We start from the raw sequence: 132952 nt of genomic DNA, 5'->3' as shown, positions 1-132952 counted from the left end.
GGGGAAATGACATAGTAAAATTCACTTAGGGATTTTGGTAAGGATAAATTTCCCGTAACAAAACGACGACGTTCACATGAAAATTTGTGGCGTTTTAAGGATAAACGCCAGTATTGTTAAGCTTTAGTGGCGTTTTATCTAAAGCGCCGCTAATGGGATGACAATTTAAATAGAAAACGACGCTGTTTTACATTACTAACACTTTTGTGGCGTTTTTTATATAAACGCCGCTAATACTTTACATTTTACATTTTTTAAAATTTTAATATATAAAAAGTTTATCTACTATCTATTAAATAACTTAAACTATAATGATATTTTTAATATATTAAATTTAAAATTATCTCTTTTACAATTATATAGTAAATTATTTATTATATAAATTAAAAACAATCAGTCATATATATACCCAAAAAATTTAATTTAAAAGTATTTTAAATAATAGTATTTTATTTTATTTTTTCATTTTTAACATATATTTTTCAATGTTATTAGTTCCAAACTCTTTCAACGTGTGATTAATCATTTTGAATATTTTAATTATTAAATTACAAATAAATTGTATTTTAATTAATATAAAAAACTAGTCAAAAAATAGTTCGAAAATGATGAAAGAGTGCATGAGTTTTTGAAAATAATTCATGATAGCACTTCGATGATGGATCAGAATACAATGAGCAAAACGGCACCGTTCTCCACAAAATCAGACCCTAAACCCTAAATCTTAAACCTTAAACTCTAAACCATAAACCCCTAACCTTATAAACTTTAAACCCTAAATTCTAGATACTAAATCCTTAAATCCCTAAACCACAAACACTTAACCTTAAACCCTATACTCTAAACCTGCCTAAACCCACACTAAACCACAAAATCGTAAACACTACACCCTAAACCAGACAAGATAATTTTTAATTTTGAAACACTTGAAAAGCAGACAAGATAATTTTGAAGAATTATATAATTTTTAATTTAACATATAAAAAAATAGTATCATGTTATGTGGATTACCTTGTAGGTTTTCATGTCAGTATTATTAAAAAATTAATTTTGCAATTACATTCCTATTAAAAACCCTAGCCTAAACCCCTAAACATAAACCATAAACCACAAACCATGCATAACCCTTAACTTATCCCCTATCCCTTAAACCCTAACCCCTAACCACTAACCCTTAAACCTTAATACCGCTAAACACTAAGATCTTAAACCTTAAACACTAAACCCTAATTAAATAACAAAATTTAAAATAGTAGTAAACCTTAAAAACCAAAGATAACAAACCCTAAACCATAACATTAACATACTAAACCCTAAACCTTTAATCATAAAACCCCTAAACCATAGACCTTAAACCTTAAATATTAAACCCTAAACCCAAAAATAAATTTAATCAATATTAAGTAATGCTTCCACACAAATTATAATTTAAAAATATAATTAGTCCGAAAAACATGAAATTCGACATCAAATGATCCTTAAACTCTAATAGTGCAGAAACACACCCTAACTAGAGCCACATTACGATTACGATTACACAATCATCGGAACACACGAAATTACTGAATTTCACAAAATTAATTCAATAATTCAAGAATAAAATTAAAGAGCTACAAAACTCATACCTGAATTCACGATTTAAACACCCAAAAATGATCGACGCCTCAAATCCACCAATTCCGAAAACTCCTGTCGACGAAATTGTAAAACGCAACAAAAGAAATGGAGTAGAAGCAAAAGAGTAGAACTCCAATTGAGACGAAAACAACCCATTGAAATGAAGCAGCAGAAGAAAATCAAAGATTAAAAGAAAAGGAAGAAAACGTGAAAAAAGAATAGAAGAACGTGTGAGAGGGATAAGAGATCGCAAAAAAACATAAACCCATGAACCTCTAATACCGCTAAACATTAAGATCATAAACACTAAACACTAAACACTAAACCTCAAACCCAAAATAACAAAACCCTAAACCATAAAATTAACATTTTAAATCTTAAACCCTAAATCATAGACCTTAAACCTTAAATATTAAACCGTAAACCCCAAAAATAAGAACTAAACATTAAAACTTAACTAAGAAAATATAATTCAAAAAAGACGTTTAGCGGCGTTTCTCCAAAAACGCCGCTAATGCTCAGACTTTTTGCGACGTTTTTCCAAAAACGCCGCTAATACTCAGACTTTTTGCGGCCGCTAATACTCAGACTTTTTGCGGCCGCTAATACTCAGACTTTTGGCGGCGTTTTCCCAAAAACGCCGCTAATACTCAGACTTTTGGCGGCGTTTTTATAAATGGCGGCGTTTTTATAAAAACGCCGCTAATGCTCAGACCTTTGGCGGCGTTTTTCTAAAAATGCCGCTAATGCTCAGACTTTTGGCGGCGTTTTTGGAAAAATGCCGCGAATTCTTAGACTTTTTGCGGCGTTTCTTGAAAAACGCCGCTAATTCTCGGACTTTTGGCGGCGTTTTTCCGAAAATGCCGCTATTTCTCAACTTATAGTGGCGTTTTGGTTCAAACGCCGCAATGTATAATATTTGCGTCGTTTTTGCCAAAAACGCCGTTAAAACCCTGTTTTGCTGTAGTGATTCGCCTATTTCAACTTAAATTCTTGAGATTTTCCATATACACCCAAGAGTAAAAATGTAGAGATTTTAAAAAGCACATTCAACAATTTAGAAGTAAGAAATAAGTGAGAGAAACTAAAGAAAAGTGGAGGAAAAGATTGACTTGTAGCTGACATTTGGAGAAGAAAGGTAAGAGCTTAGAAAATTTAGTGATTTTCTCATACCTCATGTTTTATATTCATGTTTTATATGAGAAAGAAGATATGATATATGAATATAATCTATTATTGATTAAAGTTTTAAATATATATGTTGAGCTTGAAACTAGAGATTTGTCCATATCAATATTGGATGTGAAATGGAGAGGAAAAGGAGGAAAAAATATAAAGAATATTAAATTAAGTTTCATGGATAAATCATGAAATAAATACGAAAGTGAGAATCTAAATATGGTGTGTGAGTTACAAAAGTGTAATTGAATTTTGGTAATTTAAGCAACTTATAATATTTAAGTGTGTAAATGGTAGCAATGTTATGATGCGTGTTTATATCAAATGGGAATTGTTTGTGTATTAATGGGAAAATTGTTAGTTAATGAAATTGTGATGTTTAGATTGATATATACTTTGGTGTATTTTAAGGTTGGAAAATGTTTATGAATGAATGGAAATGAAATAAGAATGTTTATGCATGTTCTAGATGTGTTTTAGGCTTGTTACGGGCTCCCCTGCACCTAGGTATCGCACCCTAGCTTGTAGGTCAGTAACCAAAAATACACCTTAGAACACAGAGGTACCACACCCCCTATCCCAAATTTCCTGTTTGGGTTGTTTTGATCTAAAAAAGTCCTGAACGAACCCCGATTCCAACTGAACTTAGAGTAAGGTTAGAAAAGGTTCATTGTGCCTTAAAATGAATTAATAAAGACCTAAAAGATTATTAGAACTAGTTTGAGTAATATAGAACAAAAGTGAATTGATCACCTTGAAAATGTAGTATTCTTTTCTCGAGTTTAAGTGTGAACTCAAATAAGGGGTGTTACAAATTCAATTAAGTGTAGTTCGAGAATAGTTGCCTCATTCCATCCTCTTTCTATATGTTCAACAATTAAGACCAACAACAATGAACGTTTATTAAGAATAAAAATTAGATAATAAATTAGAACTGTCTCACCCAACTTCCGAAGTTGCTCCATTGATTTCTAGTTGAAACTTTTCCTTTCTTGCACTTGATTTCAAAGAAAATAATAGAAATACGACTATAGAAAATAAAACAGCTTTTATTAGAAGTAAAAGGTCAAATTTAGGGTTACAAAATTCATATATAAATTTGAACAGGAAGTGTCAGGAGTGTCGCGGCATGCAAGCATGGCATTACGGTGCGTAAAAAACCAAGAGCAGGGTGCTAAGGACGTGCCGGCAGAAGCACGCTAAGGAGAAGCTGCAGCGTGCGAGCTGCTTAGCATGCTTGACGGAGGCTGCAGCAGTCGGATGGGGAGTTGTGGCATGCATTATGCAGAGGGAAGGACTAATGCGCTCTCACCTGTTAAGTGTGTAGATTATTTTTTTAACTATAAATTCTTTTCTTCAACTCCAGTTTTCTCCTTTTTTTAAAAAAAAAGAAAAGAAAAAAAGAAATGAATAAAATCATATTATAGAATCTACTTTTAACCCAGTTCAACCTCAATACTTTGTTTAATGATCGTTTTGCTCCACTTGCTTGGTTTTACACAAACAAAACACACAAAGTTGCCTCTCTGTAAGTGTCATTATTTAACGTCTTTGGCTAGACATTGCTCTTCAAACTTTTTTGAGTAATTGTATCGAGTGGAAGAATGCCTCTATCTCTCAAAATATTTTTGTTTCGGCTTATTAAGTGATTTCAATCTCTTTTGTAGTGCCGAAAATTTCTTTGATCTTTCAAGAATGAGATTAATTTCTACAAGGTAGCTCTTTTGAACCAACTTCATTACTAGAATCAAATGGGTTAAAAACATCTACAATAAAAACACAAGATATAAAACTTGAATTTTTAACGGTATCATAGATATTAAGTTTGGTTAAATGACCATCAAACTCCATAGTCATTGTGCCATCGTACATATTGATTTTATTTCTAAATGTTCACAGAAAAGGTCTTCCTAACAAAACTTGTGCCGAATTAAGAGAAAATAAATAAATTTTCATATCATGCACATTAAAATTGGAAGGAAAGCCCAACTCATTAACTTGCACCAAAACATTCTCTAGGACTCTGGAATTTTTAATTTTAACTTTACATATCATGCAAGGGATAGAGAACATACCTAGGTCTTCACACTTAAGAGGTAATTTCTTTTGGAGAACAGCAAAAAATTCTCTCCCACACTTATTTTCTCATTACCTCCAAGCTTTTTCTTATTCTTATTGTGCAAAAATCTTTAATAAATTTAGTATATCGAAGTATTTGTTTAATTGCATCAAGTAAAGGAATATGTCACATCCTGAAAATCTATTTAGAAGAAATTGGATTAGTCGACCAAGAGTTGTCACGCTATGACTTTTAGTTAAAAGTTTGTAAAATTATGACAATGATGAGTATTGGATTGATGGTTAAGAGAAAATAAGAAGGGTCTAATTGATTTAGAGACCCAGGTTCAAATCCCTTATTTTGTAAATTGGTGAAGTAGTATTTTTTGATAACACTTATCAGTAAGCATGATTAATAACACATAATTATTCATAGCACCGTGTGGAGGGTTCTAGGTCATGTGAGAATCAAATATCCTAGTGTTTCAAGCAAACATGGTCGTGTGAAGGGCCGTGTGGTCCACATGCCCGTGTGCCCCTATTTTGAGACACAGTTTGTTCCGATTCACTTGTAAAAGAACACACACCTTTTACCAGAAGTCCAAACAAGGGTCTTCACGTTCCAATATGATCCGATGTACCTAAAACGGGTCCTTCAAATGAAAATTTCATACGGTTTAACATTTATTTTCCATGATTTATCAAGATTTAACAATATTAACAAAAGATTCGTTAAGAACTGTGAAATATTGACTAATTGATTTGAAAGGTTAATATCGGATATAAATTTTATGAAATTTGAGGTCTAAACTTTAGAATGAGATGTACTTACCGAACTTGATGGAATTACGGAGGCTATCAACGATGAATTCAACAATTGGTAGAGAATCAATTTATCGAGGATTGATTTGATATTAAAAGCAAAAATAATTTTAACAGGGGAGAGAAAAATTGATGCAAAGAAGAGGATGAAAAAAAAATATAAGAAGAAATAAGGAGAGAGAAGAGAAATTCTAATTGGGATGGAAAAAGAAACATAATTCTAGTGTAATTATGGAAAAAGAGACTAAATAGTTAAGGTTTTCAAACTTTGAGGGGTTGCATGGTAATTTCACTTATTCTATTAAAATAAAGTTGAAAAAGCCTTTGAAATGGGGTGGCTTGAACATGGTATGCAAGGGGGAAAAACAAGCTTAACCACTAGGATTCTACCCATACATGTTAAGTTTTCACCCCTAATAATATACATTCTAATGTGAGTTTTATCCTAGGTTGCTTTAAATGAAAAGAAAAGAAATGGGAGAGGAGTGTTTTGAACTTAAGACCTCAAGAGAGTGCATTATCTACTTAATTATCAAGCCTAATTTATTACTTGGTTAATTATTTCAATTAACCCACTATATTTTAAGGCGTGATAGAGATTAACAAGTGGATGTGGGAGTAGTTAACGGAGGAATGCGAGTTTCCCATAGAAATTAGCTAGTTTTAAATTATGTGTGCTTAAACTCTAGGAGTGACGACCCTAGGAAGTAATCTAGGTTAAACAAGGTCGGGAGATAAGTTTGCCAAGAAAATCATAGTTTATCTTGGTGGGGAAAGTGAGGTCGAGAGGTAAGCAAGTACTCGTCGATTAGTTAATTAGTAGAGGCTGAGAGGTAATACTAGTTAATTAATAGTTAATTCTATTTAAACTTAAATTTTGAAGTTAATTAGAACCATTGAAACAAGTTAATCTTCTGCCTGTTATTTAGATTTAGTTGTTTGTTTATCTTCTGTTTATTTAATTCAGTTAATTTGGTTTATTTTTGTTACCTATTTCATTGTTCGTCGTAATATAATTTTTAATTATTACTATTAAGACTTGTTATTGTAGAAATAGATTTCTGAGTTAATTTGTCCTCCTTTGGGTACGATCCTCGAAATACTTTCCTGTATTCCGTTGTACACATTTATATTACAATTTGACTCGTATACTTACAGACACCGCTGATTTAATTTAATATATTTTTGGTGTGGTATTTTCTAGTCAAACGTCCACACGTTTGTCGGCGATCACTAACTCTCTCATAGTTGGTTCTAGGCGGGCCATTGGTTCTTCTCCTTCTAATTTGCTAAATGAAGCAAATGAATTGTTTTCTATATCTAACTCAATAGATGATGATGGCTAGTTGGTTCTAGATTCAACCTTTTTCCATAGTCTTCGAGTAGTTTTGTCCATCTCAAGATCGTACTAGAGTTCATCTACACAAGAAGATTGAGGTATAAAAAGAAAAAAAATTATTGATACTAGTCCCCGACAATGGTGCTAAATTTTGATCAATGTCGAAACCAACAAACAAATTTCCTACTCAAATAATATATATTTTTAGATAATAGTAAGGTTAAATCCATAGAGACCGGTGGTAATCTTATTTCTTTAATAAAAACAAGTAAAATAAAGGTTTGGAATTGAAACAAAAATCGTGTAAAAAAAGATTGCAATTAAACTTTAAGAAAAGCTAATATGATGAAAATATAATCAAATGCAAAATCTTAGTTTTGATTAATGGGTTTAATCACTGAAGCAAAGATAATTTTCAATTTTCTATGATAAATTGGTTATAGTTACCGAAGAACGCCTAACAATCAATCTCTTCTTACATTCTCGATAACTAAGGCAAACACCATTAATTATTTTTCTTTATAGATAAACTATAATCCTATAACAAATGCTTGTCAATTTACCAATAGCATTAAGAATGAAAGAGGCTCAATTCTATCTAACAAACACACAACCAAGATTTATTTAAACTAGATCGCATTTCTACATAACATAAATTGTATTAGCTTATACTCAATCATGCTAAGTATTAGAACCAATTAAACAATTAAATTCTAATTGACAAGACAAATATTCTATGTTCTAAAATATGACCCTATATTTAACAAACTTGAATATTTATAATTAAAATAGAAGATATATGAATACAAAAGAATAAAGAAAATATTAAAAATAAATTAGATCTCACAAACTTGAAGTATCAAAGTTGAAATTCCCTTCACTAGAAAAGAAAAGTTTGGCAACTCGTGGAAAAAATAAAATGCAAAAATTGAATAAAATTGAATGAGGTTATGTGTGGCTCTAAACCTAAAACTGTGTATTTATAGGGTAAAATTCGCATAAAAGAGAAAAGACAAAAAGTGTCTTCAATAAATTAATGGACTTTTTCTAAGTTTTTTTGGCAAATTTTTGGGTTTCTTCTTGATAGTTTTTAGGTCTAATTCATGGTTAAGTTGGGTTACATCTTTCGATTCCCTTTTAAACGAAACATTAAAGCAGTGTAAGTTGAAAGTCCAATCCGAAAAAAATTGCCAAACTCAATCTTTAAATCCACTTTTCTTTAATCTTTTTACCTAATACATAAAAAATAGAACATGAGACAAAATGAAATAATTAAGAACTTAAATAACATAATTTGAATCCGTATAGGACTATGCAATTCTTAACTTTCCATTGGACCTTGCTGCACAAGTTGAATCCGTATAGGACTATACTTTTTCTATTAGACGGGTTATTTAACGCTTAAAAATTGTATATAGTCAAAAACCTCTTGTATCATTATTTTTTCAACATTAGTGAATTTTTCTTCTTTTACCTGTAATTTTTTTCGATAAGGATTTTCCATGTAAAATATGTGTATTCTTATTTTTTTTTCTTATTACTTTACGATCATTTCTACTATCATTAACATATATTATAACATATTTATTTGTTAGAAAGTTTGGAAAAGGAAATCTAAATCCAACAATTTTCCAATATCATCAATTTTTTTCTTCCATGTAGGTGTAATTAATTATCAAGATAATAAATCAATAAATATAAGAGAAAAAAAGCTCCCTAACTACACCCAAATTCCATCCCAACAAAAATTCAACATCTGAAAAGGATTGTGTCAATTCTATGAAATTCTTTAATTTTATCTTTTATTTCATGTTGACAGTCAAAAGGAACAATCTTATTCTGTAAGCATCATAATAAGCATTAATTAAAGAAAGAAAAAGAATGATGAAAAGAAAAGCTCCAAAGGAAACAGCAGACAGAAAAGAAAAGCCATTTGCCCATCAATGTTTATTATAATAATGATTTTCTTAAAGTTCACCTAACAATTTCAAAACTTTATGTCATTTGAGTTTTGAAATAATTTACTTTAACTTAAAACAACTTCGATTGAAATATTTTATCAAAATATAACATTTGACTATTCAACACTCACAAACCTTCTTTTTTTTATCAGAAGTCATTTAGGTGGTCAGTAACTTGATTATTCTCTTTAGGAATATGTTTTAGAAATAACAATCCTTCATGCAACAAAATTGTTGGATCCGCCTTAGCAAAACAGACCTTAAATCCACCGATGTACTATCTTGGATAGCTATAGCCACTTGTAAGCTGTTAAATTGAATCATCACCTTATTGTACCCTTATCTTTGTAGAAGAATTAGTCCATCCAAAATAACCCATAATTCAGTATAAAACCCTGAATACTTACCCAAATAATTGTTATACCCAAGAATCCAATTCCCATTCCCTTCCCAATTCAATTACATTTTTGAAACTTCTAAATTATTTTAATAATTAATAACAAATCCTTCATGCAACAAAAATTGTTGGATCCGCCTAAGCAAAACAGATCTCAGATCCACCAATGTACCATCTTGGATAGCTATGGCCACTTGTAAGTTGTTAGATTGTATCACCACCCTATCGAACCCTTATCTTTGTAGCAGAATTAGTCCATCCAAAATAACCCATAATTCAACATAAAACCCTAAATATTTCCCCAAGTAACCGTTATACCCAAGAATCCAATTCCCATTCCCTTCCCAATTCAATTACATTTTTAAAACTTCTAAATTATTTTAATAATTAATAACAAAGTAGCATGTGCTGAAGAAAGGGTTGGTTCAATAGGTTATACCCTTAGCTTATACCTATACCAAGATGTCTTGGGTTTGAGTATAGGTAGTCCTTTGTTGGTGCTATAATAGATTGTAGGTGCCAAACAAAGAGGAAAATACACATTGCATTATCTAAATACGTGTTCAATAATATTAAAATATAAATTCATTATTACTTTATCTATATCAATTATTAAAAATAAATTTTTACCGAGTACGATAAAATTTAGTATAAAAAATTCCACCGTAAAATTAAACTAATTTCATATATATATATTTCATAAAATCTTATACAAAGTATATTGGACATAGATAGATAATATATGGAATAAAACAAAATTTACAACTATTTGTTTGATTGATGCAAAAGATTTTTAATCAATATTGTTTTTGTTAATACGATAAAAATAGTAAATCAATTTGAAACTTTACTTGGAGTACACTTCCAAAAATAGATTTTTTTTGAAGCAATAACAATATAAAAAGGAGTGTATATATCTAAAAAAAATACTATTGGTGGCCTTATTATGACAGCAAAGATTCTCACGAAGAAATTGACTATTCGTAGAAGGATCACATAAGGTTAGAAATATTATTGGAAAACTTTGGCGAGTCGGTCATACACAAATGTGGATATTCACAATGTTGGGTAAATAAGTTAAACCTTGAAAAGTTACTTTCATAATCGTATCGGTATTGTTGTTAATGTAAGAGGACGTGAGTTTCGGTATACTGGAGTGCATTATCGTCTTATTTAAGGGTTTTAGAGGGACTATGGGTGATTCTAGGCGTTGTATCAAAAAACAAAGACTAAAAATCATGATGCTACGCTCATATGAAATGAATTATACTATTTTTTTGTTTTAGTCATTGATGATGTGTCGCATTGTAATCTATTTAATAGTGTAACTCATACATTGATAATGCATCAAATATTATCTATAATATATATAAAAGCACGGGTTTGGAAAAGCTTTTGAACTAATGAGAATACCCTTTATTTTCTATCATATTACTAAATTAAATTTAAAAATAATTATTAATTTAGAATTATTAGTTAAAAAATTGTGTTAGTTTAAAAAATAAAGTTATTATTTGAATAGAACTCTACGCATAATATATAAGGAAAATTGTGATAATTGTAATTTATTAACAAATTTGAAGTAAAAAAAGTTACGTTAATTTTATAGATGTAAAATAAAGTTATTATTTAATAGAACTCTAAGCATCTTAATTATCACATAATTAATTTTAGACTTATAAAGTTATTACTTGAATAAAATTCTAAGTATAAAATATAAAAAAAATGTCGATTGAGTCTTAACTCGATTGACATGGGTATTATTGCTAGTGCGTAAGGACATGAGTTTGAGTGCATTGAAGTACATTATTATCTTATTTATGGGTTGAGGAGAGGCTATGGGTAGTTCTAGACATTGTGTCTAAAAGAGCATATATAATCAGAACTTACAATGAGATTATTCAAAAAATATAAAAAAAATTGTAATAATTATAATTACTAGTTAAAAAATTGGCTTAAATTTTTTTTAAATTGCGCAAATTTTATTGATATAAAATAGAATTATTATTTGAATAGAATTATAAGTATCTTAATTATCACTTAATTAATATTAGAGTTATATACCAATTAAAAAATTAAGTTTAGCTTTATAAATAGCATTCCTTAGTTAGACATATTCAACTAAATATCATCTAAGAAAAATTACCGATAAAAAATGGAGATTGTTAGCATTAATAAGATAGAACTATATAAAAAAGAATGAAGCATTAAAGCAACGATTTTTCGAAGAACGAAACACTCTTAAAACTGTTTTTTTTTACTTTACTATTTATTCGATGCAAGTGAAAGCTATTTTGTGGGTTTGTTTTAAAATGAAAGTCAAATTTCAACCGTTATTTTTTTAATCACCATTATCAAATGTGTTTATTATTTTAGTATAAATATATTTACTATTTATCATGAACTACTATAATTAACGCATGCTGTTTTACTTAATTTTTTATTTTGTATATTATTCAAAAATTAAGAGAAATTATCGTTTTCAGTGATAAACATGCAATGCATGTGACATCAAAAAAAAATGAGTATAGCACCACAATTCTTAATCTTTGTTTTTTGATACAATGACTAAAATTACTCAAAACTCTTCCCAAATAATACACTTCAACGACGCGAACCCACGTCCTCCTATACTAACAACCATACATCTCATTTTTCTTTGATAAGTAATTATAATTTCTTTTGATCTAAATTATTAAGGTTATATAAGTGTGAGAACATAAATCTCCAATATGAATTACTTGACTTAAACATTAAACTCATGAAAGTTTCTACTTTTTAGAAAAAAAGAAAAGAAAAAAACAGGGTGTAACAATGCAATAATTAGATTCCAAACTTAGATATATGCTACCATTTTTTAAATATGATTGCATAAAATCAAATGGGTTGAACCTTTGGTTTTATCAAAATTTCTACTCAAGGTTTATAAAGCTAGGTTAGTGACATATGTAATGATAGGGATATCCATGTAAAGCAAATGGGGAATAGTTGGGGAATAGACCTAAAAGAGTTGGAGAATTAGGTAGCAAAGTAACATGGATTGTTCCACAAATCCAAATGGAAATTAAAATTGGTCAAGTGAGAATCTGAGTCAATTACTAATATAAAAGAAAATTACGGTATGCATTAAAAGCAAAAGTTAATTTTTTAAAAAAATAAAGGAAAAAAATGATAAATTATGAAGAAAAAGAGAGAGAGAGAGAGGAATCCAAGTATTTCCAAGCACTCCCAGACAAAATGAGGTTCAGAATAGAAAAGCAACCTTTGCTTTAAGACCCAGAAAAGGAGATTTCAAACACCATAAAGGTTAGCTTAGGAAATTGCGTGGTTAGTAACCCAACCCACCATCCTTTTCTCTCCTGTATAACACGACACGATTATATGAACACGAACACGAACACGAACATAAATACAATAAAATAATAAATATATATATATAAATAAAACACTTAAAATATCATTATGGTTTAATAAAACATATGAAAAGAATTTATGGGTAAGTTTTTATTTATAAAAAATATATTTAAGAATATGGAAAATCTTTTACCATTACACCACCGACTTAATTCACAATCCATCGATAAGTTTTTATCTTTCTTTTTTTTTTCTTTTTTTTTTCTTTTGTCTATATTTAGTGCGCAAATTTGGGGAGGGGGCGGCCTCAACCTTGAATCCCCCCACAGGTTCTTGCTTTCCCTTTCCCAACAGGGTTTACTTTGAGCTCAAACCCTATAGTTCTTTGCTTGTTTTATGGCAATGGAAGAGGGTTTTGTTTGAGCTAAACATCCTCTCATCTTTGCCCAAACTTTCTTCTTTGCTTGTTTTGTGCCAAATCAAAGGAACCCAGCTTTTTCTTTTGCCACTCAGATCTTCACAAGTATACGCGCTTTGCCTGTGCCTGTAAATATGAGCTTGGCCTGTGCAAAGGGATTGAAGAAGATGATGAGATGATGATCATCGTCTAAAAGCATTGCACTTCCCATGCATTTCCTCATTCGCGGCATGATACCATAACAATATGCGCACGCACACATCATCATCATGGCACACATATATGTATATGCCTGGCTCCCTGTATGCCATTTGCAGAACCCATCGAACATCGATGGCCTCCGTGGATGGCGTATGAGGAGCCAAGCATATATTCCATGTATGTATATACTATATATTCTCCATCAATATTCTTCCTTTGCAGGATTTTTCTTTCTTTTCCCGGCTCAACACCACCTATTTAATTTTCCAGGTTTTTTTTACCTCTACCATATAGGAGAATCTCAAGGTACTTCATCTTCTTATTTAATCTTAATATCTCTTTCTATGTCCCCCCCCCCCAACCCACCCCAGCTCCCTTTGATTTGATGCTTATTCAGTCTATTGCCTTCCTACCAGAAATTTTTCAAAGAATTTGCCCTATCCATGTTGTAAATGGAAGTAAGAAATGAGATTTATAGCCACTTGATCAAACTATATCTTTTGATGATTTAGGGTTTTACATTCTTTAATATTATTATAGTATATATAACATATATATATGTATGTATGTTAAACCTAATCCATGGGGTTAGTTCAAACCTTTTTACAACTGTTGAAGTCATACATGTTTCAAACAAATAAAAGCAAAGCTTCTCTTTGGTATTTGCCCCCAAATACCTACTTACTCCCTATTGTTTCATGAAGTTTATTTATTAATTGAGTTTTAAATTAAATAATAACTTTACCCTTAATTAATTAATTAATTAATTATTATTCTGTTTATGTCTATTATGTTCGATCTTTATATTTAATCTTTTTAATTAAAAATAGGGTAAATTATACAAATGATTACTCAACTTTAAAATTTTTCAATTTAGTCACTAACGTTTGAATTCGTTCATATTTTGGTCACTCGCTGCCTTTTTCTAACAGGTATAATAACACATTTAGTCCTCAATACTTGCTTATTCTATCAATTTGATCTTCAAACTTCCTAACCAAAATTTTCAGCTTTTAAAACAAGGGCATTCCACATCTATTAATTGTTTTATTTATAGTTGAAATTATCTAATTCAGTAGATAACCCTTTTTATTTATATTTTTAAGAATTTGTGTTAGAAATTAACTAAACACCATTAAAAATAATAGAAAATACAAACTTTAAATATATAATATATAATAAAATTTAACAAAAGAAAATTCGATTAAGTCTTTCACATTTTCCTTATGAAAAATTAAATGTTCACAACTTTTTCTTATATAATTATTGGTTGAACAATTGGATTTTTAAACGCCATAGTTTTTAGCTCTAGATTTAATTTCCAATTTTAAGGACCAACTTCGAGGACTATTTCTATGTACTTTGAAAGAAATATTATATTATTAACAATAAGAGAAAATCTAAAGTTTTCTTTAAAGGTTTTTCCATTTTCTTTAGTAAAAATTTTATCAATCAAAGGGTTATAAATTATTATATTTAGAAGAAAATTAATGAAAAAAAAAAGGAAACAAAGTTTCAAGATAACCATTATATTATTATTATTTTTATCTTTTACTTTTTTTTTCTTTTTTAATGGTATTCTATGTAAATATATGTTGAATATTTAAATTTTATTTTTAACTATATATATTAAATTTGAAATAAATTTATTTTTGTTTTTTTTACCTTTTACCTTTTAATTTTATATTCATCAATTTATTTTCCATTAAAAATTTTTAAATTTAAGTTTAGATAAAAATAATTTAGTGAATACATCTCCAATTAGCATATAACCTAATTGAATATAAATATAAAATACTTAATTTTAATTGAAGTGAAATATAATTTTTCTTATAAAAAAGTCAAATATGCTTAATTTTTTAGCACTTAAATAAGTAATTAAATTTGCATTTTTTTTGTAATTAAAATTAGAGAAATGAATGAAGGAAATAAAAAATACTTAAATAAATAATAAATAAAGTATAATGGTCATTTTATTTAAAATTTGTTTAGTAAAAATGTAATCTCTCCAACCCAACTTAGACGTTAGACCCGAATTCGGAAGATTACATTAGCCACCGAAGTGACCCAGTAAGCTATCAGAAAAAAAACATTCATTTTAAAACATTTGTTTAATTTAGTAGAAAACTTAGTTAATTGTCGATTAATTATTCCTCAACATTTTTAGTTATAATTTAGTAATGGGAAAAGTGATATTTACTTGTGTTTTTAATAAAAATTGGGGCTCATGCGCAATTAATTAATATTCATATTTCGATAACTTAAAATCAAATCAAATGTCATGTAAGCTGTAAATTAAAATCCAAATCCTAAGTCTCATGCCATAGTATGAAACAAAATAATACGGTCTTGAATAATAATAATCAAATAATAAGCTTAAAATAATTTGATAAAGTAAAAATTGAGTCGAGACCCTCTGGATGCAGTGTCTGCATCCTAACCTGGTAGGTTATTTGTAAGGATGAAAATTAAAGAGGGAGTGCGTTATGATGCTCAATGTGAGTTCCATCACAAGAAAATCAGTGCCAAACAGTAAACCAAGCATATGTAATAACAATTTACAATACATAACAGTCATATATCATAGTAGAAATTGACTGTTCATTCGAGCATGCTTATACGTGATGAAGCAATGCATATCAATTTTAGTTTAATAGTAAAGATAGGTCCTACCCCACCGCTATACTCCATAGTAAGAGTTCCCTAGAACTCTTATATCCCGGACACTCTAGTTTGTGGATGAACCACCAATGTTGTAGGTTAATACGTATACGCTGTCAGTAGTTTTGAATACACAACGGTTTCGCAGATGAAAGCTGCCAGTAATTTGTGGATAAGCCACCAGTATTTGTAGTTAAAACTGTTAGTACGTCCTTCTTTCAAAGCATTCAGCCCCATGCAATGCAGTATGTCATGCAAGTATCAATACAATACAGAAACAGTAAACATGTTTAACAAGCATTTATATCAATAGTAGCAGTAGACAAGTTTGGCATGTATTCGATTTATCAATACAATAAGCATGCGGTTCATGCAAACGATAATTCAGTTACACTAGTAACAATAACAATTTATTGGTAATTCAGATGTATTAGTCACAAAGCATGCATATATAGTAATAACCTAATCAATTAAATCATAGATTCCAAATTATTCATAAATAGTTAATTGAACGAGATAATATATTAAAAACAATTCGGGAATTAATCAAGGACTAAATTGAACAAAACATAAAATTCTAGGTAAAATTGTAAATTCTGATATACAGGGGACACACAACTGTGTGATCAGACTGTGTGGAAAGCCTTGGACCGTGTGGAGGGGGTACACAGTTATGTAGTTAGGCCGTGTAACAAACTATGGCTGTGTGGCACTCGTAAAATCAACCTACAAGGGAGACACAGACGTGTAGTAGGTCGGGTCGAGGGTCCTAGGCCATGTGAGAATCGAATTTCCTAGGGTTTCAAGGGGAATATGGTCATACGATGGGGCCGTGTGGTCCACACGGGTAGCCTACACATCTATGTTGCTGGCCATGTGACTGTGTCCCTAGGCACAGTTTGCCTCGATTCGCGTGTAAAGAAACACACACATATTTTCAGGATCTCGAACATCGTTCCTTACGCTTAGATTTGATCCAAGGTACCTAGAATGAGTCCTTCAAATGAGATTTACACATGAATCAATAACATATTTCAAGATTAACCAAGATTATCAAAATTTTCGGCAAAATTCGTAGAAGATTCGTAATCAAATTGGAAGATTAACGAGAAACTATGTTGTTTCAGATTTTATGGGTTCTACTATTTGAAACTAGAGTACTTACTGAAATTTTGATGAGAATTCGTATATTATCAACTATATATTCAACAACCAGTGAAAAACGATTTGCGCTGGGGATTGATTTTGATTCGGGTAACGAAAATAATTTCAGCAATTAAAGAGAAAAAAATATTTGCAAAGAAAAGATGGAAAGGAAAAGGAGAAAGAAATAGGGAAAAAGAAAGCAAAATTTTTTTTTAATTGAAAAAGAAAAGAATAGTTCTATTGTGATTAAGAAATGATATTAAATATCTAGGATTTTCAGACTTTAGGGATTGTTTGAGTAATTAACCAATTTTGTCAAAAATAAAAAGAGAAAGGTGGTGAGAGAGGCTCAAACTTGGGTGCAAAAGAGGAGAGTCCTTAACCATTGGTTATTACCCATACTTTATAATCTTTTACTCCATTTAATATATATTTTAGGGTGACTTCCATTTTAGTTTGCTTGAAAAATTAAAAGAAAAGAAATGAAGAGAAGAGGATAGGACCTAGGGGGAGTGTGTTAATTACTTAACCACTAGACCAAGGTCGTTTCTTGGTTATTTATTTCCTCTAACCTTATATATTTTGGGGTATGACAAAAAACGAGTGAGTTTATAAGATTTTTTTCAAACTTGAAAAGAATATTGGGTACACTGGCAATACATTTTTTTAACTCCACAATATATATTTGCCACATACGCCATTTATTTTATATATTTCTTTTTTTACTATACCCTATATATATTTGTCATCAACCCAATCATGCTTATGCGATTTTTAAATTTCACTCGTAATGTATCAAATATTTTTTCATATAATATATATATGGGTTAATATTCTGTCCACTGCCTTTGGAGGTTTTCAACTCCACAAACAAATTTTAATACATGACACGTGCCTAATTTAATTTTTTTTAAATTTTTTTAATTATTCCTTTAGGAGACATGACAACATCTCATACATCTTTTGAAGTACTTTTTTTTAACTTTACTAACAATCTTTCTCTATATATTTGATAGTAAAATCAATGTTATTTTCTAAGTACAGTTAAAATATTATGAAGAATAGAGAGTTTATCAGTAAGGATTAAAGTGATTCATTTAATAGAGCTTGAAAAGTGATTTTTTATTATAAGGTTTTATCATATCTATTTTTTAAACAATGTTTAAAATTTATAGTCTCTCTCCAACTCATAAATAAAAGGATAATGTGTTTTAACACACTCGAAAACACGTTCTCATGCATTGGTAATAATATTTATACCAGTCGAGTCAAGACTCAATTAACATGTAATTATGATTTTTTTTAATAAAATAACTAAAGCTAATCAGGTATAAAAATGAACAGTGAATAGCAAGCCTTGCATTTTGTATGCAAAAGCTGAGGTTTTAGGGATAGGATTCTCAGCTTTATATATACATATTATTCCCTTTCTTTATCAGTCATGGAAGAAAAAAAAAACCCTTGATGTCTGGCCAGGGATTGAGAAAAAGAAGTGGAAAAAGATAAAAAGAGAGCAGATTCCGGGGCTGCCATTGGCCAAAGTTAAAAGCTTGGGAAAAGCAGACGAATAATTTGGGTACATACAGTCTATACTTTCTATTATTTAAATGCATGTTTAGATGAATTAGTGATGGAATTGACATTACAAGTCAAATTGATGCTAATTTAATCCATCAAAGTACTAAAAATAGTCCATTTTTATATAATTAATAAATATTATTATAGGATGGTTTTGTATTTTTATAATTTTGCATAAGATTTATAAAAAAAAACCCAATTTCAACCAAGTTAAATATATATATATATAAATAAAGATTTAGCGTATGCCATCAAGCATGTCGCAGATCAAGAAATACGACTTAACGGTAAACTTATATTAACATTGTTGACTACATATATTTTTACTATTTATTTTTATGTATAATATCCAATAATTAAATTATACATATTTTTAAGGGTTTGGGGTAGAATTTAAATTTTTAAAGGTTTAATGTAATAAAATTTATTTTAAAGGGATACTATGTAAGTTTCTAAAAAACTAAGGGCCAACGGCCTCCACTTGTCCCATTGTATCCGCCAATGATCAAGCATGTTTAAGTCTTTAAGATTAAATCTTTAACTTCATACGAATTCCTTTTTACAGAAAATTTATCTTTCACCCACATCGTGTTTTTATATTTGTTCAAGATCAACTCAATTAAATATTATTATAGGGTTAAAAAACATATAAATGTTGAGATTTGAACTTAAGCCATCAAACATTTTAAATATTTAACTTTTATCATTTCAATCAAAACCTTGATAATATCTTTTATGAATTTCTTGATACAACATTTGTTTTTCACCCATATGATAACATTCTGATAACATGTTAAATAAAGCTTTCTAATATAAAAGCGTTTCAACGTGCGACAGTAGAGTACATTTAATGTTCTCATATCCATATTATTATCAGTAGTTTTGAATAATCTGTTTCATTATTTATTGGAGGTTGTTTTTAGACGCATATCTATATAATATTTCACCATTTCGTATCTCTTATATTTGTAAATTTTATTTTGTTAATTATAATTATATTTAAAATTCTTTTAATTTTTTTAATATTTAATATGTATAAATCATATTATATTTTTTTATTGCAACATATTTTATATTATATTTTTGCATTATACTTAAAAGGAAAATTTGGACCGTCCTCCTTATTTCCCTTTATTTATTTCTGATATCTTAAGCCTTTGATTTCTGCGATGGGAATAATCGCATACCGTCAAAGCAGGTTAAAAAGAGAAAGAAGACAATTTGGACTACATTTCATTCTTTACTTTTATTTTCTAAGTATTTAATTTTTTATTTTTAAATTTCTAAGTATTTTTTAATTTCTTGAAACAGTGGCGAATCTAAAGGAGGGCTGGCATGGCCCAGCACCCTAAAATATAAAATTACTATTTAAGTCTTTAATTTTTTTAAAATTTTAAATTAGTAAAAATAAATTTATATTTTACCCCCTAAAATTATAAAATTTAATTCTTTAAAAATTATAAAAATATATACTATAAAAAATTAAAATTTCATTGGATCCCCTAAAAAATTATTATTGCTTCGCCTCTGTCTTGAAATACAAAAAAAAATTACTTGATATTCATATAAAAAATACGTAAGGAAGGTAAATTTAATAGAAAAAATTAGGTTTGATGTAATCTTTAAATCATTAAATGCATCATATAAAAATAAAATTATTTAAAAAAAAAGGTTGGATCATAATCTTAAACTGTTGGCTAAAGATAATGTGGACCAACCCCTTTTTGTTACATCATTTAAATTTAAACTAAAATAATTAATAAATTTATTTCCTTTAAATTAAAAAAAGTATGATAGGTTAGATATTGGATTAGTATTTGATATACTAGTAGTGTATTTTTTTTTATTACACAAACAATCTTTGAAAATTAGCATGTGTCTTTTTTTAATATTTTACGATATCTTTATAGAATACTTATTAATCATTAACCCTACTTATGGAGTTTAAAAACTTCACTGACAGTATACCAAATAATTTCTCTTTTATATTTATTAAATGATATTTTTGATGCATTTGAAACTCCACTGGCAATGAGTAACCTCTCCAGCTCGGCCTAGATGTTAGACTCAAATTCGAGAGATTAAATCGGCCACCGAGATGGCCTAGTAGCGATCGAGGTTTACAGTACAGTCAATTTTAAAACATTGGTTTATTTTAGAAGAAAGCTTAGATTATTTTTAAAAAAAACATATGGATTAACAAAATCCGATTTAATTTAACTTTCCTACTATATGGCGACTACTTTTAAGAAAACTTAATTAATTTTCTATTTATTTATTACTTAAAATTTATCTACAATCTAGCAAAGGAAAAATGATACTTACTTAGTCTTAATAAAATCTATGTTTCATGCATAATTAATTAAGTTCCGTATTTCAACATTTTAAAGTCAAATTTAAAATAAGCAACCTAAATGTTATGCATGCTAATTAAAACCAACCTAAAGTCTCATATCTAAGCTCAAATTAAAATAATACAATCTCTAGATAATAAACTATCAAATAATAAATAATCTACAATATTTTTATAAAATTAGATCGGAGCCAAGCCCCTCCGAATGCTGTGTTCATGTCCTAACCTAGTAGGTTATTTGAAAATATGAAAATTTAAAAAGGGAATGAGCTATGAAGCTTAGTTTAAGTTCCATCACAAGAAAAAAATGGGATCAAAACAACAAACAAATAAAGCACATGGATTAGCAATTCTGAGATTAAACACAATCATCAAGCACCTTAAATTAACAATTTTTCATATAAAACACTTCACTTCACTATTTCAGTATTCATTGTTTTATATGCATGTGCTTATGAATACAGTGCAATTTCAAGTTAACATAAAAGTCCTACCCAATTCTAGAGGTGAGTATTCAATCGAGTCGAGTCGAGTCGAATTGAGTAAAAAAATTTTAAGTTAGTCAAGTTGACGAATCTTATTTTAGCAACCGAACTCAATTTGATTTTTTTTTTTCAAATCGAATCGAATCGAGTCAAAAAATTTCGAGTCAAGTTAACAAATCCTATTATTTATACTCAATGTTGTGTTTACATGAACCGATTATTTAACTACATGAACAATATAATAATTTTTCCTTTTAACTTAATTGGTAAACATTTATCAAAACAACGTAGCTTTGCTTTTTAACTTAATGTTTTTGACTTTTAACTTTAAAAATATAAACATTTATCAAAACGACGTAGTTTTACCTTTTCTTATTCGTATTTTTGGATAACTCGAATTTTGTAATTTATATTTGAGTTAAACCAAAAAACTTAATTTTTTATTCGAGTTTATCCGAATAACTTGATTAATTCAAATAGCTCGAACTATTTAATTCAAAATTTAAAATTTTTATCGAATTTTTTAAATTGAATTGGATTTTGCTCACTTGTAATAGCCCGATTTTTCACCCTAGTCGGAACGGTAGTTTCGGGACCACGAATCCGAGTCAGAAAAATGTTTAAAAATTATTTTCTGTGTTTGCTATGTGTGAAATTATGAGTGTTAAATTTTCATAATTTAATTGTTTGGTTTGAATGCTTGATTATTAAAAAGGGGTCAAATTGCATCAAGTGATTATAAGTATGCTATTTAATTAAGTATTAAAATTAGCATGTCTTCTAAAGAAAGGGGTTTAAAATGAAATTATGCCATGAATAAGTTTAGTGGACGGTGATGGATCATTTTATATGATATTTTATATATTATAAAGTATATTAGTTAATTATAATATGAATTAATTTATAATAGAAAAACAAAAGAAAGAAACATTCCTTTTGCATGTTCTTCCATATTGCCGAAATTAAAGAATAAGAAAAAGAGAAAAGCTTTTTCACTTTCGGTCAAGGAAAGCCAAAATCTAAGATCAAGAACAAAAAGGACCGGGATCGGATCGGGGAAAAACGAAATTAATTGAATAGTCGTGAAACGTAGTTCGCCGATATACGAGGTAAGTTTTAAGCAATTAAGTCGAATTGAATTTATTTATAAATGATATACATGAATTTAATGGAAGTATATATATTATTGATAGAACCGAGTGTGACAGTGATTAATGAGATGAATAGGTTGATATGTATTTAGGTGGTTGATGTTTAATCTTTGTATGTATATATATAAATAAGTAGCAAGTTTGAGAGATGCACTAAACGCGCAAATTTGATACCGAGCACTAAGTGTGCGAAATCGGTCATTGAGCACTAAGTGTGCAAGTTGGTTTTAAACATTAAGTGTGCAAATTGGATTTTCGAGCACTAAGTGTGCGAAATCGGTTATTGAGCACTAAGTATGCGAGAAAATTTTTAAGCTCAAAAGATTGATTTCGATAAGTCTCGAAACTATGAGGTATTTATATTTGAAAGTAAATATATGTGTTTAATTGTGGATTATATGAAATACTAAATGTAAATCATCTATTTGGAATTTTGTATAAGATGTATAATTTGAATAGCTTTTTGTTTGAAATTGTGGATATCACATGAGAATGGAATTTCATATTAGATTCGGCCGGGAGTTTGGGAACAAGAAATGCTTTGTGGTTGTAAGTGGGTATTGATGAATCCTTGTCTATAATATTTGAAATTATTATTAAGAGTTTGATCTATAGACTTATTAAAATTGCTTATAACTTACTAAGCTGTTAAAGCTTACATGGTGTGTTTTTGTTTGCTCTTTGTGTTTTAGATTCTTGGTGATCGTTATGTACTCGGGGATCTTCAGTGTTTATCGTCACACTATCATTAATCTTTTGGTACTTTTGAAAACCAAACTTAAAGTTTATGGCATGTATAAGCTAAGATACCTTTTGAATCCATTATGGTTGAGATGTATATAAATGCCATGCGAAAATGGCTAACTTGATACATAAGTCTATATTATCTTGATTGTGTTTTTGTGCTTGTAATGTTTGAACATGAAAAAGGTGAATTTGATTGTGGTTTGAACGTTTGGTTGATATTTTGGTGTATAGTAGATGATTGGTTTAAAGATCTAGCTTTGTGAGAAATATTATGTATGCCTTTTCAATGTTTTAAGTTATATATATTTTAATAGTGGTGTATTCGACTAGGTTGCTTAGTTAATTAGATTTAGTTAAATGGTCGAATATATGTATATCTAGTTATATGTTAAACAAGTTAACTAAGTTGTAATTGTGAAAGTAGATTAGATGTATTCGGCTCTTGGGTAATGAAATTTAGAAATGTTTTGTCGTTTGGAGGTGGTATATAGTTTGCCATGCATATATGATATTTGCAGTGAGTGTATTGTATGATATGTCTTGATTTTAAATAATTACCATTTGAATATTATTATGCTGTTAAAACAAGGATGATATATGTGTTATTAGTAAATCGATTTTAATACTCATGTCACAGTTGAGTGGTTAAAAAGACTCATTATTATGCATGTGAATTGTTCAAAAATTACGATTCGGTCTCGTAATGCTTCGTAACCCACTCCGGCGACGGATACGGGTTAGGGGTGTTACATTTGATTGGTATCAGAGCTACGATTTAGTCGATTCTCGGACTAAGGTAGCGCGTGTGAGTCTAGCTATACATGCCATAATTTTTATTATGATAGTGTGATGACTTTTGATGTTTAAGAATGTGCTTTTCATATAGTAAATGGATCCTGATCCCAATCGAGCCGTAGAGGATGATGTTGAGAGTGTAGCGCCTGTTTCTGCACGAGGGACAGCGCTGATCGATTCTCGGCTAAATGCGAGTAATCCTGTTGATGGGGTTAAACAAGCCTTTTATAGTATGATGAACGAATGGTTTACTCAATATATTCGAACAAATCCAGCTGTTCAACAACCCTCGAACCAGAATAACCCACCTCCGGTGTTTGTGGTACCACCGACTGCTGATCCTGTGAGATTAAGTAGGCCCCTAGTAGATAAAATAAGAAAACAAGGGGCCCAAGAATTTCGGGCCATAGATGATGACGATGCTGAAAAAGCTAAAATTTGGCTCGATAATACTATTCGAGTATTTGAAGAACTATCATGTACTCCCGATGAATGTTTGAAATGTGCTATGTCCTTGCTACGTGACTCTGCTTACTATTGATGGAACACTCTGGTTTCAGTTGTGCCGAAAGAACAGGTCACCTAGGATTTCTTTCAAACTGAGTTTCACAAGAAATATATCAGTTAGAGATTTATTGACCAGAAACGTAAAGAGTTTCTCGAGCTTAAACAGGGTCGTATGACTGTTACTGAGCACGAGCGAAAATTTGTGAGACTCAGTCGTTATGCTCGGGAGTGTGTTTCAACCGAAGCGGTTATGTGTAAAAGGTTCGAAGAAGGATTGAAGGAAGACATAAAATTGCTCGTAGGTATTCTTGAAATAAAAGAATTCGTGGTACTTGTTGAGCGAGCCTGCAAAGCCGAAAAACTTGGAAAGGAAAAAAGAAAAGCGGAGTTCGAAGCTAGAGATTTTCGTAAAAGATCAGCGGGTAAAACTTCTCTTTTGACCTCAAAGAAGTTCAGAGATGATAGTAGTCGATCAAAGACAATGACTGGTTTACTATTTAAAAGCGACCACCGGTGGGTTCACGAGCCACCTCGATGGCTAGTGTTAGCAATACTCGACCAAATAAACCTGAGTTTCAATAGTGTGGTAGACGACATATTGGTGAATGTTGGGGTAAATTCAACAACTGAGTTTGCTACAAGTGTGGGTCGCAGAATCATATTATTCGAGACTGCCCAGAGTTAGCTGAGAAAGAGAGTGCTCAGAGTGTGAGATCGAGTGGAGCTGCAGCTAGAGGCAGACCACCCCGAAATGCGGGAGGCAGAAGTAGTTTTTGGATCGGTTTGTGGTTGTTTTTATAGATGATATCTTGATTTACTCTCGTGATGAATCTGAGTATGCTGAGCACTTGAAATTGGTATTACAGACCTTACGAGATAATCATCTCTATGCAAAGTTTAGCAAATGTGAGTTCTGGTTGAGGGAGGTTAGTTTCTTAGGACACGTAGTTTCAGCGTCAGGTATTCAGGTTGATCCGAGTAAGATTTCAGCTATACTCGATTGGAAACCTCTGCGGAACGTTACTAAAATTCGAAGTTTTCTGGGACTTACCGGATACTATAGGCGATTTGTGAAAGGTTTTTCGACAATTGCTACTCCGTTGACAAAGTTACTTCAGAAGGATGTTAGATTTGAGTGGACAGAAAGATGTCAGAGAAGTTTCGATCAGTTGAAAACTTTTTTGACTGATGCTCCAGTGCTTATTCAACCAGAGTCGAGTAAAGAGTTCGTTATTTTTAGTGATGCCTCTTTAAATGGGTTGGGCTGTGTTCTAATGCAGGAAGGCAAAGTTGTAGCTTATGCCTCGAGACAGTTAAAGCCGCATGAGAAGAATTATCCGACTTATGATCTTGAATTGGCCACTATTGTGTTCGCTTTGAAGATTTGGCGCCACTATTTGTTCGGGGAGAAATGTCGTATCTACTCTGATCACAAAAGTCTCAAATATTTGATGACTTAAAAAGATTTGAACTTAAGGCAACGATGATGGTTAGAACTACTAAAAGACTATGAACTCGTGATTGATTATCATCCGAGAAAGGCTAATGTAGTTGCTAATGCTTTGAGCCGAAAAGCATTCTTTGCGTTGCATGCTATGAATGCACATATGTCTATGGCTAATGATGGTGCGATAGTAACTGAGTTAAGAGCAAGACCGTCATTTATTCAGCAGATTTGTGAAGCCCAAAGTCCAGATAAGGATTTGAAAGTAAAGCGGATTCAATGTGATTCGAAGAATAATTCAGAATTTCAAATTGATGCTGATGGGTGTTTACGGTTCAGAAATCGAATTTGTGTACTGAAGAATTTTGAGTTAATTCAAATGATTTGTAATGAAGCATATGATAGTAGATTGTCTATTCACCCAGGTAGCACGAAGATGTTTAATGATTTGAAACAGTACTACTGGTGGCGTGGTATGAAGAGAGACATCTCAAACTTTGTGTCGAAATGCTTAATATGTCAGCAAGTAAAAGCTGAGCATCGGTACCATCGGGATTGCTTCAGCCGATTTTGATACCCGAGTGGAAATGGGATCGAGTCACAATGGATTTTGTATCTGGATTACCGTTAACAACAAGCAAGAAAGATGCAATTTGGGTAATTGTTGATAGATTAACGAAATCGGCCCACTTCATTCCTGTCCGTTCAGATTACTTACTAGATAAGCTAGTCGAATTGTACATATCACAAATTGTGCGATTACACGGAGTACCTATTTCTATAGTCTCAGATAGAGATCCGAGGTGTACATCACGGTTTTGGAAGAAACTACAAGATGCTTTAGGTACTAAACTGCATTTTAGTACTGCTTTTCACCCCCAAACGGATGGCAAGTCCGAGCGAATCATCCAAATACTTGAGGATATGTTGAGATGTTGTGTTCTCGAGTTTGAGGGTACGTGGGAAAGATACTTGTCCTTGATTGAATTTGCATACAACAATAGTTTTCAGTCAAGCATCAAAATGGCACCTTACGAAGCTTTGTACAGTCGTAAATACCCTACACCTTTGTATTGGACTGAGCTAAGTGAAAGCAAGATACATGGGGTTGATTTAATCAAAGAGACTGAGCAGAAAGTAAAGGTGAATCGAGAAAGTTTGAAAGCAGCGTCTGACCGTCAGAAATCATATGCGGACTTGAAACGTAAACATATAGAATATCAGATTGGTGACCGCGTGTTTTTGAAAGTTTCACCGTGGAAGAAAATACTCAGATTTGGTCGCAAAGGCAAGTTGAGTCCGAGATTTATTGGGCCGTTTGAGATTACTGAGCGTATCAGACCAGTTGCTTATCGATTAATGTTACCATCTGAGTTGGAAAAGATTCACAATGTTTTCCATGTTTCGATGCTTCGACGGTATAGATCCGATCCTTCACATGTGATTTGCCCTTCTGAGATTGAAATTCAACCCGATTTAACTTATGAAGAAGAACCAATTCGTATTCTGGCCCGTGAAGTAAAAGAGTTGAGAAATAAGAAAATTTCATTGATAAAAGTGCTTTGGCATAAGCACGGAGTCGGGGAAGCAACTTGGGAGCTTGAAAATTTGATGAAAGAACGTTACCCAAACCTTTTTTTATCGGTAAGATTTTCGAGGACGAAAATCCATCAGGGGGGAGAGTTGTAACAGCCCGATTTTTCACCTTAGTCGGAACGGTGGTTTCGGAACCACGAATCTGAGTCACAAAAATGTTTAAAAATTATTTTCTGTGTTTGCTATGTGTGAAATTATGAGTGTTAAATTTTCATAATTTAATTGTTTGGTTTGAATGCTTGATTATTAAAAAAGGGTCAAATTGCATCAAGTGATTATAAGTATGCTATTTAATTAAGTGTTAAAATTAGCATGTCTTTTAAAGAAAGGGGTTTAAAATGAAATTATGCCATGAACAAGTTTAGTGGACGATGATGGATCATTTTATATGATATTTTATATATTATAAAGTATATTAGTTAATTATAATATGAATTAATTTATAATAAAAAACAAAAGAAAGAAACATTCCTTTTGCATGTTCTTCCATATTGCCGAAATTAAAGAATAAGAAAAAGAGAAAAGCTTTCTCACTTTCGGTCAAGGAAAGCCAAAATCCAAGATCAAGAACAAAAAGGATCGGGATCGAATCGGGGAAAACTGAAATTAATTGAATAGTCGTGAAACGTAGTTCGCCGATATACGAGGTAAGTTTTAAGCAATTAAGTCGAATTGAATTTATTTATAAATGATATACATGAATTTAATGGAATTATATATATTATTGATAGAACCGAGTGTGACAGTGATTAATGAGATGAATAGGTTAATATGTATTTAAGTGGTTGATGTTTAAGCTTTGTATGTATATATATAAATGAGTAGCAAGTTTGAGAGATGCACTAAACGTGCAAATTTGATACAGAGCACTAAGTGTGCGAAATCGGTCATTGAGCACTAATGTGCGAAATCGGTCATTGAGCATTAAGTGTGCAAGTTGGTTTTAAGCATTAAGTGTGCAAATTGGATTTTCGAGCACTAAGTGTGCGAAATCGGTTCTTGAGCACTAAGTGTGCGAGAAAATTTTTAAGCTCAAAAGATTGATTTCGGTAAGTCTCGAAACTATAAGGTATTTATATTTGAAAGTAAATATATGTGTTTAATTGTGGATTATATGAAATACTAAATGTAAATCATCTATTTGGAATTTTGTATAAGATGTATAATTTGAATAACTTTGTGTTTGAAATTGTGGATATCACATGAGAATGGAATTTCATATTAGATTCGGCTGGGAGTTTGGGAACAAGAAATGCTTTGTGGTTGTAAGTGGGTATTAATGAATCCTTGTCTATAATATTTGAAATTATTATTAAGAGTTTGATCTATAGACTTATTAAAATTGCTTATAACTTACTAAGCTGTTAAAGCTTACATGGTGTGTTTTTGTTTGCTCTTTGTGTTTTAGATTCTTGGTGATCGTTACGTACTCGGGGATCGTCAGTGTTTATCATCACACTATCATTAATCTTTTGGTACTTTTGAAAACCGAACTTAAAGTTTATGGCATGTATAAGCTAAGATACCTTTTGAATTCATTATGGTTGAGATGTATATAAATGCCATGCGAAAATGGCTAACTTGATACATAAGTCTTTATTATCTTGATTGTGTTTTTGTGCTTGTAATGTTTGAACATGAAAAAGGTGAATTTGATTGTGGTTTGAACGTTTGGTTGATATTTTGGTATATAGTAGATGATTGGTTTAAAGATCTAGCTTTATGAGAAATATTATGTATGCCTTTTTAATGTTTTAAGTTATATATATTTTAATAGTGGTGTATTCGACTAGGTTCCTTAGTTAATTAGATTTGGTTAAATGGCCGAATATATGTATATCTAGTTATATATTAAACAAGTTAACTAAGTTGTAATTGTGAAAGTAGATTGGATGTATTCGGCTCTTGGGTAATGAAATTTAGAAATGTTTTGTCGTTTGGAGGTGGTATATAGTTTGCCATGCATATATGATATTTGCAGTGAGTGTATTGTATGATATGTCTTGATTTTAAATAATTACCATTTGAATATTATTATGCTGCTAAAACAAGGATGATATATGTGTTATTAGTAAATCGATTTTAATACTCATGTCACAGTTGAGTGGTTAAAAAGACTCATTATTATACATGTGAATTGTTCAAAAATTACGATTAGGTCTCGTAATGCTTCGTAACCCACTCCAGCGACGGATACGGGTTAGGGGAACTCCGCTACACACCTCACCTATGAGTCCCCAGAACTCATCTATTATATCACTTCGTATTGTGGATGAGCCACCACTGGTTTGCAATTAAACTGCCACTTTGTAAGGAAAAATGTGGGTAAACCACTAGTATTTTAGATAAAATCATTTTCAGTTACTGCCACTTGTTGTGAGTGCACAACATGGTTGCAAATTAAACAAACTACCACTGAGTTTTATGGATGAGCCATGTATTTGTAATTACTGTCACTTGTTGTGAGTTCACAACATATTTGAAGATTGAACAAATTTCGACTGGGTTTTGTGGACAAGCCACGTATTTATAGTTACTACCACTTGTGGTGAGTGCACAACATATTTGCAGATTAAACAATCTGCTACTGGATTTTGTGGACAAGCCACCACTTGTTTGTAGATTTAATAAACTCCCACTCTTCCAGTAGAATGTCTTACCCCATGCAATGCACTATGTCATGCTTTGTATTACAACCAATCAACACTAGTAGTAGACAGGTATCATGTATTCAATTTATCATTAACACTTAACATGCTTATCATTTTCTTCACAGGGCGGTAACAGTATTATCACTTTCAATTTAACAGTTTCTCTTAAACTTATAACTCGTATCATGCGATGTAATAAGAGCACTTAAGGTATTAAACACAATTTTCAGAATTCAGACAATATCTGGGACCTAATTGAGCGAGGAAAAGCTCTAAAAACAATTCAGAGAATGTACAAGGATTAAATTGAACATATCATACTTTTACATAACATTAATAATTTAAATAAATCAATCATGGTTTCTACCTTAAATCATTCTATTAGGGACATATTTGAACAAAATTAAACATTAAAAATAGTTTGGGAATTAATCAGGGGATAAACTAAACAAGATATAAAATTTTGGGTCAAAACTATAATTTTTTAATTGTAGGGGACAGATGGTCGTGTGACCGGACCGTGTGAGAAGCCCTGGATCGTGTGGAGGGGGTTACACAGTCGTGTGATGTACAAAAAATCAACTTACAGAGGAGACACGGCCGTGTGCCAGGCCATGTGAAAAGCGAAAACCTAGGGTTTCAGGGGAACATGGCCGTGTGAGGGGGCCATATGGTCCACACGGGCAACCCACACGCCTATGCGGCCCTATTCTGGTCTCAGTTTTGCCTAATTTTCTAGCAAAAGAACACACACCTGTCTCTGGGAACTCGAACGTTGTTCCTTGTGCCTAGATCTAATCTGGGGTGCCTAGAATGGGTCATTCAAACGTGATTTACACAAGAATCAATAATAGCTTCCAAGATTTATCAAAATAATCAAGATTTTCAAGAAAAATCTTAAAAGATTCGTATTCGAGTTGAAAGATTAACAAGAACGATATTATTCCAGAATTTATGGGTTCTATTAATTGGAAACGAGAATATCTACCGATATTTGATGAGATTTTGAAGGTTATCGATGATAAATTCAACAATCGATAGCAAAACGTTTTAGTGGAGATTGATTCTGATTTGGGGAGAGCAAAGAAATAACTTTCAACAACAAAATAATGTGAAAAAAAAGGGGGGAGAAAAGAAAAGATGAAGATATATAGAGAATAGAGGGAGAAATTCTAATTAGAATGAAAGAAGTAAATCAAAATCCTAAAGTAATTAGGAAAGATATTAAATAGCTAGATTTCCAAATTTTTAAGGGGTTGTAGAGTAATTTACCCTTGCTGTTGAAACTAAAAGGAAAAATAGAAAGTTTGGCATGACTTGAACCTAAGATAAAGGAAGAGTAACTTCTTAACCATTTGAGCTTATGTCCATTTTTATTATGCTTTTACCCCATTTAATATTTATTTTAGGAGTGTTTACAACCTAGTTTGCTAAAATGTAAAAGAAAGGAAATGAGAGTGGAATGAATAGAACCTAAAATCTCTAAAGAGTACACTAACTACACATCCATCAAGACTAAGTCACTTCTTGGTTATTCTTTACAATTAACCCCTATATTTTGGGGTGTTACACAATGTACCAAATAATTATATTAAAGGGAAATTATTTGGTAACTACCAATGGAGTTTTTAGACTTCAAAAGTGGGTCAGAGAGTTGACAAGTGACCAACAAGGTATAGTAAAATATTTAAAAAGAGACATGTGTCAAATTTTCAATGCTGCTTATGGAGTAAAAAAATACACCACCAATATACCAAACTCTAACCCTCTTTTAAATATGAGATGAATTGATAGGAATACGACACAAAATGAAAACTTATTAAGATCTATATAGACTTATAATAGTTTAGATAAATAAAAAGAAACAACATAAACATTTAAATTGAATCATAATGATAAAGTATAAAAAAATAAGATAATTATTTGGTACATTGACAATGGAAAGTTTTAATTTCACTAGCGGGTTTGAGATTTTGTCATATGTATTCAAATTATATTTTTTTTAAAATTTAAAAAAAAAGACGTGCCAAAATCTCAACCCTACTTGTTAAATAAATACTTTCTACCACGTGTGTACCAAATAATTACTAAAAAAGTATGAATGAAGTAACACATAACACAAATTTAATATGTAAAATAATTAAATATAAAATTATAAACTTGATAAAAAATGCATATTTAAAATGAGTCTAAAACAAGTAATTTCAAGGCTATTAACACATTAGATAGAAAAATGACTAGGCAATAGTAAAATATAAAATGTAACAACATGCATATACTATGAGAAATCACATTAAAAATCCAATATAAAGATGGTCGAAAGTCCCAAAACATTATTGAAACATAGCAAATGTACCAACCATCTCAAAACAACATAGACATAAAAAATTCACCTAGTGACGTAGGTACATGCCACAATCTAAAAGTTTGAAAAGGAAATTTACAGGACTCAAGGGATAAACTGAGACTTATTCCTTGGATACCAGTTAACCTCCAAATCAATTATGATATACCGACTACTTGCACATGGGACAAACATTTGCACGCTAAGAATAAGCTCTTAGCTTGATGCAAAAGCCAGACATCATTGAAACTGATAAGGTCTATGAGCCAATGTTACCTAAGTGAAAAATTCCTCGAAATGGAAGAAGAAGAAGCATGTTGTAGCTTATACTGAAGTGAATCCTCCTACTAATGATATTGAAGATGATAAGGATGAGCCAACACCAACCACAACCCCAATTGTAATTGGCTCGACATTTACTAGAGTTTTGAGCGTTGCATAGGCTAGAATGATAGAATATTTGGATGAAAAATAGCATGCCTTGATAAGAATATTCAATATCATGAGCTCAATTGAAACCTCACCAATGATGGACTTGTGCTCTATGTTACAAGGTGGAGCTACTTGCTCAAGGACTTTGAGCCCTTTGTATTTTTTGAGCACAAAAAAAAAAGTGAAAGTGTGCTCAAGAGGAGATGAGGGGATTATTATTGTTCTACTTCTAATGGTTGAAGTTGTTTTTGAAGTATTTTATAATACTTTAGTGATATTTGAGAATGTTACCATTTGGGGGCATGTAATTGTTGATATGTGAGAGAGATAACACTTTATTTATTCATTGAGAAGTTGTTCTTTGAGTGCAATTTTGTAAGCAAACTGAATTGTTCATTGGTTTCTACCTAAGTTTTCAGAGAGAAAGATTTAGTGGGAGAATGATCTAGACTGAAGTATAGGAGAGAGGTTGCAACTTGATGAGTGAGTTGAACTTAGAGCACAATTTGTACTTATTGGTTTTATAGTGGATTACTCTCTAGATAACGCCTCGTAGATGTTGGAAGTTTACGAATTGCTTAAAAAATTTGTGTTGCTCGTGTCTATTTCATAACTAGCAGTAACTTTATCTAGTTGGAACTGAACAAATATCTGATAGACAAAATCAACGAGTTTTTCACATGCCACTAAAAGCAGTGACAAAGATAGAAGTGCTTCTAGAGGATCAAGATCAAGTTACATATTTTTATAAGAGCTAAAATGTAATTTTATCATTGTATTAGCTTATATTTTATAATTTTTTGGACTAAATAAAAAAAATTACCATTTAGGGGCCAAAATATAATTTTATCATATATTAACTTATAAATTTATAGATTTTAGAGATGTATAGCATAATTTTCTCATTTTAGACTTCTTCCTTGATTAATCGAGCCAAGTGACAGTGCTGATACTGTTGAAATTCTCAATTCTAAACGAGTTCAACAGGATATCTAACCGAAGAGACGAGAACGGAGAGGTCACTGCAGCAGCTGCACTAGCTGGCAGGCTCACTGGAATTTGCTTCGGAACTGGACTTATCATTTCAGAACTCCAGAATGTGGAGCCTCACATCTCTCCGATAGGCCATACAATGAAAACTTGTCGAATTATTGCTCTGTAATGCATATGAGTAGGGAAGGAAATACTGTAGCTGACAGTTTGGCTATATTGGAGTATTGAGGGGGAAGGGGACAATATATGGGTCGCCAATTATCCTTCTTGTATAAACCAGATTGTTGCCTACCAAAAAAAGTTTAACATTAATAAAGTTATTTAAATTTTTTTTTTTCAAATAATTTTATAAATATGTTCTTCTAATTTTGGTGCATTCAAAATTCTACTCTACAAATTTTTCTCACGAAGTTTAAATTTAGGATTTAGGGTTCTTTTAAAAAATTGAATAGCTTTTGTGAGTAATTTTGTTCAAAACTAGTATAGCTCTTTACCACACTTTGCCTTGGGTTAAGTGTTTCTCGATCAAATTATAGAATAAAATTTAGAAGTTAAAATATATTTTCTGTACTCTTCGAGCATTTAGAATTTAATACTTTTACTTTTATGAATTAGTCCTTTTACTTTTGGAATTTAAAAATTTAACTCTAATTATTAACACTGTAGCGACGTAAAAATTTTTGCTTTTCGGTCGCTAATGGAGGTGACTTATTGGAAATTTGAAAATTTATTAAAAAGGGGGAGTCGCCACCGATCTTTTTCTAGGTGTGATCGGACACCTAATAAATCATCTTTTTTGAAAAGAAAATTTATTCTTGAACAAAATGAAGGCCAAATTTGGGTCTACGTGGAAAACAGAGTATAGTAAGGTTCGGGAGTCGGTTACGCGCGAGGAAGGTATTAGCACCCTCGCGACGTCCAAAATTTTTTTAATTTTCAAAAATACGAGTTCAATTTAAATTTTAATCGTGATCTGACCAAAACACGAGAAATTTTTTTATAATTTCGATCTCTTTTGAGAAGGACGTTCCTTTTTTACACGAGCCGATGATATTCACCCAACATAACAATGAAATCAACGACTTAATGTTAAATCGGCACATTGCCTTATTTATTGAAATTAATTTAAAGACATGAATGAAAATATTTCTAGATAAAACAAATAAAAGTAAAAGAAAACTAAAATTGATGTTACACTATGGCATGAACTACTAATTCTAAACTCAGAACAGACAAATATTAATAAAAAGTTAAGAATATACGAAATACATAATATATAGAACATTAACAATATACATGCAATAGTAATAGTATAAAACAATAATAACGCATATGGTATTAAACATGATAGTAATAGCATTAAACACGAAATAAAATCATGAATATATATAAACATATAATAATAAATAAAGTGACGTAAACATAATATTAAAAATACTAATATATATATATTAAAGTATGTGTAATGATAAGAGTGAAAAGTGTATACATAGTAATACTAAAATACATACGTAATATATACCTACATAATATATAAAATGAGCATATGCAAGATACATTATAAATACTAATAACATAAAAATTATATACATTAACAATACTACACAAATATATACATATATTTTAAAATAAATACATAATAATATTAGAATAAAATAATAAGTATAATAATAAATATAAGGATATATGAAAATAATACTATTTATAAAAATATATATATACGTATAATAAAATACATATACTAATATTAATAATAAATATACTAGGAATAAAAATAAATAAAATAATAGTATATATAATATGTGGTATTAAAAACATATATATATATATATGTAATAGTATTCAAGAAGATATAAAAAATAAAAATATACAAATAATATGGTATTAGAGGTATATACATAACATATATAAAAATGCAATATTTAAATATACATACACACAATATATATAAAAATGTTAAAATATTTACATAGTATATACATATTAAAAATAATGCTAAAAGACAACTCTTAATATTACTACATAACTACATACATATATATTAAAGATATATACACAAAATAGAACACATACTAACATTGATAAGAACATATACAAGAAATAGTATAAAATGTATAACTAATAATACTAAAGATATATACATATAACAAAGTATTCACTATATTAACAATGATAATAATAATAATAATAATGGTAATAATATTAAAATACAAAAAAATAATAATAAAATATAATAAAAATAATAAAGTAATTAAAAATCATACTATATATACATAATAAAGATATTAAAATAAAGTAATAAAAATAATACTATATATATACATGTACGTATATAATAAATATACTCTAACATATAATAATAATAACAATACGTTTTATAATAATAGAGTAGAATAATGATAATGATACATATTAGGTAATAACAGTGGAATAATATAATAACACTAAACCAATTAATTCAATTACAATATTGAATATAATAAACGGGACTGAAACGAACAAAAAATAAAAGTTCAGGGCCAATTTGAAAAATAATAAAGGACCAAATGTAAACACGCAGGAGAGGGTAGGGATCAATAGGAAAAATATTCCCATTTCCGAAATGATGCAGTTCACATGGGGATTAAAATGAAACATAAATTAAATTCTGGGGAAAAATCAAAAAAAGGAAAAAAACATAATGGGACCACATTGAGACATCCTCAAAAGTGGAAGGACCAAGGGTACAAATAGACCATTGGTCCAAAAACACGCGGATCTTGGACTTCCTTGGGTCGCGTTTCGGGTCAGAGGCTAAAACGATGTCGTTTTGGCCTCTGAAACCCATCCTCAAAACGGTGTCGTATGGGGCCATTATATAAGTCAAAATTTTGGCAAAAATTCTCATTTTCTCCTCTTCACTAAAAAAAACTAATTCTTCCCCCTTTTTCTCTCTGCCATTCAGAAATCCGGTGAAGAACTGGTCGGTCGCCTAGTTTTTATGCTTTTTTATATATTTTTTTATATATGTATGTGTGGGAAAATAAACAAAACAAAAATAAATTTAAAATCACCTTCTATTTCCGATTGTGATTTTGGTATTTTTTGATTGCCTGATTTGGTGTTATTCCTTGTTTTTTTTATTTCCCTCGGATCACTGCTCGTGTTTGTATTTAAATCACTTTTGTATTGATGCCAAGATAGCAAAAAAAGATCCCTTTTTACAATAGTTTCCATTCAGCTTTATAGCCGATTTTGCTACACTGTTTATACATTATTTATTTCTTATTTTTGCTCTGCTGTTGCGTGTCATTTGGTTTTACAGGTGGAGCAGGTGGTGGATGTGGCAGATGGCATGGGGCATTGCGGCGCTAAGGTGACCTTGGCGGTGGGGTAGGTAGCTAGGGTTTCAGCCCTAGTTTGACTTAATGGGCAAATGGGTTTCTGTTGGGTTTATTGTTTTTTTTTTCTGATTTGGGCTTAGGGTTTTAATGGGTATTGGGTTGTATTTGGGTTTTAGGGGGTTTGGGTAATTGGGTTGTATTTGGGTTTTAGGGGGTTTGGATAATTGGGGTTGTATTTGGGTGTTAGGGGGTTAGTGGGTTGTTGGGTGGGTTTAGTTGGGTTTTGATGTAATTAAGGTTTGGGTAAGGGTTGGCTGATGGGTTGTTTAAGGGCTCGGGCAATTTGGGCTTCTACAAACACCGTTAAAATTTTTTATTAAATTTGTTGGTGTGACATTTTATTTTATTTTAAAAAAAATATTCACATGATAACCAAGTAATAAAAAAAATTTAATGGCCGTGAATTTAATAAATAATTTTAGTTGTGTTAACTACTCTTAAAAATTACAACTATTTTAATCAAAATAAAGCATTTGGGCTAATCAATGACATTGTAAAAGTTGAGGTACCAAAGTATGTTAAGAAGTTGAAGTATAAAGATTAAATCTTAAATTTGAGCGTAGTATAGGGACCAAAATTGAAACTTGACCATTTTTATATATGTTATTTTTTATAAAAGAGAAAATAATACTTTTTTGACTTTTTTGTCGCATGTCAATTTTTAATTGGTTATCTTTTTTTTTATACCTAGTATTAGTAAAGGGAGAACAAAAAAGAGATGGCAGTGGTGACAAGGAGGCTAGTTCACTTGAGATAGGTGAAGAGCTGGAATACGTAAGGAAGAGGAGCAAGGAGGGCAAAGATAGGGGAGGAGAAGATTGATGGCTTAGTACGTTGCTAGGGATGCTAGAAAGGAAGAATGAGCCCCCTTTCTCATTATGCCTTCGGGTATTTATAAAGGAAGGGTACCCTTTATCCAATAGGGTCTTGTTGCCGACAAACTTCGAGTATGATAAACATTTGGTTGGCCAGGTGGCAAGGTTGTCATGTACGACTCCAATAAACATGTGGTCGGCAAGGTTGTCGTGTACGGCTCTAACATACCTTTGCTGAGGTAGTATGAGGTAGTAGACCTCAAAAGTCCCTATGTAGTCCCTTCTTGGAGATAAGGGTGTTCTCACTAAAAGTGGGTGACTTAATAGCAGGCGGTTCAGTGGAAGATGGGGTGTCTGGGTGGCTGGTCACTCGATGACCAGTTGAACGATGCGAGTAGGGGGGTCATGCGCAGGTGCTTCTCAGGTAGCTTCTCATGGTTCCAATGTGTAAACATCGGAGGACTAAATTTGTTATTATACAAATAAAAAAAGCACAAATTAGCTTTAAGTGACCAATGTATTTGATTTCAAAAATTTTAATGACCAAAATAGAACGAAAGCAATAGTTTAATGACTATTTTTATAGTTTACCTTTTTTAATAAGACTTGTTATAGAAAAAATTATAAATAAAAATTGACTTTTTATGATTAAATAAATAAAAATTGCTAATAGATATAACTAGTGGCATGAATAATAATTTTATCTGTCAGCCAAATAAAAAATATGGTTTCTTTAATAAAAAAAAAGTAAGGGTAAACTATTCGCACATTCTCTTTTAAGTCATTAAGTTGTTAAGCATTGTTTTTTAAAAAAAGTTTGGACTACGAGCTCTAAGTGATGGTTCGATGAATGGTACGATGGCACAACACTCACCAATGACTAGAAGAACATATCTCATATCCAAGTCACTTTGACAATCAATATCAGAAATCAAATAAGAAAGAAACCATTCGAATTTTGGTTTGTAAATTTGTGACATTTAAAATCGTTTCATGAAAAAAATTAAATCATAGAAGAGAAAAGGGGAAGTAGAATTTTGGATTGGTGCCAACCATGCGAATGTAGAAGGCTATACGACGATGATTAGCTATGATAAGGAGAGGCTATAGTTAAAACAAAGTGGTTGCCACTACTTAGGCCTAGAACTCCAAAAAAACCTAAAACAAAGTAATTTAGGTTAAGTTAATTTTTTTCATGACTTACACTTTTAAATAATTTAGTGTCTATTTTGTAAATTTTTTAAAGTTGAATGACTAAAATGTAATAGTTCAATGAAAATTTACCAAAAGTAATCAAAGGAATATTTTTGATGAATTAATTTTTTTTTTGAGTTTTGATATATACATAAATATATGGAATTTCCTTTTCAATTAACAAAGGTTTTTTTTTCTTTGAAAGGGTAAATATCAGGATTGGCTGGCTATTAATTAAATTAAAACTATTAGGCTTATATGTCAAAAAAATAATAATAATTTTTTTGTATTAAACTCACACCTAAATAAGTCCATGCTATTAATAAAAAATTAATTAAGCCCCTTCGTTAATAGTTTTCGTCAATGACTTACAATCAGATTGTGACACATGGAAGCTTCTAGTTTAATCTAATATTTTCCCATATAAATCATAAAAAATATTTAAAATATTATAATTTATAAATTTATTAAAAATTAAAATATTAAAATTGATATAAACTTATAAAAATTATATAAAAAACTTATAAAATATTATAAAAAAATTAAAAATCTAAAAATCCATAAAACTATAAAACTATAAAAAAATTATAAAATTAATTAAATATATGTAAAATATTTAAAATTTTATAAAAGCGTATAAAAATTCTTAAAAACTTATAAAAATTAGTTAAAAATATAAAAACATTTTATTAAAAATCATAAGAATAATTAAATATTTAAAAATGATATAAACTTATAAAAATGTGGATAATTATACTCTTTAATTTTTTTTATGCTTGCTTGCATTCACTACGGGGAATGCAATAGATCTAGAAGGACATATTTCTAAATGTTCTAATAGATTCTCTATTTAAAAAGAATCAATATCACAAGAATTCATGTTTGAGTCAACAATCAATATATATTATACGTATATATAATATTTAAACAAAGAACATTTGATAAGAAAACAATATGTACTCTGTAACACCCCTCGCTCGACCCAATCACTAGGTTAAAGCTAGAGGATGTTATATTCGTTATCTAGAAACTACAGTCAAATTATAGTAAAATATTCATGTGTACATGTAATTCAATTTCAAAGACATTTATTTGTTGATAAACAATCAAAATCGAGTCTTAATTGAGCTTACAAAAGCTCTTTTGTCAACCTGAGAACGAAATAGGACCAAATTGCAAAATTTCAAAATATCATCTTGACATCACGACGTGATGGGGTTCCTCGTCACGACGTAACATACGGAGTAGGCTTCATCACAGCAATTGGGTTCATCATCGCACCGTGACCTAAAGTTCAAAGCTTGTCACAATTACCATCGCTTGACGTCGCAACGTGACATACTATTTCTGCAATGTCCTACAAATTTTCCAAATGAAGCACTTATTCACAATTTCAAGTTAACTTATATATACAAGTACACATCTATGGCTTACAAGCATTTGTAATCCACCAACTATAAGAATTAAACCACATTTTACAACATGCTACAAGTTATAAATGTTCAATTACATCTCCATCTCACTTACCTATTAAACATGCTTTCACTTCTACCTCAATCAATGCCATTCCAATACCCAACCATATAGTTATACATTATTACATATTTTAGCATAAAAGCTTTTATATGCTCAAACAACATGTATGATTCAAAACATCAAATTAACCATTCACTAATGCATGTCTAAAGCATGACAATTAAATATACAAAGTTAATAGGTTCATGCTACAACTTTCCAAAAGCAACTAACATCAACGAGTTAAGAATTAACCAAGATATCAATTCAATTTTTCTACCTCAATTATGCCATTTCAATACCATACATATCTCAAACATGTCAATCAAAATATACCATCACCACTAGGCATTAACCATTGCAAATCATACATTTCAAACCATATATCAAAACAACATTCAAACTAATCATAAGTTCCCAAATAAACAAGACTTTATATATTAAAGTATATACAAAAACACTTATATACATGCCACAATTTCTTGACTCAAAATGATAAAAAAAAACTACAAATTTGGTAATTCGGTAGTGTGAGCTTCAAGTTGATCCGACTTGACGAGTTCTACAAATTACGATCTACAAGGGAAAGGAGAAACAAACGAGATAAGCATATAGAATGCTTAGTAAGTTCATAGGCATTAAACAAAAGCTGACCTTAGTTTTCAATTAAGCACAATAAGCTATTAGCTTAACATAGATTATCTAGACATGGAAAATCACAATAACAAGGTGAGCTTTAACATATAATCAAACCATATAACACATCAATTAATTATCATACCAATTCGTGTCATTTTGTACAATAATTTTTCAATCTCATTCAATCAAGAGATAATACAATCATATATGTTTTCATGACATTAATCCAACACAATATTCAAGTTCAATTCAACATTTTTATATATGAACATCAAGATCATTATATCTCATTTTCAATTTCTCATTTCGTAGGAATTGCATCGCCTGATGAACTCTAGTAAACGGACTCAGATACACAGGTATCTTCGATACACCAGTTGCTCATTCGAGCTAAATATACAATCGTGTCAAGTTACTAATCCATGCTAAAACTTTGCAACAACACATCCGATTGTTTTTCCTAGCTGAAAATATACATGTTAGGTTATCTGTCCGAGCTAAACTTTTAAAAGGACATCAAGTTACTGGTCCGGGCTAAACCTGTGTCACATGTATCTTCGAGTCTACAACAAATGTTGGATCTCAGTAACATCTATAACTAATATCGTATAAACGCGCACAAAACCCTATTTCCATGCCAATCGTATCCTAACATTTACTAAGTTCACACGGGCCATCATTTTACAGTTTAGTCTAATTCTCACCCTTCATACCAAATTACCACAAATTAACGCACAATCTAACATAAATACACAAATAAATTGCATAACACCTTAAATGCATTTATACCATATGAACTTACTTACTCAAAAAACCAATCAAATTGAATCTTCAAGGACTATTCGACAATTTTGGAATTTTCCAAATTATCTCTGATTTGATTCAATTCTTGATCTAAATATTTATTTTAGACAATTCATTAATACCAAATATGTTTATATCATTCCATGATATGCATGAACCTATTCAATTTAGTGATGTACAGTGAATCCCGCCAGTAGATCCATGGATAAGAGTCAATTTTGATAAAAATTTTGATAAATATTTATAAATATTTTAAATTTTTGAAAATTATTTTGAATTTTTTTGTAATTGTTGTTGAAGAGAGACCAATTTGCTCATTTTCAAAATTGACTGGGGCCAAAAGAGTATTTACACCAATCTATTATTCGAGTTATTCGAATTGTAAAATTTAACTCGACTCGAACTCGAAACTCGAATTACTTATTCGAGTTGACTCGAATAACTCGATTCGATTAACTCAAACTGCGAATTTTTTTTATTTTTTCAAATCAAATTGAGACTTTCTCACCCTTAAGTTGACCCACCAAACTAAAATACGGTCAACGTTTCATTGTGGCTATTAGGTTTGCACTGATACTTGACAAATCTTCCTAGCTTCACCCTTGAAGCTTGATGTGAGCAAAGAAAGCTTGAATGGTGGCTATGTCGATTTCATTTTCTTCTCAAGAGGAAGGGATTTTTTTTAGCTTAGATCATTGCTTTTTCTTTTTTTACCTGATTCAACTAAACTTGAAAAAACTTAAATCCAAAAAGATTTTAACTCAGAAAATGCTTAACCTCAAAAATTTGAGCTAAAAAAACTCGAATTCAGAAAATTTTAGCTAAAAACTCCAAACCAAAAGTGACTGTTAACAATCCTGAATTTAATACTAAAAAAGTAATAAAATTTTAATTTGTTTACCAGATTATAAAAATAATGACACGTGTGAACATAGAGGGAACAGGGGACCGAGATTTGGGGCAAGGAATTCTTTTCCAATTGATGTGCTTTCAAGCCATGCACCTTCTCAAACAACTTGTTTCTCTAAGGGCTTAGCCTTTTTCAAGTTATGTAATTCCCTAAATATCTCGTCACACTAAGGTTTAGGGTTTAGTACAAAGTATCCCTAAGGTTCCATATTAGTTACATTATCATTGGAAGTGATATTCTCGCCAATATTAGGGTCAAGGACATCAACAAGGGGCAACAACTTCTTGATCTGCTTCACTCCCAGTCACAAGGATGGCAAGAGGCACGAAAACTTTGCTTCCCCACTCTTCTTTGAAAGACTCCCAACCCTCGTACGAGGGGTTCTAGATGTTAAAGTCTTCAACACAACATCCCATATCTACTTCAACCAGATTCAAAGGCCTACAAGGATAAAGTCCATTGTATTATGCACACCAACATGGGCATCAACAATAGTTTTCTTAATTCTTCTCCTCGCATTCATTGCGAGCAGATGCCAGTGGCACTCTTTCTCGATAGCATCATTCTCCAAGCGACTATTCTCCTTTCCCAACTCGGACAACTTCATCTCCTCCTTTGTCTTCATATCCTCAAAGTTACATTTAGCAATCTTATCCATAATCTCAAAATTCACCCACAAACCTCACTCATACGACTATTATAATGACATGTGTCCATCACAATAAATTCAAGACTATCGTTAAAGCAGAAAAACAACATTCCTCACTCATACAACTTTTCAAAAAAATCCAAGACTCCTCAGCCATTCATGCACCAAAACCCCATCACTAGTCACACGCGTGCTTGAACAAACCCTTCATATTCCACAAAAAGAAAATCCCACCAAAAAAACAATTGCCACATGTCTCGTGAAAGTCCTCATTATAACAAAGCAACACCAAGTGTATACCCTGTCAAGGGTCAAGGCTCATCACCTTGCCAACAACTAGAACCCAGCAAGACCACTTGGCACCCGTAAAAGCACACAGATCGGAAGTCTCATGGAGCAACACGCAGCTTAGGAATTGAACCCTTACACACCTACAAGTAGACCCACATGATTCATATCTCAAGTGTAGGTAGAAGAACACCTAGATAGGAAACGTGTATGTATATACACATACTCCCATTTATTAGGGAGAGGGCAAAATCCACTTTCACGACTGCCAGTATAACATACTTGTGTGAACCATCAACATCTTTAACCCTTACTCCTTTGTCATTTTCACCTTCTTCTTTTTTCCTCCTTGTATGGACGGTTAACAATCATCGCTCTATTCTGAACCACTGAATTAGGCATAAGCTCTAGCTTCTCAAACTGATGTTTTCTCCTTATGCTACATTCAAAGAACCATCTAATTTTTTTAAACGTCTTTAAAAAACACCCATCACACTTGAATAACAATGATTAGAATGAGTATACTAAATAATGAAACTAAGGTCTCTTACTGTGAATTTACCCAATAAATTAGAAAAATGGAAAAAGAAAAGATAACACCTTTAACACAAAGTTTGCTTGATGTCCTCTAGGCTTTTCTTTTTACTAACACTATATGGAGTGCAAAATTAGAAATTCTATGACGGAGGTGTTGAAATAAAACAATTAAACTATAAACATTTTCTTTGCTATTAAACCTCATCATGGCCAAGTCGGATTGGATTAGATTGGATTGATGTAAAATTTTAAGCTCATTTTCTAAGTTTAAGTTCGACCTAAAAAATAGAACAAATTTAAAAATTATAATACGTTAAATACATTGAAAACATGAAAATAAACATTTCCCAACAAATTAAAAATATATTTAAAAATATTTATACTAAAATAACACTAAAATAGTTGTAACTAAGCAAGCAAGTGTCTCTAAAATTATAGAAAAATAAACAATAAAATAAGAGTTATACAATACCCTAATAATAACAACAAAATAGTAGTAATATAATAGTAAAATAATAGCAAAACAATAGTGAGACGTCAACAAAACAGTTGATTCAAGTCGAGTTAGGCAAAAAGAATTTCTACTCAAGACCCGACCATTTAAAAACGAACATTATTTTTTGTTCAAGTCTATTTTTTGACCCTATATTTTATTCAAATTCTTTCACTTTTTAGACTTTTTAAACAGACATGGACCGATGACTCGACTTATGATAGTGGTATTTGGTATAGGCAACAATTAAATATATTCATTTTTCTTGGGGATTAAATATTTTTTAAACCTTTCATAAAGGCTGTTTTTAAAGTGAATTTTAAAGCTTATGCACCGTACCCCTTCGTTTGCATGCCTTCTCTTTCCTTTATTTTCTTTTTGAATATTCTATATTTAACTTTTGAAATTTTCAAAATTTACACTGTCTTTTTCCTTTTCCTTTTCCCTTTCTCTTTCTCTTTCTTTTTCATATTTATTTTAAAAAATTAATTATTTAAGAGGGTTTTGAGTTTTGTTGTTTGAATCAGATTAGACCGAAAATTTACTAAAATATTGGTTTCGAGAAAGACATTAAGTGGATTGACCTGAAAATTGTTACGGACTAGATGATTGGCTGGTCAAATCAATTTTTTTTAATTTTTATAATTTATTCAATAGATTCCAATGAACCCGTCAAAACGATCGTACCAATCAAATCGATAGACTAGTTATGAAAATTGTAAATTAAAATTGTGAAAATTATGGTATAAATGAAATTTGTGAATATTTATATTGTTTATCAAACCAAACCAACTAATCAGGCTAATTGGATCGATAATCGATCGGAGTATTCGTCCGAAATAAGAGGTAAAATTAGTTGACTAGTAAACCAACCAAACCAACGATCAAGCCAATTAAACTGATTTTATCTATTTTTAAATATTTATTTATTTTTAATAATTTGTAGAACAGAGTAGGAATAGATATAAGAAATACCATATGTAGTAAATACATAGATTGCCATGTCTAGTAAAGAACTTTGGCTTATATTCATGGCTTTTGATTACAAGACAAGATAATCGACCTTCATATTTTTGCCCCTTGAGAATATACATAAAGGAAAGAAAAAGAAAAAGAAAAGTAGGTAATATATAATTTTTTGCAATTTAGTTTCACACCATTGCTGCTAGTTTTAACAACTGTTGAAGGGTTTTGATTGGGAGAAAAAATAGGATGGGAGTGGACAACATCATCCAAACTATCTTCGAAACCCTTTTTAATGTGTTTTTTCTTCTTTAATTCAATTCCATGGTTTCATTAAAAGGTGCTATCTTTCTTCTTCTTCTTCTTCCTGCATTTCAAAAACAAAATATGAATGTCAGTAGACAGATAACATTACCCATTAGTACGAATGTCGGTAGACAGATAACATTAAGAGCTGTCTTCCCTTATATTAATATATATATATACAAAGGTATATTCAGAAATAAAGATGGTATTTTTGAGTGACATAAAGAAAATGACAATACAAGGCTACAAGCACAAGAATTTTGACGATTTCTTGGGGTTAGTTGGAAAAAGTAAGGTAGAAACAGCTATTTCTCAACAAAATAGTTGGAAAATTAATTAAGAATGATTTTGTTTGTTTGGTGTGAAATTAGGGTTTTCAATATCAATTGAAAAGGACATTCCATGGAGTTGAAAAAGGTAAGTTTGGATTTGGAAGAGTGGGTCAAAATGGATGACATTTGTAAAAGGAACCAAAAAGAAAAAGCTTTATAACATTAAAAATATTACTAGTGTGGAAGAAAAAGACATACCTTTGTGAGTTGTTTTTGGGTTTCAAGAAATGGCACAAACTGTGTTGGTTGAGAGAGAAACCTAGTTGATCTTAGGGCTGGGTTGCTTGAAAGCAACAGTGGGAGCAATTCTGCAACTCCTCCTCTGATGTTCCAAAACAAGTTCACCGGCAAACCAATCTAATTTCTCCATATTGCTTTCTTCACTAATCCTTTTACCTCCAAACAGAATTGATTCAACGTTTTTTTGCTTCAGCATTTCCTCACCTATCTCCATCAGCAATTTAACATTGCTGGGGCTAGGGTCTGTATCTACATTTGGACCACACCTTCCTAAACTGGACCCATTTGCCTGTCACCCAAAAATTGAAATAAATGATCCTATGCTCAAATTACAGTGAAAAACCTGAATATTATAACAAAAGCATGTTTCCAGTCATTGTGTCCACCATTTAAACACTTTCAGTGTACTATCATATAAAGCAACGTGCAAAGAGATGACCTCTAAGTACTCCTGCACACCAATATTTGGTTTAATGAGTAGCTGCATGTATTCTACCCTAAAAGACCGGCACCATACTCGGATTGAGTATCAGATACAGCATCCTATCTCGGTAAATTTATTGGACAGAGTCGATGAAAATGAGGACCGTCATGAGACAAATTGTGATTCATAACTACTAAACAGGAGAGAGAAAGCATTACTATAATAAGCCTAATAAAAAAAGCTAAGCTAATTATAAAAGGAATCCTCTTTGACACCCTTTGCCTAATATATGGACATGGATATCGAATTGCTTAATGATGTCCCACACTCTTTACCAAGGCAACATATCCCCCACAGCATCAACTGAAAGTTGTTTTTAAGACCACCTAAAAACATTCCCATGGTATTCAAGAACTTGGAGACCATTGAATTACGTAAGGAATCCTCTTTGACCAAAAGAACCAGAGGAAAACTGACAATTTTGACCAAAAGAAATAAAGTTGAAGCAAACACCATGAATTGGTCTTGCTTCTAGGAGTTGCAAAAGTCATCATGTGCCACCCACATCCACCGTGCTAGTGAAACCAAGCGGCACCTATCAAAGGCTGAGGCATCATATCATATTTTACCCATAGGCCAAAATTAGGCATAGATTTCAATGCCCTCAACCATACACTACTAAAACAGCAATAAAAAAGAATATTTGGGAAAACCCCAAAGCATCAATGACCCCATTGTCCCTTATTCTAGAATGCCACTCTGCAAAAGACAAGACCCTTAACTCCTACCAGCCTGTCTTTCATTGTCCCTTTTGCATTGCCAATGACAAATAACACAACTTGTTAAAGACAGTCAGTCACAAATATTTCAATTGTCTGCATTCTATCATCAAAATCGTATACCTGAATCTCATAACACAAACAAAAGATCCAACATGTTTAGTGTCCATGAAATATGTTACCTGAATTCTTACGTAATTACTGCTTCTGCATTGTTGAAAGGCCATGGCGACGGTTTGATCCACCGAGTCGGCTGAACCGTCGCCGGATATACGAGTCATCGGTTTAGCCCAATCCTTGAGCCTCCAATTCCTGACTTGCTCATATTCATAGCTAACCTCAAGGAGCTGACCCGTCCCCAATGACAGCACCAACAAATCCTCAACCCCTCTAACGAAAGGAAACTCCTGTTTATTATGTAACACATGCGTAATGGCTGCAACGGTCGGGTTGCTCATTGCCAACCCACCATCGACCGCCACACACTTGGTTTGACCGTCAACGGATTGCATCAATACCGGTCCGGATAAGCCCGGTTCAGCCGAGGTTGCCCGACAAACCTCCCATAATGGGAAGTCGAAACTATCCGTCTCCAAAGCATCGGCCCTCGAAAACAAAAAAGGCGCCGTACTGGAAAGATCATAACACGGAATCAAAACCGGCTTTAGTGTATCTTTCAACGTCAAACTCCTTCTACCCGCCGTGAACGCCTCCTTCATGACCTTCTCCATACCGTTCGAACTTGACCCGGTCGAACCGTTTTTCAAAATCTTCTTTAGAATACCGCCGTTTTTACCCGCACCGGACCGGTAGATCCTCTTCCCATTATCAGCAAGGAACCGCCACGTCTCCTCGGCGGTGAAAATCGGTTGGTTGTTATCTCTGGTGGCAAAAAGCATGGCGGTGAAGATACCACCGACACTTGAACCCGCGGCGACGTCGAAATAATCGGCGATTCGAGCGTTTGGATTACCCGACTTGGATTTCAAGGCTTTTTCAAGATAAGCCAACGCTTTCCCGCAAAGAATTCCTTTCATGCCACCGCTATCAATACTCAAAATACAGATTTTACCCCTCTGGTTCTTTATAGCTGGCAAGGAATTCTCGTCACCCGGTTGAACCATCGGTTCCGAAGCCGGGGGAGAGATCGGTTTGGGAATCCATAGCTTCTGATTGTCATCGTACCCAAACAAAAATTTGCTTTCCAGTATAGAAAAGATTTCATAACTCAACTTATCCGTATCGATGCTCGGTTCTTGCATCTCTGATGGAGTATTAGACGACATTATCAAACACTAACACCCAAAATCAAAAACCAAAGAAAAACAAACAAAAAACTTTCTTTTTATCAAATGAATGTTCTCTGCATACTCTCAAATGGGGTTTTCCCCCTTTCTACGAAACAGGGTTTTTTCATACATTCCACCACATGGAAATTTCTCTGCAAAATGGAAAATTTTCAGTTTAGCTTCAAAACAACAACAACAACAAAAAACAACATAAATGAAGAGTTTCCCAAGGTATCACCTTATTTGAGAAGAATGTTCAACCAACATTTATCAGATTCTAAAATGAAAAATCACTCTTCATTTCTCAATCATTATCATAATTAAAAAAAAATCAAATTCTTCTTCAGGTTCACGCCGTTCGCCCACCCTATCTATCTTTCAATTAGTCTTCTGGTTTCTGGTTAATTAACCATCAAAAAGCAACAATACCCCGGGAGAAAGACAAAGAAAAGAAGCCAGAATGAGAAGGAAAGAACAACAACAAGAAACAGCAGTCTTAATTTAGTTTTGAAATAAAACCCATAAAGGAAAATCCATATTTACCGTTTTAAATTCGCCTTTGAAAACGAACGGTTACGATTGTTTGTTAGTTTTCTATCGGACAGTCAATATTATTTCGTTACTATTGGTCCGTGATCAACGTTCAAAATAAGTAAAAAGAAAAACTTTTATTATTAATCTCCCGCGCTTGTCGTTCACCGCGTGGGGCCAAGACGCCACCGCCCTCGGCAAAAGAGTGGAGGAGCACCACTAATTATGGCCGAAATATATATATTTGTGGACAAATTTGCCCTTTGGGATAAACAAGTACGAAAAAAAATGTGGGGTCATTTCTTGAAGACTGTGAAAGTTTTTTTTTTGGGAGTGTTAGTGAAAATTCATATACATATTGGTCAAAAATATTGACCAATGTTGTAGTAAATTTAGTACTTGTCACCTCCTTCTTCTATAAGTATTTATTTTTAGTACGGTGTGTTTAGTTTTTTTTATACATCATAGTATTATTATAATATTTAATCTCATCGTCACTATTATTTTACACTAACCGTACGTAAATGCATCATCCATGCGAAAGGGCTTTTAGTAAATATCTTTTTTGGTCACCTGATTATTAGTGAAAAAAATTTTGGTCAATCAAATATTTAATATGGTCTTTTTTATCATTAGCTGGCTAATGATAATAACTTTTAAAGCTAGTATACTAACGACTTTAACTCTCAATATTTATATATTACATCAATTTAGACTTGATTCTAATAAATCTAACCTTCAACATTTATATGTTGTATAATTTGGTTTTTTTTGTAGTTTTTTATTTTTATTTTTACCATTTCACCTAAAAAGCTAAAAAAACTTATCAACTAAATTTGATTGAAAATATATAAAAAGGAAAAGACACAAAAATTCAAGATAATAATTTTCATCTTTTCTCACTTTTAAAACTAACTCTTAATGTAAAAAAATAATAATAAATTACATAATGTGTAAATGTTGAGGGTTAATTTTTTTTATAATCAAGACTGAATTAACATAATTTATAAATGTTGAGGGTTAAAGTTACTATTATGTCAATTTTAAAAGTTACCGTGATGATAAAAAGACAAAATTTAATAGTAAGATTATATTTCGTAATTCTTTATATTTAAATAATAAAAAAATTTATTAATAATTGAGTGAATATTAATATAATTTTTTTAAAAGATATTTTATCGAGTTCAACGCTTTATTGTTGTGGTAATTATATTGGTACCTTACAACTTAGAAGGGAAAAAATAAAAGCACTTAAACCTAGAAATGAAAAAGTAAAATAGCTAATAATAACTTAAATATCTTGCTTTAATTAATTAAATTGAAGTGACAAATATTTAATCACATTTTAGATGTCCGTTTCATTACTAATATACGAGGACGTGAGTTCAAGTGCGTTAAAGTATATTATCTTTCTATTTATGGGATAAGGAGGAATTATAAGTAATTTTAAACATTATATTATAAAAAATAAATATGATCAGAACTTATAATGAAACTATTTAAAATATATATAATGTAGCATAGGGAGCATTTGGTTCCATAGAAACGCTGGATTATGGAAGCAGCAAGTTTCGGCTAGAGAACAGATTGTACAGCTTGGGGATATTTGTTACATGGCTGGTTGGCTGCTCGAGCGGTTCATGAGACTCAGTTTGTTGTGCAGCAGCCAGACGTGGGTGGCGGTGATCAATGGTGTAGGCCTTTGATGGGCAAGTTTAAATGTAATATTGACGAGGTTGTGTTTGCCGAGAGTGGGGTTATAGGCTGGGCTGCACTTGTGAGGGACGATTTGGGTGAATTTGTTCGGGGCATCTCTGGCTTTAAGTCTAGCAATTTCGATCCTTACATGACTGAAATTATTGCTGCTCGGGAGGCTCTCTTATGGCTCTCTAAATTTGTTAGTTGTCTTTCTATTTTTTGAATCTCCTATTTTGAGTGAGAACGAGAGAAACTAGATTTGGATCAACAATGTATTAAGCAAGTCTGTCGGTTTAATTTTCTCCTGTTTTGAATAATGTATATTTTTTTTGAATAATTTTATGATAGGTTCTGATCATATCTATTCTTTTTGACACAATGACTACAACTACCCATAGCCCCTTTCCAACCTATGAATAGGAGGATAATACACTTCAGCGCACTCGAACCTACATTCTCTTATATTGGCAACAATACTCATATCAATCGAGATAAGCCTCAATCGGCTTGAATAATATATATTTTAATAAATAGTATGAAAATATTAGAATTTTATTTTTGAATGAGTTGTTTATGAAACATTTAAAATTAAAAGATATAGTGTAATACAAATTATATAAAAATGGAATATATGGAAAGATTGGTAATAAAAATATGTAAATTCTATGGAAACATTTTTAAAAAGGAAACATAATTTTGTGGGAAGACATTCAAATATGTTTGATGGAAACAAATATAAAATTATAATATATAGATCATTTAAATATATAATCAATTTTATGTAAATACATTGAAAAGTATGTTTTATTTGTTAAAAAAGTTCATAATTGATTGTAATGAAAAATCAATAGATAATTTGTTGATTAATTCTTAGTTTAATTGATATAAATATTATTGTCAATGCAGGAGGACGTGAGTTCGAGTGCGCTGAAACGCATTATCCTTCTATTTATGAGTTAAAAAGAGATTATGGATAGTTCTAAGCATTGTGTCATAAAGAGCAGATATGATTAGAACCTATAATAAGATTATTCAAATAAAGTACCATTTATGTGTTGATTGATTTGGATTCAACAATTGAATCAAAAATTGATATATACTATTAGGTTCATATCAAATGTTAGATAAAATTCAATCATTTTCATATACTTTCAACGTTAGCAAGCAAGGGTATGCATATAAATCTCCTTTTTACAATTTATTACATAACATTTCTAAGTCCTAGACTCGTTAATCCACAATTAGCCTCTAAAGCTTGTTTTCAATTCCTTTAATATAACATTTCAAACATATCGATATCAAAACATTCTATTATCAATCATATTTCCGAGTTACCATTTATAATGTCAATTAATTCATTCATTCTAGGGGCCCTCGACTTGTTTGAATCCACTCTGGCCCCTAAGGCTCGGTTTCATTTAATTTACATACTTTGTCGTATGATTACAATATTTAGTTTACATTTAATCACCAAACACATTAATAAAATCCTAATAACCTGATTTGGATTTTAAAGACAAATACTCAGATTAGTCAATTTGCATCTCAAACTGACACTATAATGTATCATCGGCTAAATCAAAGTATAGAACTTTACATTTAATGGAGCAACTGATTTGCAATATAATCACGTAGTTCATTTCACGTCTCGTCATTCTCAATTCATTCTAGAAAAGCAAAAAGTGAAAACCAATACTTTTTTTATTTTTTATTTTACTAGTCATATATTTCACCATTCATAGACCAATCATGACAGCAGCAGCTTTATTTATTTACATTGTTTCCGCAAAGCTTCAAATTGGTCAGGTGATCAAATTTATTTTTTTAAATGCCACCTAATCCGATTTAACAGATGTTCTCCAATGGTGTTATTAATTGAATGTTAATTTTAAATAAAAAAGAAGGGATCAAATTTAAAATAAACAAAGAATAAAGCGACTAAAAGCATAATTAGACCTCATAAAACCAGACATCAAAAGAAGCAAGTGTTCCTTCCCGTCACTTGCTTTACCCCCATTTCTACTCTGAGAATATCTTAATAGTTTTGGTTCTCATTTATGTCAAACATCTCAATGAAAAATAGTTAGATAGTTATAAACCAACAAATGATAGCATATGAAAAACCCAGACGTACCAGTATGAAGATAAATCTCTCGATTCATCTACTTCATGCTTTCAACAGCCAGACATGAAAGTGAACAATTGACCGCTTTCAACACGCAAGCGCCATTAACAGAAATAGAAATTAACAAAGTTAAACTACAAAATAAATTGTATAGCCATTGCAACCTTGCTAGCTTTGAACGAACTAATTCAGTGGTATACGCACCTTTGAAAAGAATTGGAAACTTCAATTTAACTGGAATATATAAATATTTACCCCAGAAAAGAGGATAAGAAACTTTAATGGAGTTTGCAAAACACCACCCAATACACATCCCACTTTGTCTAAACCAATAGCTCTACCATGCTTTTATGGGTAGTGAGACTTGTGACAACACTTGTGACAACACTTGGCACTCACAATTCATAGGTCTTTCTTTCATGCCCTTTATACGGAAATAGTGCAAGAGGAACAAGTTTAATATCATTATAAGTCTTATCACCCAAATCTCAAAAGAAGAATTCAATCAAATCTGATGGCAGCAACAACCTTAATGTGGTATACAACGGGACTTATCTCAGTGAGTAGATCAATCATTGTGGTATTTGTCTTCAACTAGACCAAAAGAAGCTGTAGAATAGGTCAAGGCAGTAAAGTGTGAAGCATATTATACTTGGGAAGACTCAATTATGGACTACCACAAATGATGAATGCTAAGTAGAGAACAACCAAATCAAAAAACAAGGCAATTAAAAAATGTAGTAGTTAAACTCAAGTATGTTATTCAAGTAATAACAGAAGATTCAGGTTTAATTATGAGCCCGGGGAAGGAGGTGGGGGTGGAACTTACAGAATCAATCCTAGAAAGTAATCAGCAGCTAGGAGATTTATGGAACCAAGTGAGCTGAAGTACTTTTCCACTACAATCAATGAAATCTCTTCAGCCTGGTGTGAACTCAGTAAGCCTACAGTAGCAACAAAAAGGTACCTACTTCTATGGTCCTAAAGTTAAAGAAAAAACAGAAACCAATTCCATAATTTCATTCTATTGCATGAAAATAATCAGAAGCAAGTTCAATTTTACATCAGGCATCCTTGGTCTGCCTAACAATATAGTCAGATTCACATCTAGATTATTAAATGATTATTCAGTTTCATACCAAGAAATTTAAAGAGTTTGAAAGTAAATCTAAGTTTAATGGTGTAAAAAACTTAGTATATCACAGTTAGCAATCAAAAGAAAACCAACAACATTCTACAACCTGTAAGTGAAAGGTGCGGTAGTGAATTCTTAAATGAAAAATTGGCAGGAGTAAGCATAATTCATCTTATTTGCTGTCATTTAGAACTACAACAACATCAACTCCTCATCAAGAATAGACTAGATTTCTAGCCAGTTTGAAACCACAAGTTGGTGCCTTGGTGGTGATTGTAGTACCTGTAAATTACCAAAATAATTTCTTGCCTGCAAGAACACCTATTATCACACCAAGTAAAGCTGACAAGGCTCCATCCCTTGAAAGCCAGAATTCAGTCCATGTCAAAGGCCTTTTGACCTGCGACAGTACCTCACTGAACCTTTCCTGCAAGTCCTGACGTGATCCAGTGTTATCTATCACAATATCTGCTTGGCTCTTCTTCAATTCTAGAGACATTTGAGCATTGATCCTGTTTCTGGCATCCTCCTCTGTCGAATTATCTCTTTCCATAAGTCGTCGAAGTTGTGTTTCAGGATCAACCCGTACAACAACAATTGGTTTTGTCCACTTATCCATCTTGGCTTCAAACAACAACGGAATGTCTAGAACGATCACCTTATGACCTTTTATCCAAAGCTTGAAAATTTCTAAAAATATGCCAGAAGATATATAGGGAGCCAATAACCTACGAGAAGAAAATTAACCAAATTAAGGAATCAATACAATCCACAGTTTCAAGGCAAGGTAAATGACAGATGATCCATAATCAAGCCTCCCTAGATTATACTCCAGGGATAAAAGGACACTTACATTTTCCGCCATTTAGCCTAGGCGAAAATTAAACATCAAAGTACTAGAATTTGACCTCCATGATTTGAGAACCACAAGGTGACATACATTACTTCCAATAGCCTTTAAATCGTTAAAAAGCAACCTCCTAGGAGATCATGATATCAATTTGCTACAACATTGACAAAATCATGCATACAAAACAAACTAAAGAAAGACCAAATTTTACACTAAAAATGCTAATAAAACTTGCAATTTGGAGATAAAATTCTGACCTCCAGGACTAGTATAGACTACCGGATAAGTATAATAGTAGAGAAACAAAGCTTTTAAGCTATTCCAAACATGAAGCTGAGTTTAAATTATTTAAAAAGGAAGAGGATGAAATTAATGAAAAATCAACCGATTAAGGAGTTGACGTTTGGAGGCATCAGAGAAGACAATTCGTCCCAATTTCAAACGATCAACTTGGCCGTCATCTTGTAGAATGTCCGGTCCGAACGCCGCCACCACTTTTTTGTACCCGCCGGAGTTCTTCTTCAAGGCATCCTGCAAAAAGAGTACCAGTTCGTAATTTCAATCAAACAGGTGATATGCCCCAAAAAAATTGAAGAAAAAAAAAGGGGAGTGTACCCGAGCGATGATGTCAGCATCGACGACGGAAATATGGTTTATGCTTGAACATGGAAGAGACAGTACTCTTCCCTGAAGCAATCCCGCCGGTCAGTCCTACTAACCTCATTTTTGCTCCCTGTTTCAGATCTTTCCCTTTGACCAATCCCCTGTTTCGTTCGCCGCTTACCTTACTACCTACTTCATTAAAAAAAAAATTAACAATCTCCAGATGCGCAATTTTGTATATAATTACTGTTAATTAAACTTAATTAACAATTTAAAAAAAAGGTAATTTCATATTTGAAATGATTTAATTCCAATTACAAATTAAATTAGATTTCCGATTCAAAAATAGACGTGTAACATATGAAATATAGATTATAGAAATACCGAAGATAGAGAAACAAAACTCGTGTCACCAACACCCTTTGAATCCCAAAAGAACCCAGCAGCATTCGACTTTCTTTATTTCTGCCCAAAATGGCTCAACTTACCACCTCATTTACACAGACCTGAAACTGGAGCACACCATGCACAGTAGTATAATGTCGTAAATTTGGGGTAAATTAGAAAAAAAAAATTAAAGAAATAAGCTGATTTCTGTGATATTTATCGAAAAATGTAAAAAAGCGTAGCTAAATGTGTCTAGCAAGGCATGCTTTCTTACAGAGTCAATCAAAAGCATTCTTTTAGATGCATTTTCACTCTGATTAAGCCAAAAAGCATGCCTCGTTGGACTGCATTTTTCCTCCATCATCGAATTTCCCAATGATAATAAAAATGACAAGTTTTATTTTTATATAAACCCAAGCATTTTCCTCATTTTTTTCATTTAAATCCATTTCTTTCCGTCCCTCAATTGTCTCAACTTTTTAATTCTAAAGTTTCAATTAAAACTCTCTCAAATTCATCTTGATTTAATTCTTTATTTCGATTTTTAGTTGTTTTAATTGAATTTTGTAATGACAAATACTTTTATTCGTTTAGATGACAATAATATTCTCACGGTCTAATTGTAAATAGTAAGAAAATATTTCTAATTTTTTTTAAATTTTATTTAAGTTCATTATTAAATTATTAAAAATATTAAATTTTTAAAAAAATTATTTTTTTTTATAATCAGACGGAATATTGAATTTTGGAGACATAACAATCAATCTTCAAATGCATCGCCTATAATTCAGCGCTACTTGGAAGATGCAAGATTCTTGCGCGTGTCCCATATGCTAGGGGTGTTAAATGGACCCCGCACTTATCAATGTAGTGGTGGAAAGATGGAGACCTAAAACATATTCCATCTTACATGCGGTGAGTGTACAATCACACTCGAGGATGTTCAATTACATCTCGGTTTACTGATGGATAGGCCACTCGTTATGTGATCAGTGGTCGTTGCTAGTTGGAGCGCAATTTGCAAGCAATTGATAGGCAAGGTGCCGAACTAGTTTTACGGTAGCCAGATAGAGTTGAAATGGTTGCAAGATAGTTTCAAATATATGTACGATAGTTCGAGTGCCTTTCAAAGAAAACAACATGCCTGAGCATACACTCTGAGGTTAATTGAAGGTGTTCTAATGCCCCGATAAATCTCGAACTCTTGTACATTTAAGGTGGCTGCGACAACTCGTCGACTTAAAATAAGCGAGCCGACTCAATTGAAGATCAACCGTGCTGGCGACGTACCAAGAGATATGTCAGGCTACACAACCAAAAAAAATTAAAATCGGTAACAAGGTAAATTTTATTCACTCGTAACAAGGTAAAATCCATTTGATAATATAGTCACCATAATAATTTTTTTTTTGCATTTTTATATTTTTAAATTGACATATTATTTCAATAGGTGGAACTATAGCTCGAGTTATATGGAACTACCAAAGGAGCTCATAGATATCAGACTATTGTTGGATCAACGATCAAAATTCGAGGTTAGCTTTTTAAAAATTTCAATCATATAATATTGATATAAGGATTTCAAATTAATACTAAGTAGATAATGAACTTTATTATTTCGTATTATAGTTTGAATGGACGTCATACTCTGATCCGAGAATTCAACAATGCATTCTGTCCAAAATGTTAGTCAATCCCAATATCTGGCATATTCACGTGCCATTGATTGTATACGCCACGGTGGAGATGTACATTAACGTGCATGTAGCAAGAATGGATGAGGAGAATGTCATGAGCCACAGATCAAAGCCCGTCACTAATGCACGCAGAACGTCCCATGGAGGTTAACAGATAATGGAGCACATTCAACCCATTTGAACTGACCCGATTCGTAGAATATAATAGCAAAAGCCCATCTACTTGAAGTTTTGGTGGCCCAATGAAGCACTCCAATAAAACTAGAGTTACCAAGGTAAACAATTTTATCCCTTTAACAATGTAAATCCTAAAGGGATAAAATTGTATAGAGTTTAAATCCCTTAAGGACTCTTATCTTGTAGATAAAGACGAATTTTAGTTGTTGATGTAAATCGATTTGTACCATTGGATTTGGTTGAGCTCAACTATAAATAGAGACCTCCCCCTTCATTTGCTATTACATCATTCACTTCATTTTTTTCGAGTTAACATATTTAGAGCTTTTACTGAAAAATTTTATATGCATTCTTTCTTTGTGGCTTTTTTGTTCATTCATAACTTTTTCTATTTCACAGTTGCGCTCGTTTTGCTTCGGTTCCTTAGAGAATTTCTACAAGAATTCTTAATTTTCGAGAGTTAAGCTAACTTAAGTGCATTTGAAACGAAGGAATTGCCTAAGGCCACAATAGGGTGTAAGGTGTAAGGTTTAAGGTAGCAATGGGAGAATTTAGTAGGGAGTGTATATATATATATATGTTTGTGTTGTCATTATGAGTTAATATAATAAGTAGTATAGGGTTTAATTGAGGCGTGAAACTATGTTGTGTGAAGGAGCTACACCTTACAATGAAGATGTGGCTTCTTGTATAATATGTTTTTATACTTACAACTATGAATTATACAAGACCACCAAATTTTCAATTCGAATTATGAAGAATCGATTCTAATTTCTATCAATAACCAAAGAGGTTAAGAGGTAGTCAACACAAAACTCATATAAGAGAAGTTAAACATCAATAACTATTACAAAATAGTTAAAAACTCATAAACACTATAGAATCAAAAGAAAATTAAAAAGAAATACCTAGGATTGGAAAAGCTAGTACAAAATTCTTCTCATTTTTACACACCAAAATTCATCATTCTATTACCATCAATAATCACGAACCATTAATCATCATTCAAGACCACTTTTTTATTTTGTTTACTAACAAATTCCCATCAGCGCTAGTTCAATTTGTTCCACCAAGTCAACCAAAATACCATGATAACTTAGGTAACCTAACCCCCAAAATAAAATCCACAAACTACACTAAAATTGAACACACAATCTTAACCTTTTCTCCATATGATTTTGCAAGGAAAAAAAAAACACAAGCCAAATAACAAAATTATCGAATTTTGAAAAGTAAAAAAGAATTAAGTTGGCCTTGCCTTGGCTCTAAGCTGAAATTCAAAGCACCAAGGATTATATACAAATAGAAATGCCAAGTAACCAGTTCAACTTAAGGGGAACTTCTTAAAAAAAAATAGTATCTTTTGAGGAATTAAACAAAGAAAAGGAAAGGGCAAATAGTAAAATAAAAAGAAGAGAGACAAAATAAAGAAAAAATGGAATAATAAAAAACGGGGCCGCAGCCTAAAAGAGTGGAGGAACAAAATGAGTTAGGGTTTTTAAGACATGGAATGTGTAGTAATAGGTTCTTAAACGACGTCGTGTGCGCAAAGAATAAAGGTGACCGAATAAACAAAACTTGAAAATCCTTTCATGCAAATTTATATGGAAATATATCAAAAGAATATATACACACATTTCACTTATAGATGCATGCAGCAAAATTTATATGGAATGTGCCAAATAAACATTAACAGACATGCAAACAAGGAACAATAATCAAATAAAACAACACATATCAATGTTATTCCAAACAAAATCATGAGATTGTAAAGAGATACCTTAGGTGGATATGAATGGCCAAGTCAATCGAAGGATCAATTAAAGCTCCCCTTAAAACACTGTCGACGTCCTCAAAAGAGAAACCTTCTTTTGGTACATAATGAACAATACAAAAGCAAAAGATAAGTACATTAGTCAAGTTTTAATTGGATTTTAAAATAAAATAAACCAATAATATGATTCAAATACGAAACTTTGAAAGCAAACTCTCACAGTAAGATCACAAAGGCAAATATATTGCATTCTTTATAAGGAAGAAAACAACAACACATAGTTAACATCTTCTAATGCAACACAATAACAATCCGTAACTACTTTGCAGTATAAAACAACCTCTTTAGTTCAATTACATCCCTAATTCCAACCATGCCATGCATTTAGATATTACTTGAATAGTTCAATGAAAATCCATTTCCAAATCATATACACACTAGCACACAAACAATCCCAACTAAGTTTATCGATGAGCTCCACCCAACCGTTTTAAAGAAAATCCACCCCAATCCTTACTGATAATTGCAAGCACCTAGCAGTATGAAAAGAAACCTGAATATGCATTGATCCATGAACTGACTAATATGCACCACCTTAGTAACAGATAAAATGAGAGATTGACTAAAAATTTCACAAATCTTCCGCTCCAAATATGACCAAGTTCTTGTAGTTAAAATTGAGGTTGATTGATAATAAAAAAATATATTGCTTTCAATTCTATTAGAAAACACATAACAATGCCATACAAACTGCATTTTTCCTTGAAAAATGAAAATAAAATGGCACTCTTGTAAGGTAATAATTATCAAACCATTGGTCAAACAAAAAATTTAAATTCTCTTTTAAGCTAACCCAGAACAAACAGTCAAAAGAAAAAAAATATTCAAAACCAGAATGCATTGAAAACTCAAGTACAAGAACAAATGAAGAAGAAACTATTGATGTAATTGTTAGATAATATATCAAACACATCATTTTTTTCAATCTCATATAAGAACCAACAACCAATAACCAAATCAAAATTATGTTAATCTAAGGGTTGCGACTAGAACTTATTCACTTAAAAGATTACAACTCAATTTCCCTTCATGTAAACATGCTATAAGCCTAGGTAATACAGATGAATATCATTCTAAGATCCAAGTATTTTCACCACATGTATATATCAGTAATCACACAAAACTTCACATTCAACTGATATAGAGAGATACCTAGGGTCTACTGGTATGCGCCTTGGCGTAGGATCTAGTCACAGGTCTAAGACGAGAAAAAATTCTTGCTTCGACCTATGGTCACTCAAAGAGGTAGATTCGTGATTGACTAAACTTCCTCTGAAAATAACCTTTCTTTTTTATAGAATAATTGGTTACCTCTTCATTTTATATTGGCAGACAGTTAATAACAAATGAAAGAGTCCAAATTGACATAAAATGGAATTGACTTAAAGTTTATGAAGGAAATAAAAACCTAATATAATAGAGAAAATAAGTAAAGCTCAAACTCTTATTGCATAAAAAGCGTCCACATCATCTACGTGAAACTTTCAATCAAAATCTATTTGCAAATCATATCCAGCAGCACACAAACAATCCCAATTAAGTTTATCTATGAGATTCATTCAAAACTATTTTAAAGAAAATCTACCCAATCTTTACTGATGAATGCAAGCACATGGCAGTATGAAAAAGAACACGTTTATGCATACACGAATCATGACAATCTCCACCTTATGATCATGAAACCCAAAACAGCACAATGCAAAATGCAAAAAGTTAGATGAAAGAACAACTAAACCCTAATACTACATAACAACTTAGAACATCAAATTTTGATACATAGTGACAATAGATGCTACCCCTTCTTAGACAATCTTAGTTTAAAATTGTCAAAAGAGAAACACGAATATTATCGGCTTCATAATTGAAGAAATCAAAGAGATGAAATCTAGAAAATGAGAAGAAAAAAAAGGGATAAATAAGTAAATCATTCCAAGAAAATGTGGTTATCAGTAAATACACCCAATTTAAATTCAAGCCACAATCTAAATATAAATAAAAGTGAAAATTTAACGGATTAAAATTTGTATCATAAAATACATGATAAATTAACTACCCAACTATCCACTAGTACTGCCAACAGCGGCGCTTAGACCACTGGCACCCTTTGCCTTTGTGGCGCGTGAACCTCTACTTTTAAGCCAATCAATCATTTCCCCAAAAACTAACTCGACGCTTTCCTCCGGTTCACCAACCAATTGGTGCCACATCCCTGGATGGATCCTCAATGTCTTGTCGGTGCTGGCGGCGCGTTTATAAAGCTCCTCCACGCAAGCCGGATCACACACCACGTCATCACCACCGTGCACAATTAGCAATGGAACATCCACTTCCTCAAACCGCCCTTGCAAATCGTTGCATACTCGGATGAGCTCGTATGCCGTGGCGGCGCGTGGCCTTGCTACTGTTCTCCTAGGACTGGCTATCGCCAACTTCCTCTTCCAGGGTTCTTTAAACGAAACATCCGGTATAGACCCGCGCGTCGGAACCACTCGCCAGGTGGGGATAAGTTTGGCGACTATGAACAGAAAATGTTCCAACGGCCATGGTGGCTTGAATTTAGCGCTTATCCCGCACATTGCTCCATTGAGAATCAAGCCATCCCACACGCCTTTTTGACGGAGAGAGATATAAAGGGCAATAGCTCCGCCAAGCGATTCCGAGTACAAAAAGGCAGGCAAATCCGGCGCGTGACGAGCACGGAAAGAGTCAAAGCACTGAATGCAATCGTCGACAACGCCTTCGATGTTCGGAATATGAGTATCGAGTCCGTCAAGGCCTTCGGAGAATCCGTGGCCCTGGTGATCGATCGCACACGTGGCGAATCCCGATTTGGCAAAAAGAACAGAGGTAAGTTGGAGGAACCAGCTCGACTCGCCGGTGAACCCGTGGACAACGGCGACGATTCCAGTGATCGGAGTATCGAGTGGGGTCCAAGACTGGGTGAAGAGTTTGAGACCGCGAGCGTTAGTGATGAACTCGGATGAGTGACTCACTGAGTGGCGGGCATAGAATTCGTCCGGAGTTAAGGTGCCGAAGGGGCTCTCCTCGTTGGCTTCGGCTATCGGATGCCGGGCCATTTTTGCTAAAATGCGCGGTAGGTGTAGGAAAATTCGAGGAGGTTTTTTCCTAGAACTTCCCTTGGGACAAACTTTCGGTTGAGCGTTGGAGGATATTTATCGTGAAAGGGGTAGTGTAATCTGGCGCTTTATGTACTATTCTCTTATCGTGAAACCAATAAACGTGAGCATGACACGTAAGTAAATGAACTGTGATTCTGGATTATTTTGAAATACAAATTTAATTCAGTTAAAAGGGTTAATCCCACCTGATGTATGAATGAAGTCTTTTTTTTACTAACCTATAATTTGGTTTACTTGGTTGATTTTAGAGTGGTCAAAGTGTAATTTTATTATTATATTAATTTATAATTTTATAAATTTCTAAGGGCCTGCACCCCTTTATCAACCCTTGTATGTGCTTCAAATATGTTTTGCTTCGTATTCAAGCTAATATTTAATGCTTAAGCTGATGGCTAGGTTGATGAAATGACCTAAATGATACAATATTAATACTTTGAGGATTCAATTAGAATATTTTAAAGTTTTTAAGACTAATTTGGATTTTAGACCATAATTTGGGGTGTATGTGTGATTAACCCTTATAATTTAATTCTAAAAAAGGTAATATCAAAACTATACGTGAAATTTGGTCTAATATATTATGTCATACATGAATTTTGATTGCATGCGATTTTATATATGAAATTTTAATTTACTTCAGTTTTCATATATCACTAATAATATTACCGAATTAGCACCATTTTGCTTTGACATATTGCATACACAAACAATTATATTAATTCTATATGAAAATAATTGTATACATTCATTTCTTTATAATTTTTACGATAGTAAAAATATAATTTCACCATTTTAATAACTTATATACTATAATTTTTAAAAGATTAAATCAATGTTTTATATTTTTAAGGGGGTAAAGTGCAATTTTACCTTTACTAATTTAAATTTAAAAAAATTTAAAGGGCCTAAATGAGAAAAATTCCTTTTTAAGGGGGCGGGGCCCTGCCACTATCTAGTTTCGCCTCTAAATCTCATTATAAATTTTTATCATATATCTGTTTCTTTTATACTATTCCTAAAATTATCTATAACTTTTATCAACCCTTAAATACGAGAATAATACGTTTTTAAAAATGAGATTTAATATTTTTAAATATATTTTTTTTTCTAAAACAATAATTTTTCAAATTATTTTACGTGTGTTTCAGTGACTTTGTTGGCTATGATGATGTGTAAAAAAGGACGGTGTTGGATAGATACATCAATGTGGAGTTTTAAAAGCCTATGAATGGCAATGAATTTTATTGGTGAGCAAAGGGTATGAATTAAAAGAGGGAGGGAGTGATTGTGTGCATTTAAGTTTTGAAAAGAGAAGTAGTTTGAAGTTAGGCCAAATTCTAACTCGTGACTTACTAAGTTCAATATTTGAATTAATGTAAAAAAATGGTAAACTATCAAATTAGTCATTTTTGTTTGTTTCGGGTTATATTTTGGTCACTTATATTTGAAATGTTACGTTTTAGTCACTTACGTTAACGTGTTGTAACATTTTAGTTATTGAGCCATTAATTATCGTTAACAGTGTAAAGGTAAGCTGACGTGGCACGTTAAATTATCATTTCAGAAAAAAATTTTAGGTTAAATTATACAATTGGTCCCCATATTTTTTCGTTTTGAGCAATTTAAAAATTTTTATGTTCTTTTAACTTTCCTTTTTTTTCATTTTCTTCTACTTCTCCCTCTACTTTTCTCCTTTCCCCGTCTCTTTTAACGTGGTTTTTTCTATATTTTTTATTTGTTAAAACTTGTGATAGCCCTAATGTGACCCTAGTCGGAAAGTGGTTTCGGGACCACAAAATCGAGTCATAAAAATAATTAACTGTTATTTTCTATGTTTATTGTGCATGAACATACATATGTGAAAATTTCATACTTTAATTTTGTCAATTGTATATGAAATTATTAAATAGGACTTATGTGAGAAAAATGAAAAGTGATAGGCAAATTTTTAAGATGGTATATAATGAAGGTATTAAAAGGAAGGGTTTTGCATGTCAAATTAACCATTTTGTTGTTAGTGGCCGGCCATGTTGTAAGTTAGTATAAAATATATGAATTTTATTTTAGCATTCTCCATTATTAAATGGCTTTAAAATATAGAATAATAATAGTTAAAGTAAGGAAATGGGTGAAAGAAACAAGTCTTTATTCTTGTTTCTTCTTGGCCGATTCTAAGAGGGAAAAAGGGAGCAACCATTCGGTGATTCTAAGCCATAAATAAGGTGAGAAATTCATGTTAGCTTATGGATTTTTAGCATATTTTAAGTTAGATATTAAGTTCATTACATAGCCCATGACAAAATTTTTAGTTTTATGGTGTCTTGAGCATTCGGCCATGGGGGAAAATGATAGGGGATAGATTGATGTTTTAAGGTTTAATAGAGTTTAAGCTAGTAAATACTTAATTTTTGGTATTTATATGTGAAAGAGATGAACTTGAAATTTTTGAATTTACATGAATAAATCTTTTGGTTTGTCTTAGTGTTAAATTGAAGGGAATGCCGTGGGTGCTTGAATGTACTAACTAGATATTGTTTTATATACATCTCTCAATAGGTTCGGCTTTGTGAATGACTTTAGGGGATTAAACCTTGAATGATGTTATGTATAGGTTTCGGCTATGAATCTTTGTGTTTAATTTCTTTATATGTTGATTGTTCAAATTGAAAAAGGGATGTTAGTTATGTTATAACATTTGCTTAATAATGAAAGGACATGAGCTTAAAGCTTGAGTAGCATTCGGTATTAGAGTAAGTTAAAATTTGTTAGAAAATAACTCCCAAGTTAGTGAATTTTAAGAAAGGGATTTAGGTTGTATATATATATATGTATGCGTGTTTATATTGAATTAAGAGGTTGTGTTAGCCAATTGAGGGTTTCAGCTATAATGTTAAAATAAACTAGTGTGAATATTTGAGTGTGATATACAAAATTTAGTTGAGTTGAGAAACGATTTCTCGAATGTCTAAAATAATATTCAGCTTAGGCTTGTAAACATGTCTAGTCGGTGTTAAATGTTTTAATTAGGAAAGGTTATAAATTGAGTTTAGTGTTCAAGGAATATTTGGTTGGACACCTAGTGCCGAATGTGTTCAAACGCAACTTACCAAGTACATAAATATGATAATGCTATAATGGTAGACTTAATTGGATTTCGGCATTTTGAGTGATGCATTTGACTCTTGTGTCGATTTGGGACAATATGTGTATTATGTGAAACTAAATGATGTCTATGAAATTCGAATATGCAAGGTATTAAGCTAGTATTATGTTCGATAGTGCATGAGTAGAGCATATGTATAATGCTTGAATAACTAGTTAATAAAATCATTCGCACTTAATTGTATAATATACATGTATTTAATCGAATAGCTAATTTGATAAGTTATTAAATAAGATCTATTTGTTTGAATCAAGCTCAAGAGCTAAGAGGGTCAAAATCAGATAAAGGGAAAGAAAAAGCAATCGAGTAGTCTATCCGCAACTATTCAAAATATCCGAGGTAAGTTTTAAGTATCTTCCTTTAGTATATAATTAATGACGCCATTATAAGAGTATATTATATAAATTCAATCTTTGACTTATACTTGAACTAAAATGTATAATGGATAATGCATGTATATGTCTTTTAGACTGATGGTCACTTTGAATTTAAGATTTAATGAAAAATAGAGTGAGTAATATAAGAAGATAACCATTGAGTTGAAATGTGATTGATGAAGTGCAATTTGAATTGGTATTCGAATGTAATACGATGGCTAAGATGTGTCAAAGTATGATCATAATTAAATGTGCTAGAATTATATCCGGACTTCAGGTCCACAGGCAATGTGCTGGAATTATATCCGGACTTCAGGTCCGCAGGCAATGTGCTGGAATTATATCTGGACTTCAGGTCCGCAGGCAATGTGCTGGAATTATATCCGGACTTCAGGTCCGCAGGAAATGTGCTAGAATTATATCTGGACTTCAGGTCCGCAGGCAATGTGCTGGAATTATATCCGGACTTCAGGTCCGCAGGCTATGTGCTGGAATTATATCCGGGCCTAAAGTCCCGAAGACTTTGTGCTAGTGACTGGACTTGAGTTTTAGCCTAGCAGGCTTAACTTGATAATTCGAGTAAGGTTATGAATTAAATGGACGGGATGACTGCTATTAATTATGTACTATACAGTATGAAAATCAGGTACGTAATTCGTACACATAAGTGAAACCACCTTTAGATTGAAGTATCTTTAACAAGGAATGGAATATACATATGTGTGTATAGATATATGTATGGATGAATACCGAATCTATGAATATGAGAATAACCATTTCGGATGATGTCTTTATTTATATGAAAGTATACGATTATATTAATTATATAATCCATGTTGATGATCGAGGTTTAGGTCGTAAATTTCTTTGTGTTGGCATATATATAAATATGTGTTTTCGGGCAAGGGGTATAAACTTGATTTCGAGTTTATTATTTCGTAATGTTGATTTACATGTTAAGTTTTTATCTGTTCGAATTACTTAAGACTTACTAAGCTTCATTATGCTCACTTTGTTGCCTTGATTCCTTGTTTTATAGATCTTATTCGTTAGCTATCGTTCTCGGGAGTTTCAAAGTCGAAGTCATCCGCATTATCTAAGCTCATTCGGTACTTTTGTAGCTGAACTTTGTTAATGGCATGTATAGGACTGACTTTTGTTGTTAATTAAGTATCTTTTTGGTATTGTATATTCGTATAGCCATGCGAAAATGGCTTGTTAAGTTATTGTACATATTTCATATAGTTAATGTGTATGTGTCGTTGATATTCAATTAATGTTTTAAATGTTTTTGATATGAGTTGAACTTAGAAATTATTCTATAGTGTTAAATGAGATTTCGTGCTTATTTTTTAATACTTCTTAATCCCTCCGGCAACGGGTATGGGTTAGGGGTGTTACAAAACTAGTCCCTATACTTTTATTTTTTTTGAACAATTTAATTTTTGTTCCTTTTTTTTTTCATTTTCTTCTTCCTTTTTATTTTTCTCTCTTCTCAAATTCTTCACTACAAAAACATCATCTTTGTCCACTAAATAAACCAAGTCCTTGTTTCTTTCACATGATTCCTAAATTGAATTTCACTGAAAACTGAATATTAATAATTCATAATCAAATCTCGATTTGAATATAACCTAATTTTGAAACTAAAATAGTATCTAACTAATCAATATAAAAACCATATCATTAATCAAATCTAAACATAAATTGAATTCTTTATATTTAAAACAATTTTTTTCGTTTCCAAACTTTTACAGAATCGTGTAGATTATTTATTTTCTTTTATTTTATTTTCTATCGAATAAAATTAAGCAAACGATAAAATTGATCTAAACCTTCTTGGATATATATCCATAAAAGTCATTCTTCATAATACATTTTTTAAGGGTACCTCAATACTCAAGGGTGCAAAGTTTAGTGCATGATCAAATCACCACAAAATTTATGTGTTGTTTGTCAGGAGAAAAGTAATGTAAAGTATAGTGCATAGACCTTAACACCCATAGGCGTCAAGTTCAAGCTAGTCAACTTTGACTAGGGTATTTATTTGTCTGTTGGCCCAATCAAATCATTCAACATAAGGAGCTTGAGACTTATAGGTAATGGCTGATCAGAACAAGGCTTTTCTTTTCAAGGTCAGCTTTGGTCTAATATTGAATTCGAAGGCATACTAGTTGCGAGTGCTACGGGGCAAGTACAAGTTGCCTGATCTTATGTTGATACTCCTTCCCAAAATGGTGTAGCTAAAAGAAAAAAAAATACACCTTTTTGAAGTAGCTAGAAATCTTCTTTTCAAATGAGTGTTCCTAAATGTTTCTGGGATGATATCATTTCAATAGCCTTTTTTCTTAATAAGCGTATGGTGACATTCCTTACCATATCCTCTTTCCTTCAAAACATTTGTTTCCTATTGAGCCCAAGATATTTTGTAACATTTATTGTGTTCGTGATGTTCTTCCAGAAGTCATAAAATTGGACCCAAAGTCTCTTAAAGGTGTGTTTCTTGGTTATTATCAACTTAAAAGGGGTTATAAATGTTCTCCTAATTTTAAGAGGGATCTTGTAGCTATTGATGTCACCTTTATTGAAAACACACATTTTTTCCCTGTGTCGTCTATTTATAATACTTCCCCAGAAGATGATGTTATGTTATTTGATACTGTAAATTATCCTGCCAATTCCTTTGAAATAGGTATACTAGAAGATGCAACAACTCAACCACCAATCATTCATGTTTGTTCAAGACAAAAAGATCCTCTAGACACATGTCCGACACCAGTCTCCTTGTCAAAAAAAATTATTCCTAGTCAAGCCGATCCTAGTATCAACATTCCCATTGCCCTTTGAAAAGGTAAACGACAATGTACTTATCTTATATCTTCTTTTTTATATTATGATCATTTATCTCATGTGATTAAATCTTTCATTGCTTTATTGGACTCTATTTAATTCCTTAAAACTTTAGGGAGGCTTTATCTCATCCTAGCTAGTGAGATGCAATGATAGAGGAGATTACTGCTATAGAATGTAATGGAACTTAGGAACTAGTTAGTTTTCCTATGGGAAAAATGGCTATTGAATCTAAATGGGTGTTGACAGTCAAACTTAATCTTGATGGATTAGCTACCCAACTAAAAAGCCCGACTTGTTGGTAAAGGATATGCTCAGACCTATGGGGTTGATTACTTGGATACTCTCTACAATGGATAAGATGGCTTCTGCCTATTTGTTCATTTCTATGGCGGCTACATATGGGTGGCCTTTGGACCAACTTGATATAAAAAATGTCTTTTTGCATAGTGGTCTACAGACTTGATCATGGGTCAAGCCGAATCAATGCCAAAATTTTGGTCCGTTTTCTAGGCTCGAGCCCGACTGGCCCGAAAAATGAGCCTAAATTTTTTTCAAGCCCAACCCAGATAAAAATGCTAAACTCGAGCACTACACGACTCACCCATATTAAAAAATTTTATATTATTTTTATATAAAAATAAATTTAAAAAATATAATACATTAAATACACTAAAATCATTAAAATAATTATTTCCCAACAAATTGAAAATATATTAAAAAAAGTATTTATACGTAATAACACTATTATAATTGTAACTTAGCAAACAAATACATCTAAAATAATAGCAAAATTAATAATAATAATAAAATAGTTATATAATATTTAAACAATAACAACAAAATAGTAGCAATATAATAGCAAAACAATAGCAAAAAAAATTTTAAGCAATTTGGGCCGAGCTTGGGCCAAAATATTCTTACTCGAGGTCCGACCCATTCAGAAAACGGACCTTATTTTTTCTCCAAGCATATATTTTTGCCCAAACCCTCCCACTTTTCGGGCCAACCTTCGAGCCTAGGAAGTGGCCCAACCCATAATCAAATCTAGGTCTACAACAAGAAGTTTATATAGAGCAACCACCTAGTTTTGTTGCTTAATGAGAGAGAGCGGAGGTGTTTCATCTTCAATAATCTTTGTATGTCTTGAAATCGAGCCTATGAGCATGGTTTGGATGTTTTAGTGAGGTGATTCAAGATTTTGGTTTATAGAAGAGTAGTTGAGATAACTCGTTTTCTACAAACACTTGGAGGCAAGCATGATTCTTCTAATAGTTTATGTTGATGATATTTTTATTATTGGGAGTGATGATGCAGGCATTCTTTCTGCGAAATCGTTCCTTCATACTTGATTTCAAACGAAAGTTTTAGGCAGTTCGAATATTTCCTTAGAGCTAAAGTTACTAGGAGTAAAAAAGGTATTTTCTTGTCTCATAGGAAACATACACTTGACTTACTTGAAGAAATTGGAAAGTTGAAATATAAATCATGTAACACGCTGATGGATTCTGATTTGCAACTTATGAAGGGAGATAGTGATCCCTTTGAAGATCTTGAGAGGTATAGGGGACTAGTTGGGAAACTAAATTAATTATCTTAGAGTTACACATCCTGATATTGCATATTCTGTAAGTGTTGTGAGTCAATTCACGTCTTTACCAATGGTTAAACATTGGGAAAGGTTAGAACAAGTCTTATGTTACCTAAAGGGGGCTCCAGGTCGTGGTCTTTTATATTAGAATTATGGGCACACATAAATCGAATGCTTTACAAATGCAGATTGGGCTGGACCAAAGATGGATATGAGGTCAACTATAGGTTATTGTGTATTTTTAGGAAGGAATTTAATTTCTTGGAAAAGCAAGAAGCAAAGTGTAGTTTCACGATCTAGTGGAGAATCTAAATACAAAGCTATAACACAATTTGTGTGAGATTATATGGTTACAGCAATTATTGAATGAATTGCATTTCAAAATGTTGTTACCCACAAAATTATGCTGTGACAATTAAGTTGCTCATCATATATCTTCTAACCTAGTACTTCATGAGCAAACCAAGCATATTGAAGTCGATTGCCATTTCATTTGTGAAAAGATTCGACGAAAATTTATATCAATTGGCTACGTCAAAACGAGAGATCAATTAGGATATATCTTTACGAAATCTCTTACTGGACTTCAAATTGATTATATTTGTAACAACCTGGGTGTGATTAATATCTATACTCCAGCTTGAGGAGTGTTAAGGAATATGTAGATATGTAATTAGTTGATTACTAGGAATTTAATTTTATTCTCTTTTATTTACTTTCCTTATAGAGTAGTTCTATCATGTATATATGTATTGTTCGATGGTGTATAATACATAAAATTTTATTCTCTCTTCCTCGCGTTCTGCCATTTCTCTTCTAATATTTCGTACAAATCGTAATTTTTATTATATTAAAATAGAAATAAAAAATTGTTTTATCCATCTTAATATTTTAACCTAAATAATTAAATCACATTAACTATTTAGACAAACTATCAACATTATAGAGAGATAAATTATCCAAATTAAGATAAATAATTAAAATTTAAATTTAAATATAAGTAGGTACTTATGCTCTGCTTCGCCTAGGATTTAACAATAAATTATAAATAAATTTAATTTATAACTATACCAAATTATTATTTTTTATATTTTATGTTAATAAGTTTATAGTTATTTGACCAATTATGGTAAATTATGTAAAATAAGAATTATATTAAAATACAATAAAATGAGGATTTTCTTTTATACAATTCCTACTACTATTATGTAATATATTCATTTAAAAATAAAGTAAAAATAATTATGTAATAGAATATTTTCCTTTAGATTGAGTTATTATGAAAAAAGTGTTTAAATATATTAAAAATAAATAATTATGAATCATGAAAAAAATCATTTTTTTATAAATTAAATTAGAAGAGTATATAATAAAAAAATAGATGTATATATTGTTATTTAAAAATAATTCATAAAAGATTCATTTGCTCAAGTTAGGCTTGTTCATGGACTGAGCTACTCGCTTAGGCTCGAAGGTCCATGCGAAATTTAGAAGGGTTTGGGCAAAAATATTAAGCCCAAAAAATGGGTTTGAGTAAAATATTAGGCTTGTTTAAAATATGGGCAGGGCTCAGGCTTGAATATTCAATACCCAAGCCCAGTCCGGCCCAATCCGTTTTTAAGTTTATAATATTTTATATTATGTAATTTATAACATATTAAAAAAAACATATACTAAATACATAATACTATTGTAATTTAAACATTAAAATAATGTTAAGATGACTATATAAAAATTTTCAATAAATAAAATTATTAATATTAAAATAACATAAAATAAATAGTTTTAAAAATTATTTAAAATATAATATAAGCGAGCTTTAAATGAACTTGAGTTAGTGTTTTACAAATATGAGTAGGTTTGGATAAAATTTTAGGCTTATATTTTAGGTCGGGCCAGGCTTGAGCAAGCATAAAGTATGTTAATATCATGCTTAGGCCCGGCTCGGCTTGATCCAACCAATGAGCACCTCTAGCTTAAACCCGTTAAAATAGGTCATTAAATTTGCAACTAATGAGTATGATAATTGATGTGGACACTCTTTTCATGTAGTAGTTATAGATTTAAGAGGTCTTTGTTTTTCAAAAATAACTCGAATAAATTAATTATTTACGAAAATAACCTATTTGTATAACCATATATGAAAATGATCCGTTTTGAACAGTGAATTTCAATGCCGTCGTTGCTATTAGTGACACCACCCTTAATAATGGGCCAATCATTGGCTGGATTTTAAAAAAGAAAAATAATTCTATTGGGTGTCTCCGTTGTCATTGGCGGCACCGGACTAAAGTGTGATTATATAAAACGTTTAGGGACCTAACGAAGCAATTACCCTTTTTTAGATTAGATAAAAAATTCTGCCAACGTTACTACTAACCCCACCAATTAAATGCTTTTAAACCTTTTGTCTATTTACATGTTAAGTTTATCCTCTTTTAAAATTAAATTTAAATATCCCCTAAAAATATAAGAATAACAAAAATAAATCATTTTCATTTTTTTTTATTTTTTAAAAATAATATTACTTGAGGGATATATTTGGATAATTTAAATAAGAATTTTGTATAATTTTTTATGTTTATTGTTTTTAAAAAAGTTTTGAAAAGTGTTTTTTTTATTCTTATATTTTTAAAGAGCTATTTAAATTTAATTTCAAAAGGGAATAGAACCTAACATGCAAATAAACCAAAAAATTAAAAGCATTTAATTGGGTGCAGCCACACCACCTTTTTTAATCCAAATCTAAAAAGAGTAACTGCTTCATCAGGTCTTTGAACATTTTATATAATCACACTTCAGTCTGGTGCCGTTAATGGCAACGACAACACCCAAACAATTATTATTTTTTAAACCAGCAAATGATTAGCCCATTATGAAGGGTGGTGCTACCAATAACACCGGTGACACCAAAATTCACTATTCAAAACGAGTTATTTTCGTATATAATTTTGTAAGTAGATTATTTTTATAAATAATTATTTCATTTCAATTATTTCTGAAAGAAAGAAAAAAACCATTTAAGAGGGGTAGCTGGTGAGTGCCAACTAACACTTGTTTCTATTATTTTTATTTTCCATCACTGAAAGGTCCCAATGACAATAGGGCACTATACCGTAACAATAAGTGTTGACAGGGGAAAACAAAATTTGAGAAAATCAAAAATTCATTCCATTAATTTTTTTATTAGGTTTGTTTCATAAGTTAATGAACATTAATTTAATTAAAAATTAAAAATTTTATTATAAAAATATTTACATCTTTCAATAATTTTATAACTTTTTAAGAATTAAATAATTTAATTTACAAAATTTTAAAAAATATAAAAAAATAGATAAGTGATAAATTTGGGAGTTTTAAAATTCTTAGTCATGGGTTTGATTTTTTATGTTGATTTGATATTATATGAATCCGTGTAGAAGCTACGAGTTTAGAACATAAATATGTGTTTAAAATAACATATAATAAATAATGAAGAATATGATTTTGAACTAATTAATAATAACAAATGAAATATGAACGATATTAAAATGAAAAAATAGATTAAATTGTGTATAAAACAAAATTTAAACAAAAAATACATCAGATTAAAAATAGTAAATACATGCAATCGTTTATCATGGTATTGTCATCAATCCTGTGTTGGTGTTAACTTAATTTGTTACTCCAACTCAATCAACAACATTATTAATATATATATATATATATATATATAACAATTTTATATAACAAATATACTTATTAAAATTTCATATAAAAACTAAAAATTGGTTTTGTTCAAATGGTAAAGGAAAATTGTTTACGTGTATAGTGTTATTGGTTCAAATTTCATTGTGAACAAAATAAAACATTAGCTGAGTGGTAAATTAAAGATTTTACCAATGCAACTGGCATGATTTCAAATCCCACCATATGCATATTTTTATTTTTTTAATAAAAAGATTAAAATACCCTCTAATAATATAACTTTTTTAATTGAGAAAAGTTATTTTCGTAATTTTTCTAATCGATTTGGTATCTAGTTAACTTTGTTACAAAGTTGTTAGTGAAATTAACAGTAATGTAAATATAAAATCTGAAAAACAAAAATTGGAAATAAATCGAAGACATTTTGCGTCACCCAATCATGCAGGTGCAACCCCTACCCAAGAGGGAGAACATTAGCTTTGTCATTCAATAACCATTAAGTTGGTTCATACATATAAACATATTCCACATTTGATATTTAATCAATGTAGGACTAAGCTTTCCATTTTCCTTAACATAATTCACAAGTGGCTTACTTTGAGCATTAATTTCTCATTCATCACTCAACCATTTTGAGCATATAATATACCGATTGTAAATGTATCATGGGGTAAAATATAAAACTATTATTTTATTATTCAAACCTCCACCTTTACTAATCAAGAATATGCCTCAAAGCTTCCAAAAATCTATTTTTTCCGACAAACTTGTGACACTAACTCAATCAGGAACTTAAATAATAGTATACATTTATAAATATATATATAACAATTTTATATAACAAATATACTCGTTAAAATTTCATATAAAAATAAAAAATTGCTTTAGTTCAAGTGGTAAAAGAAAAAAAAATTATATGATGAGTAATGTCATTTATGAATTTCAAAAGGTTAAATCTTTCAAACAATTTTATAAACTTATTACATCAAGTTTGGAGGCTTTGACACATTTCTAAAATCATTTTAGATCATTTTGAAGGGGTTTAGACATGCTTAAAACATAAATCAAACTTTGAGATACTTGCATAGCTTTTTAAAGTGAACTTGAATGAGAAAAATGTTAAATCCAAAGTAAAAATTCAACCATCCATTTTCAAACATTTTCCTAACATTTTTGAGCCCTTAAAAGTTATTTTAGACCTTCCCCCAAAGCCTTATTACTAAATGAGTATGTTTGAGCATCATTCACAACCATTTCGGGGCCTAAAAACACATGTTTAGAAGTGCGGGTAGGAATGTCTTAAGACATAATATCCCTAAACTATTTTTTTGACAAATTTAATGGTTGTGCCTCGAGACACTGGGCTCTATATCTTGAAACATTGGACCACTAAAGCAAAATTTGAGTATTTTGACCAATGTATCTCTAGACATCAGTACCATGTCTCGATACCCAAAGGCAGAGAATAAAAAATACAAGTTGAAAACACATAAAAACCATCCAAAAACATCAACTTATGATATCAATAGTGCTCGTTTAAGCATACAATATTTAAATGTGTTAAAATCAATTTATAAATCAAGGCTAACTCAAGCATTCAAATGGTTTCAATTGATATTTGATCCCATACAAATCCAAACAATTACAAAATCTTATAATAGCCTAGGTTTATACATACATGCTAAAATAGAAGCAACAATTATAACCAACATAGATACATTACAACCTCAAAATCTAATATGGTAATGCGATACTCCCGAGCCAAAATCACAAGCTTCTTGACAAGTCCATAACCTACGCATTTAAGCAGCTAACGCATGAGCTTGATGAGCTCAATAAGTACATAAGGATAATTGTATCAATCCTATCCTGTTATTAGTGTTGATCCCTTACGAATATTGTTCCAGAGTTTACTCATTTTACATTTTAGTATTACTAATGTATTCATTTATTATTATTGAGGGCTCAAATTATGTGGCGCCCCAAACCCGGCCGGGATAGTTCGATTCGAATTTCGAATGTCACGTTAACCACCGAAGTGACTCTCCGTACCGGTCAACCAACACACCAATCTAAAAAATGCTTAAATAAGTAAATCCAACAATCCTAAAACCTGCTTCGGTCATCATAATACAACGAAAAGTACCAGGGGTAAAATTGTCATTTTTAAAAAATGTAAAATTGAAATACGTAAACCATAAATTTGGACCAACCAATGTCCTGAGCATTTTATTTTAAAGCATTTGTAATAATCATTTCATACATATAAGGATCATATTCTAATTCATTTTATACAATTTATAATAAATTTTCAAAGTTGAAACATGAGAAACTACTAACACTTTGACCCTAACACGCTAAAATAAATTTGTCTCGTTTTAAAAAATTCCGACACAAATTTCATTTGTTCTAATAAAAATTAGAATTATCAAGATTTTCGGCATATATGGCTCAACTTTTAATTAAATTTCTAAATTTTTTAGTAAATTTTCAAAGTTACATGTGACATCGTACAACCAACTTGATTGTCAAATCCGAATGTGTGACATCACATTACGTTACTAAAGCAACTCATATCAAACACACACAACATTCCATATAATTAAATCTCATAAATACGCTTCAAACATAATCTAATTGAGTTGTTATGACTATAGAAGAATCGATACACATAAAAAAAAAATAAACATCAATGGCTAGAGGTTAAATTTCCATTCATCTTTTAGTTAATTTTTAATGTTTTAATATTTATGAGCATGTTTATATTTTGCATAAATTATTTAGAGATATCTAATATCATTTATAGATTTTCTAACAATTGATACTACAGACATTAATTTGTAATACATTTTAAATCATTAAATTTAACCTCAACTTTCAAATTTATCATAAACTTTCAATTTAATCAAATTACATAATTACGTAATTTTTTCAAAATTTGGCCTGTTTATATAATTTTTTTAAAAAAATCAACATTTATGAGTATTTAAATTTCTTTTGTGTTTGTTAATAAATTAGGCTTATGTATAAATTATTTAAATTAGGATTTTTTTTCAAAGTTTATTATTAAAAAAACATTTAAAATTTGCAATTGCGTGCGAATCAACCCATAATTAATTAAATAATGATTTCTAATTTAGTGGTGATTAACATTAAGTTTCTTAACAATTAAAACAAAAATAAGAAGGGTAAGGATCAAACTGAAAAAAAGTTGTAAAGCTTAAGGGGTTAAATTTGAAATTGTACCTAATATTTTAACATAGTTAACCGTAAAAGTTAATGGAGGGACTGGAAATGAGCAAATCAAAAAGTAAAGGAACCAATCTTAAGCAAATAAAAGTAGAGTGACTAAAACTACACAAATCAATAAGTGCAGGGACTATCCTCGAAGTTTAACCTCATATTAATTAGTGGGGCAAGTGGCGATGGTTAATGGTTTCATTTTCAAGCTTTGTAGAACTCCAATAAGAGCTTGGGCTTGTGGATGATTGATGAGAAATGTATTTGGGTCATTTAGGATGTATTCCTTACTTCGAATCCAATTAGGGCCTACATTAGTAAATTTTATTTTATAGATCATTCTCACCATATTATTTATAGTTATTTTTTAATTATTTTATGGCATTTCAATAAATTTTTTTATATTATTGACACATAATTTTGATATTTTTTTATCTTAAACCCAAACTTAGAATCTCGAACCCTAAACATCAAGCCTTGAACCTTAAACAAATTTAAGTTCGGGCTTGGGGTTTGGGTTTGGAGTTCAAGTTTAGGGTTCAGAATTTAATATTCAAGTAAAAAACTTATCAATATTATGTATCAATGACACAGAAAAAATTACTGAAATGTCATTAAATAATTAGAAGTGGACTATAGATGATGTGGTGGGAATTATCCATAAAATAATTTCTCCTACATTAGTATTTGAATTTGGTAACTTTTTTCAATTTTGGTTCATATAATGACGTAACACTAGAGATTGTCACACCATCACCTAAATTTTTTTATAAAAAAATAGTCATTTATAGGTGATTATATGACATAATATTAAAATATCACGTCATCACTTAAATTAAAATTAATTATTCAAATTTATCATACTAAAGTGTCTTTTTCTTTCTTTCTTATTTTGTTTTGAATTTTTTTCAAATATATATATATGGTGTAACAAGATTTTAATTAATTTTTTAATTTAACTCATACAATTTCACTCAATTCGATTTGAATTTCATTTAAGTTGATTCAATTAAAAAAAATCCAAATCGAGTTAAAATAATAAAATAAGACTCAACAACTCGATTAACTTAAAATTTTTCATTCGATTCGACTTGATTCAATCCAACCCTAAACCCAACCACAACTTCTAAAACCTAAATCTATTAAAGAAATTTAATTGGTTCAAATCTTGATGGTCTAATTGTGTTTTCCAATACCATCTTTGGTTATTTAAGTGCATAGGAAACAAGTTGTACATTTTTGTATTCCCATGTCTCAATTAGTATACTATAATTTTCTTGGGATTTGACCATTACACTATAATATATAATATATAATTTAAATATTTTTTATGTAATATTTTCACTTAATATATTAATATATTAAAATTTAAAAATATATAAATTATTATATTAAAATATTTATTAAATAAAACTTTTGAAGACAAAATAATAATAATAATAATAAGAGCTTAAACACTAGTTAATAAAAATTCTAAAACTATTCCTTGGATCAATGTCACATTCAATACTCTGTCCACCTAATAAAAAACTGTTGACATATTATTTTCTGAAAAAAAATAAAAATTAAAAAATTATTTATCGATGTTATCCTCAATCGTGAGTTAGTGTCGAGTTAACTTGTGACATCGACTTAATTAACAATACTATTAATACTAGCAATAGATGAAGATAATAAAATACATTTAAATGAAGCTTTGGTTGTGTTGTAAATTTAAGTTTTTATCAGTTTAATTAGTATATTTTATTTTTATTGATTTTTTGTTAAGATGAAAAGACTAAAATACCCTCAAATAATATTAATTTATTTTAATTACTGAATCATATTTTTGTAATTTTCCTAATCGAGTTGATTTTCGCTTAGCTAATAACACGAACTCAAGTAAGAGCTTATAATAATAGTATTTTTGACACAATATTTAGAATTACTTATAGTTTCTCTCAACCTATAAATAGAAGGATAATGCGTTTCAACACACTCAAATTCCCCGTCTTCCCAATCGAACTAATACCTAATCGACTCCAATTTAATACGTTGAATTGGGTTAAATTTTAAAATATCTTATACGTGAGAAAAAGAAGAGAAGATGAAAGAGAAAAAGAGAAATTGGAGATAATAAAAGAGGTGGGGCCAGCATTCCTTGACTCACGAATCTTTGTCTGCCTTGTGCACTGGAAAACGCCTGTTACTATTTCAATGTCTGAATCAAACCTTAGCTGGTTTAACCAATTTGTTTTTATTATATCAATTTTTTTTTTCAGATAAAATATTTCATTTATAATAAATTATAAAAATATAATTTATAATAAATTATTTTTTAAATAGATTTCGATAATATCTATTCTTTTTATAAGAATATGTTTAAAATTATTTATAGTTTTCTTATATTAATAATAATGTACATAGACTTAATCTATTTTTTAAATAATTAATCTTATTTAATTTTTTTGAATGAAAAATATAAAATGGTGGATGTTGACTTTGGTTAAAAAAGGATATTTATTGAAGATCCCAAGGAGATTAAAGGTGACATCCAATCCCAATGCCTAGAGACCCGGCAAAGGCAAAGGCAAAGGCAAAGGCAACACACACCTTCTTCATCTCTGTCTGTGTCATCATCTCAACAGAAATTCCGCAGAATCTTGATGCATGCTTGCTTTTGTTTCACTATCAATTTCAAGCCCACTACTGCCTCCCTTCTTCGGTCAAACTTCAGATCCAACTTTTACTCCCATCATTGTTGTGATGTATGATTGTGTGAGTAAAATTTAATTCGATTTAAAAAAATTTAAAAAATAAATTTAATTTTTAAGTTAATTAAATCGAATTATTCGAGTTGATTTAAATTAAAATTTACAATTTGAATATCAAATTAATATAAATACTATTTTGGTCTCTGTTAATTTTAAAAATGAGCAAATTGATCTCTCTCAATAAAAATTAAAAAAAAATTAAAATAAATTTTAAAATTCAAAATATTTATAAAAATTCCAAAATTTATTTTTTAAAAAAAATTATAAAAAATTTTAAAAAAAATTCAAAGAATATATAAAGAAAGTTAAAATTTTCTCAAATAATATTTTTGAGGCATAAATAAGTTAATTAACGATTCAAGTTTATCATACTAAGTATCTTTATTATTATATGTTTTCAAATTTATATGCTCCAACATGAAATTAATTATATTCTAACAAGATTTTTAATTTGACATGTTTAATTTTTTTAAATTTAACTCGAACAGTTTCACTCGATTCGACTTGACTAAAATTTCGTTTCACTCGACTCAATTCGAAAAATTCAAATTAAGTTAAGATGATAAAATATGACTTATGAACTTGATTAACTAAAAAAAATTCACTCGATTCAGTCGAACACTCATATTTATATTTAGGTGTAAAAATCGCCACTTACAAATATACCTCAATTAAATTTTATTAAGCTTGAAATAACTGAGTCATATGAGTTCAAATTATAAAAATTTTGATATATTCGAGATATATATTTAGCCATTTGAGTTTGTTCAATTAGGTTTAGTTAAGCTTATTTATTTAGTAAAGAAATTTAGTCCTTCCATTATTTATGCTTTACCTTAGTTCAAATTCAAATTTGAGATTTTCAATATTATTTATAAATAAAAAAATTTGACTAGCCACAAATATTTAAATTCAATTCTGCCAAATTTGACTCGATAATAATCTAACTAAATATGAGTTTTTGTCTTCAAGTCAAACTCAAATAGTTCAAAAGTCTCATTTACACCTCGAATTTTGACACAACAAAATATAATCTCAACTAATACAACATTTATTCATGCAAAAATTTTCCAAATTAGTTCTTATATATATATATATATATTATAGATTAAGATTTTAATAATTTATTTTATATTTAATTTACCTGGCTGAAAAAAATGGACCCAACTTGAACGTAAGCAGTGGCAAAATTAGGGGCTAGCAGAGTCTTAACCTTGGTTCTTAAAATAGAAAATTTTTACTTATGTTTTTTTTATAATTTATAAAATTTTAAATTAATAATGATAAAATTATACTTTTACCATTTAAAAAAAATAAAATAAAAATTAATTTAATTCTTTAAAATTTATAAAAATATAGAATATTAAAATAATAAAATTATATTTTTTATTATCAAAAAAATATAAAATTTAATTTTTACCCAAAATTTTTTTCTAACTTCGTACGTGAACGCAAGAAAACCCACCTACTCCTATATTCTCCACCATAAACATAAAACATTTCAGGATTCAATTTTGGTTGACTCTAAACACATTTTCCTTTGTTGGTATAAAAACACTTTAGGATAATGATATGACAAAAAGACGAATTTAATGAAATGGATTTCAAGTCTGATAATGAATAAAGATTTGACCTTTTTTTTGCGGTGGTTGGAAAGTTATTTCAAAATGTAAGACCACCCTGATTTTAAGGATGCTTTTGTCTGATTCTACCACCACCATGCCTACCTCATCATCTTTCAATTTTTTTTCCATGAAACGAGCAACATGCATTTATTCCGATTCACCATGTCTTCTTAGAAGTTCGAACTTAAATTTCCTCAATCAATGTTAAAGAAAAGTTCTCTTCATTTCTTAGTCTGATACAAAGGCATAACTAGGAAACAATTATTGAGCAAGTTGTAGGCCTAAACTCCGTAAGGAGTAAAATGGCCGCCATTTCAGTCATAAGCTTACAGTTAGGATAAAAAGAAATGTGGTTTACAAGTAACCCAAAAATGGGTGAGAAGTGAAACCTTCCCACAACTACCCAAAAAGAAATGAAATGAAAATCAAAACCAAGGGTTTGAAACTGTACAATTAGCGAAAATATGCAATCTCTATCTTCCCATGTTGTCACTGCCTGAATCTGTAAGAACGGTCAGCCTCCTTGCTGTCTTCAAAAACTCACTGCAACATTGAAAGCATTAAGTAAACAAAATGATTGACCTTTGAAAAATTAAAAAGCAAACGATCCCAAGGAACCATTGGTACCTGAAGGGCTCATCTCCCGTGTGCTTAACAGAAGCAGCAGCATCTCGGTAGAACATGTTTCTCAGCATATCTGAACTTTCTACGCGAAACATGTTGGCTAGCTTGCCGTGCAGCTCTTCATATGATCTGAGAGCTGAAAGATCTAGGGTTCTTCCCACATTCTCTGATTCCGTGAAGACTTGGCTATGACCAGTCTCCAACCCCATGTTGGTTTTTGGGAGCTCTTTGTACCAAGGAGACCCTTCATCTGAAGAATTTTCACGAGCATTTTGATGTAATGCAGATCCAGAGGCATCGGAAGAAATCACAGTCTTCTCTGTATTCCCGTTGGATGAACTGTTTCCAATTGTATCTGAGCAGCTCTGAGAAACCTGCTGCTCACAGAAAATGAGTTGACCAAACAATAAGATATGGGGTGTCTTTATTTCATTGCTTTCTTTTAAACTTTGGGTAAGATTTCCCATTGTATGCGAGGAAGAAATATTCCTATTGTTTCCATAGTCACTGGAGTGTCCCATAGGAGGGATAGTATGACCAAGCTGATTAAAACCATGTGGAAAGAGGCCCGACTGCAGCTTGCTGGAACGGACATCTGATGAAGATAATCCAAACGGTGCATGCCTGGCTCCCTGTATGCCTCCAGGAATGTTGTTTGTAATGCAACATGCGGGGCTGCTGGACCTGAAAGTGCTGTCAGAAAAAGATGGCACTGGAATTTGGCCAAGTAAAGACAAATCAGGGTGTTGCGTAAGCCGCATCCTTTTCCTTGGGGGCGAGAAAGGATTAAGATGGATGGCTGGTATGTTTGTCACCAATTCAACCAACCATGGGCTAACACACTTCACATCGTGTAGTAAATCTGGCTCATCCCATGCCACCTGAAAAAATATGTTAATTCGAGAAAAAATTATTAGAAGCAAATCTAAGAGCAGAATATAAGGTAAATTGCAAATCAATGACAATATAAAGTTATGAGAAATACTGGATATACCTGAAGAAGGCGCCATGGAGAATTAGGCCAACGGATGGGATCAACGACCTGAGCGGTAGATATTGTTCCCATAAACCAGCTAATCCGTGAGGAGTCCTCGGTTTCAAAAGCCATTTTGAACCTCATCCCAGGATACCAGTGGGTTTGCATTGCAGCTCTAACTGATGAGGCCTTCACACAGAACTCAGGAGTGCTTGCTCGTGGATAGTAAACAACCTCAAAGGGTTGCCCATTGGCGGCACGACTCACAGCTTCAATCACATTCTCGGGCCTTATTCTTCCCCTCAGATCCCCATTCGAATCATTCTTCATCGATTTACTCTCCCCCTCCCTCAAGAGTGGAGAATAACCAGAGCTTCCATCCGCCAAATTCCAACTAGAAGGATAATCATGTCCACTTCCAATACCTCTCTTCACCCTACGGATTCCCACACAGATATCTCCATTCTCTGCTCGAAGAAAGACAATCGAATCACCAGCCACAAGCTTCTTATGATTCACAAAATTACTCCACCCCGTCGTCAAAAGATGCCGGCGAGGTGTTCCCCTATATATATGCCTAAATTTCCAAATATTACCATGTACATCCTTTGCATGAATGGTCTGAACAGGGGGTTCAGCACTATAATCCAACCTAGGAAATATAGTCTCTGCACAATACCGGGGAACTGAGAAACCCCCACCATTATTAGCATCGGATTGAGTCAATGTCTTAGCAAAAGAAGGTGGTTTTTCAAGATTCTCCATCCCGATATTTCCATCAAAACCATCTTCATACCCAAAATCATTCTCTCTCAAAGGAACCAGCATAATTTTAGCATAAACCTCATCAGTTTCAGGATCTGCCATAAACTTAATGGCCGAAATTCTACATAGGATGAGTGAAGGAATTAAAAGACTCCCAAAATCTACATTCCTATTGGCATGTTCAGTATGACCTTGAGGGAAATAGAACACCTTGGAGTTCACCGCTGGCATTTGCACCATATTACCAGCACAAGCATGCCATAGTTGAGGATCTAAGCATTTTTCTGATGTCTTAACCACTTCTTTCCTACAATCCATTACTGTTATCATTGTTTTCCCAATTCTTGAGGTCTAAACCATACAGATAACTACCCTTCCTCTTTTTCCTCACTTGATTATTCTGCTAACACATGAAATTGGAAATATATCTTAAGCACACAATCAATTAGACAGATAAATTAGAAGATAGAACAAAATCCGCTCCCCCCCCCCTCCCCCAAAACAAAAAAGAAAACACCATAGCTATATACAATCATATTTTCCACACACACCCCAAAAAAAAAATCAAAGAATTCACTTAAAAGGGAGAAGGAAAGAGTAAAAGACCTTACCTTTAAATAAAAGGAGATAATTTTTCCACCAAAAGGAAGAAACCCAGATTACAATGAACAAAAAGAAGCAGAAACAATGCAAGAATCTCAACCCTTTTAAGGCCAAAACAAGAAAGGAAAATGAAAGATATAAAAATTCAAAGACTTCGAGAATGAAGAGAAACAAAGTTTGAGAAAGGAAAGGAAAGGAAAATGAAAAACCAGGTCGTTATGGGAAATTGAATAGAAAATGAAAGTTTTAAAGAGGAAAGAAAATGATGGAGAAAGAGATTTTAACTGGAAAGATTTTGTGTTGTTTGCCGACCAGAGGACTGTGCAGTGACAATATATACAATATTTACACGCATATATTGTTTCTTTTTCCTTTAAAAAATAAAAGAAATTATTGGGATGAGAATGGAGGACAAAAATGGTTTTTTCAACACTATTTATTAATGGACCGGATTACTCGTCCAGATTCAAATGTCTGTTCGAAATTTAGGGGAGATTGAATAAAACTATTATACTTGAAAAATGAGTCTTAGTAAAAGAGTTAGGCTCGTTTAAAATATTAATTAAGCTTGAGTTTGAATATTTAAGGTCTGAATTTGACTGCTCATTATTAAATTTATAATATTATATTATATTATGTTATTTATATCTTATTAAAAAATAAACATATACTAAATATATAATATTACTTTAATGTAAACATTAAAAATAATGTTAAAAGTTATATAAAATTAAAATAAAATAATATAAAAGTAAAAATAAAATGAGATTGGATTAAACCTTTACAAATATGAATAGATTTAAACAAAATTTTAGACTATTATTTTGAGTCGAGTCGAGCTTGACAAACATGAAATATATAAATATTTTCTATGTCCGGTCCGAACTCAACTTAACCCAGAGGCAACTTAATTCATGAGTAAAAAGGGAAACATATATCCTTAATAAATAAATGGGACTATAATAGTCATTTTGTTAGATTTGTGAGTATAAAAATATTATAAATTTATAAAAAAAATATATAAAATAAAATATAATTTATTTTTGGTTAAAATTGTAAAACTGACATTATAAAAACTATGATAATTTTATATGAATTTTTTTGTTATTTTATAATTAAGTTAAAATCTGGTTGATGGGTGATACTGATTTAATCAAATACTCAATATATAGTATAAATAAAATTATAAAAAATAATATAAAAATAAAATGTGACTTTCTTTAAAATGGTAAAATTAAGATCGTAACACAATATGATGTTTGGGTTCAAATCTCATAATTTCCATTTTATATGGGTTTTTAGTTATTTTAAAGCTAAGTTAAAATTCGATTGATGACGATATTGATCTAATCAAATGATTCTCATTTTGTATGAGTTTTGTATGAATAATACACTTTTAACGCACTCGAATCTATGTCTTGTACTGATAATAATATCGATACTAATCTAATTAATACTCAATCAGAAATAAATAAATAAAAAACATTTTAGAAGGGTTATAAAACATAAAATATAAGTCAACTAAGAGGCAAAATCAGAAAATAAAATCATATCCAAATAAAAAATCATCAGAGAATTTATTTTCCTAATTAATTATCAGAATAATCCCCAGAAAATATTATTATTTTTAATCTTAAAATATCACGATATTTTGGTGGAAGATATCACGAGTTTTAAAACTTTTCATTTTGTCAGAACCGAGGCCCTAACTCTTCGGGACCAACCATGGTTAATTAAATTTTAATTAAACTAAATAATTATCCATCGGTTTTGGTTTATTTTATTATTTTCATCCTTAATTTGTAAAATTTTCGATTTAGTTATTAATGTTTTTCAAATTTTAATTTTTGATTAATCAGTCGTTAAATAATTAACGAAAAATTAAAATAAATTATTTTATTGATATAATAATAAGTTTAACATTAATATTTATATATTTTATTAATTTAGTCGTGCAATCTTTTACTAACGTTGTCTATCATTACAATATTTGAACAAGCTTAGCAATCCTAACTCGTCCTTTTTGTATTCCTCTAGCGGCCATAGATGAAACTATAAAGATATCATGTCCAAAAAGTGAAAGTATTATCTCATAGCATTCTCTTATAAAGAGCATTGTTAGGAAAAGTCTTAGAAGTGTAATCTACTAGGTAGCTGATTTGGTTCCATAGCAACCGAAAATCTATTTTCAAGTTAAGAATTTCTTGAATAAATAAAAATGTATTTGTCCTATTAGTATTTCGATAGCAACTTCCATTTGTACTGTACATCGGACGGGTAAGGAGTGTTAATACGTTCATGCTTAATAGAATTTTTTCCATATACGTTGTCATGAATACATTTTGTATTTAGAGTAGGTTTGGATGGGCAATTTGGTGTAGTGTAGTGCATTTAGCTTACTTTTTGTCTCACACTACAATATCTAATCTCACCGCCACTGCTGTTTTTATACTAACTGCAGGTAAATGCCGCCCATCCAAACTTGCCCAATTCCATAAAAATATGTGTTGATGTTAAAATGCGGTGAAATTCTACTTATTTGATACTCCAATCTACTTTAGCTTATAAGAATGCATCCCATCGTTGTGTACAATTACATCATGATCTTTTGTACAAACACTTGCCAACTGAAAATGATAGGTGCGCTTGCAGAAGAGATTTGTGAAAAGTTGGAATCTAGTGTAGCTACAATGTACTGACTTCTTACTACAATTCATAGTATCATGATCCAACACTGGTAAAATCGACATGGGAGGCTTGATATGAACATGCAGACCAACAGCAAGAGAAACCGCCATTTTCGCCATGAAGTCAGCTGCAAAATTAGATTCACTGAATATATGTTTGAGCTCAATTTGCTAATCTTGGTCCAACAAATCTCTAATCTCTTTGACAATACTCGAGGCTCCCTCAACAGTTCGATCTAAAGCCATCTACATTGCAACTTTACTGTCGCTCTCAACTTGCAACCTTTTTGCTCCCAAGTTCCATGCTAGTTTTAGCCCATCCAATAATGCCCAAAGCTCCGATTCGAGTTCAGAGCAAGCCCTAATATTCCTGCAAAAACCCAGCTGCCAAGCCCCATACTCATCCCAAACTAAACCCCCTGTAAAGGCCTAACTAGTAATTTGTTGAACAGACCCGTCCACATTCACTTTAAACCAACCTGTGTTTGGTGCTTGCCACCCGTCTACAGTGAGGCTAGAAGAAAATGGAGAAAATGAAGTTGATGACAATGGCGGATTCCTATTGGTTCGGTTGTTTAGTGTGGCGAGAATTGTTTTTGATTAGCTTGTGTTTTGAACTTATGTTATGGCTTATGTTTGAACTTATTTTATGTGGAACTTTGTATTATGTTATGAATGATTCAGTAGAATTATAACCACTTTAGTTGTTATATATATATATATATATATATATATTAAGTCAATTGACTCTTAGCTCGATTGATATGAGCATTATTGTCAATAGAAGAGGACATAGGTTTACGTGTATTGAAGCGCATCATCATTCTGTTTATGGGTTGAGGAGGGATTATGTTTAGGTTTAAGTATTGTGTCAAACAAAAAGAGAGTAAGTAAATCAATATTTTTGAACAATTCATCACTTTTTATAGTTAAATAATTTATTTGAAGCAATAAAATAACATAAATTCACAACAGGTTGGAACTTTTTTATAAAATTTGGAGGTCATGTTCAAGGTGGGCATCTTAAAAAAATTGTCGAGGTTAGGGCACAAGTCTAAAATTTTAGGTTGGGATCGAGACAAGCAGAAATTTGACTCACCCCACTTCACCCCATTACCATCACTAAATACCACTAAATGTAACATCCCTTAACTTAAACTGGTGATAACCCAATCAGACGGTATCACATTTGATGCCTGGGGCATCTCCAATGATACAGTATATGGTCAATGTCTATATAGAGATTATTTGATTCTACTACCTTTATACAATGAACCTATGTTGTTAAGCGGTAACTCTAGGCCATATAACATGTTTACCTCGTACGTTTATCTAAGCTTTAGAGCAAAACATTATCGAGAGATGTATGGCTATGGGTATCAACGCCAACCCTTTTGGTATCTATACTTGGATCCTCTATTTTTCTATTTTTGGCTACTAACTTTGAGGGTCTCAATGCCATCACCCTAGGTATCGAGACTTCTGTGCTAAATTGCACGATTTAGGCTAATTTATGGTTTCTTTGCTAGTAGGAAAGCCATACTCTTGCTTGAATAACATTTTAGCTAGTTGACCAATAGTTTCAAGGCCTAAATGGCTATCTAAAGCTTTGCCAAGTCATTTTCTAACCTCCAACCAAGCTACCTATCATCCTACAACCCATACACAAGCTTAATGCATACTTAAACTATCACTCTTTAAGCATAAGGATCTACTTATCAAAATCAACCATACCTCACATGCATTTAGCCAACAACCCCTACTTATGGTAAAACATAAGACATATCGCATATATATGATTACATAAGATAATAGTCAAGACCACCTATGTACATGCCACCAATGGATAAGTAAAAGTCAACAACAACAAAAATATTACATAAGATAGTTGTGACTTGTAGGAGATGATGCAACTCTTCAAGCTTCACGTTCGAACTTGTGCACAAGAGACAACAACTATGCGAGGAGTACTCGATATGTTGCCATACATCCCAATGAAATGTAAAACAACATAAAATTTATTCAAAACGAACTATAAAACAAGAGTCATTATCATTCTTTATTAACCAGCTTTGAATTTAAAAAAAAAAGAGAACTAATTTCCAGTATACACAATGTGCAATTTAGTAGCATAATCTTATTATCTAATCAATTTGGTGGCATCTTAAAAAAACATGTTGCATTGGGATCCCAATTATTTCAAAATCCTACAAAATTTCTTACCCTGTATCAGATGCAAGCAATTTAGAAAACTTGGTCCAAAACATCCAATGACATAACAAATTTAAGCAGAAATCAGAAAGTAAAAACCTATAGCAATGGTCTAAATGAAGTTCAAGTTAAAATAATCAGCACTGTTTCACCAAACACGGGTCATCTCAAAAGCCACCACCGACTGATCCATTGAACCTCTCAACTCGCCTCTCCTCTTTAATTTTTTCAACAATTTTCAATATCTCTGGACTGGAGAAACGTTCTCGGACAAACTTTCTCTCCAGCTCTTGTCTCTCCTTGATTGCACTAGGGTATGGGTTTGGTGGAGGTTTCTTTCCTTGAAGACGGGCGATTTGTTTTAAACGAGCATATGCTTTCTTCTTCTCCTTTTTCTCCTTCCGATATTCCATCTAAAACGGGATGCCAAGAGTTAACAAAATGTTCATAAGACTTAAGCAACTTTTATCACTATCTATGTTCATAGAACCCACCATAAATTACAAGTTCATGGCCTATGAATACTGATGATGAACTCATGAACACAACAGGCAAAAAGTAACAAGGACAGTTCCATTCAACAATCATCAAAGCATGCACTGGCAATTTATAGAAGCAAAAACCAAAAACAAGAACAACAGGTAGTCTCAGAACACAAGAAACATACATCAGCTACGGCCATTGCTTCCTCCTCAGTGACTCCCTGCTCTTTCAATTCAAGTACTCGCAAACCAAATAGACGTGCCGGTGGAGGGTCATAAGCAGATATTCTGCATGGAAGCAAGGCATAAACTTAATCAACTCATCCACCATGTCTAATATGAAACCAGAGTAAGAAATCATTCAATCAAAGATTAAAAGAAAAAACAAAGTAACAAACTATTAAAAGAAGCAAAACATAGAGATCTCTTATTTCGGAACTGCATGAAGGATAAATTCATGTCGATCAATCATCCATAAGTTAATATCAGATGCATATAAAAGTTGCAGTGAGTTATCAACCAAACTTCCATTGTGCAGAATAATTCCTCAGTAAATCCATATTATGACTCACAGGAGTTTCTCCAGAAAGAATTCTTTTTACTCTATGTTACTTGAGACTCCATGAGAGAGTAGATTATTTGAAAGGTCCTTAGAAGGTCATATCCCTAACTCAAATGTGTTGGACACAAGTGCTTTGAGAAAAATGAAGAGTTAGAGCAACATACCATACCTTTTACAATCGTTTTCAAAATTCAACAACCAAACAAATAGATATATCCATACACATGTATAAACAAGAAACCGTTAAAATAAAAATGCAAAAAATCAGAAAAAAAGCACATGAGCATCTCACTCAACTATAAGCAAAAGATCATATTTGCACCATTTGATATCTGCATCGTATCCAGTTAGCATCGAGAACACCAAACTCATAAGACTTGATTTGTTTTCTTCAGACAAAAGATTAAGAAAACGAAATACCCATTTTCATTATTAACACAGTGATAATTCAAGCCAAATTGGCTCTAAGAGGGCATGTCTAAATCTATTGTTCTTAATACCATGTTACACACGAAACTGAATAACAAAAACATAGTAAAGGAAGGAATATTATACTTGATGGCATCATGACCTTTCGCAACCGGATATTTCTGGAAGAACTTTTTAATGTAAACATCCTCTGGGAGGCTGATTGCCTTAAGTTTTCCATCGGGACGAGGAAAGGTTGCCGGCGGAGCCCTGTAAAACACGAAACCACGTATCATTCATAGATTAAATCAGCTAAAATTCTGTAGAGACAAAGTTTAAACCCTAAACTAAGGACATGAATGCCATAATTAATTACTTATGGACCTTCAACAATACAAGGGATAACAAACAAGTTCATAAACAACATTCAGTCTCTTAATCATATTTCACACATAGCAAAGTTGCAAATCAGAGCTTCATAACAATACTTCAGCTTCAAATAAATAAAAACAAGCCTTATATTTTCTTTTCCATATTGCAGCAAAGCAAGTGGCACATCATCTAAGAAAAATAAAACCTAGAAAGTGAAGTGGAGTCGCCATTCTGAAGCTAAGCCAAGAGACTAAAAGTTATTTGTGTTCGTTTTCGAGTAAAAGACGAGAGAAATCAAGCAATTAGGGTCATCAAAATAATCCGATTTTCATTACCTACACTAAAAATTAACTCATTGGAACAATTTGAAGAAAACCCAGATTTTCAAATCCTAAAACAAAGCAACTTTAACATCCATTTCGATTTTAATTGTAAAAAGTTAACAAAACAAAAGAAAAATAAGCTTAAACCGAATTTAAAACATAAAAAAGGGGGGAAATAACGGGGAGAGAAAGAGACAAACTGTTCCATGGCTTTAAGCCAAACAGGCTGAGGTTTGGCTAAACCATTGACGAGTTTCCTTGTTTTCGTTAACAAATCTCCTTTCATGAACGACATGTCTGCGCTTTTTTAGTTTGCTGCCTGCTTTTCCCTTTTCTTCTAGCGGTAGATTTCTCCTCAATTCAGGAAAAAGAAAAAGAAAAAGAAATCGAAAATTTGCTCGGCTAAGTGGCTGGATGAATTAGGTAATGGCTATTGGCTATTGGGCTTTTTTTCATTTGAACTTGCTGATGGAAGACCTTCTTTCTTTCTTTTTTTGTTCTTTCTATTCAAATGAATCTTTTTGGATTTTTTTTCATTACAACAATGCTTTTTTTGTAATAAAATTGATTAAGTTCCTTAGGAGATGACGGTATGTTTATCGGCAATTAGTGTAAAAATAGCGGTGATAGTGAGATTAAATACTGTAACAAAATTGTAGCGTGAGACAAAAAGAAAACTAAACGCACTATACTGGAAGTAACACTCATCTAAAAAGACTCTAAATCAATAGTCAAAGCTTAATAGCGAGGATATTGTGTTTCAAGCTATCAGAATTTGTGTTAAGTTTGAAGCAATTCCATTCTTTTACCTTTAATTATTAAAAATCTATCTAATTTCATTAATATTTTTCAATGAGAATTCACACCTAGTTTATGTAGGGAAAAATTCAAATTTGAAATTATAAAATACTCGTATCTCAATCTTACCATTAAGAAAATACATCATTAACAAAAAATTAATAATTTATTTTTGATAAGGGTTGAGATAAGAGCCCAATTGAAGTGTAGCAACCTTTAATCACCATTATGAATTTTTAATCCCCAAGGGGGAGAACTTGTGTTGAGTTCAGTGGTTATGAAGGGCAACGATAAGGGCCTAGTGTTCTTTATGCCTCTATATGTTTTTTAAGTCAAATTTCATCTTTCACTACAACTATTTTTCATTAAATTGTTGAATGCTTATGGAGAAGTTGGAAATATGGTTAGGCAGTTATTAAGTTTATTTAGTTTATTTAGTAAGCGGTTAATAGAATGATATTTATGAGTCAACTATTGTAAGTTTATTGGATAATGGGATGGAGTAAGAAATTCTTTTACCCTTGGTTAATCGATTGTTTTCTTATTTGAACCGATTATTTCTTATTTTAATCGATTGTTTCATTATCCACTGATATCTTAACATGGTATTAGAGCTTCCGTTCACTGTGGTTATAGTAGTGGAGGCTGCTAATTAATCAACTTTCTTGCTTCGTGGTCTTTCTTTGCTTTAGTTCGTGGTTTTTTTTTTTTTTTGTTTTAGTTTGCTTCTACTTTCTTACTTTCTGCTTTGTTGTGCATTTCTTCGATTTCTCCATTACAATGACCATTTCAGATTGCAATGGCAGAGGTGGAGAGTCAGTCACCATGGACTTCAATAATTTAATGTATTTGCAGCCTTCAACCACATCAGGCACTCAATTGGTTTCGCATAAGTTAATGGGTCATGAAAATTATGCTATTTGGAGCTGATCCATGTGAATTGCTTTCCTGGCCAAAATAAGGTTGGTTTTGTTGATGGATCTTGGTCAAGAGAGTCAGTGCAATCAATCTTTAAGTCACAATGGGATCATTGTAATGCGATTGTTGTTTCATGAATTTTGAACATTGTTAATACCGATCTGTCCGCTGAAATCGTGATTGCAACAAATGCTACCAAATAGTATGGAAAGACCTTAAGGAACATTACGATAAGGTCGATGGGTTACTTATCTTCTTTCTTCAGCGGGAGATTGCTTTGCATACTCAAGGTACTTTTTAGGGTTTTCAATCAGATGATTGGGTGTTCAATCAGAGGTGGTTTCAAGAGGTTTTTTGGTGCGTTTTAGGGTTTTAGCTACTGTTTGGTACTACTCCGAATTGTTTGTATTAAGTTTTTGGTAGTGAAAGCAAGGGTTGGGATCTCTGTTGGACTATTATATTTTGGTAAGTTATTCTGAGGTTGTAACAATAATTGTACCGAGACTGCCAATGTTGTCGCAACACTCAAATCATCTTTTAGAATAATATGTATAGGTGAGTTTACTACATACCATGAATTATCCACTCCTATCTCTACCAATGCCGAGTCAGGTGAAACCACTGCATGTATGATAATTTCATCGTCTAAATGGGTTATTGACTCAGGTGCCATAAATCATATAACTGGTAATCATGAGTCCTATTTTTCTTCTTCTCCAGTGATTCGTCACGTTCTTCTGCTGCTTTTCTTTTCTGGCTTGACTGACTCTCAACATCAAAGTTCAGTGTCAGGTTACCTTGGTTCCCTAACACTTGTTGTTGGTTGCCATCATTTAGTGACTGGATTACATTTATGCCCTCTTCTTTAGCATTCTCTTATTGGTCCGATGAAGGATCCTCCATACTCTTTAACCAAGTTTCAAATATAACTTCATTCTCGAGCTCTGAAATATCAATATCAAACGTGACACACTCCTCGTTGGTTGGGTGGTATAAGAGGGTTCCATTCCAAAACTCGAGGATTTCTTACTACATTCCCCAACTTCGAAGTTGCCCGATGTAAAATAACTGCTCGTCGTAAGCCCTGCCACATCCAGTGCCACCTTCTCCATTTTTAGCTTTCCATGTTCATTTTTTTTGCATGGCTCTGCATGGATGTTTATGTGCTCCGACCGTTTCAAACTGTTGAAGCCTTCCCTATCATTAAGTGGTCCCCCTACTATGTTAGGGATTACCATACTGAGAGGTGAACCCTCACCAGTATTGAAGTTCCTCATGGGGATTGTATCTATTTCGGCCAGATTCAGTGGCCCCTTTTTTGTCAACCTGATTCCTCCATGTCCTGCAAATCGATTATGGTCGAACTCGAAACGTCAGAGGGATCAAAATCAGGATCACCAAACATCACCTGGATTGGTTCCTCCAAGACTGGAAAAAATGCTTGATCCCAATCATCTTCCTGGTTAAATAACTGAACAACTGTATTTCTTTTCTCTGGTCTTCTCTCATAGGCATGTATCTTGTTAATGAAGTTGATCCCATTCCTATGCCAACGTTGTACTTTTTACCGACCCTATCCATCTGTTCGTTCAAGCTTCGTATTATCCATTGTGCAGTTTGGGAACGTGTGCCCTATTCAATCACAATTCCTGCAAAACTTATAAAGTACGTTTCATATCTAAACTCAACCCAGATTCGGCGTTTATTGTTCACTCTAACGAAGTATCCCTCCATTAAATGACTTTATGGGTCGAACGCCACCTTCACTCTTAAATACCGGATATTCAAGGGCACTATCCCATTCCAATCAACTTGCAGAATATTACCAACCAAAACTCCTATATTCAATGCAATATATGGGGTTATGTACTTATGTATTCTAAGGATAAACCCCATTTTTTCACCCAAATGGGAGCACTAAGAAACTGGAGATTTCTCAGTACCATACCAGGCCTCCATTGGTCGAAAACAAAAAAAGCTCCTTCAAAGGTCCATGGGTTTTCAGCAAATAAATAATCTCTGTTCATTGGATCATCAAAGTGCACTACAAACAGTTCTCCAACCTTTCCCATGACTGTGATCCTGTTTCTCAGTCTCCAACTCGTATTGATTTTTTCTTGGAGTCTATGGATGGAGAACCATCGATTATCTAGCATGAACCCCACCAGACAGTGTTCCCAGAACTCCACTTGAGCTGCAATATCATAGTCAACCAGATCTAAGATCGGTCCTCTTCTTGTCTGATTCCTAAGGAGATGCCAAGGCAAAGGTCATTTCAAATAGGAAATGACATCAAAGTCGTGTTAAGCATTGGCCTGCAATGCAACATCTAACCAGTGACAAAAAAATTTCAGCAGCTCACCATGCAGATATGCTATGGAGCAGAACCGAATGCAGCAACTGGTTTTGTTTCATTTTGATCATTTTGTTCCTATGTAACTTTGTATAGTTATCTTGTAATCTTGTTCAAAAGTTAGTAGGATTAGAACTTGATTTGAAATTGATGTAATAGCTGATATGTCAGCTAGCTTTTTTATGTAATTCAATCTTGTATTAGTTGAGTATAAGTGGGAGCAGTTACATAATTAGGTAACTGAACATTTGCTATGTAACTTACATATAATTTCAAATTTGTTGAATGAATGAGTAGTTATCCGGTTACAATATTGTTCAAACTCTTTTCTTTTCAATTTTTACTTTGGTTTCTTCTTGGCTTTTGTTTCGTTTTGATTTTGCTTAAGTTGCTGCCATTGTTCCAACAAATGGTAATCAAAGCCTAAGTCTTCGAGGGCCTCTGTTGTTGGTCGTTTTTATTTTAAGAAAATTAAAGCACGAGAAGCAAGAGTTTGAAGTTGTTGAAGTTGTTTCAGCAAGATGAGTTTCACTCCACCTCCACCTCCAGTGTTTGCTGGTGAGAACTACCACATTTGGGTAGTCAAGATGATAACATACCTTCAAGCACAAGACTTGTGGAGTGTAGTTGAAAATGATTTCGAGCCACCTCCATTGAGGGCTAATCCAATAATTGCTCAATTGAGGCAACATGCTGAGGAAAGCACAAAGAAGCATAAAGCCTTGGCTTGTTTGCAAAATGGGGTGTCAAATGTGATTTTGACCAGGATAATGGCCTACAATTCACCCAAAAAAGCATGGGAAAAGCTAAATGAGGAGTTCACGGGTTCAAATAAAACAAGGCAGCAATAGTTGGTTAATCTCAGAAGAGATTTTGAAAACTTGAAGATGAAGGAGTCTGAGACTATGAAGCAATACTCAGACAGAATTATGGCCACTGTCAACAGCATAAGACTCCTTGGAGAAGACTTCAGTGAGAGCAAAGTTGTGGAAAAGGTCATCACCACCCTTCTAGAGAGATTTGTGTCCAAAATCTCATCACTCGAGGACTCAAGGGAATTGACAACCATTTCTTTGTCTGAATTGGTGAACTCCCTTTATGCATTGAAGTAGAGAAAGGCAAGAAAAACATCTTGAAGGAGCCTTCCAAGCAAGGGCCAAAGAGAGCTCCAGTTCAAGCTAGAAAGGAAAGAAGCCTTAGCTTGATAAGAGGGATAAATCAAGGAGAGATTCAGGAAAGAGGAAGTTTCCACCATGTGTCCACTGCAAGAAGACCACACACTTGGAGAAATATTGCTGGTATAGGCTAGACATCCAATGCAGGAGCTGCAAACAGCTTGGCCAGGTTGAGAAGGTGTGCAAGAACAAAGGCAAGGCACTAGCTCAGCAGCAAATGCAAGCTCAGGCTGCTGAGGACCTTCAAGCTCAAGAGGAGCATGTCTTCACAGCCTCCTATTTTGTATCTTCAAGCAAAGTTAAATCCAACTGGCTAGTGGATAGTGGATGTACACATCATATGGCTGCTGATGAAGGTCTATTCAGAGATCTAGACAGAAGCTATGCTTCAAAAATCAGAATTGGCAATGGAGATTTAATTGAAGCCAAAGGAATGGGCAATGTGGTGATCAATACTAGTTCAAGTAACAAGGTTATTTCAGATGTGCTTTTTGTACCTGACATTGATCAAAATCTGCTTAATGTTGGACAATTGGTTGAAAAAGGGTACTCATTAATTTTTGAGAATGGTACTTGCATTGTCAGAGACACATGTAGCCAAAAGTTGGTCTTAGTAGCTACGGCTGATAAGTGTTTCATGCTTAACATGAATCAGCTTGAAAAGAAGGCTACGGCTGATAAGTGTTTCATGCTTAACATGAATCAGCTTGAAAAGAAGGCTTACACTAGCCTTGTTGATAGTACTGGACTTTGGCATAAGAGACTAGGCCATGTCAACTACAGATCACTTGATCTACTATATAAAATGAATATGGTGGATGATATGTCAAAAGTTGAAGTAAAAGACACAGTGTGTGAAATTGTCAACTTGGCAAGCAGGCTAGATTGCCTTTTCCAGCTAAAATGGCATGGAGAGCTCGAGACAAGCTTGAGCTAGTCCATTCTGATGTCTGTGGACCAATGAAGAATTCTTCTCTGAATAACAGTAGGTATTTTGTGCTATTTATAGATAACTTGACCAGATTTTGCTGGGTCTACTTCTTGAAGCAAAAGTCTGAAGTGTTTGAGGCCTTCAGCAAATTTAAGGCACTAGTAGAAAACCGATCGGGTTGCAAAATCAAAGCCTTGAGAACTGATAATGGCAGTGAGCATTTGTCTGAAAGATTTCAGAAACTGTGTGAGGAATCTGGTATTCACCATTAGTTCACAAATGTTTATACTCCTCAACAAAACAGAGTATGTGAAAGGAAGAATAGAACAGTGCTGAACATGGCCAGATGTTTGCTGTTTCAGAGCAAGCTACCAAGTAATTTTTGGGCTGAAGCAGTCAATACTTCAGTATATCTCCTCAACAAGCTACCAACTCATGTTGTTAAGGATAAGACCCCCTTTGAAGCCTGGCATGGACTCAAGCCAACAGTTTCTCACCTCAAGGTGTTAGGATGTGTCTGTTATGCACACATTCCTGTTGAAAAGAAAAGCAAACTTGAAGAAAGGGCTGTCCCTGGAATATTTGTTGGCTATAGTAGTACAAAAAAAGGGGTACATTGTGTATGATCCTTCAACAAAAAGAATTCTGGTAAGTAGAGATGTAAAGTTTGATGAAGATAAAATTTGGAGCTAGAATGGTGCTGAAGCTAAGCTAATTAAGGAAAATCAGTCCAACAACAACTTAGAACTAGCTGAAAACGAGCTAAGCAATGAAGACTTTGATGATACTCCTGTGAGAGGCACCAGGACCATTGCAGATATTTACCACAGATGCAATACTGCATTAGTTGAACCATCAGACTATGAAGAAGCTGCCAAGGACAAACATTGGAAGAAGGCCATGGAAGCTGAGTTAGAGATGATTCATAAGAATGAGACTTGGGAACTAATGAACAGATCAGATCACCAGAAGGTAATTGGTGTCAAATGGGTTTTTAGAACCAAATATAATGCTAATGGCTTTCTGAACAAACACAAAACAAGGCTCGTGGTGAAGGGCTACAATCAGCAATATGGTATCAATTTTATGGAAACTTTTGCACCAATAGCAAGACTTGATACAATCAAGCTGCTGTTTGCTTCAACTGCACAGAAACGTTGGAACGTTCACTAGTTGGCTGTTAAGTCAACATTTCTTAATGGCTTTCTGGGGAGGAGATTTTCATTGAGCAACCAGAAGGCTTTAAAGTCCAAGAATAAGAGGACAAGGTTTTTAGGCTGAAGAAGGCCTTATATAGCCTGAAGCAGGCGCCAAGAGCCTGGTATGACAGAATAGACACTTATCTGTCTAAGCTCGAATTTTGAAAAGAGTGTTAGTGAAGCTACACTCTATGTAAAGAGATCAGAAGGTGAAACTTTATTGATTGTGTTACTCTATGTAGATGATCTACTTGTGACTGGAAGTAAAGAAGAACTGATCAGTGAATTCAAAGAGCAAATGCTAGAATATGACAGATTTAGGAGTCATGACATACTTCCTTAGCATGGAAGTAAACCAATCTTATCAAGGCATTTTTATCAGCCAACATGCCTTTGCATTGAAGATTCTCAATAGATTCTGCATGGCTAATTGTAAATCAGTTAGTACACTAGTAGCACAAGGAGAGAAACTAACTAATAGTGGGAATCAAGACAAGGTCGATGAGAAGGAATATCGAAGCTTAGTAGGCTGCCTGCTTTACTTAACTGCAACTAGGCCGATATCATGTTTGGTGTTAGTCTCTTGTCAAGGTTTATGCACTGCTGTAATGTGACTCACTTTAAAGCAGCTAAAAGAATCCTCAGATATGTCAAAGGAACATTGAACCATGGAGTTATGTTTAAGGAAGAGAATGAGCTTAAACTAATTGGATACTCAAATAGTGACTGAGCTGGCTCTGTTGATGACATGAAGAGTACCTTTGGTTACTTCTTCACACTTGGCTCAAGGGTATTTTGCTGGAGTTCAAAGAAGCAACAAACTGTTGCTCAATCCACAGCTGAAGCAGAATACATTGTAGCTGCTACAACAGTGAATCAAGCTATTTGGCTTAGGAAGTTGTTATTTGATTTGAATGAAGAGTAGATGGAAGCAATTGAAATCAAAGTTGATAACCAATCAATAGTTGCCATAGCTAAAAATCTAGTATTTCATGGTAAAACCAAACATTTTAAATCTAGTATTTCATGGTAAAACTAAACATTTTAAGATCAAGTTTCATTTTGTTCGAGAGGCTGAGCAATCAGGAGAAATCAGCCTTGTTCATTGCAGCTCACAAGACCAATTGGCTGACATTTTGACTAAGCCACTTGGTGCAACAAGATTCGAGGTTTTAAGAAGCAAGATTAGTGTATGTTGCATACAGTCCAAGGATGAGTGTTAAGCATTGGCCTGCAATGCAACATCTAACCAGTGACAAAAAAATTTCAGCAGCTCACCATGCAGACATGCTATGGAGTAGAACCGGATGCAGCAACTGGTTTAGTTTCATTTTGATCATTTTGTTTCTATGTAACTTTGTCTAGTTATCTTGTAATCTTGTTCAAAAGTTAGTAGGATTAGAACTTGATTTGAAATTGATGTAATAGTTGATATGTCAGCTAGATTTTTTATGTAATTCAATCTTGTATTAGTTGAGTATAAGTGGGAGCAGTTACATAATTAGGTAACTGACCATTTGCTATGTAACTTACATATAATTTCAAATTTGTTGAATGAATGAGTAGTTATCTGGTTACAATATTGTTCAAACTCTTTTCTTTTCAATTTTTGCTTTGGTTTCTTCTTGGCTTTTGTTTTGTTTTGATTTTGCTTAAGTTGCTGCCATTGTTCCAACAAGTCGTCAAACGAATTCTGCTAACCGAATTGATACCCAATTGACTCGTGACACCAAATAAAAAGTTTAAATAATAGTATAAATAGTCTAGCATCATCTGAATCAAAATTGAATGCTTAATTATTCATAGATGAGTCCTTTTATGTATAAAAAATTCAATATTGGAATCCTAATAAAATAAATGGATTAATATTTAACATCAGATTTTTACCTACTATTCTCATCCCTAACAAAATTTAATTTGATATTGGTGTTCACTAAAGTAATATATTGTCTTGTGTATAATTTTGAGTTGGTGTTTTGTGTCCATTGAGTCTATACCCTGTGTTTTGAGACATGGTAGCAATGTTTGCATGTTGATGCAAGAAAGTGGAGTGTAGGTTAAAAGACAATCCGACAGATCCCAAATGCTTAAACGGTCGTCCATTTGATGTCAACATGTATCTTCCCGTTCTTGGAATTCATGAGATGGTATTTGGTGTTGATTCGGCCGTTATGGACCACGTCTGTAAGATTGATATCCAGTTTCCCCAGGCATTCCTACAAACACAAACATGCAAATAGATTATTATATATGTCTGCAAAATGGATGGAGAATGAAGTATACCTTGGAATGGAAACCAATGCCTTTTCGTCTGCTCATAACTTGGATACGAATGGTGTCATTTAAAGGAGGCTCCTCCAGCATAAATTGGAACTCTTCATTCCACAGCGGATGTCGTGTTTTCTTTATTTTCTGAAATTACCATTCATTCACCACCTCAGAAATGATTGGATTATACATAACTCTGTGTGTGTGTGTGTGTGTGTGTGTGTTTGTGTTCACTAAACAAAAAGAATATATATCCACCATGCCAAACCTACTTACCCATATACAAACATAAGTAAATAAAGAAGAAATAAATGCACCTTAGTCTTCTTTTTGTCGCCTCGGAATCGGATGACAGCATAGGGATTATTGTGGCGTAGACCTTCAACATCCTCGGCTCCTTGAACCGTAACCGAAAGCAAACCTGCTCCACTTAACACCTCACTACTATTCTCAGAGGGTCTGTCTTGACTGCTTTCCTTTCTGGAAAGTATATCACCTATACCATCTACTTTAATGCTTTCCTCTCGGAACGGCGCATACGTCAACTCGATCACGATATTCCCTCGTGGCTTCTTATCATAAGGATCTGCAATGAATGTGTGCTTCAGCAAATCCAGCTTAAATTCCTTGGTCTCATTGGCTGTAAGTAGTTTCAATGGCACGAACTGCATTCCCAGCCGATCATGAGTACCCACCTGCACTCACAAACATCTCATTTCTATTCTGTCATCAACTAATTAAAAACTCCATCCAATTCCAAGAAGGATAAAGAAACCTTGTCCCAGTCGAAGACTTCCAATTGAAGAACTTGAGACTTGGGGTCCTTTACCACCAGCTTGAACTTCTCATTCCATACGGGATTCAAATTCCTCTTCTTGATGGATGTTTTCTTGGCTGGCAAACTCTCTCCAGTTAGATTTAATTTCACATAAGGATCCGATGTTCCCAGGAAGTCCATCTTTAAGAGCTTATGTGCTCGTACTACCTTCACGTGTAGTATTCCCACTGGCTTATTTATAGCCACTCTAGGAAACATCAAAATATACTACTGTTAAGCACTTCCATTTTCTTTTTATCTATAATACTGGGAAAATATACTTACGTTGAAGGATCAAGGATAGGTATCTCTAACGATTGTGGCCAAAGATAAAGGCTTGCGATTTGCATTTTAATTGTTCTCTGCAAGCAATTAAAACAATTAGTTCACATCTCCTTGGACAAAAACATCAGCTCCATAATAAACCTCAAACATTGTCAAATCTACTTGTATATCGAAATTACCGGTACAGCACCTGGATAATATGATAAACTCCGGGTATAGACATAAGATCCCCTCCAAGAACATTCAATCCGAAGTCGATCTCGGGCTGCAAGAAACACCATCAACACAACACGGTATTTCAATTTAACGTTCAGGGTTTAGGGTTTAAAACCTATGAATGTTTGGAAATACTAACTCTTTTCAGCAGAGAGACTGAAGCATTTGCAAAACATGGTATGGTTGGAACAAGAGGTTTCAAAGTTACCCTTGGGGCCACAAGTATTTGCATATCTACAACCTGTGAAAAATAAATAAATAATCAAAACTTTCAATGATAAATGATATTGATGTCATAGATGGGTTCGACTTGCCTGAATTGTGATTCGGAAAGTCAACAGTTTGACTACCAAAACTATATTTGGATTGCCAGCCCATCTAACTGCTGGTTCAAGAACTAGTTCGTTCTCATTAGTTTCACAGATTTTAGAACCTGCAAATAGTGAAATACAGATTTCAATTTTCATGTGTATATTCCAACATAAATGTAAGAGTATTGATTGTTTGAAATCTATAGGAGCATACCATAAATATGAGGAGGAATTGTTCCGAGGCTTAAATTTTCGAAGGCAATGGTTTTAATCTGAAACATCCCAACATACTCTGCAAACATGGGTTCTGTCATGCTTCTTATTGAAGCACAAATTGCCTGTAGATTAAAATTAAACTCCACCTTGATAACCTAAAAAATCGAAAATTGAATAATCTCAAACTGTTTAAACTCATCAAACAACCTTATTAAGGTATGGCCACATGTCAGCAATGATCTTGTTCAGCCAATCTACCTGCATCAACCCAAAAATAATCATAATCCTGTATTATGTTAGGATTGACGGTTATACAAATTGAATGACTTACTCTCTCATAATCAGGGCATTTTACCCATAATGGAATATCATGAAGAAGATTAAGCAAAGCTGTGTTATCTAGCTGATTCACCCGCCTTGTGATGGGTTCCTGTAACTAAGCATGCTTTAGCTGCATGATAACATCAAATCTCAAGCTTTTCTATCCCAAAAAGATTCTCTAAGTTGAAATTACAGTAAAAAAAAATCCATAATGGAAAAGTAATTATAATTTGGCAGTTATTAAACAGAACCCCCCGCCCCGTCCCCCACCTTTGTTAAGGCTTTGAAGAAATCAATAAAATACAACCAAGCTTTGATTCATTCTTATCTCTAAACCAGTAATAGCAAAAGCATTATAGAACAAAATGAAGGAAAGAAACAAATACCCCGATGAAATCCAAACAGGAAAATAAATGGAAAAGGGTTGAACTTTGACATGACAGACAAACTGAAAATAATTAGAGCAACAAAAATCCAGATTCAAATCTAAATAAAAAATTGAAGGTGAGGGTAAATTCTGTGTTTACCTGAACAATTTTGGGTTTAGAGTAAATGAAGAAATAGAATCCAAGCAAAAGTCCAAATGGAACTCCCATTCCAAAACCAATAATTCCCGTCAAAGTACTCAACAATGCCATTTTCCCCTTTATTTATTTTCTGTTTTTTTTTAATAATCAAAAAAACAGAATTAGGGTTGATTTTAGGGACAGAAGGAACCAAAATAATTGATTTAGAATGTGGGAATTTTGTTTGAAATTCAGTTATATTCTGTTAAAAGGCGCTGTTGGGTATGGGGATTTGTGTTGGGCCATCTTCAAAAAGTAGCGCATCACTGATTCTTATGGTAACTATTTCTTCCATGACAAGGTAACTCTTTTTTAGCTAATTTATTCTTATAATATATCTCACAAAAACTCGATTGGATTAAAAATAATTAAAAATTTTTAAATTTTAAATTATTCGATTTTTTGAGATAATTTGAATAAGTAATTTAAGTTTTTAGTTCGAGTCGAGTTTGTCGTAACCATTTTTTTGGAAAACGGGTATCAACTTGGAGAAAAACGAAAACGGGAGTCGCCACCAATCTTTTTAGGTGTGATTGGATCACCTTGTAAAAGTGGTTATTTTTAATAAATGGTTTAATTTATTTAAACAACGATTTTGGTCCACGTAAATTAAGAAAACAATGTAAAAGTGGTTATTTTTAATAAATGGTTTAATTTATTTAAACAACGATTTTGGTCCACGTAAATCAAGAAAACAAGTTCGGGAGTCGGTTACGCACGAGGAAGGATTAGCACCCTCGCAATGCCAAAAAATTGGTACCTAGTTGATTAATTAGTGTCTTAGTGTCGAAAAAAATGAAAGCTTGAAAGACATTGGAATACGATCCCTCTTCGTAAAAATGTTAATTTGAAAATGACCGAATAAATTAAAAAATGTTAAAGACTCCATAATAATAGTAGTAATTATAATGAAAGTAAAAATAATACTAGATATAACAATAGTAATATTAGTAATAAAAATAATAGCTATAAAAATATTAACCATGACAATAAAGAATAATAGTAATAATAATAATATAGATAATAATATATATAAAATAATAATAATAGTTAGAGATAAAAGATAATGGAAGTAGTAATAATAATGGTATTAAAACAAAATACATATAGATACAAGTATAATAACAATAATGGTAATAATAAAAAATAGTAATAATATTTAAAATATATGTATATAAAAACAGTAGTAAAAGGATATGTATATATATAATAATAATAAATGACATTAGGATAAAATAAATATAAGTAAAAATATGATAATAATAATAATAATATAGTAGTAATAATAAAAGTAAAATTAATAGTAAATTGATAATAATAATGTACGTTAATAACAATAATAATATATAAAGGATAGGAAATAATGAATGATAAAAAAATGACAATAATATAATAATAAAAATAATGGTGATGGTAATAATGATTATAGTAAGAATATACAATACATAGTATTAGAAGTAAATACATAACACATACATATTGGAAATAAACATAATAGAAAAACACTATTAATAACTATATAAATATATATACATGATATAGTTTGAAAAACATAAACATAAGATGATATGAAAAATAAAAATAAAAATGATATAGTATTAAAGTATATGCATAACAATAAAAATACAAAATTAAAATATATATACGAGTAATAAAAAATGTATCCGTATTAAAAATATATACATAATAAAAATACAATATTTAAAATATTTACACAGTATATGCATAATAATATTAAAAAATAATTATTAATGATATTACATAGATATATACATATGTAAAAAATAAATACATGATAATATTAAAAGTATGTACATAACATAAATATCATACATATAATATCTAAATATACATACATATATATATAGTATTTAAAAAAGAAATATACATAATATAATATTGATATATAAATATGTGTGATATGGAACATAATACATATATATTTATAGAGTACATAGGTGTCATAAAAAAAATAAAAACAATAATAGTAAAACTATTAATAATACTATTTAATATATATAATATACATATATATATAAGTATGACAAAAATATAACAGTAATTAAAATATAATAGCATGAATAAAATTAAAATTAAAGTAAAATAATGAGAAAGAGTAGAAAAGGGACGAAAATCGAAGCAAAAACGAATTTTGGGGTGAATTTCAAAGAAAAACAACCAAATTGCTGCATGCGCATATCCTAGAAGTACTGAAAACGCAATATTCCCTATCCTAAAAAGCAGCGCGTGGTCGAGGACCAAATTGAAAAACGGGACATATTCTAGGGCCAAATTTAAAGTAGCAATAACTTGATTATAGAGACATGAAAAAGCGGAAGGGCTAAATGTGCAAATAGCCCTTCCGCTAAAAAATGCGCGGATCCTCTTTCTAGGCGGGTCGGGTCGCGAGTTTACTCTCTCTCACCCCCTAGCCAGAGTTAAAGTCCGGTGAACAAGCCGCCATATGCCCCGCCGGTCGCCGTCGCCGGCCACAGCGTGCGGTGGCCGGATTCCCGAAGGTACGTTTTTTGCTTTTTTATTTTTTTTTATGTCCTTATGATATATTGTATGTAGAGGTAAGCAAATTCGAAAATAAAATAAAAAGGAAAAAATAATAAATAGAAAGAAAATAATAATAATGTAATATCACCTTTTGTTTTAGATTTTGATTCTTGATATTTCAACTTTTATTTTCCTGTTTCTTTGGTGTTGCTTGGATCTCTGCTTTCTTTTGTGCTTAGATCTAAAAATTGTCAAATGTTTTTGTTTTTATATTTGCTCTAAAAAAAAAATTCTTCTCCCTTTACAATGGTTTTAGTATGGCCTTTTTATAGCCATTTACAAACTTTATTATATATATATACTTAATGTCTTTTCTTCTTTTTGTATGGCAGGCAAACGGTGGTGGAGATAAGTGCTATTTGCACTATCAATGCAACTAAGGCAGTGGTATTAGGTGATTTAGGGTTTCTTTTTCTTTTCTTTTTTTTTGTTTTGGGCATTGGGCTAATTGGGCTAGGGTTAAGTATTAGGTTTGGGTTTAGTGGGTCATTTGGTTTAATCTGGGCCTGCAAATTGGGCTTGTATAGAGTTGATTTATGTAAATACCTTTTGGTTCTTATCAATTTTAAAAATTAACAAACCAATTTCTCTCAACAAAAATTATAAAAAAAATTCAAATTAAAATAAAAAAAGACCCTAAATCTCACAATAGTAGGTAAACTTGGAAGTAGAAATCAACATAACTTTGGGCTTTATTAATTTACTACGTGATGATTTTATTGAAAAATATCGAAGTCTGGTGTTCTATCTGTAACTTCGAGGGGTATTCATGTTTGGCATATGCCTACTTTGACTGAGATCTTTGGAGATAATTCGGTACTACAATTCGGTGGAAGAACTTTAGGACACCCTTGGAGAAATGTACTGGGTGTCGTAGCTAATCGAATAGTTTTAGAAACATGTATATAAGCTCATGATGAGAGACATGACTTGCCCACGAGGGTAATTATATTATCCGCGAGGCTAGCAAGTGGAGTTCTAAACTAGCTGCTGCTTGTGAAGTATGAAAGGCATGCTTAGTTTTGTTGATTTTTGTTAAAATAAAAAGTATAAAATACCCTAATTAACTGTATATTCAGCAGATTAATTTATATCTGTACAAGACATCAGAAACTTTAACTTTGAAAACAAATCCATACCAAAATCTGTGCCAGAAAGAGTGTTTGTGTGTGTATATATATATCTCCATACATTTACCTAACTCTGTATTATACACAACATGTACAAATATCTACACTTACCTCTACTTGTTTAAAAGAATCATGAATTGTTAGTATAAGAAAGCAAATAATAAAAAAAATACAAGCTCTCAAAAATTGTGTTGTTCATACAAATAACCAAAACCTGCAACCAAATTATGTATGGTTTTTACCTTGGAGCCATTGAGACCGAGATATCAGTAGGCAAACCAATGTTGTCAGCCCAATTCTTTGACTCCAAATACAACTTTGATACCTTCCCTACAACTTTCTTCATTTCAGGCCTTCTTTCTGGATCTTCCTCCAAGCATTCCAATGCCACCAACACCATCTTCTCCGCCACTTCCACCGGAAATGAGTCTTTCAACCTCCTATCCACCCACCTCCTCACCCCTCCACTGCCTCCCGCCGCTGCCTCCCTTGCTGTATCTATCACACTCACTCTCTTGTACCCTCCGTCCACTTCATCAAACGTAAACTTCAAGGCTTCCTCTCCACTCAACAGCTCCAAAACCACTACCCCAAATGCATAAACATCACATTTTTGTGTCACCAAACCATTGAATTGGAGTTCAGGTGCCATATACCCTCTTGTTCCTTCAATTTTCATAACTTTACTGTCTGTTCTCCCAAGGCTTCTTGACCCTTCTTCTTTGCTCACTTCCCCACATATCTCAGCAGTGCCAAAATGACAAATTTTGGCTGTTAAAGAATCTTCAGCGACTAAAATACTTGTGACCTTTATATGGTTATGGGTGAAGCTAGTTTCCAGACCTGAACAATGGTGAATGTAATCCAATCCATGAGCAATATCAATAGCAATTTGCATACGGGAAATCCAAGAAGAAAGTAGTGTGAAACTTGGGTTCTTGGGGTTCCTCAAACAATCGCCTAGGTTAGCCCCTTTAACATATTCATACACGAGATAAACAAAATTCCCAGACAGGGAAGCACCCAAAAGCTTGATCAAACTACTATGGTGACTCCTACAAATGACCGACAACTTGTGAACCAAGTCATCTAACTCAATGGAACGCCTCAGTTTTCTTCGAAAAACGACAACTTGTTTACCATGAAGGTGACAAAGCCATGAAGATGACGAGGAAGAAGAAGAGAAGCGCTTGGAGAGGAAGTTGGTGGTGGCTGAAGAGATGAGGGAGAAGTCGTAGATATGGGGGTTTTCAGGGAGAGAAGCTCTTAAAGATGACAGGGTGTTGGAGGTTTGGGTTGAAAGGGAGTAGCTTGAAGAGTTGAAGTAAAAATTGCTGGAGGAGGAAGCTAAGTCGTTGGTTGTGGAAATGGTGGAAGGTGATGGATCAGAAAAAGAGGACGAGGGTTTCAAGGATTTGGGTGTTTGAAAAGATGATGAAAAAGATCGTCTTTTTGAATTTGAAGATGTTGGTTGGATTGCATCTGTGCTTTTTCTTGATCTACACATTAGGAAGATGGAAAACGAAATGACAATTTTTTCCTTGGGGGAAATTTTAGCGGGTTTTAAGGTGTGATAGGTTTTTCAGGGTGGTTGAGATGGTGGTAACGGCGGAGGAAGTGGTGGTAGTTTGGAGGGGCGAAAAGATGTGACTTTCTAAGGAAGACAATGGAAACAGAGACTTTGAAGCCTTTATTTCCTTCTCATGTTCGGCATTTACAAGAATTACTTGCAGTGTTGTCTTTGTCAAATTAGCTTCAAGGCTAAAATTGGAATTTTAATGTTTGACTTACGGATTGATACGTTGGGGGCGTTTTCGTTTTACCTAAATAAATAATTATATTTAATATTAAATTTGTATTATCTTTAATAATAAATTTATTAAAAATATATTTATGGTAATGAATTTATATATGTATATTATAATATTTATAGTATGTTTATTTTTATTTTTATTATATAATATATATATTTTTATAATACCATTACAAGGTTTAATTGGGAAAAATATTTCGGTCTAAAATTTCATTTCCAATGCCTTAAAAATCTTGAACGCCAAAGATAAATTTATTTAAATTTAATAATTTTTTTGGTATTATTTAAATTTAAAAATCGATCTATTCTCATAAATTTTTTAAAAATTAATTTATTTCAATAATTTTATTAAAAATAACTTTTTTAAGGTAATAAATGAAACGCCGCCGCCAAAAGATAAAGGAAGCAATAATAATGTTTGACAAATTCATGTGGATTATGACTGAGGTGAGAAAGATTAAGACAACAACTATATATATAATTAAAATATGGTTATTTATATTGGGTTTGAAGATTTTTTGATCATGTGCCATGGGAGCTGACGGCTGCTTATTTACTTTATTAGTTTTTTTAAGTAGCAAATAAATAAATAAAAAGCATTGGAGTTGCAGTTTGTAGGAAGTTCCAGCTCATTTTTTCATTTAAGAAGACTGCATTTTGTTGGCTTCTATGAGGACTCGACTTGATCAAGTCTCCAAACTCTCAATTATTCACCATCATTTTAACTATATGTAAATATATAGAATCATGGGCGATTGGTAATCTTCAGTAAGGAATCCTACTTTTTACTTCATCAACTTCTTTAAAACCATGGCTGGTTGAGCAGCTGTCGCAGGTGGTGGTGCAGCTAACTTATCTCTTCCTCCTTTTTCCTCCAGGTTAATATCTGATTTCACCCATTAACAGCTCTATTCACTAGGTTATGAAATTTAGATTATTAAAAATATGACAGGAACATAACTTTGGAGAAATGGTTACAATAAGGCACAACACTAAAAAAACATAAACAAGAGAAAAATATGCAAACCAGTTAAAATTTACATAAAATGAACTTGATGCTAAAATTGAAGTGATATGAACAAATATGCAGCACTGCCCCCCTTAATGGTGCGACTCTTGGTTTCCCCCTCCTTGGTGGGTGGAATATTGTCCCTCTCCTTTATCCAATTGTTGGGATGTTGCTTTCATTGTAGTATTTTGGTCTTTTTAGGCCTTTCTCTTGTATGGGGCTTGGGCCCATCACTTTTGATTAAATTTCTTTTAAGCTTACTTTTCCATACATACACCGTAGACGCCTGTGAGCAGTGAGGCTGGCAACCACATAGCCAGCGGTGTCTGCAGTAGCGATTCCATCCGAGGTCTCTCACCTTCTCAATCCTGCTGTTTCTTCTGCATCTCCCAACAACAATGAGTTGGTAACATGGTAAGAACCTCATAAATCTCCCCCAACAATCCTAAACCGATGTTTTTTCACAACTCCTACTTTACAACCCACTTTGGAAATCTATTTTTCTGTTCCAAAATTTCAGTCTTTTCCCTCTTCGATCACCAGAAATCTCCTTTTAGATATACCCAAATTAGCAACTATGTGAATGTGTACATGAAATGGAAGAAAGATCCATTCTTTGACTCCATACTACACATCCATAAATCTGCTGAGCTTAAACCGATTATTCAGCTCAAAAACTTCATTGTGAATTATCCCAATGGTTGTATCCCAATTTCTTCTGTTTCAAAAAGAGGCTTGGAATTTGATATTTCCATTAGGGTTGCTAGGTTCCTAAGGCAATACCCTTCAGTTTTTGAGGAGTTTAGAGGTGAACACAATTTGCCTTGGTTTAGGTTGACCCCTGAAGCTGCTGAGATTGATAGAGAGGAGAAAAGGGTATTGGAGGAATGCAAGGAGGATTTGAAAGATAGGTTGAAAAGGTTTGTTTTGATGAGTAAAGATAAAGTTTTGCCTTTGAAGATAATTAAAGGAATGGCTTGGTATTTGGGGTTGCCTGAAAGGTTTTTGGACGATTCAAAAGGGGATCTTCTTGATGAGTCTTTTAGGTTTGTGGATATGGAAGATGGGTTGAAAGGATTGACTGTTGAGAGTAATGGAGAAAAAGTATTGTCTACAATGCAAAGAAATGCAATTAAAAATGGGGTTTATTTTGGTGGTACATTGGAAGGAATTGAGTTTCCACTTTTTCCATCAAAGGGTTTAAGGCTAAGGAGGAAGATTGAAAGTTGGCTAAATGAATTTCAAAAACTTCCGTATGTTTCACCTTATGAGGATTTTTGGCATTTGGATCCGGATAGTGATTTTGCCGAGAAGAGAGTTGTGGGGATTCTTCATGAGTTGTTGAGTTTATTTGTTGAGCACTCAGCTGAAAGGAAGAAGCTTTTGTGTCTTAAGAAATATTTTGGATTACCTCAGAAAGTCCATAAAGCATTCGAAAGGCATCCTCATATGTTTTATTTATCTTTTAAGAACAAAACTTGTACTGCAATTCTTAAGGAGGCATATTGTGGTAACTCTAGCATAGAAAAACATCCTATGCTGGTTGTGAGGAAGAAATATATAAGGTTGGTAAAGGAATCCGATCAGATTTTGAAGAATAGAAAGATAAACAATCGGTTTATTAAGCATGAAAAGTTGGAGAAGGGTTCAGATATAGATGCAAAATCTGATGACAGAACAGATATTCAAGCACAAGAAGTATCAAAGAGCTTTCGTTGAAGCTTAATGCTTATGCACTAGTTTGTCAGTGGGCAGGGGGGATCTGTTTTAGACATTGTCACTAACTATAGCAGTCAAGAATGGCTTGTGTTAGATCTGTTGCCACATTCGAGCATTCCTTTCATCGTGGAGGTACTTTTTGAAACTTATAAATGGTTTAAAATATTTTAGTCAATTCCAGAATATTTAATTTCTGAAGGAAATGTGCAATGAGACTTATCTTTGTTCAATAGAAGTAGTAGTTAGTGTGCATAATTCTTGAGAGATTATAGCAGACAATACACCATTCTGGGAGATGCCAACGTGTAAGATTTTTGTATTTACTTGTTTGCAAATAAAATATGACTACACAATGATTGTTAAGACTCTCTATCATTAACTTGTGTAATTGTCCTGGTCACCTTTTTCACTCGAACACAACTTTGTGCTGAAATTATGTATCGAATGATGGGCAATTTCAGAGGGTTAAAGTTGCTCACACATTGCTACCAAAGTTTAAATTTGAAAACCCTGTTGCACCGGCATGTCTGTCTTCAAAAGTCAATGAGGTACTAAGCAATAGGCTTTGGTTTCAATTTATTGTATTTGTGAATCAAATTGTGTGTTATCAATTTGTCAATGTTGCTTCCTAGAAACTAAACTTGAATCTGCAATGTTATATGCAGAAGCAGCTTAATAAGCTTGAAAGGTGCATACAGAAGGCAATATACAAATTTATAGGTAAGTTGGATTGGCGTTTCAAGCTATTTCTATTATATAAGCTGATAATATATATGCCTGTATGGTGGGTTGGACCTTTTTTCTGGCAATATCGTGTACTGGTGATGAGGGTTGAACTGGGCCAACTGGCTATAACATTGAACTGCTACATAAAATCTGAATCTACCTGGATTGAAGCTTAGATCAAACTCTGCGTAGTTAAATTAAAAATTTTAGATGCTTTAGAGTATCTTGTATGTGATTCACCCTAAAATAGTAGCTAGCTTCTAGGTTCTTATATAAAATCTTATGTACTTTGTTGCCCATTTCCAATGTGTATGGAGATACATGCAGAAACTTAAAACCAAATTTTACCAGTTTAATCAGTTGTTCACTGGTTTGCAACTCGTTCGATGGTATACACTGGACCAGTCTCCTATTCCTGATTGAACACTTGACAGTGTTCTGATTCATCGGGTCTTTCATTTTTTTCTGCAATGGAACTAATGAACATATGTGAATCATTCAAATCAATTTTTTATTTTTTTATATTCATTTTATGGTCCATATTCGGAGTTCATGACTATCCCTTCCAACGATGTTGTCTTCAAAGCTCAAGCCCTATTATTTTTTTGGGTTTTGCCATTGCATCCAACACTTGGTGATGGTTGAGTAGACAACACTTACCATTTTTCAGTTTTAATGTAAAAAAACACTTGATCTTTGAATTAAATTTTATATAGAAAGACAATCATATTATTATTTGTTGTTACTATTTTATAATTAATTAATTTTTTTATATAAATTAAAGATAATTTTTTAAAAAAAAAAATTAGTGATTTGAATACTCACCCTTTTATTATTTGTTTTTCATCTGCAGTCGAAAGATAAGATTTGGATGCCTAAAATATCTAAGCATACGTCAGAGAATGTAGTTTTTTCAACATTCCAATTCATGCTTAATTCCCTACTTTAAGAATGTCAATTTCTAGACAAAGTTATCAGACAGTCGAAACAATTAAAAATATCAATTTTTAAATAAAATATTTTCATGAAATAATCTAAATTTTAACCACGTGTTGCATTAAACTAACTCATAATTAACATGACTGGAAAAACCTATAAAAGTATATAAATATAAAAGGTATAAGTAGTTTTTTTATTCGATGATATATATATTATTTAAATTATTCTTAATTTTAAAATTTTTATAAATAATTAAAAAAAAGGATAAAATTAAATTAAATTAATATTTTGGATGAAAACTTTAGTTTATTTTCGAAATGTAAAATAGATATGATTTATTTTCATTTTGGTGGAGAATATTTATAATTTGTTGACAAATTAGGGATTTGTCAAAAATATTAGGTAAACAGGTGTTAATGTTAGGTATATTTAGTTTTCAAGGCTGTACTTTTTTGAAGCTTTCAAACTGAGCCGCTTCTGTAATAGTATTTTTTAAGATAATTAAAATTTGATTTGTTAAAGATCAATCCATTCTTATCTGTTATTCTTTGCTCGCTGCTGTAATTTTTAGATCAGGTAAGGTTGTGCTTCTTTTTTCTTTTCTTTTTTTTTGGTAACTTTTAAAGATTCTATTTCTCTTATCCATGAAAGATAATTGGATTTTTCTGTGTTTTTTTTTTTTTGTTCAATTCATTTTTCTCTATATCTGAAAAATTTTCCTTACTGGAAATAAATTCTATGGATTTCCTATTGTAAGGAATTGTATTTCGACCTTGTTATATTTAGCGATAGGTAGGCAATGTTTGATTGAGTGATCTATGAAGGAATCAAATCGATGAGATGGATATCAGTAAATAAAGTGGAATTGGTTTCTCATGTTGCTTCTACAACTTTACCACAAGATAAAGATGGGAGGATATATGTATATATAACACCAGATTGAGTAAAATAAAAGGAATCTGAATTCCAATCTCCTATTTGCAATAAAAATCTTGAATTAGACGTCAATGCGGTAGTATTATTGGAGTGAAGACATAAATCTTCACTAAAAATTCACTCAAAATTGTTGATAAGGCATTTCATCGCTTAAATATTGACGCTAAATTTCAGTGTATACCATGGTAGTCGATACTGTAACAGTACCGGTTGTTCAGGCTGGCACATAACTATTCCATCAAAATTTCAATTTGTTTTTTCTCATTTTGGCCAATACCGACTTATACACTGTATGCATCAATTTTCATTGATGGAATAGCTAAAGATAAGAAGTTTTTTTACTGGATATGATCATTGTAACTGGATCATGACAATTATATCTTGAATGTTATAGAATTTTTGCAATAATTTTGTTTATAGTTATTATATTTGGAAAATCGTAAACCATTTCTAAGAATTTGTAGATTGGAATTAGAGTTTTTGGGCTTCTATTCTACATTCAAATTTTTATGTTAGTTTCTTTCGGCAATTTGTCTATATATTTGCCTAATCTGAGATGGGTGATATTCATGTGCTAATTATGACACATTTTCTTCTTCTTTTTTTGTTCTTTTCCTTAGAGTTTCTTTCCGGGAGTAACAAGTTAAGGAAGAAACGTGGACGACATTCTTTTATAATTTTACCAATGATTACATGTGATATAGATCCTGATGTTGCTCGATGGGGTCTCCAAGATATACAAGTTTGTGTATATAGCCATTCTGGTGCCCGTTGTAGTATTACTCAGTATGACAAATACAATAGTCAAACTGTGCAGATTAGAGAGGGTTGTTATGAACCTGAATGTGTAAATGTAGAGAATGATGCTGTTATTGCACATGCCCTGCAAGAGGAACTCTCACGAGTCGCTGCTGCAGAGGCATCCGGATTTACTAATCCTAGCCGAGACTCTATTCTTTCCCAAGATTGGTTTGGCCTTCAAGGAAGACAACATGGTTCTGGTAGTGTGAACTTCTGAAGTTGCCATTTTGACTAATTGATTATAGGGACTTTATTTAATGCAATAGTGTTGCCTACTGTGTATAGATTGTGAAGATGAAGTTAATCATGGGACGAGGGATTTAGATGATTTTATAAGTGAACAAGGTGGTAATTATGGCATGGGAGACAACCTTTATCATGGTGAAGACATGTTGCGTATAGATACAATTGACGAGTCATCTGTTCTTGATGATGAAGTAGAGAAGAGGTTGAATGACATGGTTCCTATTCCTGTAAGTACTACGTACAAGTCTGGAAAGTTGCTTTGTTTATTAGATTTCAAAGGTGGTTTTTTTTTGTTAGTATTAACTGAAGTTCCTCTGCATTGTGGTGGAAGCATCATTTCATCACATTTCTTTTTCTTTCATTGTTAGTTGATTTTATTTTATTATAAATTTGTTGAAGTCCTTGTGTTTTTGATCTCTTTCCTGAGGAATGAAATTTGAAGAATAACTCATAGTAATTAAAAGATATCCTGCATCAGTTGCAATCTTAGACAAGCTTTCAATAAAAGAATGCCTGTTCTGACTTCATTCCTTATGTTTTGTGGAAGTATATTCAGTTTTTAAGTTCAGTAATGAAGGCTACAAGATTACCATATTTTTTTCTCCTCCAATGTACTGAAAAATAAGAGCCAAATGTATTTAAGTTTAAGGATAATTATGATTTTTTCCCATTTGGTTAGAAAATTTCTAATGAATGTTATGAAACTTGTTCGGTGTACAATGTCTTCAGGAACGGTAGGATTAATGTTCATAACTGTTCAAATGGATTCATTGTTTATATGTTCTTCGTTTAAACTTCAACCATTAGAGTTGAGTAGGGTAGGATTGTTCGAAGTGTCTCAAGGTTCACCATTAAGTTGTTTCTACTGATTTAAAAAGGAAAAATTCTTTCATGCGTATGAATTCTTGACTCTTTTCCTATTAGTGAGTTTAATCGGAATTGACGTTGCTAATTTTGTGATTGTGTAGCATGTACCTAAAATTAATGGAGATATACCATCGGTTGATGAAGAGATTTCAGACCATCAAAGGCTGCTTGAAAGGTTTGGCTTGGCATTTTCTTTTATCTTGGTCTGTTTCATCTGTTTCTCTTTTGATTTTGAGGCAAAATACTATTTTTGGGTTGCTTTGCTATCATATCTTAGTTTTCATATAATGAGAATTAACATTCCAGAATATGATGCAATTCTAGGATTAGTAATTCGAAGAAAGCCCTTGACCATTGATAGAAGCACATCTGCATATCAAGCAACTAGGGTAGTACCGCTGGTTTCATGCTTGTTACGTGGTCTATCAAAGACTAAATATCACTCATTTAGAACTTTATGCATCACTTGATACTACTTGGTTAAAATTTGATCTCTCTTTGAATGTTATAGCCTCCTCCTCCCCCCCCCCCATTTTTCTGGTAGTCCTGACCAAGAGCCATAAAATTCCTAAAAGAAGCTTTTTTCTTTAATGATAGCAATACCTTAGAAGGATGATACCTCAAATTTATGCAGTGCTACAAGTAAATCACAGTGCAAATTCTAAATTAACAGCTCCAGGTAAACTAAGAATCAAGTTTATTTCCTCACTCTGTCCCCTCTATTGATATTCCTTTTGCATTATGTTTTAAGAAAAGTAACTAACAAAGTCTATTAATAGAAATCTCACTTATCTAGTTACCTGAGTTCATTTAGCTCCAAACTGTACTCACTAGAATGAGATCCACTTGCTCTAAGTTTCATTCTTGCAGTAGTGGGAAATCAAGGAATGAAAAATGAAAAGAATGTTATCTTTTAAGATGTGGATAGAGGATAATTGGTGCCATTTAATTGGCACATTTGACATTTTCCCATTTCTATGATGTGGTTGCTAATGTTTGGATCCATATTAGTAGATAGTTCTTCTCCTTTTCGGAAGGGTCCTTAATTCCTTTTTTTTCAATGTGGTAAGTTGTGTTTGAGCATGCATATTTTGTTTACAATGAGAACTTGTTGAATTAAAGCTCTCATATAACACAACACAGATATCTTGCCACTAGGCCAAGTGGTTGTTGACAGTTCTATAAGATAGTTCAGTTCTTGTGTTGGGATCCATTTTGGTAAAATGTTTGTTCCTTTGCCATTCAGTTCCCTTTCTCTACAAACTTCCTTCTCCATTTGTTTTTTCTTCTCCATTTTCTTAAAAAGATGCTTTGGAGTTCAGTTGGTTTAGTCATGAATGCGATCTCTTTTGAACTTTTGGTTTTAATAACATATATTTAATTTAAAATTTATGATTTTATCTTTCAGGTTGCTGTTGTATGGTCTGGTTGAGAATAAGGTTCATGGTGATGGTAACTGTCAGGTTGTTTTTACTTGATTCACTATAAACTATATATTAAATTGCATATCAACTTGCATGGGTGTTAAATAGGTTGTTTTGCTTCAGTATTGACTTATTAACTGAACTTTATAACCCTAGAGCGTCTCTTACTAATTTTGATTAGCCCTTCTTGTAAATACCTTACATGTTTCCCTTATTTTATATGTCCCAGTTTCGCTCTTTGTCAGATCAACTTTACCGTTCTCAAGACCACCACAGGTTTGTGAGGCAGCAAGTTGTTTCCCAGGTTGGTTGTCTTTTTTCCCTCCCCTTCTGTAAGTTCAATTTTATCTTGTCAACTTAAGTCCTTTCACAGCATAGTTAATAGTTTAACCTGTTAGCCTTGTGCTTCTGTTTTCTCATGATGTGTTGATTTCATTAGCTTAAATCAAATCCGGAGATGTATGAGGGTTATGTTCCAATGGCTTATGGTGACTACTTGAAGAAAATGAACAAGTAATAATATTTATTTCTTTACTATTTTATCACTAAAAACTTTCTAAGGACACATTCATCCTTAATATACTTATTTACATTGATGATACAGGACCAGTGAATGGGGGGATCATCTTACATTGCAAGCAGCTGCCGATTGGGTATGGTCAACTACCAAACCTTTTTACTTCTAGCATGACTTAGCATGGTTCTTTTCCAGCTGACTGTTGAGTTGCTAGAATTTGAATGTAGACCGTAAATTTGTTCTACCATAAGGCTTAAAACTCCTGTTATATATGAAACTGATTTTTTTACCTTTTTTTTTTTTTTGAAACTTCGTCATTAAGTTCTTTATTCATGCTTATCTTCTAAAAGAAGTATAACATGAAGCTATACCTATTTGGTCAAACTTTGTTACTACAATGAGTTGGTGGCTTTTCTAAGTTTGCAAATTTATGTGAAGCAATATCTTGTAAAGCTTGCCTAAAGAAATGACAATGGCTGCAAATTTGTGGGTTGAAGTAAGGCAACAAAATAAATCGTGTAATATGGGTTCCTATTCTTTGAAATTTTAAACCTTTAATCATATTGGGTAAGTCTCATAGCATAATAATTTCGGACTTCTGTTTGTATTTTCTTTAGTATTTACTTATTGTAAAGAGAATTAGTTTGTCGGATCATGCATGTTATGCTTGAGAAGTTGCTATGAAGAGATGTGTGATTGTCGCAAATTTATATGGTTTCCAGCACTCAAAAATTAAGATACTTCATTTCATTTCCGATGCTAGTGTTTTCGCTTTTTCTGACATGGACTACTTGAGAAATGTAAATTTGCTGTTGACTGCAGTATGGGGTGAAGATATTTATACTAACTTCATTCAAGGATACATGTTATATTGAGATCCTTCCACATTATCAAAAGTCTGAACGAAGTAAGACATGTTAATGTTTTTAATCCTTTCTTTTCTTTTCGTTTTTTTTCTTTTGATTTAATATTGGAGATGTAGCATTAATTTTTCATGACAGATATGATTCTTGTGTCTGAGATGTTCCAATATATAATTAGATTTTAGATTTCAAGGTCAATCCGAAGTTACAATGCTTGTTGTGTATACACTTTATGGTATAAAACAGAAAATGAAAAATTTAGATATGTAAAAGAAGGATGTGTGCGCATTGCTGGTTGTGAAACAGTTTAGGTTGTTGAATTATTGACGAGTGGATATACTTGTGCTGAGATTTTATTTTGTCATATCATGGTCCAAATTGATAATCAATTTGCTATGTTTGTGTCTTTAGTTATTTAAGCATTGTAATTAAAGCCAAGAACTGCTTGGAATTGGGATTATGTTTGTGCTATACTTTGTCTAATAGGCTGTTCTGGATGCCAGTGTTTTTATGTACTTGATGCTTACTTCCATGTTGCTTGTTTATGATTTGTGATTTGTGCAGTTATTTTCTTGAGTTTCTGGGCTGAGGTGCACTACAATTCCATATATCCTGAAGGAGGTAAAAACAGCAACACTCGTTTCTTAACTTACCTCGGACTCATTTGTTCCTTAGTAACTTCGGACCCAAAAACTTTCTACTTATTTTGTTTTGTCAGGTGGACATTAGGTACAAGTATTACATATATTATTCTTCTTTTCCCAATGCTTTTTATGTTGCCAGATAGATATATCTTCAGATCAGTACTTTTGTTATATGTTAGATTAAAGAAAATGTTGTTGTGTTATGTCCAGAACTGCCTAAGAAAAAGAAGAAATGGTGGATGGTTTGAAGATGTTTAGCACTTCATTTAACTTTCCAAGGAGTTCAAAGAAAACATCAAGCATCTTTTTCCAAGTTCTATTTTTGTGTACATAGAGATAGAATACCATCTTTGATTGTAAATAAGTGTATGTAATGATATTTTCTATTCATTTTTATTTACTTATAAAACTATTAGTTCTTGTGATATTATTAAGATTATGAGACACATTTGCTAATATTGTTTGTGAAGCCTAAAACCATCGGAGTGCAAAAAAATTTCTTCGATTAATGAACATGTTTGTATTTTTTAGATTTCTTTTTCTTCTCTACAAAGCCTTTTCTAGTTGCTCTTTTAAGTTGCTAAAATTTTTATCGAATAATGCTTAGCACTGCCAATACCATACATTATACCACTACATGACACGAATAAACAGAGAGAGTAACTAAAAACAGAATGGCCGGGTTGGGTTGATGCATTTTTTAGATTTGGGTTTTGCTTAGCCCTACCAAAATTTTTATTCAAGTTTGATCTAGATAAAAAAATGTTAAACCCGAATCCAATCCAAGTCATATGTATTACTTTTTTTTAATTTTTTTCATAAAAAATAAATTTAAAAAATATAATATATGAAATACACTAAAATAAATATTTCTCAACAAATTAAAAATATATTAAAAAATATTTATATTTAAGCAATATTGATATGGTTGCAACTTAACAAACAAATATCTTTAAAATAGTAACAAAATACTTTTAAAATAATAGCAAAATTGTTAATAGTAATATAATAGCAAAATAACAATAAAACAATGACAAAATGACAACAAAACAATAACAAAGCAATTGTTTTAGGCCAAACTTAGACCAAAATATCTTACCTAGGGCCCAACAAATTTAAAAAACAAGTCTTATATTTTTGTCTTAGTCAATTTTTTAGACCTCTACTTTTTTCTAAATATTTTCACTTTTCAAGTTGACCTTTAGACCTAGACGAGTGATCTAACTCACTGTTAAGTCTAGTACCAGCATAACCAAAAACAAACTTAAACTCATGATCCAACTCATTATTAGATCTAATACTATCATAAATAAAAACAAGTAGGCATGAAAATGCAAATATGTCAAAATTTTTATAGTACAAATTAATATTGTCAAAAAATAAATAAATATAACTTGAAATTCTAGTCATAGAAAATGTTTAAAAGGTATGATGAAAATTTCCCAAAAATATTGTACTAATATTGATTTTGAATTAACACTATTAAAATTTGAAAGAATCAAAATTAAAAATTGTATTAAAAGAGCTTAAATTGAATTAAAATTTTGAATTTTTGAAGAAGCCAAAAATACAATTCTCCATTTAAACAAGGGCTTAAATTGCACAAATAATTAACCGGAGGGTACCAAAACAAGAATAAAGATGATAGATTGAAAAAATCAATACGAATATTCCAATGCATTGAGAACCCTTAAGTTAATTAGGATGGTGAGTACATTAATAAATAGCAAAAACATTATAAATAAATAATATTCATCAGATAATAAGCCTTACCAACAAAATAACAGTCCAAAACTTTGCTGCATATTTACATATATATATATATATAGCTTCCCATAAAAAAATCTCAAAAGTTCAAAAAGACTTCACCTAATTGGGGAACTCTACCTGTTATTAAGCAATTTACACCCAAACTTCTGCTTTGTACAATCTATATAGCTTCAATCATCTAAATTTCCAGAATGGATATGAAAAATATATGCCATCCTCTTCCGATTCAACCATCGGTGAAGTCTTCTTTTCATAATAGTGCTAGTGCAATGAATATACAAACTCATATATCGACAACGATCATCTTATTCTCTAGGTCTAGCAGATTTGTGTTTATCTACAAACTTCTTTTCAGTAGGGATAAGACTCAGGATAATGAATAAGAAACTCACCATCCATGTCAGCTGTACAAAATTGCATTGATTTGCAGTCTTGTCAGGAATGCAGAGAAGAGAAGCCATATATCGGCTTTTCAGGAGCTCAATGAGGATAGGCTGGATAGTAATCCTATACGCCTTTCTGTGATCAGAGAAAAAAAAATGTGGTTTTTAAGTTTGCATGAGTGACTAATAATAGCAGGCTAAATAGAAAGTAGGTCGAACTTTATGACAAATATTAACCGGTGCTTACCTCCAGTTGCAATAAGCTTCTCAACACGGGAAACAATATGTTTCCCGTAAGTATACCTCTTCAGGCCATTTAAATGGACCTTGATTCGAGAAAGAATCAACTCAAGATTTTGATCATCGCATGTTTCGAGAACCTTTTGCACGACATAGTTTCCAAATTGATCTTTCATCATAGCCTGTTATGCATTCAACAAACTCCATATTATGCAACTGCAAATCGAGGATCAAAAGCAGAAAAACTTCATAGAAATTAACAAAGAGAAAATTGCTATTTGCTGATCATTCAAATGTATATATATGATATTTGATTTGTAAAAATAGTGCAATGTGAGGTCTCCAATAGGGACACCTAAGATTTATTGCTCGTCAGTTCATACAAGTGCACAGTTATACTGCTTACAAAAGCATCCCATGGTACCTGGGAATTTTGCATCAACATATATATAAGGAAAAACTTGGAGTGGAGGAAAAACCAAAGGTAAAACAACAAAGAAAGGGGGGCCCAAAATGCACTTAGAATGGTCTAGGGGATGCTAAGAAAGGATTAAAATATGGTCACGGATGTGTTTTTGGTCATGTAGCATCTATTGTAGTTGCGGATATAATGGATGCTATTGTTGGCAATTATGGTAAATATAAGCAGTGAATATCCATGGCAGAGAAATCTGAAATCGGAAAATAGTGGCCGCAATGTCACAGTGCAGCTACTATTTAAATTCTGATGCAAATCTATGTTACTCGGACTTGGGTGTGAGTGTCAGATATGGATATGGTTAATTTTCAAGGTTTTTCCATGTATTTGAAGGATACTTGGAGGTCATATCCCCATATCCATGTGTTGGATACAGGTACTTCATGAAAAATGAAGAGTCTAAGCAACATAGATGCGAAGTATTCTACAAACACGCCATATTTTTTAGGATGACATTGAATAATTCCAAATTTCCTATATTTTTTCAAGTTTCTTGCTAAAATAATTTATTGTATCGATTTGATTAGGAAACAAAGAGAGATGATGCTTCAACATATATTGTAACAAAACTCAAGGTTTTTATAGAACTTGATGTAAAAAGGAAAAAGAAGAAATAATACTAGAAGATAAAACTTACACTACTAAATATATGAATGATGAATCACTATTTAAATGTGGAAAAAGAAATTACTATTGCAACATACCTGTAATGGCTCATTTTCATCGGTTGAACCAAGCATCTCGTTGACCAGAATTTGTCGTTCCTGTGGCCCACCAAAAGTCAAGCACTTTTCAACGACATTAGAAGCAAATTTCTGCTGACTCATCTTCACAATTTGTCCAGCAAGCTTGCTGATGATAGTGGACCGCTCATGTGGCTTACCGTGTTCAAGAACATGCTACCACACAGAGATAAACGTGTCAGTGACACATAATACCACAACATTGATGCTCGACATAGGACATATTCGCAGAAGGTGGCTAGAGGAACAAGCAACAGGAAAAAAGGGAAGAAATAATGAGTCAAATGGGACAACTAATGAGTCATTTAAGCATGAAACCAAACATACACAGAAACAGGTTCAAGACATTGTTCAAAATAATTCAATAATAAGATTGATCTAGAAACCAAGACAAAACATATTACAATTAGCAATGGATATGCTAAAACAATAAAGCAGATAACGTAGATCAGTTTCCCAAATGAAAAGTAAATAGGCTAGATTCAAAAGGGATGCTTGGATACCTGAATAACATAATTCCCATATTGATCTTGTGCTAGAGTGCATACAGATTGCATGATCTCATCCATAATGATTTGTTGGGTTTTTGCATCATTGCAATGTTCCAGCACCCTCTATCAGCATTAACAGTGAGTAAAATCAATAAAAGTAAATGACAAATCTCCAGCAATGAAAGGGTAGGATTGGGATGTTTCAAACCTGAATGACACGACAACCATAAGGGTGGGAAGAAAGCGCCACCACTTGGCCATGGAAAGCTGAAATGATAAATTGAATTCGGTCCTGAGGGACACACTCTATACACTTTTGAATAACATGATTACCATTCTGATCATGAACACATTTCATGATTGAACCATCAAGCTCTGCCACCATTCTGGTTTGCTGGTCCACATTAACCACTTCTAAAGCCTGCAGTCACCGGATTTGTAGCAATCAGAGGCTTCCATAACCCCAAAGATATACAAGCAATTTACTTTAACCTTGTAAACCATTCTCATAAGGAACTTGCATGAAAAGCTCCAAACTCATTACAATGCTAATTTATCCAGTTACACTCAAAGAATCTTGGATGCACTTAAGTGCTCCGAACAACAAAACAATAGCTATTATAATTTAAACGATTAAAATGGTCTCCAGCAGCATGTAAAACAGTAAAAATACCAATATGCCTGGAATTAATAGAAAATGAATTCAGTGCCATGGAGACTATTGGTAGTCAATGACTCCAAGAAAGCAAGAGAATTTTTTTTTTATAGGAAGAATAAAAAGAAAGGGAAACACAATTGATGCACCTTTTGAATCACTCTGCAACCATACATTTGAAGGCTAAGAGGCAACACATGACCTGTAAGCTGAGTGGCTAACTCCACTCTTTGACTTTCTGTACCATGCTCAAAAAACTGCAAATCCAGCTTAACAGTTAGACTAACCAATTATATATGGATAAACAGGTGGTTGGAAGATTTAAATGAGTACATCATGAAGCATTTACTTTCTGTATAACATAATTTCCAAAGACATCAGTCATCAAAGCACGAGCATGGGGAATAATCTTAGGAAATATTTTGATCTTCTCTTCCTCCGTGGCAGTTTCTAATTTCTGCTGAATAAAGCGACTCCCGTACTGATCCGTACTGCATCATAATACAAATTAGTGTCAGGACATTACACGCACGAATGCATTTTAAGGTAAAGGAAGGCACCGAGACGCCTACCTGAATTCAACAACATGGTCAACAATGTCTGAGAGTTCAAAAGACCTAGTCTTGTTGTTCTTAAATTCATCCAATAAAGATGATACATATCTTCCATCCATACTACTACTGATATCTGAGTGCCATGACCCTGATGAGCTTCTCATCATTGAATTAAAACGTGCAGTTCTATCATTCTGTATGCTCCCAGAACCAATGTTCGCAAGTACAGAATTTGCCAGTGGGTTTCCAGCATATGGCATGCCGAGACCATATGAAGAATTCCCATAATAGCCCTGATTTAGACCACCAGCTTTACCTAAAAGCGACAATTCATACTGCTGCTTCTGCTGAGCTAGTATTGCCTCAATGTATGCCTTTTGAAGGCCATCCAAATCCCCATGCAAAGTACCACCATGGTTCCCAGCAAGCAAAGAATCAGGACTAGCCGCAGTTGTCCCATAAGAAGTTCTTTGTAAGTATTGGATAAAACGAGGATCTACAAGTGGAGAAAGGAGGTCAGACCCTTGATTTCCTGCTCTATTTGAACTTTGCCTATCACCAGTACCAGTCAAGGAGGAACCTAAAATAAAAACCAGAAGAAAAAGATGTTGAAGAGAAAAATGTAGAAAATGAAAAATACCAAAAGCAAAGTACAAGATTTGAGAAAATACCATACCTGCACTTAAATTGTTCTTAACCGCAGAATTTAGCTTCTGGTTAACCGAATAAGCACCAGGTAGACGGCCAATGAAATCTGTGTTCAAAAGATTCACATTGGGATGTGCAACATCAGATCCTTCCAAACTTCCAAATCCAGAAGGATGCACTTTTGCATAAAGATCTGCAGAAGAGGAAGTTCTTTTGGGAATCCTGACTTCCCCATTGGAACTAATCTTAGAAGCATTAATATTAGGTGCAATCCCCTTTTCCCTTGCAAAGTCAATATAGTTTGGAGAAAATGAGAGCTTTTCAGCACTGGACTTGTCAATGAATTGCTGCTGCACACTATGACTATGACCATTTGGCATGCTTAATGGAAAATTCAGCTGATTACCCAGATCAGCCTGAAGATGAGATCGCATGTGGCTATTCTCATCTGCATGTCTAGTTTTCGATAAGTTCAACCCAGATATTGTAGCTGCAAGTTCAGCAAGTTCAGGCACAGCAGACGAATGCCCATTTTGAGCATTTGATCCAACAATATTCTTTTTATCTACTAGGCTGACCTTGCTCCCAACAGGAGGAAGTCCAGAACCAGGAGACCTCCCAACTAAATGTTGTTCAGGAGTTGTACTCCTTGATAGCGAAGAACCCACAGCAGAGGCAAAAGAGTGAGAAGTGGTTTTACCATGGCTCTTAAGATGAGCTACACCAGCAGGCAAGCCCTCCAAGGACTCTGCTCCACTACCAAAACCAGGAGGGCTGGGATCAGCAATGCTAGCCACATCCAACATATCACTGAAAGTATTTCGACTTGCTGGCCTTGACAGGTGGCCAGTTAAGACGGCAGGTCGATCAAGTCCACCCTGCAGGATTTATCATATCAGTTGTGCTACAAAACAAGTTAAATTAAATAAATAGTATTTCACTTAATGATCCATTTTCAATTAACTTAGATTAGGATGTTTAACGTTAAGCAATATCAAGATGTTTCAAGCATACAAAAACAATTTATATATGAAAAACAATAGGAATAAGAAAAGACTACATCATTACTAAACAAAACATCAAGGTGGAAAATAACCATACATTATTAAATAATTGAATACATTCCATCATAAATGTTGGAAAACTATTTTAAAGGGCAGAACAAAGTAATGTAGGATCTAGAAGCTGAAATTTGATACCATCCTTTTCTTTGCACAGATTATTTTGATCATCATATGAAGGTTAAAGTAAGTTATCACATTATTGTATTATTCAGTTTTCAGATAATCCTTCTAGCATGAAAGACAAGAAGAACAAAAGAGAAAAAAGGAACTAGCATCCCTAACTGGTTCAAAATATATGGTTAAGTTCCCATAAATACACGGAATCCTACAAGTTGTCTGATCTTGAAAGTGTATTGTGAAAATAGTTTAGTAACTTCAAAGATAAGTCCAACAACGAAAAAAAAAGGAATTAAAAGAACAATATATATTAATCAAACAAAGAAAAGGGACGTAAACTGGAAATCACCTAAAGGTCAATATATTTTTGAGGTGGGGTTAGGAATATCACAAGAAAACAGGACAAAACAACCCGTATCAGTAAAGAAATATTAAAACAAATCATGTTACAATGAGGATAAAAAAATTTACAAAACCTACAATTTATCAATTGACGTGGGGGATACATCACCTGAAGAATGTCAGCAAAACTCTTCCTTCTTGCACCAATCCCAGTACCAGACAGTGGAGCCAAACCATCTGGGCCTCTATCAAGCCACTCAGCAGACATCTTCCTGGACATATTCCTTGCATTGGCATTCCTCAGTTCCATCAAATCATTTTGTCCTTGTTGCACATAAAGACCAGGTTGCATCGAAAATAATGATGAACTATCGCCACCATCAACCAACTTCTTCTTTCTCCAGTCCCCAATGTTCCCACTGGAAGAGCCACTAGCCTGGAACCTTTGTGCAACTCGCCAATCCTCTTTTGATAACAATGGTGGAGGCAGCCTTGGATTTATGTTTTCGTGGGAGTAATAGTATGAAAGATATGCAGGATGCGAGCGTATCTCATCTTCAGACAGCATTCCATTATTGCCAGTAGTACTATCACCAACACCACTGATACCATTATTGTCTCCAAAATCAGGATAGGCAAAAAGACTACCAACAGCACTCAAGGATCCCTCAACCGTGGGTGGCGCACTGCCACTTCTATATATGTTAAGATCCCTGTCACGACCCACAGATTGTTGGTTATGACGAGCTCGCAAAAGCAATTCTAGTTCAGTCAAACTCTCTTCCAAACTCCCACTAGGTATTTCAAAACCATTATCCATCGTTGGTAGCATATCTATGTTACTGCCGGTAACCATCCTCAAAACCCTACTTCCATAGAAAAAAAATCAATCAATAAAACTATATCAATAAGACAAGAAAATAAAAACCCATCTTTCAATGTCTAAATATTATTTAGTTCTTCCTCTTCATTTACTACAATTAATAATGGGTTTTGTGTTTAAAAGATACCAGAAACAACTTTACAACTTTTTATATTTCAAAAAAGTCCCATCTTCATTAAAAAACGAAGACAAAAGAAAAGAAACAATTTTTTAGATGAAATCTTCAGCAACCAAATAGAGCACAATCGACCATTAGACTTATATAAAAAAGCAAGTTTTCATTTTAAAGTTTTCATAATATTTTCTCAGCAACAAACCATATAACTGGACGTTAAATTCAACCAAAATAGAAAAGAAAAAAGAACAAAAACTCACATCGTATTTTTTTCATCACGACATAGGTTAATTAAACATTAAAATTCAACAAGAAACTTAAAAATCTAAAAACAAATTCCCGCATCAATTAACTACCAAGCACCAAAAAGTAATCTCCCTGAAACCCAAACCCTCCCTCCCAACCCAAAAGAAATGTAATCCTAAAACTAAATTGCGATTAAATCAACGTCGATAACGAGAAACTTACGTTGCCTGAAGATCAATACTCCGTTTCCTCTTTCCTTGTAAAAAAATTATAAAATTTCAGAATATAGATAAAAAAAATTTAAAACTATAATCAGAAGCAATAAAGATTATTTAAAAAATGAAAAAAAAGGATAAAAAATATACAGGCAAAGACGGAGGCGAGGTAAGGAGGAAGAGAAGGAGAGAGCGTAATGTCTTCTCTGAGATTCTTCCGAAACGGCCGTTTTTTTTTTTTCAAATTATCAATGAAGTTGTAAAATAAAGTAGCAAAAAGAAGAAAAAGAAAATCAGAGATAGAGGGGGAAGTAGGACCAGAAAAATGTGATTTCAGACGTTGGATAAACAATGGACGGTGATGAACGGTGATTACGTGCATGGACGTTAATTGCTATGTAAGAAAGTAGTTTATTTTATTTGTATTTTATCCCTTCTTCTTTTTTTTTTTTTTTTTGCTAAACTAACATGGAGGATTTGTTAATTTATGTTAATATGCTGAAATTTTTTGAGAAATTAGATTGAAATTCTAAAAAATTATCTATTTATGATATTTTTAGAGACAAATATGTTCTTTAAGATGCGTTTTTCTTTCAAAACGGCTATAAGGAATTCAATAACTATAATTTTTCTTAGATAAACCCCTCCAAACTTTATTTTTTTTAATCAAATACTCAAATTTCAATCCTCGATTTTTAATTTTCTATTTTTAATCTTTAATTTTCAATTTTGAATTTTCAATCCTCAATTATTTTTTTAATTTTATTCTCTTCGATTTTATTTTATCTATTATAATTTTTAAATAGAAAATCAATTTATTCATTTAGATGACAAGCATGTCTCTTACATTCAATTACAAATGTTAAGAAAATTTATTAAATTATTTAATTTTAAATAGTTAATTATTATGTTGTTTAAAAAAAAATTATGTTTATATACTCACCCTGAAGATTGGATTTTGGAGATGTACATAAACAATTCAAGCAAAGGTGTACCAGATGTCATTCATTAATACTTGCGAGATGCAAGATTTTTATACTTGGCTCGCGTGCTCGGAGGGCTAAATTGAATCACCCACTTATTAGTGCTTTGGTTGAAAGATGGAGACTGAAGATGCACACATTCAATCTTCCCTTCGGCAAGTATACAATTACACTTGAGGACATTAGTTTACAACTCGGTTTATTGGTCAATGAGGAAGTCATTACATGGCCAGTTATTAGCGTCGATTAGAGTGCAACATGCGAACAACTATTAGGGAAGGTGCCAAACAAGATTAGGAGTAGCCGGATCAATATGAGATGGTTGGAAGACAATTTCCAAACCATTAAGGCTTCTGCGAGTGATGTTAAAAAGGAACAATTCTCATGGGCATTCATTTTGAAGTTGATAGGAGATCTGCTAATGCTAGATAAATCTCACAATCTAGTACATTTAAGGTGGCTACTACTACTAGCCGATTTGAAAGAATTGGGATGACTTAGTTAAGGATTAGCGATGCTGGAGACATTGCACTTAGAAATGTGTCGAATGACGATATCGAATCAAGTTAAAATTGATGGTTGCATGCTCCTTTTTTAATCATGGACATGGTATTGACTATCATTTTTACGCCCCTAAATGGAACTCCCTTACTAATTTCTACTTGTTATATGGTAAAATTCATTTTAATGGATTTACAAAATATAGATGATTAGTTACTGAATTCACCCGATAGATATTTAAAAGAAAAATTGAAACTGAACCTCAAGTAAAGTAAAAGTTAGCTAATGTGTGTTGATATATGTAATAATGTAAATTAAAATTTCATGACCTCTTTGTTGTTTCTTTCTTTCTTTCTTTTTTCCAAATCAAGTAGATAAATAAACCCAACTAATTAGAAGTGTTCATGGGTTAAGTCGAGTTAGGTTCAGGTCGGGTTTAATCATAATATTAATATATTTTATATTTGTTCAAGCCTGGCCCGACTCAAAATATGAGCCTAAAATTTTGTTCAAACCCGCACATATTTGCAAAAGATTAAATTAAGACCATTTTAGGCTCGTCCATATTATTTTTAAATATTTTTAAAAAATATTTATTTTATTTTATTTTAATGTTTGATAATTTTATACATTTTTTATTTATTGAATTTTTTTATATAGTCATCTTAACATTATTTTAATATTTACAT

The 132952-nt window shown here is 32.1% G+C and overlaps 10 protein-coding genes, 2 long non-coding RNA genes and 1 pseudogene across 17 annotated transcripts; 5 read left to right on the top strand and 8 right to left on the bottom strand.

Moving 5' to 3' along the window:
• Positions 1 to 12905: 12905 nt before the first annotated feature.
• On the top strand, positions 12906 to 14085 carry LOC107903026 (uncharacterized). Its single transcript, XR_001685680.2, has 2 exons — positions 12906 to 13523; positions 13617 to 14085. It is a non-coding gene; the product is annotated as an uncharacterized lncRNA (long non-coding RNA).
• Positions 14086 to 46460: 32375 nt separating this feature from the next.
• Positions 46461 to 50306, bottom strand: LOC107904263 (patatin-like protein 6). Of its 2 annotated transcripts, none has more exons than XM_041114632.1 (4): positions 50028 to 50306; positions 48683 to 49941; positions 47253 to 47586; positions 46461 to 46786 (listed from the first exon to the last, which is right to left on the bottom strand). In XM_041114632.1, exons 2-3 carry the CDS (start codon positions 49784 to 49786, stop codon positions 47317 to 47319), a joined length of 1374 nt encoding a protein of 457 aa, XP_040970566.1. In that variant the 5' UTR covers positions 49787 to 49941; positions 50028 to 50306; the 3' UTR covers positions 46461 to 46786; positions 47253 to 47316. The 2 variants fall into 2 exon arrangements, with proteins under 2 accessions (XP_040970566.1, XP_040970565.1); XM_041114631.1 differs by having other exon boundaries at positions 47256 to 47586.
• Positions 50307 to 55326: 5020 nt separating this feature from the next.
• LOC107904265 (dephospho-CoA kinase-like) lies at positions 55327 to 57493 on the bottom strand (annotated as a pseudogene).
• Positions 57494 to 62719: 5226 nt separating this feature from the next.
• LOC107904266 (caffeoylshikimate esterase) lies at positions 62720 to 64171 on the bottom strand. Its single transcript, XM_016830575.2, has one exon. It carries the CDS (start codon positions 63901 to 63903, stop codon positions 62884 to 62886), a length of 1020 nt encoding a protein of 339 aa, XP_016686064.1. The 5' UTR covers positions 63904 to 64171; the 3' UTR covers positions 62720 to 62883.
• Positions 64172 to 66076: 1905 nt separating this feature from the next.
• On the top strand, positions 66077 to 68801 carry LOC107903027 (uncharacterized). The gene is made up of 3 exons (XR_001685681.2): positions 66077 to 66188; positions 67384 to 67468; positions 68546 to 68801. It is a non-coding gene; the product is annotated as an uncharacterized lncRNA (long non-coding RNA).
• A 14655-nt stretch (positions 68802 to 83456) lies between these two features.
• LOC107904267 (auxin response factor 18) lies at positions 83457 to 86630 on the bottom strand. The gene is made up of 4 exons (XM_016830577.2): positions 86229 to 86630; positions 84871 to 86017; positions 83880 to 84757; positions 83457 to 83795 (listed from the first exon to the last, which is right to left on the bottom strand). Exons 2-4 carry the CDS (start codon positions 85945 to 85947, stop codon positions 83726 to 83728), a joined length of 2025 nt encoding a protein of 674 aa, XP_016686066.2. The 5' UTR covers positions 85948 to 86017; positions 86229 to 86630; the 3' UTR covers positions 83457 to 83725.
• A 4385-nt stretch (positions 86631 to 91015) lies between these two features.
• On the bottom strand, positions 91016 to 93808 carry LOC107904268 (uncharacterized). The gene is made up of 4 exons (XM_016830578.2): positions 93466 to 93808; positions 92718 to 92840; positions 91786 to 91888; positions 91016 to 91531 (listed from the first exon to the last, which is right to left on the bottom strand). The coding sequence occupies exons 1-4, from the start codon at positions 93558 to 93560 to the stop codon at positions 91286 to 91288; spliced, it is 567 nt and encodes a 188-aa protein (XP_016686067.1). The 5' UTR covers positions 93561 to 93808; the 3' UTR covers positions 91016 to 91285.
• A 7139-nt stretch (positions 93809 to 100947) lies between these two features.
• On the top strand, positions 100948 to 101564 carry LOC107902478 (uncharacterized mitochondrial protein AtMg00810-like). The gene is made up of 2 exons (XM_016828652.1): positions 100948 to 101244; positions 101394 to 101564. The coding sequence occupies exons 1-2, from the start codon at positions 100948 to 100950 to the stop codon at positions 101562 to 101564; spliced, it is 468 nt and encodes a 155-aa protein (XP_016684141.1).
• An 849-nt stretch (positions 101565 to 102413) lies between these two features.
• On the bottom strand, positions 102414 to 105868 carry LOC107904270 (synaptotagmin-3). The gene is made up of 12 exons (XM_041114629.1): positions 105601 to 105868; positions 105084 to 105182; positions 104960 to 105010; positions 104751 to 104874; positions 104540 to 104658; positions 104365 to 104466; positions 104200 to 104274; positions 104010 to 104086; positions 103683 to 103932; positions 103225 to 103602; positions 102923 to 103051; positions 102414 to 102855 (listed from the first exon to the last, which is right to left on the bottom strand). The coding sequence occupies exons 1-12, from the start codon at positions 105709 to 105711 to the stop codon at positions 102727 to 102729; spliced, it is 1644 nt and encodes a 547-aa protein (XP_040970563.1). The 5' UTR covers positions 105712 to 105868; the 3' UTR covers positions 102414 to 102726.
• Positions 105869 to 109385: 3517 nt separating this feature from the next.
• LOC107904269 (lysM domain receptor-like kinase 3) lies at positions 109386 to 111080 on the bottom strand. The gene has a single exon (XM_016830579.2). It carries the CDS (start codon positions 110836 to 110838, stop codon positions 109570 to 109572), a length of 1269 nt encoding a protein of 422 aa, XP_016686068.1. The 5' UTR covers positions 110839 to 111080; the 3' UTR covers positions 109386 to 109569.
• Positions 111081 to 112066: 986 nt separating this feature from the next.
• On the top strand, positions 112067 to 115044 carry LOC107904271 (protein WHAT'S THIS FACTOR 9, mitochondrial). 3 transcript variants are annotated; one of them, XR_005927650.1, is made up of 3 exons: positions 112067 to 114004; positions 114334 to 114420; positions 114538 to 115044. XR_005927650.1 is itself a non-coding variant. In XM_041114627.1 (1 exon), exon 1 carries the CDS (start codon positions 112607 to 112609, stop codon positions 113870 to 113872), a length of 1266 nt encoding a protein of 421 aa, XP_040970561.1. In that variant the 5' UTR covers positions 112067 to 112606; the 3' UTR covers positions 113873 to 114235. The 3 variants fall into 3 exon arrangements, 1 of the variants encoding a protein (XP_040970561.1); XR_005927649.1 differs by lacking the exon at positions 114334 to 114420; XM_041114627.1 differs by lacking the exons at positions 114334 to 114420; positions 114538 to 115044 and having other exon boundaries at positions 112067 to 114235.
• Positions 113896 to 122344, top strand: LOC107904272 (OVARIAN TUMOR DOMAIN-containing deubiquitinating enzyme 9). Its single transcript, XM_041114628.1, has 13 exons — positions 113896 to 114004; positions 114334 to 114420; positions 114538 to 114592; positions 117094 to 117474; positions 117560 to 117747; positions 118489 to 118562; positions 119796 to 119850; positions 120041 to 120115; positions 120251 to 120324; positions 120416 to 120464; positions 121151 to 121235; positions 121756 to 121812; positions 122046 to 122344. The coding sequence occupies exons 4-13, from the start codon at positions 117159 to 117161 to the stop codon at positions 122081 to 122083; spliced, it is 1011 nt and encodes a 336-aa protein (XP_040970562.1). The 5' UTR covers positions 113896 to 114004; positions 114334 to 114420; positions 114538 to 114592; positions 117094 to 117158; the 3' UTR covers positions 122084 to 122344.
• A 1229-nt stretch (positions 122345 to 123573) lies between these two features.
• LOC107904273 (pumilio homolog 4) lies at positions 123574 to 131085 on the bottom strand. 3 transcript variants are annotated; one of them, XM_016830585.2, is made up of 12 exons: positions 130930 to 131083; positions 130787 to 130820; positions 129490 to 130186; positions 127826 to 128675; positions 127168 to 127729; positions 126945 to 127086; positions 126745 to 126852; positions 126149 to 126361; positions 125953 to 126063; positions 125411 to 125605; positions 124236 to 124410; positions 123574 to 124124 (listed from the first exon to the last, which is right to left on the bottom strand). In XM_016830585.2, the coding sequence occupies exons 3-12, from the start codon at positions 130174 to 130176 to the stop codon at positions 124078 to 124080; spliced, it is 3090 nt and encodes a 1029-aa protein (XP_016686074.1). In that variant the 5' UTR covers positions 130177 to 130186; positions 130787 to 130820; positions 130930 to 131083; the 3' UTR covers positions 123574 to 124077. The 3 variants fall into 3 exon arrangements, with proteins under 3 accessions (XP_016686074.1, XP_016686075.1, XP_016686076.1); XM_016830586.2 differs by having other exon boundaries at positions 130787 to 130815; positions 130930 to 131081; XM_016830587.2 differs by lacking the exons at positions 123574 to 124124; positions 124236 to 124410 and having other exon boundaries at positions 125411 to 125687; positions 130930 to 131085.
• Between the last annotated feature and the right edge of the window lie 1867 nt (positions 131086 to 132952).

Source organism: Gossypium hirsutum, chromosome A05, assembly GCF_007990345.1.
Source record: "Gossypium hirsutum isolate 1008001.06 chromosome A05, Gossypium_hirsutum_v2.1, whole genome shotgun sequence".
NCBI lineage: Eukaryota > Viridiplantae > Streptophyta > Magnoliopsida > Malvales > Malvaceae > Gossypium > Gossypium hirsutum.
This window is presented reverse-complemented; position numbering and strand designations above follow the sequence as displayed.

Bases quoted from the DNA above. Each gene is read 5' to 3' on its own strand.
- LOC107904263 (XM_041114632.1), bottom strand. From the start codon at position 49,786: ATGTCGTCTAATACTCCATCAGAGATGCAAGAACCGAGCATCGATACG. The intron at 47,587-48,682 runs GTAACATATTTC...TTTGGGTGACAG, and splicing joins GTAATTACGTAAGAATTCAG to GCAAATGGGTCCAGTTTAGG.
- LOC107904266 (XM_016830575.2), bottom strand. From the start codon at position 63,903: ATGGCCCGGCATCCGATAGCCGAAGCCAACGAGGAGAGCCCCTTCGGC.
- LOC107904267 (XM_016830577.2), bottom strand. From the start codon at position 85,947: ATGATAACAGTAATGGATTGTAGGAAAGAAGTGGTTAAGACATCAGAA. The intron at 84,758-84,870 runs GTATATCCAGTA...ATATTTTTTCAG, and splicing joins CTCCATGGCGCCTTCTTCAG to GTGGCATGGGATGAGCCAGA. The intron at 83,796-83,879 runs GTACCAATGGTT...TCAATGTTGCAG, and splicing joins ACGGGAGATGAGCCCTTCAG to TGAGTTTTTGAAGACAGCAA.
- LOC107904268 (XM_016830578.2), bottom strand. From the start codon at position 93,560: ATGTCGTTCATGAAAGGAGATTTGTTAACGAAAACAAGGAAACTCGTC. The intron at 92,841-93,465 runs GTTTGTCTCTTT...CGTGTTTTACAG, and splicing joins TGGCTTAAAGCCATGGAACA to GGCTCCGCCGGCAACCTTTC. The intron at 91,532-91,785 runs GTATGTTTCTTG...ATCCCGTTTTAG, and splicing joins AAGCAATGGCCGTAGCTGAT to ATGGAATATCGGAAGGAGAA.
- LOC107902478 (XM_016828652.1), top strand. From the start codon at position 100,948: ATGACAGATTTAGGAGTCATGACATACTTCCTTAGCATGGAAGTAAAC. The intron at 101,245-101,393 runs GTAATGTGACTC...GATGACATGAAG, and splicing joins GTCAAGGTTTATGCACTGCT to AGTACCTTTGGTTACTTCTT.
- LOC107904270 (XM_041114629.1), bottom strand. From the start codon at position 105,711: ATGGCATTGTTGAGTACTTTGACGGGAATTATTGGTTTTGGAATGGGA. The intron at 105,011-105,083 runs GTAAGTCATTCA...GGGTTGATGCAG, and splicing joins AATGCCCTGATTATGAGAGA to GTAGATTGGCTGAACAAGAT. The intron at 103,603-103,682 runs GTTTCTTTATCC...TTGTGAGTGCAG, and splicing joins AAGTCTTCGACTGGGACAAG to GTGGGTACTCATGATCGGCT.
- LOC107904269 (XM_016830579.2), bottom strand. From the start codon at position 110,838: ATGTGTAGATCAAGAAAAAGCACAGATGCAATCCAACCAACATCTTCA.
- LOC107904271 (XM_041114627.1), top strand. From the start codon at position 112,607: ATGTTTTTTCACAACTCCTACTTTACAACCCACTTTGGAAATCTATTT.
- LOC107904272 (XM_041114628.1), top strand. From the start codon at position 117,159: ATGATTACATGTGATATAGATCCTGATGTTGCTCGATGGGGTCTCCAA. The intron at 117,748-118,488 runs GTAAGTACTACG...GTGATTGTGTAG, and splicing joins ATGACATGGTTCCTATTCCT to CATGTACCTAAAATTAATGG. The intron at 120,465-121,150 runs GTATGGTCAACT...TGTTGACTGCAG, and splicing joins TGCAAGCAGCTGCCGATTGG to TATGGGGTGAAGATATTTAT.
- LOC107904273 (XM_016830585.2), bottom strand. From the start codon at position 130,176: ATGGTTACCGGCAGTAACATAGATATGCTACCAACGATGGATAATGGT. The intron at 128,676-129,489 runs GTGATGTATCCC...TAAATCCTGCAG, and splicing joins GTTTTGCTGACATTCTTCAG to GGTGGACTTGATCGACCTGC. The intron at 126,362-126,744 runs GTGCATCAATTG...CGGTGACTGCAG, and splicing joins GTTGCAGAGTGATTCAAAAG to GCTTTAGAAGTGGTTAATGT.